General features: G+C 41.8%; 2 protein-coding genes across 3 annotated transcripts in view; one reads left to right on the top strand and one right to left on the bottom strand.

Moving 5' to 3' along the window:
- rabgap1l (RAB GTPase activating protein 1-like) overlaps positions 1–37,874 on the top strand; it is a 422,326-nt gene extending 384,452 nt beyond the window's left edge. Inside the window, 7 exon segments of the mRNA XM_034180104.1 lie at positions 282–374; positions 4,947–5,057; positions 26,993–27,097; positions 28,079–28,162; positions 34,105–34,176; positions 34,560–34,760; positions 35,002–37,874. Of these exon segments, the coding sequence (XP_034035995.1) occupies positions 282–374; positions 4,947–5,057; positions 26,993–27,097; positions 28,079–28,162; positions 34,105–34,176; positions 34,560–34,760; positions 35,002–35,157 (822 nt within the window). The 3' untranslated portion in view covers positions 35,158–37,874.
- A 5,642-nt stretch (positions 37,875–43,516) lies between these two features.
- LOC117518866 (interferon-induced protein 44-like) lies at positions 43,517–107,685 on the bottom strand. 2 transcript variants are annotated; one of them, XM_034180105.1, is made up of 8 exons: positions 107,633–107,685; positions 87,958–88,475; positions 87,701–87,749; positions 75,799–75,994; positions 73,762–73,914; positions 73,485–73,656; positions 46,308–46,408; positions 43,517–44,451 (listed from the first exon to the last, which is right to left on the bottom strand). In XM_034180105.1, the coding sequence occupies exons 2-8, from the start codon at positions 88,436–88,438 to the stop codon at positions 44,260–44,262; spliced, it is 1,344 nt and encodes a 447-aa protein (XP_034035996.1). In that variant the 5' UTR covers positions 88,439–88,475; positions 107,633–107,685; the 3' UTR covers positions 43,517–44,259. The 2 variants fall into 2 exon arrangements, with proteins under 2 accessions (XP_034035996.1, XP_034035997.1); XM_034180106.1 differs by lacking the exon at positions 107,633–107,685 and adding an exon at positions 104,113–104,132.
- Between the last annotated feature and the right edge of the window lie 36,494 nt (positions 107,686–144,179).

Raw genomic sequence — 144,179 nt, 5'->3', positions numbered from 1 at the left:
TGTTTTACCTACTATTTTATATCTGTGTGCAAGACTTTAAAGACCTAATTTCATTTGGGGAAAAGTGGATTGTTGAAATGTTTCCAGTTGAAATCATGCTCAGAATATGTGAGCAGGGGTGGCAACATGTCAGTGAGGGTTAAATGCTAAATTAAATATGGTTTACAAATGCAACCGAAACTTTGCTGTCATTCTTCCCTAATTCAACGGCTACTGTGAAATTTTATGAGGCTTATTCTTTATCCAAATAATCATTTGTACAGCTTTGGTTTTATTTTCAGGTACCAACTAAGAAGTTGAAGAAGTTTGAGAAGGAATATCAGACACTGAGAGAGAGCCAGTTACAACAGGAAGATCCCATCGACCGATACCAGGTATGGTTCTGAAACACACATACACACACATTAAGATGTCTGTTCTGGACACTTTACCCAACATGCAAATTCATTAAAATGCCACCATATTATATGTCATTGTTTTAATCAGTACCATTTAAAGTCCTACAGATTAGAAATGGAAAAAGCAATAACTGCCTCTTTTTTTGCTATGTTTTCAAGATTCTATTCTTCGCAACATGAACTGTTTTCCTAAAATTAGAAACAAAGTTATTTGTTCCTTTCCAGTTGTCATGAATTCTGTTTAGTCCAACTGTACCTGCTAATTTATGCAACGGGCTTAAAAGGTTACTTTGGCAGCTCTGAGTTTGATCATTAGCAGTTTGAATATCTGTAAAGTTTTATTTTTGGTGGAAGCTGCCTGAGAGTTTTCAGGGGGTTACAGCTGCCAACGTCATCTTTGATTCTTCTGAAGATAAAACAGGAGAGGTGACGGCGGATATTCAGAGATTGAATCAAACAAAAGCTGTCAGTAGACAGAATCTCTTCCTGTGGTTAGCCTTACATTCACCTGTTTTCTTTCTGTTGCTTCTGGTTAAAACCTCTGAGTATGTAGATCTGTCAGGATCCCCAGTGAAAGATTGTGAAGCTGTCTGAGAAGCAAAAGCGATATTTGATGATTTATTTGTGTTGAATTTAAAGTTAATGGATGCAACATACGTTACCAATATCATCATTAGTTATTAAATTACTTCACATGAAACCATAAGTTTTTTATTTTACGGCATAGTTTAGTTATAATTTGTTTTGGTCATTGCCTGAACTCATCAAATACTGAATTTGTTCTAACACTTCATAAGTGGTTTGCTGTTTAATTCTTTTCATCCATATTTATGTCAAAACCTGCCGTATACATTCACAGATAGTTTAATGTAAGTTACATCATTAATAAAAAACTAAAATACCTGCATGTTTTAGATTTAAAAAGAAGAGAATGTGTGCTAGTGTGTAGAAAGTATTTTTTGCAGGCATCAGCTTGTTTCCATGCAACGTTTGGCTACAAGCAGTAAAACAGAAACTATCAATATTGTCAGTTACACACAGGAAAAATGTGACAGCTTAGGGCTCTGTATTATGAATCTATGATGCTTACAATCTGACAACAGTGGTGGGATGCAGTGTACACAGGGGCTGTACTTAGTCACCTAATTAGTTATGGGCGTATTTCAGATTCCAGACCTGCCAACCTGTATGCATTTTTCATATGAGACATGCATTCTGACATCACAATACGCTGATGATTTGTCCCTCAAAAGAATGCTTATAATGCTCTAGTGTATTATTGATCAGTTGGCTGCTATAAGTGTACACTAAAATGCAGAACATTTCGACCAATCACATTGCTGTATTCTGTCCCTTTGCCTGCCAGATCCAGAGCCCAGCAAGCAGACACCAAAGCAACGTTTGCTAGCTGTGGTGGATAGACTGTATCTGTCCTTTATGAGCATATTATTACACATATCTGAGGCATGGAGTGAGTGAATTTTTCTTTTTCTGTTAAGGTTTGAGTGTGTGGTTGAGTTTGTAATGTGTTTTGTATTAAAGGACTAGTGTGTATTTTTTTTGCCAACAATGTATGTTTTCACTTCGAATCATGTGAAAACTGAACCTGCTCCCCCCGCCAGCTTCATAGGCAAAACAAAGTTGGTCTTTCAACCCATCTGATGAAGCGTATTTCACCAATTGAGGAGGAAACCCTGTTTAAAGAGATAGTACACACCAGAGTTATGTATATATGTAAAGTTTTGTATTTTTCTCCACTATTTTTGAGTTTGTTCATTTTTGTTTTCATATTTGATGTAATGTGGTGCACTTATGTATATCCATGTTGTTGTCGTCCATTCAGCTGCTTCTGTTTTGTGTTCGGGGTCGCCACAGCAGACACAGTCAGATCCGCAATGGTAGTTGGCACAAGTTTTACGCCAGATGCCCTTCCTGACGCAACTCCAGTTTTACCTGGAAAAACACACACAGCTGCTGGTGTTCCAAAGAGGTCTCTCATCCAAGTGCTAACCAGGTCCCGCACTGATTAGCTTCTGAGATCTGACGGGATCAGGCTCATACAGAGCAGATATGGCAAATTGTAAATCCCACTTTGTGAGGATTTCTGAATATTGCATCCTGTAAATGCAAGAAAATTTCTGCACTAGATTTTAAACAAGGTTTGTTTTTTTTCTCTTTTCTTTGTTTAGGCAATTTCTGCTGCCACACAATAGCAATGCCCGGGCACTACAGCTGACCAGTTTGTTTTTATGTGATTTATAGGGCATGGAGAAACTGCACCGGTTAAACACTCACAATGACCCGTGTGATGCTTTGTGCCTGATGGGAGAAAAAGGCTTCATGTTTTCAAATATTTAACAAGTAAAATCAGGAATGGCCATTTTGAGGGTAAAAGTGAAAATTACAAAAAAAAAACAAAAAAACAAAACCCTGACACATTTGCATCATATGGCAGAATTGCAAATCGTAAAGTGAGCACAACTATACCATAGCAGTTACTCTTTGTGCAACACCGCTACATCGTGTTGCTGAGAACAGCAACACTGCAAGTTGTTAGAGGAAGGAAGGAAGAAAGACTTTTATTTTAGATAAGATGTTGGCCCACAGCTGCTAGTCCATGGAAAGTTTTTTTTTTTTTTTTATCAGAATATTGAGCCAAACGAGATGAGGCATCTCTGTCAGTCTGTAAATTTAGTTTAGTTCAGTTGCCTGTACAGAGTTTTATACTGTGTTTAGGTTGTCTGTTTTCGTTTTGTGTGTTGATTTTTGTGGTGGTTTTTATTTCTAAGGGCAGTGTGTGGATTTTGTGTTGTTATATCATTTGCTTCTGTGAACACAAAATATAGAAGCACTGAAAGGGGAAATAGATAGTGAGGTTGTTGAGATGCAAACAGGAGGGATCCTGTCAGGATCACGTGTTAAAGTTTAGTGTGAGTGGCTGCAGCCTTGATAAGAGATGTTATTCCTCTCGCCAGCTGAACAGTTAGCATGCCTCTTTAATAATCACTTCTTCTGGCTCCTCCCGTTTTTGCTCAGTATGGATCTACATGTTGATTTGGCAAGTTTTATACTGGGTTCGCCTCCTGATGCAGCTCCAGATGTAGTGCTTAGAGAATAAGGTGGGGTGGCCTCAGCAGAGCTTCATGTTTTCTTACAGGTCCTGATGTTTGGGACTTTAGCTATTCTGTCATAATTATTAAACATTGTACTGTAAGTGTGCGATTTACAGCATTTATGTTTTATGAATATCTGAGTTGTGCATTTTACTAGTAAGAAGGTGTAGCATCCAACATATTTCTATATGTACAAAAATGTTGCAACAAATTTATTTTTTACTTGATCAAATTAATATTTTTAAAATGCATAAACTGTTTGGCCTAAACATTTTATTACATTTTAAAAAAGCTAATTTAGTAAACAGATATTGACAAATGGACCAAAATACAAATTATCATTAATTTAAAGTGGAAAATAAAAGAACAAATCAGCATGTTTGCAAATCTGGTCAAGCTGTGATTTTTTTTTTGCCCCCCACCCCCCTTCATAAATGAATCAAAAATATTTTTAATTGAGTATTAAATTATAATGTAATCTGTTCAAAACCCACCCTTACCTTGTCTTCAGCATAGAGTTGCGTCAGGAAGAGCATCTAGTGTAAAACCTGTGCCAGATCAATATGCAGCTCCATCTTGGATCTGCTGTGGTGACCCTGAGTGAAAACAAGGGATCAGCCAATAGGGACTTACTTTTTACTTAATTCAGTTATTCATTGATTTAGCTATTCTTTGAATTTACATTGTAGAATTTACAAACTCTAGAAGATTCACCAGTATTTAAGTTATCACTGGGGAGAAAATGGTTCCTAACAGACATGAGTAAAGGGTCATAAGTTCAGTCCCACAACAAGACAGAGAGACGTGGGTCAGGAAGGGGAAAGAACGCCACTTGAAACTTTTGTATCTGTTTCTTAGTTACAAAATGAAGAGGATGGTGGTCATTTTGTTCAACTCGGGAATGAGCTGTTAGCATGGTGTCTGCATGTGTGGGCCCATGTTGAGTGTGTGTGTGTGTGTGTGTGTGTGTGTGTGTGTGTGTGTGTGTGTGTGTGTGTGTGTGTGTGTGTGTGTGTGTGTGTGTGTGTGTTTGAGGACAGAAATGGTCATTGTTAAAGTGTGAGGATATCCGGGTCATGTGATTTCTGCTCTTTGTGACAGCCATGTTGTCTCATTCAATCGTGGATGTCATGTGAAATTGATTACAGGGAAACTAGTATTCATGGGATTCCACTAACAGATGACAGTGGAGTCTTTATGGTGTGTGTGTGTGTGTTGGTTGTGGTGTGAGGAATGGAGGACGAAATAGGAAGCAGTAGGATTGTCCCCATATTGATCTGGGTATTGGTACCAGGACCAGTGATATTGAAAGGACCGGTATTTTGTGTGCACATCAGAGCATGCGAAGCTTAATTTTTCCACTGCTCTGCACCTTAGAAATGCTTCTTTAGTTTAAACACGGTACCCGTGTTTAAACTTGTTTTTGTTTCCCCAGAGGGAGAACCGTCGACTTCAAGAAGCCAGTATGCGATTGGAACAGGAGAATGATGACTTGGCACATGAACTGGTCACCAGCAAGATTGCCCTTCGAAACGATCTTGACCAGGTAAACATAATTGCTACAAAGAATATTTGCTAGCTGAAAATATAGTCAAATTTGTTGCAGTTTTGCAGTTTTTAGGGGGTCTGTTTTCATTTTTAGTGCCTGTAATCAACTGCAGCCATGAATTCATCAGCACAGAGCTTAATGATGTCAATCCTTAAAATATGCTACCTTGATCACATTTTTAAGTTGGTGTATTTTCCAGAGCATACAGTGCATCCAGAAAGTATTCACAGCGCTTCATTTTTTCCACATATATACAGCCTTATTCCATAATAGATGAAATTCTTTTTTTCCCTCTAAATTCTACACACAATACTCCATAATGATGATGTGAATAAAGTGTTTTTTAAGTTTTAGCAAATTTATTAAAAATAAAAAAAAAAACCTAAGAAATCACATGTACATTCACAGCCTTTGTCATGAAGCTCAAAATTGACCTCAGGTGCATCCTGTTTCCAATGATCATCCTTGAGATGTTTCTACAGCTTAATTGGAGTCCACCTGTAGTACAGTTGATTGGACATGATTTGAAAATACACACACCTGTCTACATACGAGGGCTGTCAATAAAGTAAGGGTCCTTTTTATTTTTTTCAAAAACTATATGGATTTCATTCATATGTTTTTACGTCAGACATGCTTGAACCCTCGTGCGCATGCGTGAGTTTTTCCACGCCTGTCGGTGACGTCATTCGCCTGTGAGCACTCCTTGTGGGAGGAGTCGTCCAGCCCCTCGTCGGAATTCCTTTGTCTGAGAAGTTGCTGAGAGACTGGCGCGTTGTTTGATCAAAATTTTTTCTAAACCTGTGAGACACATCGAAGTGGACATGGTTCGAAAAATTAAGCTGGTTTTCAGTGAAAGTTTTAACGGCTAATGAGAGATTTTGAGGTGATTCTGTCGCTTTAAGGACTTCCCACGGTGCGAGACGTCGCTCAGCGCTCTCAGCCGCCGTCGTCAGCCTGTTCAAGCTGAAAACCTCCACATTTCAGGCTCTTTGATCCAGGACATCGTGAGAGAACAGAGAAGTTTCAGAAGAAGTCGGTTTCAGCATTTTATCCGGATATTCCACTGTTAAAGGAGATTTTTTTAATGAAAGACGTGCGGACGGGTCCGCGCGTCGGGACGCAGCCGGCGCGATGCGGCGGCACAGAAAAAACACGTCCGTGTTGATAACCATTTGTAAAATCCAGGCGGCTTTTGATGGCTTTCAGTGGAGTGAGTATATGAGAAATTGTTTAACAGGCAGGACATGTTCCAACTTGTCCTTAAGGCTTTCAACAGAGGTATTTTTCCTGTGGCGGAGCGTCGCGGCGGCTGCGTCCCGACGCGCGGACCCGTCCGCACGTCTTTCATTAAAAAAATCTCCTTTAACAGTGGAATATCCGGATAAAATGCTGAAACCGACTTCTTCTGAAACTTCTCTGTTCTCTCACGACGTCCTGGATCAATAGAACCTGAAATGTGGAGGTTTTCAGCTTGAACAGGCTGACTACGGCGGCTGAGAGCGCTGAGCGACGTCTCGCACCGTGGGAAGTCCTTAAAGCGACAGAATCACCTCAAAATCTCTCATCAGCCGTTAAAATTTTCACTGAAAACCAGCTTAATTTTTCGAACCGTGTCCACTTCGATGTGTCTCACAGGTTTAGAAAAAATTTTGATCAAACAAAGCGCCAGTCTCTCAGCAACTTCTCAGACAAAGGAATTCCGACGAGGGGCTGGACGACTCCTCCCACAAGGAGTGCTCACAGGCGAATGACGTCACCGACAGGCATGGAAAAACTCACGCATGCGCACGAGGGTTCAAGCATGTCTGACGTAAAAACATATGAATGAAATCCATAAAGTTTTTGAAAAAAATAAAAAGGACCCTTACTTTATTGACAGCCCTCGTATAAGGTCTCACAATTACAGTACGTCAGAGTACAATCTGCAGAAGTTTTCAGATGAATCTGCCATTGTGAGCTGCATTGACAGTGACCAGGAGACTGAGTACAGGAGTGTGGTGGACAGGTTTGTAGAGTGATGTGTACTGAACCATTTGCAGCTCAACATGTCTAAGACGAAGGAGCTGGTGGTGGACTTCAGAAGATGAAAGATCCATCTGAATCCAGTTGCCATTAATGGAACTGAGGTGGACTTTGTGGACTACTACAAGTACTTTGGTGTCCACACTGACAACAAACTGGACTGGACTGTAAACACAGATGCTGCATATAAGAAAAGTCAGACCTGACTGTACTTCCTCAGGAGGCTCAGATCTTTCAGAAATATGTTGCAGCTGTTTTATCACTCAGTGGTCTCCAGCGTCATCTTCTACGCTGTAGTGTGCTGGGGCAGCAGGCTGAAGGCAGCTGATACGAACAAACTCAACAAGCCCATCAGGAGGGCTGGCTCTGTCCTGGGGGTGAAGCTGGAGTCTATGGTGGAGGTATCAGAGAGGTGGATATTGAGAAAACTGCTCACCATGTGGGACACCTCCCATCCCCTGCATGCCACACTGATGTCCTGTCAGAGCACCATCAGCCAAAGACTGAGACCACTGAGGTGCACCACAGAACACCACAAGAGGTCTCCTACCTGTGGCAATCACACTGTATAACTCCTCTCCTTTCTGCAGGATGCATACATCATGATCAGAGTTTTCAGTTACTCAGCGCTATGTGCAGTACTGTCAGCATCTTTGGATAAACATGCTGTACTCATTGGTGTCATTGTTTAAAAAAAAAAAAAGCAATGTTTACTGTTATGGCACTCTGGCAAAATAATTTCCTCTGGCATTAATAAAGTTCTTTCTTATTCTTATTCTTATAAACTAAGTATGAAATCAAAGGAATTGTCTCTAGACCTCCGAGACAGGATTATCTCAAGGCACACATCTGGAGAAGGGTACAGAAACATTTCTACTGCTGTGAAGGTCTCAGTGAGCACAGTGGCCTCCATCATCTGTAAATGGAAGAAGTTCAGATCCACCAGGATTCTTCCTAGAGCTGGCTGCCCGTCTAAACTGAGCGATTATGGGCGAAGAGTCTTAGTCAGGGAGGTGACCAAGATGCTAGTGGTCACTCTGTCAGAGCTCCATCATTCCTCTGTGGAGAGAACCTTCCAGAAGGACAATCATATCTGTAGCAGTCCACCAAGCAGGCCTGTATGGTAGAGTGGTCAGATGGAAGCTACTCCTTAGTAAAAAGCACATGGCAGCCCACCTGGAGTTTGACAGAAGGCACCTGAAGGACCTCAGACCATGAGAAACAAAATTCTCTGGTCTGATGAGATGACGATTGAACTCTTTGGTGTGAATGCCAAGCGTTAAGTTTGGAGGAAACCAGGCACCATCACTACAGTGAAGCACGGTGGTGGCAGCATCATACTGTGGGGATGTTTTTCAGCAACAGGAACTGGGAGGCTAGTCAGGATTGAAGGAGATCAGTGCAGCACTGTACAGAGACATCCTCAAGAAAAACCTGCTGCAGAGCGCTTCTGACCTCAGACTGGGACGATGGATCATCTTTCAGCAGGACAATGACCCTAAGCACACAGCCACGATATCAAAGGAGTGGCTTCAGGACGACTCTGTGAATGTCCTTGAGTGGCCCAGCCAGAGCCCAGACCTGAATCTGATTGAACATCTCTGGAGAGATCTGAAAATGGCTGTGCACTGACACTCCCCATCCAACCTGGTGGAGATTGAGAGGTGCTGCGAAGAGGAATGGGCAAAATTGCCCAAAGATAGGTGCACCAAGCTTGTGGCATCATATTCAAGATGATTTGAGGCTTTAATTGCTGCCAAAGTTGCATCAATAAAGTATTGCGTAAAGAGTGTGAATACTTATGTGTACGTGTGATGTCACTTTTTTAATTAAATTTGCAAAAATTAAAAAAAAACTTTTTTCATGTTGTCATTATGGGGTGTAGAATTTTGAGGGAAAAATGAATTTAATCCATTTTGGAATAAGGCTGTAATATAACAAAATGTGAAAGAAGTGGGGCACTGTGAATACATTCCAGATGCACCATATGTTGCACCAGTGTATATTTCACATTTCAAAAACATATTAAAAAGAAAACTTACAAAAGTATTGCAGTATTAAATAAGGCCAAGCACATTCTTGATGGCAAATCACTACACACTCTGTATTGTGCATTGATTGCACCATACTTGATGTACTGTGCTGACGTCTGGGGCAATAACTATAAAACTACAGTACAACCATTATTCATCCTTCAACAAAGAGCATTAAGAATAGTTCACAGTGCAGGGTATTGGGATCATACCAATCCGTTGCTCATTAAATTGAAGATATTAAAACTTGATATAATTTTATTCAAGACTGTTCAATTGATGTATAAAGTGAAAAATAACCAATTACCATTTAGAATTCAAGAATATTTTACGCAAAGAGAAGGAATGTATAATTTAAGGGGTTTGTATCATTTTTAAATTGCGGGCGCTATAATGACCAGGAAATGCTTCTGTGTCTCCATTTGTGGTCCTAAAAATGGAGTAATCTACCTGAGAAACTCAAGCGATGTCATTATCAACCGGTTCAAATATTTATACAAAGAAATGGTATTCTCCAGATATGTATTAGATGAAAGGGGTTGTGTTGTATGAAGGTGTTATACTTGAACCTTTTCTATTGAAATATGTAGGTAGTAGCCACCTTGTATTGGGAGCTGTTTGGAATTTTTTTTTTTTATTGTAATTATGACCTGCTGCTGTTCAGATTTTGTTTAGAAATGAATGGTTATGGACAGGCACATATGCCTGGTTTGATTTGACTTCATGGAGGGGTGTAGGCCTTGATAAGCTTTGCTTCTGCCTATGCCTTTAGGCACCGTGTACATTGTTTATTTTTTTATTTTATTTATTTATTTTTATTTTTTTTTTTTTTTTTTTTTTTTTTTATTTTTTTTTTTTTTACTGTCTTTTTTCTTGGACTATTTTGTTTGAGTTTTGTTGTTGTATCTGAGTGAAATTTTAGCTTTGATAACCGCTAATCCGCTAACTGAAAAGATAACTTTTAAAACGCTAAATCCATAGACATTATATACGTAGATGCCTTATGGATTGCCACTGCCTATTGGAGCTTACATATCAGCCGGCCGCCATCTTGGCTGGGTCCCTATTGCGCCATCAGTGCATTTATTTGTACTAAGGAAGGTGTATCCCCAAATTTTTACCTGATTATCCCACGGTTTTAGTATATTTAGTATATTTAGTATATGTAGTATATTTCTTATTGTTACATGGGAAATAAGATACCAGTAGATTCAGTAGATTCTCACAAATCCAACAAGACCAAGCATTCATGATATGCACACTCTTAAGGCTATCAAATTGGGCTATTAGTAAAAAAAGTAGAAAAGGGGGTGTTCACAATAATAGTAGCATCTGCTGTTGATGCTACAAACTCAAAACTGTTATGTTCAAACTACTTTTTTATCAATCCTGTGAATCACTAAACTAGTATTTAGTTGTATAACCACAGTTTTTCATGATTTCTTCACATCTACGAGGCATTAATTTTGTTGCTTTGGAACCAGGATTTTGCTCATTTACTAGTGTGCTTGGGGTCATTGTCTTGTTGAAAAACCCATTTCAAGGGCATCTCCTCTTCAGCATAAGGTAACATGACCTCTTCAAGTATTTTGACATATCCAAACTGATCCATGATACCTGGTATGCGATATATAGGCCCAACACCATAGTAGGAGAAACATGCCCATATCATGATGCTTGCACCACCATGCTTCACTGTCTTCACTGTGAACTCTGTCTTGAATTCAGAGTTTGGGGGTCGTCTCACAAACTGTCTGCGGCCCTTGGACCCAAAAAGAACAGTTTTACTCTCATCAGTCCACAAAATATTCCTCCATTTAGGCCAGTTGATGTGTTCTTTGGTAAATTATAACCTCTTCTGCACATGTCTTTTATTTAACAGAGGGACTTTGCGGGGGATTCTTGCAAATAAATTAGCTTCACACAGGCATCTTCTAACTGTCACAGCACTTACAGGTAACTCCAGACTGTCTTTGATCATCCTGGAGCTGATCAATGGGTGAGCCTTTGCCATTCTGGTTATTCTTCTATCCATCTTGATGGTTGTTTTACGTTTTCTTCCACGCGTCTCTGGTTTTTTGTCCATTTTAAAGCTTTGGAGATCATTGTAGATGAACAGCCTACAATTTTTTGCACCTGCGTATAAGTTCTCCCCTCTCCAATCAACTTTTTAATCAAACTATGCTGTTCTTCTGAACAATGTCTTGAATGTCCCATTTTCCTCAGGCTTTCAAAGAGAAAAGCATGTTCAACAGGTGCTGGCTTCATCCTTAAATAGGGGACACCTGATTCACACCTGTTTGTTCCACAAAATTGACGAACTCACTGACTAAATGCCACACTACTATTATTGTGAACACCCCCTTTTCTACTTTTTTTTTACTAATGGCCCAATTTCATAGCCTTAAGAGTGTGCATATCATGAATGCTAGGTCTTGTTGGATTTGTGAGAATCTAGTGAATCTACTGGCACCTTGTTTCCCATGTAACAGTAAGAAATATACTCAAAACCTGGATTAATCTTTTTAGTCACATAGCACTACTATTATCCTGAACACTACTGTAGATAATGTATAAATACATTTTATAATTTATTCAAGAAACAAGTTTGGATTGTTCATTTGAATGTATTTCTCACTCACTCACGCACTCTCTCTCTCTCTCTCTCTCACACACACACACACACACACGGGACACCACTTTAATTTCCTCTGCTTTGCTCACTTGGTTTTGTTACAAAGATGAATCAAAAAGACACGCACATCCAAGATGTGTAAAACGGCGTGCTGGATCAAGGTGAGACAAATGTTAAAGCAAAAATCCACACAGCCTCGGCTCTCCCATGCAAAAAAAATAAATAAATAAACGTATTAGACACCCCTAATAAAATAAAAAATAATAATAGTGGTTTTTTTTTTGGTTTTTTTTTTTTTGCATGGGCGCGCTTAGGCTATAGGGATTTTTGCTTTAATATTTGTTACAAAGATGAACATTGTTTTCAAGGCCAGGAAAAGAAACTTCCAGGTCATTCCAGGGTCTTAAACTACCTTATTAGGCTTTTGACTGGGGCTGGAGAGCTAAAAGCCTTGAAAAAGAACTGTGTTGCACAGCGTCTTGCATGTGCTGGCACTCTGTAACTCCAGTGGAGTTAATTTTGCAATATGGTGCAGCCTTACTTTGTGAAATATAGACACCACTCAATTCCAAAGAATTGTGAAACAAAAGCGCATAACAAATGGATGGAAATGCCCACTCTTACTTTTGCCGCATTAACAAAAATTTGCTTGAGTTGAGATACTAGTTGGATGGAAATACAGCTAATGAGAGAGAGTACCAGTTCCTGTACTGTAATACTGTACTGTAATAACATTACACATAAGTACCGTTTGTTACCATGATGTAATATTACAAATGGTAAAATAACCAAAATTATTGTTCAATCTTATTTATGAAATGTAATCACACGTGATGTGGTTTCTGTACTTGGCACAAAATACCAACAAATTTGCTCACTCTTCATTGACTCCAGTTGACTCTGGTGCGAGCGTATTGTGAAGAGACCCATCCGATATGGCGGCAATGCTGGATTACGTTGCAGCAAGTTATGAGGCATCTATGTATATAATGTCTATGGCTCAACCGACAAACCGCTAAAAATTTTTGTGGAAGTTACAGCTAACTGCTAACCGCTAGCTTTTAGTATTGACTCAGTACGCAGTCAGCTAAGCCAGTTTCGAGTTTAACCACGGCAGGTGCTGCTGGGTAAATTCAAAGGTGGTCAGTCACAAACCAAAAAGAAAAGAAACAAAAAGCCAGAGCTTCTGCCTTTGTGCACTTGGCCAGCGGCTACAAAAAAGGAATCATTTACTTTCAACATGCATCCTCTCAGACAGTGGGCAGGGGACATGAATCTCAAATCAAATCAATTTTATTTATATAGCGCCAAATCACAACAAACAGTTGCCCCAAGGCGCTTTCTATTGTAAGGCAAAATCCATACAATAATTACAGAAAAACCCCAACGGTCAAAACGACCCCCTATGAGCAAGTACTTGGCGACAGTGGGAAGGAAAATGATTAAAAGCAGAGTGGTGCATACAGAGCAAAAAGAGGTGAATAAAAAGAAACACTCAGTGCATCATGGGAACCCCCCAGCAGTCTAAGTCTATAGCAGAATAACTAAGGGATGGTTCAGGGACACCTGATCCAGCCCTAACTATAAGCTTTTTCAAAAAGGAAAGTTTTAAACTTAATGTTAAAAGTAGAGAGGGTGTCTGTCTCCCTAATCCGAATTGGGAGCTGGTTCCACAGGAGAGGAGCCTGAAAGCTGAAGGCTCTGCCTCCCATTCTACTCTTAAAAACCCTAGGAACTATAAGTAAGCCTGCAGTCTGAGAGTGAAGCGCTCTATTGGGGTGATATGGTACTAAGAGGTCCCTAAGATAAGATGGGACCTGATTATTCAAAACTTTATAAGTAAGAAGAAGAATTTTAAATTCTATTCTGGAATTAACAGGGAGCCAATGAAGAGAGGCAAATATGGGTGAAATATGCTCTCTCCTTCTAGTCCCTGTCAGTACTCTAGCTGCAGCATTTTGAATTAACTGAAGGCTTTTCAGGGAACTTTTAGGACAACCTGATAATAATGAATTACAGTAGTCCAGCCTAGAAGAAATAAATGCATGAATTAGCTTTTCAGCATCACTCTGAGACAAGACCTTTCTAATTTTAGAGATATTGCGCAAATGCAAAAAAGCAATCCTACATATTTGCTTAATATGCGCATTGAAGGACATATCCTGATCAAAAATGACTCCAAGATTTCTCACAGTATTACTGGAGGTCAGGGTAATGCCATCCAGAGTAAGGATCTGGTTAGACACCATGTTTCTAAGATTTGTGGGGCCAAGTACAATAACTTCAGTTTTATTTGAATTTAAAATCAGGAAATTAGAGGTCATCCATGTCTTTATGTCTGAAAGACATTCCTGCAGTTTAACTAATTGGTGTGTGTCCTCTGGCTTCATGGATAGATAAAGCTGAGTATCATCTGTGTAACAATGAAAATTTAAGCAATGCTGTCTAATAATACTGCCTAAGGGAAGCATGTATAAAGTGAATAAAATTGGTCCTAGCACAGAACCTTGTGGAACTCCATAATTAACCTTAGTCTATGAAGAAGACTCCCCATTTACATGAACAAATTGTAATCTATTAGATAAATATGATTCAAACCACCGCAGCGCAGTGCCTTTAATACCTATGGCATGCTCTAATCTCTGTAATAAAATTTTATGGTCAACAGTATCAAAAGCTGCACTGAGGTCGAACAGGACAAGCACAGAGATGAGTCCACTGTCTGAGGCCATAAGAAGATCATTTGTAACCTTCAATAATGCACTAATGCAAAGCACCTTTCACTCATGGTTTCTTTTAAAACCAACTAATTCCGGACAGTTTATCTAAATTAATGGCAGTTCATTTTTACAAAGTATCGGTATTACACATATTACACATATTTTTTAAAGTAATACACTAATTTCTGAAGTTTTGAGCATTAAACTGATGTAAGAGTGTTCCATGATGCATAACACAACATAGCTGATGCACATCCAAAATGGAAGACTGTTTTATTGTGTGACACTAAACCACATACAAAAACACACACTATACGATTTTTACATAACAAGCATGAACGCACCATGAACAGACGGCCGTCTATTTTCACTACACTTTGCAGCATTCTGACATAGACACTGATTCAAGCCAGGTTAAGGACTGCCCATATTGGGGTGGCTTCGGCTGAAAGAACAAAAGGTAGTGAAGGAGAAAAATCTGTGTTCTTTGTTCTAGGTGTTTGCATGCGACTTGTTCAAGATCCCAGCACTGAGATAACTCTGTATCAGTGTAACAACTCTTTACAATACAACATCTAAACTTTGAAGTCCGTTTCCTTTCCAATTCTTTTTGGAGATAACTCACTGTGATAAAAGAACCTAACAACAGACATGTGCCAAAAGGCATTATGGGAAAATTTAAATGATTTGCTCTCATCACTTCCCCCCCACCTCCATTCAAAATGCAGAGAACACTGCCATCTACTGGATGTGAGTGTGAATAGACCAACTGTAATTTGTGTGTGGTGTTGAGATTTGGTGTTTGAAATTTCGCAAAATTTCAGAGAGTTCTCTTTGTATCTTCTTCTTTGTCTTTCGGCTGTTCCCGTTAGGGGTCGCCACAGCAGATCAATCGTTTCCATCTCACCCTGTCCTCTGTATCTTCCTTTGTCACACCAACCACCTGCATGTCCTCCCTCAGCACATCCATAAACCTCCTCTTTGGCCTCCCTCTTCTCCTGCCTGGTGGCTCCATCCTCAGCATCCTTCTCCTAATATACCCTGGGTTGCTCCTCTGCACATGTCCATACCATCTCAATCTCACCTCTCTGACTCTGTCTCCAAACCATCCCACCTGAGCTGTCCCTCTGATATGTTCATTCCTAATCTTGTCCATTCTTGTCACTCCCAAAGAGAACCTCAACATCTTCAACTCTGCCACCTCCAGCTCTGCCTCCTGTCTTTTTTTAGTGCCACCGTCTCTAAGCCGTACAACATAACTGGTCTCACTACTGTTTTGTAAACTTTCCCCTTCACTCTTGCTGATATTCTTCGGTCACAAATCACTCCTGCCACCTTTCTCCACCCACTCCACCCTGCCTGCACTCTCTTCTTTACCTCTTTACCACACTCTCCATTACTTTGAACAGTTGACCCCAAATATTTAAACTCATCTGCTTTCACCACTTCTACTCCTTGTAACTGCACTATTCCACTGGGCTCCCTCCCATTCACACACATGTACTCAGTCTTGCTTCTACTGACTTTCATTCCCCTTCTCTCCAAAGCGTATCTCCACCTCTCCAGACTAGACTCAACTTGCGCTCTACTCTCACTACAGATCACAATGTCATCTGCAAACATCAGAGTCCATGGGGACTCCTGTCTGATCTCATCTGTCAACCTGTCCATCACCGCTGCAAACAAGAAAGGACTCAGAGCTGATCCTTGGTGTAATCCCACATCCACCTTGAATGGATCTGTCATTCTGACTGCGCATCTCACCGCTGTCACACTCTTCTTGTACATGTCCTGCACTACCCTAACATACTTCTGTGCCACTCCAGACTTCCTCATACAATGCCACAGCTCTTCTCTTGGCACCCTATCATAAGCTTTTTCTAAGTCCAGAAACACACAATGTAACTCTTTCTGGCCTTCTCTGTACTTCTCCAACAGTATTCTCAGAGCAAACCTTGTATCTGTAGTGTTCTTTCTCGGCATGAAACCATATTGCTGCTCACAGATCTTCACCTGTTTTCTAAGCCTAGCTTCTACTACTCTTTCCCATAACTTCATGCTGTGGCTGATCAACTTTATGCCCCTGTAGTTACTGCAGCTCTGCACATCACCCTTGTTCTTGAAAATAGGAACGAGCACACTTAGTTTCCACTCCTCAGGCATTCTCTTACTTTCCAAGATTTTATTAAAGTAGACCTGCATTGAAATAAATGTGGTCAGATTTCAGAACAAAATAGCTGATATGTATTTATAAGACCCTTGTGAATGCAGTAAAGTAAATCTGTAAGCCCAAATTTGTAATTCGGCGGAGAAATATTCGTTTAAAAATGACAAATTTGCAGCTAAAATTTAGCCCTCTGTGAAAACAGTTTGTACAGCTGTATCATTTCCATGACGTCAGGGACAAGACGACGCGCTCCCGCCTTCAGTCCGATCCCGCATTGAAATTGATTTTATCTGTTAGTAATGTTACTTATAAATGTCCTGGTTTCAACATCCAAAAGTAAGCTGCAATGAATGTGAGATACAGATCTGTGTGCTCAGATCAGCAACGACATCGACAGCGGGAGCCATTCTTCCTCTCCCGCTCTCTGCCTCCGCTACGCTCGCTGTTTTAATGCAAAGCGGCCGGTACACCTGTTGCTGCAAGGACAGACTTCTTGCGGCAAAATCCACAGCACCGCACGTCTTGGCAATCGGAGCCCCAGAGCTCCATGGACGCTGAGAGAGGTTTAGATATTTTTAATGACTGGGATTCTTTGCGGGTCTCGCCTCCATATCCCGCGATGGTACCGGAGGCGAAAGACAGTAGATTTTCATTGCGACACCACTCAATCAAACGGGCGTATGAAAAAGTCCCCCAAAATAATTTTCAAGCACAAATAAAAGAAATGTGTACTCACCAAACGTGCCGCAAGACAATATGAAGTTTTAAAAAAAAGTAGATCCTTCCATATAAGACAAGAAAAAGGTGCAGATGCAAACTGACGTAAATCCACAAATTACAATTGGCGCAATGCATGCTGGGAGAGGGTCTTGTCCGTGACGTCTCTGCAGCGTCTATGGTGAGAGGGACAATTTGTGGAGGGTTAAATGTTAGCTGTAAATTTGTCATTTTCAAATGAAGATTTCTCCATTGAATGACAGATCTGGGCTTGCAGATTTACTTTACTACATTCAGAAGGATCTCATGTGTAAATGTAAGTCATTTTTTGTTCAAAAATCTGACTGCATTTTTTTCAGTGCAGGTCTCCTTTAAACAATCTGGATAGAAACTCTACTGACATCTCTCTTAGACATTTCCATGCCTCCACTGGAATGTCATTTGGACCAACTGCCTTTCCACTCTTCATCCTCTTCATAGCAGCCCTCACTTCTTCCTTACTAATCTCTTGTACTTCCTAATTTACTCTCACCACATCATCCGGCCTTTTCTCGCACTCATTTTCTTTATTCATCACCAAACCGTGACTACCCAGGGTTGGGACCAGGAAGCAGAGTTGTAGTCTTACACACCTCTCTGCAGCTTCTCTCCCCCTGCCATCCCTTCATTACCCCATCCCCGTAGAGATGGTGCCTGCTCCCAGACCACCAATAACCAGCAAAAATCTATGTAAGCATAAAAATTCAAAAAGAAAAAATAATATAGCACCTTCAACTGCACTACAGACTAAAACAGTTAAATGTGGTCTATTAAATATTAGGTCTCTCTCTTCTAAGTCCCTGTTAGTAAATGATATAATAACTGATCAACATATTGATTTATTCTGCCTTACAGAAACCTGGTTACAGCAGGATGAAAATGTTAGTTTAAATGAGTCAACACCCCCGAGTCACACTAACTGCCAGAACGCTCGTAGCACGGCCCAAGGCGGAGGATTAGCAGCAGTCTTCCACTACAGCTTATTAATTAATCAAAAACCCAGACAGAGCTTTAATTCATTTGAAAGCTTGACTCTTAGTCTTGTCCATCCAAATTGGAAGTCCCAAAAACCAGTTTTATTTGTTGTTATCTATCGTCCACCTGGTCGTTACTGTGAGTTTCTCTGTGAATTTTCGGACCTTTTGTCTGACTTAGTGCTTAGCTCAGATAAGATAATTATAGTGGGCGATTTTAACATCCACACAGATGCTGAGAATGACAGCCTCAACACTGCATTTAATCTATTGTTAGACTCGATTGGCTTTGCTCAAAATGTAAATTAGTCCACCCACCACTTTAATCATACGTTAGATCTTGTTCTGACTTATGGTATGGAAATTGAAGACTTAACAGTATTCCCTGAAAACTCCCTTCTGTCTGATCATTTCTTAATAACATTTACATTTACTCTGATGGACTACCCAGCAGTGGGGAATAAGTTTCATTACAGTAGAAGTCTTTCAGAAAGCGCTGTAACTAGGTTTAAGGATATGATTCCTTCTTTATGTTCTCCAATGCCATATACCAACACAGGGCAGAGTAGCTACCTAAACTCTGTGAGTGAGATAGATTATCTCGTCAGTAGTTTTACATCCTCATTGAGGACAACTTTGGATGCTGTAGCTCCTCTGAAGAAGAGAGCTTTAAATCAGAAATGCCTGACTCTGTGGTATAACTCACAAACTCGCAGCTTAAAGCAGATAACCCGTAAGTTGGAGAGGAAATGGTGTCTCACTAATTTAGAAGATCTTCACTTAGCCTGGAAAAAGAGTCTGTTGCTCTATAAAAAGCCCTCCGTAAAGCTAGGACATCTTACTACTCATCACTTATTGAAGAAAATAAGAACAACCCCAGGTTTCTTTTCAGCACTGTAGCCAGGCTGACAGAGTCAGTGCTCTATTGAGCCGAGTATTCCTTTAACTTTAACTAGTAATGACTTCATGACTTTCTTTGCTAATAAAATTTTAACTATTAGAGAAAAAATTACTCATAACCATCCCAAAGACATATCGTTATCTTTGGCTGCTTTCAGTGATGCCGGTATTTGGTTAGACTCTTTCTCTCCGATTGTTCTGTCTGAGTTATTTTCATTAGTTACTTCCTCCAAACCATCAACATGTCTATTAGACCCCATTCCTACCAGGCTGCTCAAGGAAGCCCTACCATTAATTAATGCTTTGATCTTAAATATGATCAATCTATCTTTATTAGTTGGCTATGTACCACAGGCTTTTAAGGTGGCAGTAATTAAACCAATACTTAAAAAGCCATCACTTGACCCAGCTATCTTAGCTAATTATAGGCCAATCTCCAACCTTCCTTTTCTCTCAAAAATTCTTGAAAGGGTAGTTGTAAAACAGCTAACTGATCATCTGCAGAGGAATGGTCTATTTTAAGAGTTTCAGTCAGGTTTTGGAATTCATCATAGTACAGAAACAGCATTAGTGAAGGTTACAAATGATCTTCTTATGGCCTCAGACAGTGGACTCATCTTTGTGCTTGTCCTGTTAGACCTCAGTGCTGCTTTTGATACTGTTGACCATAAAATTTTATTACAGAGATTAGAGCATGCCATAGGTATTAAAGGCATTGCGCTGCGGTGGTTTGAATCATATTTATCTAATAGATTATAATTTGTTCATGTAAATGGGGAATCTTCTTCACAGACTAAGGTTAATTATGGAGTTCCACAAGGTTCTGTGCTAGGACCAATTTTATTCACTTTATACATGCTTCCCTTAGGCAGTATTAGACAGCATTGCTTACATTTTCATTGTTACGCAGATGATACTCAGCTTTATCTATCCATGAAGCCAGAGGACACACAACAATTAGCTAAACTGCAGGATTGTCTTACAGACATAAAGACATGGATGACCTCTAATTTCCTGCTTTTAAACTCAGATAAAACTGAAGTTATTGTACTTGGCCCCACAAATCTTAGAAACATGGTGTCTAACCAGATCCTTACTCTGGATGGCATTACCCTGACCTCTAGTAATACTGTGAGAAATCTTGGAGTCATTTTTGATCAGGATATGTCCTTCAATGCACATATTAAGCAAATATGTAGGACTGCTTTTTTGCAATTGCGCAATATCTCTAAAATTAGAAAGGTCTTGTCTCAGAGTGATGCTGAAAAACTAATTCATGCATTTATTTCCTCTAGGCTGGACTATTGTAATTCATTATTATCAGGTTGTCCTAAAAGTTCCCTGAAAAGTCTTCAGTTAATTCAAAATGCTGCAGCTAGAGTACTGACGGGGACTAGAAGGAGAGAGCATATTTCACCCATATTGGCCTCTCTCATTGGCTTCCTGTTAATTCTAGAATAGAATTTAAAATTATTCTTCTTACTTATAAGGTTTTGAATAATCAGGTCCCATCTTATCTTAGGGACCTCATAGTACCATATCACCCCAATAGAGCGCTTCGCTCTCAGACTGCAGGCTTACTTATAGTTCCTAGGGTTTTTAAGAGTAGAATGGGAGGCAGAGCCTTCAGCTTTCAGGCTCCTCTCCTGTGGAACCAGCTCCCAATTCGGATCAGGGAGACAGACACCCTCTCTACTTTTAAGATTAGGCTTAAAACCTTCCTTTTTGCTAAAGCTTATAGTTAGGGCTGGATCAGGTGACCCTGAACCATCCCTTAGTTATGCTGCTATAGACTTAGACTGCTGGGGGGTTCCCATAATGCACTGAGTGTTTCTTTCTCTTTTTGCTCTGTATGCACCACTCTGCATTTAATCATTAGTGATTGATCTCTGCTCCCCTCCACAGCATGTCTTTTTCCTGGTTCTCTCCCTTCAGCCCCAACCAGTCCCAGCAGAAGACTGCCCCTCCCTGAGCCTGGTTCTGCTGGAGGTTTCTTCCTGTTAAAAGGGAGTTTTTCCTTCCCACTGTCGCCAAGTGCTTGCTCACAGGGGGTCGTTTTGACCGTTGGGGTTTTTCCGTAATTATTGTATGGCTTTGCCTTACAATATAAGGCGCCTTGGGGCAACTGTTTGTTGTGATTTGGCGCTATATAAATAAAATTGATTTGATTTGATTTGATCAGCTCTTCAAAATATTCCCTCCACCTTCTCAGCACACACTCCTCACTTGTCAGCACATTACCATGTGCATCTTTTACCACCCTAACCTGCTGCACATCCTTTCCAGCTCTGTCCCTTTGTCTGGCCAATCGGTACAAGTCCTTTTCTCCTTCCTTACTATTCAACTTCTTGTACAACTTGCAATATGCCTTTTCCTTCGCTTTTGCCACTTCTCTTTTCGCCTTACACCGCATCTCCTTGTACTCCTGTCTACTTTCTTCATCTCTCCGACTATCCCAAAACTTTTTTGCCAACCTCTTTCTCCTTATGATTTCCTGGACCTCTTCATTCCACCACCAAGTCTCCCTTCCACTGTCCAGATTTCATACCCAGTACTGTCCTAGCTTTCTCTCTCACCACATCTACAGTACTATTCCAGTCGTCCAAAATTGTTTCCCCTCCAACCAGTGCTTCTCTCACCTGCTCACTAAATTTCACACAACAGTCTTCCTCCTTCAGCTTCCACTATCTGATCCTTTGTTGAGCTTTCACTTTCTTCTTCTTCTTTACCTCTAAAGTCATCCTACAAACAACCATCCTATGCTGTCTAACGACACTCTCTCCTGCCACCTCCTTACAGTCTCTGATTTCTTTTAACTGGCATCTCCTATAAAGACTGTAGTCCACCTGTGTGCACCCTCCTCCACTCTTATATGTTATCCTGTGCTCCTCCCTTTTCTTAAAGTAGGTATTCACCACAGCCATTTCCATCCTTTTTGCAAAATCAGCTACCATCTGTCCTTCCCCACTCCTATCCTTGATACCATAGCTACCCATTACTTCCTCATCACTTCTGTTCCCTTCACCAACATGCCCATTGAAGTCCGCTCCTGTCACCACTCTGTCATGCTTGGGCACACTCTCCAACACATCATCTAACACATTCTAGAAATCTTCTTTCTCCTTCATCTCACAACCTACCTGTGGGGCATATGCACTGATGATATTCATCATCACCCCTTCAATTTCCAACTTCACACTCATCACCCTGTCAGACACTCGCTTAACCTCCAAAACCCTTTTAACATACTTTTCCTTTAAAATGACCCCAACACCATTTCTCTTCCTTATTCTTCCATGGTACAACAACTTGTACCCACCGCCGATGCTCCTGCTCTTACTTCCCTTCCACTTGGTCTCATGCACACACAATATGTCTACCTTTCTCCTCTCCATCATATCAGCCAGCTCTCTCCCTTTGCCAGTCATACTACCAACATTCAAAGTCCCCACTCTCATTTCCACCATTCTAGTTTTCTTCTTCTCCCGCTGTTTGTGGAAACGTTCTGCTCCTCTTCTTCGTCGTCTTCGCCAAGCAGTAGCCCAATTTCCACCGGCACCCTGTTGGGCAACAGCACCGGTGGCGGACGTTGTTAACCTGGGCCGCAGCCGATCCGGTATGGAAATTCGCTTCTTAGTCTGCATAGTTGGGTTGGCTTGTTTTACGCCGGATGCCCTTCCTGACGCAACCCTCCTCATTTATCCGGGCTTGGGACCGGCACTCAGAATGTACTGGCTGCACACCCCATGTGGCTGAGTTCAAACATAAAACTTTTTGTATATTGTGCTTAAAACTCTTGTGAATATATTTACCCTGTTGAGATATCCCATAATCCCTTGCGTGCCAGAGAGTCACTGCAGTCAGAACAGCATAGAGAATCCACATGATGAGAATTGTAAATGAACATTATACTCCCAAAATGTAATTTTGTATGGTTTTCATCACATTACTAAGAGCCTGCATGCATGAGACCCTGGAAACTTGCTAAGACAAATATCCCAAATAATCCGTGTCTGCTACTTTTAACCTGCATGGAATATAATAAATGCAAAACATATTTCAGATATTATATATATATATATATATATATATATATATATATATATATATATATTTCTCTGGAACAAACAGCACAAACAGTGTTGTAAAGGACAATAAGCAGGGCGTTAAAGAGCAATGAGAATGACATGAACAGGGAGCAATCGCAGGCCACAGTAATTCCCATTGAAAATAACAGAGAAACATACTGAGCTTCTTGCATGTTTACATAAAACAAACACAATAACAATGTCTATAAACCCAGATAATATATTCGCCAGAGATTTAGGCACACTATTCAAAGGGTTCTATGTTGCGATGTTAATACTGTTGTCCGTGTGCAGCGGTTAAAGTGCAGCCTGATCAGTGTGTCTCAATGCATTTCTCAAAGCAACTGACATCTCACAGAAGTTTTGCGGGATTTGAAACCTCAATAGGGCGAATGATCTGGGTTTATAGACATTATTGTTGGTTTTATGTAAACCTACAAGAAGCTCATGTTGTTTCACCATTATTTACAGTGGGTGGGGAATCGCTCTGAGCCGCGATCGCTCCATATTCATGTCATTCTGGAGGAAGTTTGCTCTTTAGCATCCTGCTTATTGTCCTTTACAGCACTGTTCCAGAGTAATATATATATAAAATATCTGATATTCGGTTTGTATTCATGGAGTTCCATGCAGGTTAAACGTAGCAGACACGGAATATTTGGAATATTTGTTTTAGCAAGTTTTCAGGGTCTCATGCAGCAGTCACTGGGGCGAATTGTGGTACTTTAAAATGATATACTGTCATGGAACTGAAATAAACAAAAAAAACATGCCAATTTTGACACCCCCTGTAAAGTTACTGTAACGTGTGTTGGTTTTTACAATGTGTGTGAATGTTGATCCACTTAAATTGAGACGTTCTGAGCGTAAAACTGATTCACAAATATGTTCGTTTATTTACAGTGGTGGGAACAGCTAACCAAAAAGTTAGCTTTGATAATGGCTAATCACTGAACTAAAAAGTTAGCTTTTATAACGCTAAACTGATAAACCACAAAAAAAATTGGCAGAAGCTACAGCTAATCGCTAACCACTAACTTTCAGTATTGTCTCCGGTACACTCTCAGCTACTGTTGAGCTGATTTTGAGTTTAAGCACTGCCAACGCTTCTGATTAGAATTAGAGACGATTACAAACCCAACACAACCAATGAGTCAGAGCTCCTGTCTTTGTGCACCCTGCTCACTGCTGTAAGGAGGAGTTATTTCCATTCACAGCATACAGCGGTCCAGTCGTGAGGCAGATGTCCTAAAAGGAAGGCATGTTTGACTTATGTTTTTGATTTATAAATCAAATTAATCCAAATAGAATACATTAATGTCAACTCTGACATTTTTACAAAATTAAAATATAGCACATATATTTTCATTTTAAAATAATGCGCTAATTCTGGATGTTTTGAACATTAACACACACCAAAATGCATTATGGGTAAAATGAGCCTTCCCTCGTCACTAATTGGTTGATGTAAAGACCAACACACAAGTGACTGTAACACGTGTTGGTTTTTACAAATAAATGTGTATTTGTAAAATATGTATTTTTTTTCATTTGTTTACAAAAAAAGGCGTTTGTAAAACTGAAAATTCTGTTTAAGTTGTGATTCAACTCTACAACCGTGTGATATAACCGGGCACCATTCACACTGCCATCCAGCAGATGGGTCAAAATGCATAGAACACTGCCATCTACTAGATGATTTTAGGGTTAACGAATGTTTTTCACTGTTACTACCTATGAAAACGTTAGCGGACTAAATTAGCGGAAGCTAATTAAAGTTAACTTTGCTAATTAACAGTTAGCGGATTAGCAGAACTGTGCTCACCACTGTCTATTTACACTCCTGTCCAGTAAAGTGTTCTCTGCATTTTGACCGTGGGGGGGAGTGATGATAGCAGATAATTTGAATTTTCCCATAATGCCTTTCGACACGTCTGTTTAATGCACAAACCTTCAGGAATTAGTGCATTACTTTAAAAAATATGTTCAATATCATATTTTCACTTTGTAAAAATGACAGAGTTGCTGTTAATTTTGCTAAACCTTCCAGAATTAGTTGGTTTTAAATGAAACCATGAGTAAACGCTGCTTTGCGCTTTGTGTCTCCTGCCTACTGTCTATCTGCATGTTGAAAGTAAGCTGGTCTGCCCGCCTCTGCTGGTGGAGGACTGAGCTTCTTACAGCTGTCTGTTTATTTCAAAACACATGACAGGAATTAGCATGTAGGATTTTAGGTTTTACAGATATTTCTGACTTTTAAGCTTTACTCACTGTGCCAGCAAAAAAAATGTTAGCGGGCTGAAAGTTAATGGAGCTAAATTTGGTGGAAGCTAATTGGTCCGCTGATGGTTTTCAAAGTTAGCTGACAAGCTAATCCGTTAACAAAAATGTTCACTTTGCTAATTAAAGGTTAGCGGATTAGCGGAACTGTGCCCACCACTGGTTTTCCATATCTTGACAAAAGCTGTATCAAGGTGAAACTTGGTACGCAAGATCACCAGACAAGTTCAGTATTTGGTGTGTTTCGTTTCTAATTGTGGCCCTGGGGGTGGGGGGTGGCACACCACTGAAACGTTGTGCCTTCGATACTTTGACTAAGAAATTGTGTATGAATGTGAAACGTAGTATGTAAGGTTACCTCATGAAGATCTCAGACACGTCCTATCCCTATGATAAATATAATGCCAAAACATAATGAATAAATAGGTAAACATTTTAAAAGATGTAGCATTCTGGGAAGAATTCACATTCAATATCACATGCAGTAGCTAAACATGTATTGTGGTTTCCAGTCCTAGATATGAGTACCTCTTCATCAGCTCATGTTCAGGTGGCTGCTCCACTCAGTGAAGTGTTCTGGGCATTTCTGTGATAAAGGAATAATAATAATAATAATAATAATAATAAAATAATAATAATAAGAGGACAATCTGGCCATGTTTTATCTTGCCATTAAAAATACCTCTGATTGTAATTCTGTTACCATCAGGGGTGAAAGTAAAATTATATTCTTTCAGGAGCTGTGCCGCTCAAAAAAAAAAAAAAAATTCTCTCTGTAAAATAGCAGTTGTGATCGCAGTGAATACTGCTTCTTGTGAACGGAGTTTTTCTAAGTTAAAATGTGTAAAAACATGCCTCAGATCCACCATGAACAACACGAGATTAAGCAGTCTGAGCATCGACTCTAGGGAGGCAAAGGCATCGTGTCTTGACTCATTTGTTGATCGGTTTGCCAGAAGTCACCAAAACCGCAGAATACCGTTGCTGTTATACTAGGGCAGCCAATGTATTAATATAATTTTTGGCTGAAACACTGAACAAAGGCTGCACCTAAGTTCATTCATCTGCTGTCTATTTTCTCAAGTCCGGCTGTAGAGGACTGTATATCTCTTACCGGTACGGCGTACTGTGTTCCGGCTTACTTTCACCCCTGGTTACTGTGGAACTGTCCTTCTTGTCCTGAGCTGTTGCTTATGTAAATCTGTGCAACTTGATTAGTTGTGAAAATTAAAAATATGCCTATAGTCAAGTAAACCTGTGATTGGTTTACTGTCACTCTCTGAGTGTGCAGTTGAATCCAGGCTGTTACCATTACCAGTTATTTGGTTTGATATGTGTGTTTGTGTGTATCCAGGCAGAGGACAAAGCTGATGTTCTGAACAAGGAGCTGTTGAGCACCAAACAGCGTCTGGTGGAGACGGAGGACGAGAAGAGACGACATGAGGAGGAGACTGCTCAGGTAACCTCTGCAGTCTGACCTGAACAAGCTGAGGGAACAACCTACTGGTTTCACTGCTGAGGTGGCTCATGGACCTTGGTTTTTGTTATATTGACAAGTAGAATTATTAAAAAATAAAATAAAATTTGCAGGACTGCTGGAGTATTGTTATATTTGTTGTGCATGTTATCTGTCTCTTGCTTCTTACACATTTTCTGGAAAACACGTTGACCAATCACATAAGGGAACATGAGGTGGTGCTGCACGGTTTAGCTTCCAGTAGCACCTTATGTTACTGCCCTGGGTCTTGATTGGACCAGCCTACTCAGAATTTTTAGGATGTTTGGGTCAGGTTAGCATCTAAGGCATTTTCGGTTAGAAGGTCAAAGTTCAAGATTACTGAAATCACTTTTTTCTTCAGATCAAAAACTGATTGTGAGCTGCTCACTTAATTTAATTACAGGATGAAATAAGACTTAATCACTAATTATATCAGCAGTGCCTTGAAATGTCTCTCAGCCACACTGTTAAAATAAAGAGAGTATGGCAGCTAATTACGGCAGACATCCAGTGGAGGAAGTGTCTCCTAAATGAATTTCTTTGTGCTGAAAGACGCACACCAGCTGCTTCAATTATGTTTTGTAAAATAACCACACAGATGGTAATTTTGTGCTGTGGCTGAGGACAAATCAAGCCGACAACATCTTTAAATTCTTGCTCAGTAAAACGTGACTTTACAGAAGGGCCCTCAGTGCAAAAAAAAAAACAAACACTTCCATAGATTGGGTGTTCTGTACATGCACGTGTTGTATCAGTCCCGAAGAGCGGGTGAAGTTTGTTAATGGCACGTTTCTTACAACTCACAGCCTGAGAATGAACTTGACACTTTATGCAAATGTTTCCCTGATCACACAGTTTTCTTTCCCTTCTGTCAGCTCTGATAACTAATACAGGATTTATTTCTTTGTATCGATTTTTGTCATTTTATTCCATATTTTCCAGCTTAAGGAAGTATTCAGGAGAGAACTGGAGAAAGCAGAGCTGGAGATCAAGAAAACCACAGCAATCATCTCTGAATACAAACAGGTTGGACAACTTTACTAATTTAATCCTGATTCGTTTTTTTTCTTCTTTTTTTACAACCCCAACTCCAGTGAAGTTGGGACATTGTGTAAAATGTAAATAAAAACAGAATACAATGATTTGCAAATCCTCTTCAACCTATATTCAACTGAATACACCACAGAGACAAGATATTTAATGTTCAAACTGATAAACTTTATTGTTTTTGTGCAAATATTTGCTCATTTTGAAATGGATGTCTGCAACATGTTTCAAAATACAGTGAGGAAAATAAGTATTTGAACACCCTGTGGTTTTGCAAGTTCTCCCACTTAGAAATTATGGAGGGGTCTGAAATTTTCATCGTAGGTGCATGTCCACTGTGAGAGACATAAGCTAAAAAAAAAAATCTGGAAATCACAATGTATGATTTTTTTTTTTTAATAATTTATTTGTATGTTACTGCTGCAAATAAGTATTTGAACACCTGTGAAAATATATGTTAATATTTGGTACAGTAGCCTTTGTTTACAATTACAGAGGTCAAACAGATGTAGATGTAGATGTTCACCAGGTTTGCACACACTGCAGCAGGGATTTTGGTCCACTCCTCCATACAGATCTTCTCTAGATCTTTCAATTTTGGAGTTTCAGCTTCCTCCCAAAGATTTTCTATTGTGTTCAGGTCTGGAGGCTGGCCCTTGAAATGCTTCTTACAGAGCCCCCCCTTAGTTGCCCTGGTTGTGTGTTTTGGGGTCATTGTCATGCTGGAAGATCCAGTCATGACCCATCTTCAATGCTCTTACCGAGGAAAGGAAGTTGTTTGCCAAAATCTCGCAATACATGACCCCATCCATCCTCCCTTCAATACGGTGCAGTCGCCCTGTCCCCTTTGCAGAAGAGCACCCCCAGAGTATGATGTTTCCACCCCCATGCTTCACGGTTGGGATGGTTTTCTTGGGGTTGTTCTCATTTTCTAAACATTGTAAGTGGAGTTGATTCCAAAAAGCTCTGTTTTGGTCTCATCTGACCACATGACCTTCTCCCATGCCTCCTCTGGATCATCCAGATGGTCACTGGTGAACTTCAAACAGGCCAGGTCAGCTCTTTGCTATTAGCTATGGTGGACAGGTTGGAGTGTGATTGATTGAGTGTGTGAATAGGTGTCTTTTATACAGGTAACAAGTTCAAACAGGTGCAATTAATACAGGTAAAGAGTGCAGAATAAGAGGGCTTCTTAAAGAAAAATTAACAGTTCTGTGAGAGCCAGAATTCTTGCTGGTTGGTAGGTGTTCAAATACTTATTTGCAGCAGTAACATACAAATCAATTATTTAAAAAAAAAAATCATACATTGTGATTTCCTTTTTTTTTTTTTTTAGTTTATGTCTCTCACAGTGGACATGCATCTAAGATGAAAATTTCAGACCCCTTCATGCTTGCTAAGTGGGAGAACTTGCAAAACCGCAGGGTGTTCAAATACTTATTTTCCTCACTGTAGCTGGGACAGTAGTATGTTTACCACTGTGTTACATCACCTTTCCTTCTAACAACACTCAATAAGCATTTGGGACTGAGGACACTAATTGTTGAAGCTTTGTAGGTGGAATTCTTTCCCATTCTTGCTTGATGTGCGACGTCAGTTGTTCAGCAGTCCGGGGTCTCCGTTGTTGTATTTTGACCTTCGTAAGGCACCACACATTTTCAATGGGCGACAGGTCTGGACTGCAGGCAGGCCAGTCTAGTACCTGCACTCTTCTACTATGAAGCCATGCTGTTGTAACGTGCAGAATGCCTGTTGCCGTTTGCTTTCATGTGTCTGCCATTTGTGTTAGTGTGTCTGTTTGCCTGAGTGTGTCTGTTGCTGTTTGCATTACTGTCTGTTTGCGTTAATGTCTCTGTTGCCATTTGTGTTAGTGTCTCTATTGCCACTTGCTTTTATGTGTCTGATTGTGTTTGTGTCTCTGTTGCCATTTGTGTTAAAGTGTCTGTTTGCGTTAGTGTCTCTGTTGCAATTTGCTTTAATGTGTCTGTTTGTGTTAGTGTCTATTGTTTGCATTAATGTGTCTGTTTGCATTAGTGTCTCTGTTGACGTTTGCACTAATGTCTGTTTGCATTAGTGTCTGTGTTGCTGTTTGCATTAATGTGTCTGTTTGCCTTCGTGTCTCTGTTGCTGTTTGCGTTAATGTGTCTGTCTGTGTTAGTGTCTATTGTTTATGTTAATGTGTCTGTTTGCCTTCATGTCTCTGTTGATGTTTGCGTCAATGTCTCTGTTAAGCCCCTTTCACACCGGGCCTACTTGAAGTTGCGTCGTGCAGCATCATGACGATGTCATGACGATGCCACATACAAGCAACCTAGTGCTGAGACGATGTAGCTCAATGCCACAACAGCGTGAAGGACACAAAGGACAAAGTGAATTGTACACCAAAAATTAAACATGTTTAATTTTTTTTTTTGCGTCCTGCTCACGATGCAGAAATTTAGTGGTTTCAGCGCAAGTCAGGGCAAAGCGACGGTACTCAACGTGAATGGAAGCCATACCCTCACAAAACAATATTACCCGATGCCAATTTATGATTCCTGCTGTGTTCCATTGTTCCCAAAGTATAAATCACAGATAATTGTTTTTATACTGTGTACACAGTGCAGTAAAACTACACGCTCAAAGAGCACAGAAAAAAAAATGCTGCTGATTGCTGCTGCTGCAGCTCATCACTCTTAAATTCTCTCACAAATGTGTTTAAATAAAGTCCATAAAAGTCCTGCTCACAGACTGACTGCCGGAGACAGGACATGTCCACATCCAGTAAAAAGTCCACACATCTCCAGTCCACTCATGGACGATTCATTCATGCACGCACATGTGAATAATTAAAAGAAATTTTAAAAAAAATCTGGCTGGCTGCTGCAGTTAGTTCCTTGTTCTACCCTCAAACTCTCATCATTTTGTGAAATAAAGGACATAAGACCTGCTCACAGACTGATTGCCAGAGACAGGACATGTCCACATCAAGTATAACTCCAGACATCTCCACATTTACTCATGGACGGATCGTTCACACGCACGCATGCGTGCATCTCGCGGTCAAAGGAGGAAAGATAAACTCAGAGCGCAGACCTGCACAAGAACAAATATAAACTCAAAGAGAAAGAGTGCACAGTCTGGCTGCAGCCAAACTGTGCACTCTGATTTCTCTGTGCAGAGAACCTGCAGGCTGCGTCCTCACCTCCTCTCTGCCCCCCCTGCAACACGCACCTGATGCAAACATTCCTGCGTGGTCATGACACCACATGATGCAACTCGAAGCAGCCCCGGTGTGAAAGGAGCGTTAGTGTATCTCTTGCTATTTACGTTAATGTGTCTGTTTGCATTTGTGTCTGTGATGCTGTTTGTTAATGTGTCTGTGTTAGTATCTCTGTTGCTGTTTGACTTAATGTGTCTGTTTGCGTTTGTGTCTCTGTTGCCATTTGCATTAATGTCTGTTTGCGTTTGTCTGAGTTAGTCTCTCTGTTGCTGTTTGCATTAATGTGTCTGTGTTAGTGTCTCTGTTGCAATTTGCATTAATGTGTCTGTTGCTGTTTGACTTAATGTGTCTGTTTGCGTTTGTGTCTCTGTTGCCGTTTGCATTAATATGTCTGTTTGTGTTAAGGGCCTTTCACACTGAACGCGTCATAGGCGTGAAAAATCGGTCTAAAAAGCATTATTTTCAATGAGACGCGTTGCTTTTTAGAAGCTTCGCATCAAAAGCCAAGCTAAAACGACGCTTCTGACGAGAGCGCGCATTGCCGCTTGTCGGCAGGCTGACGCGGTCAAAGTTCAATCCAATCCAACTTTCAACACTCTGAACTGTGACGTATCGGGCCAAAACACGGAAGACTAGTGGCAGAAACCACTGATCTATACAAAACGGATTGGTGCAGAAACCACTGATCTGTACAAAACATTAACATGTGACAGGACTGCTCATTTATGGAGCAGTTTTCTGAAGAAGAATCATTGGAAATGTTTTTTGTTGTTTGTTACCTCAAAATTTCTGATTACTGTTAAAAAAAAAGTTCAGAACACTTGTAATTAAAATAGCTAAATAAATCAATAAATGGTTCTTTAGAAACCTTTCATCTGTAAATTTAAAACCACCTGTTATTTCAGATTAGATAATTTCTTGTTTAACGTAAGGAACCTCTGACATTTATTTTTAGACAAATAAAATAACATGGAAACTTGTACATTTTTTAAGTCTGGTAGATTTATATCTCATTTCAACCAGAAAAACAGACACTAAATAAATACAAATGTTTATTATAAATGCAACAGGAAATAATTTAACAATGACTGCAGTGTGATTGTAAAGTAGGATTTCTGACATAAACCTCATGATGAATTTTTTTTATATAGTCATTTCAACTTGTAATTTCATCAAAATATGTAATTACCTTTAATGTTGTTATCAGGACAGAGTCATTTCTAAAATATGAATTTGAGCACAATAAGTGGAGAGCTTCTACCTGTGCAAATGTCTTTTGACTTTGATTCATGGACATTTTTTATGATCTGTTCATTTATTGTTAAAATATAAAATGAAACAGCTTTTTAAAAAATAATAAAATAGTTGCTGTTGAAAGAGCCTTTTATTTAGAAGCAGGTGATGTTATGCTGAATTCTCCTGACCAGATGAAGGTCTCTTCTGCAGCTTTGAACTCTGGTGGTGTTGCTGAAGACAGTTTTGTCCTATTTTGAAGAGCAGAGATGTTTTCTTTTGACTGGACTTCGTGGTGTTCAGCTCATCAATGGACGTTTGGTTGTCTGCACAGAAAATGTTCCTGATTGGGACAAATATTTATTTAAATATAAAGAAACACTAAACAGTTTATATATAAAAAAGGGGAAAAAAAAAAAAACGATGGAAAAAAAAACGCTCGAAAAAAGTTATTTAAAGTTGAGCTTTTGTGGTCTCTGAAAAAAGCTGTAGCTTTATTTGGTAAAAATAAAAAAGACTGAACCATTTACAAATTAAAGTGTTCACTCAGATAACGTTAACGATCGGCTAACGTTAGCCGATCATTAAACCTTCACAGCAGTGCAAATGTCACGTTTTATTTTAATATTATTCTCACCTCGAAAAAGCTGCAGAACTATACTCCGTTGGGCAAACTGGGACTTCGCATATATCCAAAAAGTGGCAGATTTCGGACTGAGTGGGTTTGCTCCATCCCTCCCGGCTGCCTGCCTCGGTCTGCCCAGGAATGATGCCTGAACCCCGGCTTCTCCATCCAGATCGGCCCGCTGTCGCGGTTCGATCGATATCCTACCAAGTCGTCAGTCCTCCCTCGGTTGGCGTCACTCCGAAAAGTAGCTGAAAAAAAGCTTCTCCCAGCAGGGTGATGGGAGAATTATTCTACTGCTGTTTTTTAAAGCTTTTTTGTGGTTCAGGCGACGCAAATTCAAGATGGCGATCGCTGAACTTTTTTCAGGTTGTGTAACCAGCCAGAGTGTGATGTAGCCGCAATCTCCGCCCCCTTGCCACTTCCGAAGCGACGTGTTGGAAACACATTGGCCTGGCATTACGACGCGTTGGGAAGCGTTAAAACGTCGCGCTGAAGCGTTCAATGTGAAAGGTCCTTTAGTGTCTCTTTCTGTTTGCGTTCGTCTGTCTGAGTTAGTCTCTCTGTTGCCGTTTGCATTAATGTGTCTGCGTTAGTGTCTCTGTTACAATTTGTGTTAATGTGTCTGTTTGCATTCGTGTCTCTGTTGCTGTTTGACTTAATGTGTCTGTTTGCGTTAGTCTGTCTGAGTTAGTGTCTCTGTTGCCGTTTGCATTAATGTGTCTGTTTGCGTTCCTGTCTCTGTTGCTGTTTGCGTTAATATGTCTGATGCTGTTTAATAGTTTTTAAAATGCTGCAACAGAAAAAAATACTTGAATTTGTTGTAGTTTGAATGTAACAGGAATATTTTCTGTGTTTCAGATCTGCTCCCAGCTGAGTACCAGGTTGGAAAACCAGCAGGCAGCCACAAAAGAAGAGCTGGACATAGTTAAGGTGCGACTGCTCTGTTATTCCACAGGTGACACTTGAAGTAGCTGTTAGGGATGTTCAGATCTGATCACAATGATCGGTATCACCCCGATCATGAGCATTATTTCAATGATAGTAAACAGATTTGTTAGCTTGCTCATCAGCAGCGCTCTGCCACACGTTTACAATCCACATAGTGAAGAAACTCTGAAGTAATGGAAATATAATTCTGATATAGTTCCCATTTTCATTTCACAGTCTCATTTGTCTGTTGAAATTAAATTGAAAAGTCAATGGCAGTGTCCAAAACATGATATTTTGGTCATTTAATTTGAAAACATTTTAATTTTATTGATGACTTTATGTCTGCGTGTTTGCTGCTTGGGCGTGTTTTTGTTTCCATGCAGAATAAAATAATGGGGTGTGATCACTGCAAAGCGCTGTTCAGCACCCCAGAATCCCTCCAGGCGTCGTCCCCCAGCAGGGATGGGAAGGCCGCGGAGCCTCTGGATGAGGAGAAGGACAGCCTGAAGGAGCAGCTGAGGCAGCTGGAGTTGGAGTTGGCACAGACTAAACTGCAGCTGGTGGAGGCCAAGTGTCAAATCCAGGTCAGCGACACCACAGATCAATAACAGATTCAACATCCATCTTATGACACGGTCAGAGTCAAACTCACCTTTATTGATCCTTTGTGGTTTGTCACAGTTCCACCTTTCTAAGACTTCCGTTACACTATGTGTGTGGAGTTTGTCAGTAAAACCAGACCAACAGTGCAATGGAAAATGTGCCCAAATGTGACTTGCAGGCTTTGGCTCCTCCCTCTGACACCTCTCTGCTGTCACTCTATAGGAGCTCGAGCACCAGCGAGGAATCCTGATGAACGAGATCCAGGCAGCCAAGAACTCCTGGCTCAGCAAGACTTTGGGCTCCCTGAAGAGCTCCACCTCCTCTTCCTCCAACACCACATCCCAGACTCCCTCCTCCCCCAAAGAAGGCCCGGCCTAGACTGCTTCCCTCCCCCTGAAGCCCCCTGCAGGATGCACAGAGGAGAGTGGAGGAACAGGAATGCAGTGTTCCTTTTCTAGGCGGTGGCAAACTTGAGGATGAGTGAAGCAACAAACGGGACATCTGTGCGCATCCTCAGCATACCACGTGCAGGACCAGACACCTGTCAATCAAACACAGCTAACAACTGTTAAGTGGAACTGTTCAGCACGCAGGTGAGGTACAGGTGAGGGCATCCTCAATTCTGACCTGGTTCATGCATTTAGCACCACCCTGTGGCCAGAGAGTGTTACTGTGGATCTCCATTTAGTCTGTGAGTGTGTGGTTGCATACGCATAATGCATCGATATTAAACAATATTCGCGCAGCGCTGAGAAAAGGAACACTGCAGTCAGTCTTAAACACACTTCTCTGTAGTCGTATAAATATGTATAACTAATTATTGATTTTCCTTTTTTAACTCTTGTATAGTTCTTTAAGAGAAGAAAGGAAAAAGTATGCTTTTCTTTTGTACTGTTTGGAATTTGAATGTTGTTGTAAGCACAGTGTTTGAACACTGACGGCACACCATGTTCATCGTTCCTGCCTTTATTTTTTAGGCTGAATGTTTATTTTAATAATCCATATTTCGTCTGGGTCTTTGGTTTTTAATGTAGTTTGATTCTAAAGTCTACACACCACTTTTTTTTAGATGATTGGATCACTGTGTTTACATCAGGAGTGATGTCTGACCCTTCATAGTTTCAACAAATCGGTTTAACTGTCACTGTTAGCATAACTACTAATGTTGAAAACCTCTCAAAATAATATCAGAAATTTGCAGGTGTTGGATTGTTTTAATCTCACTTGTTTTTATTTTTTTGGGATAAAAAACAGCACAGTTGTTGTTCATTCCTGACTTTGAATTACTTAACAGCAACTTTGCTATTTAAAAAATAAAACATTTGAGATCAGCAAAATAAGTAAAACTTGACATACCATAAAGTTTACTGAAGAATAACTAAAGATTTTAACCACAAAAATGTATTTGTATGGACAGAAGTTGAGTCTGGATTTTTATTTTTTTTTTTCCCTGCAGATTTAAGATTGAACATCTGATTAATGATCGGTTAATTAATGCCAGATGGAGATGCAATTTGGACCACTTTTCCCTGCTGTTTGTTATAGAAACATAAATGTGATCATTGAAATAAACACCACTGGTGGGCACAGCTAACCTAAAAGCTAGCTTTGACAACTGCTAATCCACTCACCAAAAAGTTAACTATTATAATGCTAAATCGATAAACTGCTAACACACTGAACATTTTTGACTGTTAAATTTTATTTTTCAAAATGATATACAACTTAGAGAGCAGAACTAAATTTAATGGTTTACAACGCTAGTTGAAAAGCTAATCAGCTAATGTAGCATTTGCTTTGCTAATTAGCAAATTATCTTAACCGTGCCTGCCACTGGTTAACACATGTAGCTTTATGTCTGTTATTGATAATTGCCACAATTTTTGTATGTTCGCAACCGTCCAAAATTTAGCACAGATGCCAAAGTTTGCACAGTTTAGTTTCTAAAAAGAGGTGATTATACTTTAATAACACGGCACAGACTGTATGGTATCTGTGAAAATAGCACAGTTCAGCTCTAAATAAATAGCACAGTTATCATTGAAAATTAAGATCTGATTTTACTTCATATCTGTATGTTGTTTTTTTTTTTTCTTTTTAGCACATCCTGTTGTTTCTGCCAGGTGTCAGAGCAGTGTGCGCAGGAACATAAAATCCGTTTAAAATCTTCCAACACACTCATTCTTTTCTGTCACACACACATCTTGGTGTGTTAGTGTGTTAGGTCGTGTGGATTATTCTCTGATGTCCATCATGCATGTTCATGTTGAATGAACTGATACACACTCAGGGAGCAGAAAAATAGACACAGCTGCCCGCAATAAATTCAACCTTTTACAGCGATGCACTCTGACACAGTGGACACTGCGTCAGGAGCTGCATCTTATTAAAGTCATACTCGTCAGTTTAGCAGACTGTTCAGTGATGTGCAGATGTGTCTGTTTTTCTGGTCACTGATTGACTGTGCCAACAGCAATGTCCCCTCCCCCACCCACCGAGATGCTACCACACTGGAATCAGCCTTTGGACTTTGACCAAGCCAACGTGCACTCGTGTGTTCTGCACTGTAACTCCAGAGCTGGTTTTTTCACCTGGCTGCCTTTTCTGCTGACTGAAGAGCAGAAATCCATCTGAGCGTTTACCGTGCCATAAGAGCCTCGTGATAGTCCGTCCTCCTCTCTTACTCCGTGTGGTTTGTGACCCGAACCAGTGTTGTTAGCTATCATGTGCTCTCACTGGAATGAGGAAACGTCATCTCAAAGAAACATCCTACTGCACAGTTGTTACAAAAGAAAAAACTCAGGCTGTTTGTATGAACATATTTGACTTCTACTTGCTGGACTTGACTTCCAGGTAATTCCTTCTTCCCACGTTATTCCTTTTGGACAAATTTGTACATCTAGTCTGATGTTTTTTGTTGCCAAGTGGGTTTCTCACTTTTTGAACACTGTTTCAGGATGAGTGTTTAAGGACGTAGTATTTTTAAACTGTTGTGCCACTTCAACTCGTGCTTCATTTCGTAGTTAGAAAAGCAGGCAACAATCAAACTGCTCCTCAGCTGTACAGATAAATCATTAAAATTTTCTCTTCGTGTTTCTCTGAGGTTTTATTTTATGTGTAGTAATAACTAAGTCTTTGAGTAGTTCAGTTAGATGCCTATACAGTAACATTTGGCAGCAGGTTGAATTAGTTAATAGCAATGACAGACTGTTCTTCTTTAATGTATCCACTTTAATATCAGATAAACTTATGAAGCATTAACACATGCAAATATTTAAACCGAGATGGAATCCACACCTGGAAATAATCTTCTGAAACACTGATTTGCTTCAAGTCTTTTCAGTTATTATAGGCCATATCTGGATGAATAAAAATACAAAGAGGAGAAAATCATGATGGGTACGAAAATTGGTCTGAACATGCAAATGAAAACATTGTAATGGCGTGAACACTGATGTGAAAAGCTGCCAAAGCAAATTGGCTCCACTGTATGTTTTAAATATCTGACAGCATACTTAGAACTCAGTGGTTGGACTTGGTCCCATTCCAAAAGGACCATTATGGTTCAGGTAACGACACAAAGTGAAACAACAGACCAAATATCTGAACTGAATGTGAATTACACATTATGAAAAGCCATGGTCACAAATGGTGTGCATCATGATGACAAGTCTGTACAACAAACTACAAGAACATCAACCTAAAAAAGGGCTCACAAACTCTGCTCCTGGACATCTCCTGGCATGCATGTTTCACATGTGTGCCTGCAGCACCCACAGTCTATAGATATTGTGCAGGTGATATCACAGATCACGACATGTTTACGCAACCATACTGGACGACAACTCTTGCATGGCATGGACGTCAAATGACTGAACTTTATCAGTTGTGCTTTTTCGCATTATTTACAACTGTCTAGACAAGTTATGCAACCCTGATGATTTCCATGATTTTCCTTTATAAATCTTTGGTTGTTTGGATCAGCAATTTCAGTTAAATATTTCATATAGCAGACAGTGATATTTCAGAAGTGAAATGAAGTTTATAGGATTTACAGAAAGTGTGCAATAATTTTTTTAACAAAATTGTGCAGGTGCATAAATTTGGGCACCCCAACAGAAAATAATACATCAATATTTAGTAGATCCTCCTTTTGCAGAAATAACAGCCTCTAAACGCTTCCTATAGCTTCCAATGAGAGTCTGGATTCTGGTTGAAGGTATTTTGGACCATTCTTTACAAAACATCTCCAGTTCAGTCAGGTTTGTTGGTTTCCGAGCATGGACAGCCTGCTTAAAATCACACCACAGATTTTCAATAATATTCAGGTCTGGGGACTGAGCTGGCCATTCCAAAATGTTGTACTTGTTCCTCTGCATGAATGCCTTAGTAGATTTTGAGCAATGTTTAGGGTCGTTGTCTTGTTGAACGATCCAGCCCCGATGCAACTTCAACTTTGTCACTGATTCATGAATATTGTTCTCAAGAATCTGCTGATATTGACTGGAATCCATGTGACCCTCAACTTTAACAAGATTCCCACTACCTGCACTGGCCACACAGCCCCACAGCATGATGGAACCACCTCCAAATTTTACTGTAGGTAGCAACTGTTTTTTCTTGGAATGCTGTTCTTTTTCAGCCATGCATACCGTCCCTTGTTATGTTCATATAACTCAATTTTAGTTTCATCAATCCACAGCACCTTATTTCAAAATGAAGCTAACTTGTCCAAATGTGCTTTAGCATACTTCAAGCGACTCTGTTTGTGGCGTGTATACAAAAAAGGCTTCCTCTTCATTGCAGCATCTCCTTGTGCAAAGTGCGCTGTATAGTTGAACAACGCACAGAGACACTATCTTCAGCAAGATCATGTTGTAGGTCTTTGGAGCAGGTCTGTGGGTTAATTATGACTGTTCTCACCATCCTTCACTTCAGCTTATCTGAGATTTTTCTTGGCCTGTCACTTCGAGCCTTAACCAGTACTGTGCCTGCGGTCTTCCATTTTCTCACTATGTTCCTCACAGTGGAATCTGACAGCTGAAATCAATCAATCAATTCAATCAATTTTTTTATATAGCGCCAAATCACAACAAACAGTTGCCCCAAGGCGCTTTATATTGTAAGGCAAGGCCATACAATAATTATGTAAAACCCCAACGGTCAAAACGACCCCCTGTGAGCAAGCACTTGGCTACAGTGGGAAATCTCTGAGATATCTTTTTGTATCCTTCCCCTAAACCATGATGTTGAACAGTCTTTGTTTTCTTGTCATTTGAGAGTTGTTTAGAGGCTCCCATGTTGCCACTCATTAGAAGAGATGCAAAGAGGAGAAACGTGTGCAAATGGCCACCTTAAATACCCTTTCTCATGATTGGATTCACCTGTGTAAAGAGGTCAAGGGTCAGTGAGCATACCAAACCAATTTTGTGTTCCAATAATTAGTGCTAAATGTATTCAAATCAATAAAATGACAAGGGTGCCCAAATGTATGCACCTGCCCAATTTTGTTTAAATAATTATTGCACACTTTCTGTAAATACTAGAAACTTAATTTCACTTCTCAAATATGTTCGTCTGCTATATATTTAACTGAAATTTCTGATCCAGACAACCAAAGGAAAATCATGAAAATTATCTGGGGTGTTTCATTGCTGTGCATATGATTGCCCGAACCGTCAGAAGAAGGGCTCCGGGATACATCTCTATCATTTTCCCGCTGATGAAGAGCGGTGTGAAAAGTGGGTGGCTGCCATGAGAAGAGAGGCTTGGCACCTGACCCAGTACTCCCGATTATCCAGCAAACACTTCATACTGTGTGAGTACAATCTGCACCCACCCAGCTGTGAAGACGCTGTAGGCATCCAAACTTTTGTATGCCTTCAGGGCTTCTCCTGTGTAGGGTAATGGAGTGTTAATAAAGTAGATGAAAATGTCTGGATACCGCACATCTGGTTTCTCAATCAATCAATCAATCAATTTTTTTATATAGCGCCAAATCACAACAAACAGTTGCCCCAAGGCGCTTTATATTGTAAGGCAAGGCCATACAATAATTATGTAAAACCCCAACGGTCAAAACGACCCCCTGTGAGCAAGCACTTGGCTACAGTGGGAAGGAAAAACTCCCTTTTAACAGGAAGAAACCTCCAGCAGAACCAGGCTCAGGGAGGGGCAGTCTTCTGCTGGGACTGGTTGGGGCTGAGGGAGAGAACCAGGAAAAAGACATGCTGTGGAGGGGAGCAGAGATCGATCACTAATGATTAAATGCAGAGTGGTGCATACAGAGCAAAAAGAGAAAGAAACAGTGCATCATGGGAACCCCCCAGCAGTCTACGTCTATAGCAGCATAACTAAGGGATGGTTCAGGGTCACCTGATCCAGCCCTAACTATAAGCTTTAGCAAAAAGGAAAGTTTTAAGCCTAATCTTAAAAGTAGAGAGGGTGTCTGTCTCCCTGATCTGAATTGGGAGCTGGTTCCACAGGAGAGGAGCCTGAAAGCTGAAGGCTCTGCCTCCCATTCTACTCTTACAAACCCTAGGAACTACAAGTAAGCCTGCAGTCTGAGAGCGAAGCGCTCTATTGGGGTGATATGGTACTACGAGGTCCCTAAGATAAGATGGGACCTGATTATTCAAAACCTTATAAGTAAGAAGAAGAATTTTAAATTCTATTCTAGAATTAACAGGAAGCCAATGAAGAGAGGCCAATATGGGTGAGATATGCTCTCTCCTTCCAGTCCCCGTCAGTACTCTAGCTGCAGCATTTTGAATTAACTGAAGGCTTTTTAGGGAACTTTTAGGACAACCTGATAATAATGAATTACAATAGTCCAGCCTAGAGGAAATAAATGCATGAATTAGTTTTTCAGCATCACTCTGAGACAAGACCTTTCTGATTTTAGAGATATTGCGTAAATGCAAAAAAGCAGTCCTACATATTTGTTTAATATGCGCTTTGAATGACATATCCTGATCAAAAATGACTCCAAGATTTCTCACAGTATTACTAGAGGTCAGGGTAATGCCATCCAGAGTAAGGATCTGGTTAGACACCATGTTTCTAAGATTTGTGGGGCCAAGTACAATAACTTCAGTTTTATCTGAGTTTAAAAGCAGGAAATTAGAGGTCATCCATGTCTTTATGTCTGTAAGACAATCCTGCAGTTTAGCTAATTGGTGTGTGTCCTCTGGCTTCATGGATAGATAAAGCTGGGTATCATCTGCGTAACAATGAAAATTTAAGCAATACCGTCTAATAATACTGCCTAAGGGAAGCATGTATAAAGTGAATAAAATTGGTCCTAGCACAGAACCTTGTGGAACTCCATAATTAACTTTAGTCTGTGAAGAAGATTCCCCATTTACATGAACAAATTGTAATCTATTAGACAAATATGATTAAAACCACCGCAGCGCAGTGCCTTTAATACCTATGGCATGCTCTAATCTCTGTAATAAAATTTTATGGTCAACAGTATCAAAAGCAGCACTGAGGTCTAACAGAACAAGCACAGAGATGAGTCCACTGTCCAAGGCCATAAGAAGATCATTTGTAACCTTCACTAATGCTGTTTCTGTACTATGATGAATTCTAAAACCTGACTGAAACTCTTCAAATAGACCATTCCTCTGCAGATGATCAGTTAGCTGTTTTACAACTACCCTTTCAAGAATTTTTGAGAGAAAATGTTGGGAAAGTGTAGGTACACGGACCCACAACAGGGGGCGCAAATGAACGGACAATGGAGGAAGTCAAATACAACACTTTACTGTTGTGAAAGGGCACAACAAACACAACAGATTACAATAATAGACAAAAGGTCAAATCGCAACAGGTGTCGTGTGGGCAGGCTCGAAGATAGGAGACGTCTGTCCAAAGTAGAACCGGAACCACACGATTTCCTCCGCCACCAGACCCCGGGAATACTGGAGCCGCCAAGTCCCGAACTCCCAGGTGGCCACTGCCTCCGCGTGTCAGATCTGGTACTGCTGGCGAGGAACAAAAAAACAATTAAAGGTGGGCGCGTATGCACCCAGCAATTCACACGGCAGGAAAACCAACTCCACCTCTTGTTGGAAAAAGAGTCTGTTACACGATACACAAAAAGTCACAAAAGGTTACTGTCGAATAAATCTCACAGCCAGCTGAGAACGTTACCTTCCTGGTAAAGCGATATCTCGGCAAAGAGGTGGAGATGACGTCTTGCTGATATACTGATGCTGATCAGATGAGTGGTGACAGCTGTCATAGGTGATGAGTGTCAGCTGTCACCCCGGCTACTCCTGTTAGGCGGCAGCGCCCTCTGGTGCCTGGAGCCCGCACTCCAGGCAGGGTGTCCTCTGGTGGTGGTGGGCCAGCAGTACCTCCTCTTCAGCGGCCCACACAACAGAAAAGGAAGGTTGGAGATTGGCCTATAATTAGCTAAGATAGCTGGGTCAAGTGATGGCTTTTTAAGTAATGGTTTAATTACTGCCACCTTAAAAGCCTGTGGTACATAGCCAACTAACAAAGATAGATTGATCATATTTAAGATCGAAGCATTAAATAATGGTAGGGCTTCCTTGAGCAGCCTGGTAGGAATGGGGTCTAATAAACATGTTGATGGTTTGGATGAAGTAACTAATGAAAATAACTCAGACAGAACAATCGGAGAGAAAGAGTCTAACCAAATACCGGCATCACTGAAAGCAGCCAAAGATAACGATACGTCTTTGGGATGGTTATGAGTAATTTTTTCTCTAATAGTTAAAATTTTGTTAGCAAAGAAAGTCATGAAGTCATTACTAGTTAAAGTTAATGGAATACTCAGCTCAATAGAGCTCTGACTCGAAATCACTAAAACTGGCGAACTTCTCAAGGGAAATATTGTAGGGATCAACACTGATTGTCTGTATTTTCTCTAAATATCTTGTCTGATCAGGACTGAGTGCTTTTGGTATATCGGACAAAATAACTGCTGTCCACTGACAATCCGGCATCAGCCATACTGTGGTGTATACAGTGCTTGCCGTCCATTATGGCTGTGTAAACATAACCATGTGTTGCGTGTGACGTCAGTGCACATTGTCTGTTAGTCACGTCTGGTGTTTACTAGGTCTTGATTGGATGAGCACACCTTGGTTCATTAGCAGTGGGTGGTACAAGGAGAGTTGGAAAACCTGCGGAACAGGTGATATATCCAGAAATAGGGTTGATGGCCCTTGAGCAAAAGTGTTCAGTGAAGCAGGGCTACTATTCTGTAGGACAAGGTCACATCAAAAACCAAAACTCGCCAGGAGTCGAGGCTAGCAAATAGCAAAGCCGCTGATGTTAGCACTTCATCAAACTCAACATGAAGAAAAGTGTATTTTTTTGTTTTGTTTATATGGGGCCTTATCATTTAAAGAAATCCCTCATAAAATAAGATGGAAATGAGGTGAAACTGGTAAATACACTCCATAAGCAGACTTGGTCACGCTTTGACATTTGTGGTTGTAATTATTTGGTCTCAAGCTTGTCCAGGCGGTCGCTGATATCATCAAAGTGATTATCAACAAATCGAAGCATCTGAATGATGGCGCTGAGCAGCAGGATGTCACAGCTCAAGTCCAACTCCAACTCCTCGTGGTAGTTCTTCACCGGAACTACACAGGACAGTGGCACACCGAGCCGAGCGCTGATCTCCTTCATCTGAAACACAAACCCAGAGCAGTGACAAATAAAACTCTGGTGTACTTCAGGTTATTTCAGCTGTCGTCAGAGCCACACTGTCCAGAAGACTAAGCGGATGAAGGAATGCATCCAACAATGGGGGGTGAAGATGTGGATCTGTACAAAGCTGCATCTGCACCATGAAACTTGATCAAACTGATAGTCTCTGTGGATGACTGCAGTCTGTGTTATCAGAAGGTATACATGCTTGCACCGAGTTGGAGTAGAAGGTCGCATTTGGTACCAACCATGTAGGTTGTTGTAAAAGCTGCAATCCAAGCACCCTAGAAAACATTTTAAAGGGGCATTTAGTAGACTGGGTGGCACGGTGATTTTAGTGGTTAGCACTGTTGCCTCAGTGAGAAGATGCTGGGAACAGTTCCCAGCTGGGCCTTTCTGTGTAGAGTTTGCATGTTTTCCCTGTGTTCACGTGGGTTCTATCCGTGTGCTTCAGCTTCCTTCAACCTCCAAAGACATGCAAGTTGGGTGAACTGATTACTCTAAACTGTGTGTGAGTGTATGTGTGTGAGAGAGAGAGAGAGAGAATCTGTTTGTCTATATGTGGGATGTGATAGTCTGATGTCCTGTGCAGGGTATACCCTGCCTCAGGCCCTATGACTAGCCTCCAAAAGAACACCAGGGCCTGTATCCATGAAGCAGGTCAAAGCCCTCTCAAACAGCTCCTAACTTAACCTATAAATTCCTGGCAACAAATCTTAGCCAAAGAGACCCAAGAGGTGTCTGAGAGCAAGTCTGAGCAAGGAGTGGACAAAAAAATGAAATCTTTGTGAGAAGGCGGGGTTGACCCCGTTGCTAGGTATGACGCAGTCCTCTAAGAGCTGTGATTGGGTGTCACAGAAAGGGGAGGAATTAAAAAGACAAATGCACTCTGAGCTAGTTATGAATGGACAGTAAAATCAACCAATCGTATAACCTGACATGCATGAAGAAATGTCAAATGTGTGGTGATAGCGTGTTACTGACTCATTGTCATCCTACATACGGAGAATATCTCTGCTTCCACTCTCTTTTCTGCCAATTTCTCTGCTTAACACACTCTTAGGCTTTTTAAAAGTCCACTCCCTCCTCCTGAGGAGTTCTCTTAAGGCCTAAGGTGCTTTGCAGACAACTTTCATCTTACTAAGGGAAAATTCTAAGAAATATCTAAGAATTTGGGAAATGCTAAGATTTTTCTTAGAATAACGTCATTCATTTTTTAGCCTTAGGCTGCTTTGTGGATACGAGCCCAGGTAAGCAGATCACCTGTTCCTGCGCTCCCAACTGCATTTTCCTTTAACCAATATGTCACTGGGCTGTGACTGCTGAGGAGTAATTGGAGACACAAATTTGTGATAAAATCTGCAAATATGCGACAACTGTCACTTGGAATCACGCTGACAAGTCTTTGTAATTTTGCCGTGCTCCCAGGGGTCCTAAGGCAGTTTGCACCTGCCTCATGCCTGGAATGTTAGATTGTCATTTTTGTCTCCAATCAGTTGCAATTTAGGTTGCTGACATGAAACAGTGAGGTGAAGTTTGTTATTTTTCCAACAGTTTTTACTCTCGTTGCATTTAATGGTTGTTTTAAATTCAGTTTCATTGTGTATGTTACAGCATATGTATTATTATAAATCTCTGGTTCAGACTTAATTGTTTTGTTTTGTTTTGTTTTGAACAACGCACACACACTATCTGCAGCAAGATCATGTTGTAGGTCTTTGGAGCAGGTCTCCAAACTTTAGTCTTCTTAGCAAAAATGTGACTCTTTTCTCCCTCCTCCCGCTCCATTTTATTTTAAAATATAAAGGAATGTTCCAACAGTGAGTACATCTCACCAAGTCCTTGATGTAGCCACTCCTATAGATATTTCTGATGTCCTCTGAGACAAGAGGACAGGCTGCATCAACTTTAGTTAGTAGGACCATCTGAGGAATTCCTGGAAAATAGAAACATAAGAAAGTGACTGGAATGAGGATCAACACCTCCAAATCTGAGACTGTGGTCCTCTCTTGGAAAAGGGTGTATTGCACCAAGTGAAGGAGTATAAGTATCTCAGGGTGTTGCTCACAAATGCAGATAAGCTAGAGGCTGACATTGACAGATGGATTAGGGTGGTGTCTGCTATTTTATGGACTTGGCCTGGGAACGACTCGGGATCCCCCGCGAACAGTTTGATGACTTGGCCTAGCACAGGGAAGTGAGGGATTAGCTGCTTTGTCTACTGGCACCATGATCTGGACAAGCCTCAAAAAATGAAGGAATGAAAATACCATTACTGCTCACAAAAGTTAATTATTTGGCTAAACAATAAAATTTTTTTATATAATGGCTGAGTGGATCCTTGTCATTTGATTGGTGGCTTGTATGTCACATGACATGGATTATTCGTACCATTTGCCATTGTGTTTCATTGACCGTGCAGTAGTTATTTTTATCGTGCAATTTTGGTGCTATATGAAATGTGCTATTGCATGCCCTGACCACCGCGCATGCTCACACTACCAGGGGTGGTGTTTAGCTAAACATGGCGAAGTTTGTTTTGCTGACGGACGACGATTTGAAGGAGCTAACTGACGTTGCTAATTCTTATAACACACACACACACACAAATCTACCACACCATCTGGAGGCATGAAGAGCTGTTAGGATGAAAAGCTGGACAAATTTCTGATGTGATTTTTCGCTGGAGTGAGGAAAGCAGACAGCAGTCTGTACACGAAGTCAGTGGACTGTATCACGGACTACTGAGAACAATTTTGGACTTATTGAAAGTTTGTGTTGGGCTGTTGAGCACCAGTGATGAACACCAAAATATAAGTCCCTTTTCTGTTGGTTATAAAGTAATAAAATATCAAATGACAAGGATCTATTTTTCCCTTTATATAAAACAAATAATGAATGTTTTTTCCATTCTTTCAATGGAAGTAATATTTATTTCGGTGAAAGATGGAACATTGAATGGTACGTTCCATCTTTCACCAAAATAAATATTCGTACCATTGAACTCATAAACATTCATTATTTGTATAATATACACTGCATGCTCTTCAATAAGCTACCAATTAATACATTTAAATTAACTACATATGCACAGAAACTGTTGGGAGGGACTGATCAATAACAGATGAATAAACAATTTAACAAAAGCCAAAACTGTTACCAACCAACCAAACAACAAACTTTAAGCACTTCAAACAACCAAAACGGACCAAAGTGCTGTACAGAAAATAAAAATCATCAGAAAAGGCATAGTTAACATGAAATTGTAAACAAATTGCAACTAAAATAATTAAATGCCATAAAACATGAATAAAAATAACAACCACAAGATAAAAACAATAAAATCAAGAATGAAGTCAACGTCTCACATGTCAAAGGCCAAGGAGAGGCCTGTCTAATTTGCTTAGGCAGGTCATTCCATAATGTGGGAGCCGCAGCAGCGAATGTGTGGTCCCCTCTGACCTTCCAGTTAGTTTTTGGCACTCAGGACAGCTGCTCAGCTGATGTGACAGAGTGGGTGGGTTTATAAGGGTGTAGGAGCTCAGAGAGGTAGGGTGGGTCAAGTGCATTCAGGGATTTCAAAACAAAAGAATTTAAAATGAATCCTAAACTGTATGAGCAGTCAGTGGCGTGAGACTGAAATGGGAGAAATGTGCTCATATTTATGCGTACTCATTAAAAGATGTGCAGCAACGTTTTATACCATCTGAAGATGGGCGATGGAGGACGCACTAACCCCCACATACAGTGAATTACAGTAATCCAGCTGAGTACTGACAAAGGTATGGAATACTACTGCAAATTGCTGCCTCAAAATAAATGGCTTTATTTTGGTCAACTGCCTCAAATGGAAAAAGCTTGATTTGACAATGGCCTTGATATGACTGCCAAATTTCAGATCTGCATCCACTTTAACCCCTAGATTTGTTATTCAGTGTTTCACAATTGTGAATCTCGTGCCATCTTGCGTCTCTGTGACTCACGCATGAGGTTAGTTTCAGCAAAGTCCCGGTTCAGGGCGCAATGTAAACATACGTCATGAAGTATGGACAACAAGACATCGGGACACAGCAGAAGTTCATCACAGATGCTACACCTCCTCAAGATAACCCACTCAACTTGGGAGAATGTGTCATCATCATAATTGCCCGTGAACTCCCTGAATCAACGGCATCTACATCCTTGCTAGCCATTCTTTACATGCACTGTGAGACGCCGGAACTCTGCTGGCACAGCGGTGCATTCTGGGAAGCGTAGGGGGCCGCCAAGGGGATTATAGGAAATGTTAAAGCAGTGACAGTAACAGTGCAATATAAGGGTGATTCTTTAACTATGGGCACTATTGGCCTTGTAAATGTAATTTCCACCACACCATTGCCTTACAATATAAAGCGCCTTAGGGCAACTGTTTGTTGTGACTTGGCGCTATATACATGTGCTCTGATGTCACTGTTTATCTCCATAGAAACTACCCAAACAATCTTTCATACAAACTGTTTAAAGGGACATTACAGTGTTGTGGTGGAAATTATGGCAATAGTGTGGGACAACTACATTTTGTTTAAAAAAATCACAACAGTTGTATGACATTGAATACCCCAATTATGTTTTGATTATTTTGCTGATATTTTATTCAGAGATATTTTAAAACAGAAAAAAAAAACGTTTCTTTACCATTCATTTTTATCATTGAAGATCAAAAGTCTGGGTGTGGGACAAGCACAAAACAGCAATATTTGCAAATAATGATGCTGAAAAAAGGTGAAAAAGTCATAGACTACTAGAACAAATTTCTTAACACACTTTCATTGTAAAGATAACTATAAAGTGTGAAATTTCCCCTTTTTTCTGTTTTTCATACAATATGATCAAAGGACATAAGTGCCCGTAGTCTAAGAATCACCCATAAGAATTGTCAAATTAGTCCAGAATAAAGTATAATCCAGAGACACAACTGTCACGCGCGTCATGGAGTTACAATGCAGCAGCTGCATAAATCAGGCTTTAAATTAATTAAATAAATCATCATAAATTGTAAATTTGACAGCTTAACTATCTTTATATTTTTTGATAGCACCTATACCTGGATGTGTTGCTGTATGTGGTTAAATGATTTAAAAAAAAAAGTTGAAAACATTAAAGGTTCATTCAGTAGTTCAATGCAGTTGGAACAAAAATGGCGCCATATTCTGAGTTGACACCACTCCCTCAATTAAGGCAAACTACATATAACTTCTATTATGTTTTATATAGAAATATAATGCATTCATTAGTCAGTATTTTGTGTATACATATATATAGGGTGTCCCAAAAAATATACATTTAAAACACTCGGTTTGACCCTTAAATGCTACAAACTTAATCACTTATGTTTCGTTTTTACTTGCAGAGACCCTGAAGTTTGTTGATGCCAAGCAAGACTCAGGAAAATGCCAAGATTAACCATACTACAGCAAACAAAAATTATTGAGTTTTGGCACCAGACCAAGAGTGTCAAACAGGTGCAGCGACTTTATATTAGACTGACAAAATGCAGGGCCAATATTGACACTGGTATGAAAAACTTCAACCTTTCAGCTTTCTATCCAGCCATAAATTTATTTCCTAGACATATGCTTTGACCATTTTCTTTGCTGATAAAATGTTGCATATTTTTTGGGACACTATATATATATATAGAGAGAGAGAGGGTGCAGGTTTTCCTTGCAGCCACTGACTCTAGTAGGTGATTTCACTGATTAACATCCCTTTGAACAGGTGGAATGAGTTCATCAGTGGGAGTCAATAAGCAGTATTAAGCTTATAGACTCCCAAATGTCATAAAACTGTCATGCTCTGGAAGGATTTTTAAAAAAAGAAAATTAATGTTAAAGAATCCACTTACTTTTGTTGTTGTACAATTTAATTTTTATATCTCTTTCTATTTATAATTATAATACTGTGAATGTTATTGTGGTCTTGTCCTTTGTTCCTTTACTGTTAATGTATTTGTTGAAATTAATGTATTTGTTGAAAGTTTTGAAAAAAAAACATTGTGTGAGAGAAAAAAGTGAGTAAAAACACCTTAATAATATTTAGAACTACAAATAAACTTGATTCTTGGTTTATTTATTTATTTTGCCATTAAAAGTGGCCATCATTCTCAAAATAAAATAACTTAAAGGTTTCTCAAAGTCTGGAGACTAATTAGTCACAGCTCAGCAAACCCCAACGGGAGCCTCCAGGCGACCTACCAGGCCGATCGCAATGGTCTCGGTAGAAATCCCTGATGAGCGACGGGTCAAGGATCAGCCCCCGCTTGACCCAGGAGCGTTCTTCAGGGCCGTAGCCCTCCCAGTCCACCAGGTACTGGAACCCCCGCCCCGACGGTGTAAGTCCAAGATCTTACGAACAGTCCAGGCCAGATGGCCATCCACCATCTGGGCAGGGGGTGGCAAAGGCACCGGTGGGCACAGAGGACTTGAATGCACAGGTTTCAGACGAGCGATGTGAAACACCGGGTGGATCCGCAGAGAGCAGGGCAGACGGAGCCGGATGCCCACCGGATTAACCACCCGGTCTACAACAAAAGGTCCAATGTACTGAGGTGCTAGCTTGGATGAGTCAGTCTGAAGTGGAATGTCCTTGGATGACAGCCACACCTCCTGCCCGGGACGATAGTCAGGAGCAGGAGTCTGATGCCAGTCTGCATGGCCCTGCGTCCGGGCTCTAGTCTGTAGCAGGGCAGAGACGGCGGCCTTCCACACCCGACGGCACTTCCTGAGGTGGAGCTGCACAGATGGTACTGAGATGTCCTCTTCTTGCGACGGGAATAGCAGAGATTGGTAGCCGAGAGAAGCCTAGAAAGGAGAGAGTCCCATGGCGGAAGCAACTTGAGAGTTGTGGGCATACTCCACCCAGGGCAGGTGTAGGCTCCATTCCGTAGGATGGGCGGCTGGTACACATCGTAAAGTGGTCTCAAGATCCTGGTTGGCCCGCTCTGCCTGTCCGTTGGTTTGAGGATGAAACCCGGCCGACAGGCTGACGGAGGCTCCAAGAGCAGCACAGAAACTTTGCCAGACTTTGGAGGTGAACTGGGGTCCCCAGCCAGATACGATGTCCAGAGGGATGCCATGCAGCCGGATGACGTGGAGGACCAGAAGGTCGGCGGTCTCCTGGGCAGATGGTAACTTCGGCAGGGGCACAAAGTGAGCTGCCTTGGAGAAGCGATCCACAATAGTGAGGACGACCGTGTGACCCTGGGATGGAGGGAGGCCGGTGACAAAGTCTATCCCGATGTGGGACCAGGGGCGTCCAGGAACCGGAAGAGGTTGCAGCAGTCCAGCTGGTGGTTGGCGGGATGTCGTCCCACGAGCGCAGACCGAACAAGCCTACACAAACTGTCTTACATTGGCCTGAACCGAGGGCCACCAGAAGCGGCGGCGACATCCCAGGTCAGCGCCCCCACTATCATGGAACAAGGAAGAATGGTGTCTGATGCTTCAGGTAGGTCCTTAACTAGAGAAAACTGGCGGGACAGGGCATCAGTTTTGATGTTTTTGCTGCCTGGATGGTAGGAAATGGTGAAATTGAAACGTCTGAAAAACAGCGACCACCTGGCTTGCCGAGGGTTTAGTCGTTTAGCTGATTGGATGTATTCGAGGTTACATCAGTCCAGACTATAAATGGAACTGCGGTCCCCTCCAGCCAATGTCTCCATTCGGCTAGTGCTTCCTTCATAGCTAGGAGTTCCCGGTTGCCCACGTCGTAATTTCTTTCAGCGGGGGTCAAACAGCGCGAAAAATAGGCACACGGATGAACTCGCTGGTCCTTGTCGGACCGCTGGGATAACACTGCCCCTAGCCTCGAATCAGACACGTCAACCTCAACGATTAACTGACGGTCATTATCAGGTTGGGTGAGAACGGGTGCAGTGGCGAAGCATTCCTTAAGTCTGGTGAAGGCGGCGTGTTAAGGATTTTATATATATATATATATGTTATCACTGTTAAACATTTGTACCTTCGTCTTCTTTCTTATGAAAACGGTGTTGTGCTGTTTGCACCTAACCCCGAGAATGTATGTGTTATTCAACCTTGTTTTAGCACTCTGGGGTCAATCTGAGCTGGGAATGAAGGGCTGGATGTACTTATTATTATAATATAACTTTGTTTTCGCAGCCTCTAACGACTGGGAGTAAGAGAACGTTTTGACTGTTGTGATGTGGTGCTTAGTGTGAAGGAGTGTGAAGGACAGGACACTTCAGGCAGATGCAGAACAGCTGATAACTGCAACAGACGAACGAGATGTGCTGACCTGTGTAAAAGAAAGTGTTCTTCCTTACAGCTGCACTTATTGACGTATGCGTTTATGTTATGGGAAGAAACTTGTCTTGCGTCATCACCCCCACCCTTAGGACAAGTTTTTGTTTATGTGATGAGGGCGTCTCTTAATAAAAAGAGCGGAAAAGCAGGCCAGACTTTAGTGTAGCCTTGGTGTACAGCCTGGCCGCACTCCGCGCGTGATTAATTTGACTTTCTGTCTCACTGGTGTTTCTTGACTCTGTTTGTCATATCAAAGGTTTTAAGAATGTTTGGAGGAGAAAATACCCAACATTGACTGGGGGCTACGTCCGGGATCTCAACAATACCGGAGGTGTCCAGCGGAGGTCGCCAAGTCCAGACGTAAATCCTTGGCCAAGGTCCGATCGATTGATCGTGTCTGCAATTGTCGACCACCGTTGGCATCGTCTGGTTGACGAGATTTTCCCGAAGAAGACAGACAGGAAGTCGAGTCAGTGAGTAAAATTTCTTTGTAAACAGTACCGAGTGAGTGGTGATCAGATCACATAAAACAGTTAAATTCCGCAAGCGATGATACAGAATCGTCTGTTAATGCAAAGCAGTTAAACTCTGTAAGGAGGGTGCGGACTCCTCTGTTTGTATACGCGTACCGGTAGGGGATAAAAGTGATCACATAAAACAGTTAAACTCCGTAAACGATGATACAGAATCGTCTGTTAATGAAACACAGTTAAACTCTGGAAGGAGGATACGGACTCCTCTGTTTTAATACGTAAGGAAATCCCGGGTAGAAATACGTGCACTGTAAAAAAAGCAGTTAAATTTGGCAGGGACGGCGGAGTCCCCTAATGCAGGACATTAGTTAAATTTCACGGGAGGGCGAGCTCCCCTGGCATAAGAATACGCGTACGATTATTAAAAGTGTTTCTATGTGTAAATAGTGTTTTGTGTAAGTGTAAATAACTGTGTGAAAGTGTAATACTTTGGACAACGTTAGTGACAACCGTGTGTGTGGAAGCAGCAGGCAAGTGATTCCGCTTCCTACGGGGAGGTGAAAGGAATCAACCACACGACGGCAAATTAATTGTCACGTCCAAAGAAAGTGTGAAAACTTCAGATTTAGAACACCCTAGGTGTGCCCCCGTCTGAAGTCCAAATTATAACAAGGGATAATAAAAATGGGGGGTAAGACGTCTAAAAATAAGGAAAATTTATCAACTGACGACTGGAAATTTATGGAAGCAAAAAAAAAAATCCAAAAGCAACAAAGAAATTGGAGACCTGGATAAATAAACATGACTTTGACGGACGACTGAACCTGATCAGTATACAGAAGCTAAAGAAGGAGTTAGGACAGCAACATAAAGGTGATGAGAAAAGATGCAGAAAGTAGGGGCAGATTTAGTGGCATTTTGGGAGGAGGAAGCAGAGAACAGACAGAAAGGAGCAGAGAAGCGACGATTAGAGAAAGCAAGGAAAAAGAAAGCTGTAGGTAAGGCAGAAGAAGATGTGATAATTCAGCACAGAGAACCAGAACAGCCTCAACAACCACCGCCGGCTGGATCGTCGGTGACAACAACACCTTTATCTCCTCTACCAGAGGATGACGATGTACCGCCACCACAGTATGATTTGGCAGTAAAACCTAAGGTAAAAAGTGAAAAACCAGAAAAACCAGAAAAACCACAAACACGCAGTCAAGCGAAAGTGCCTACAGCCCCTCCCATGGTGGAACACAGTGACCAGGGAGGTGCCTATCCTATGATAGAAGTACCAAATCCTCGTGCAGGAACAGCAGGACAGCGATCGACCATGCTCGTATATCGAACATGGAATGCTGATGATATCAAAGCAGCAGTCGACATGATACCATCGCCACATGTCGATATTGAGGGATTTATGCAGGATATAGAAAACATTAGAAATTCTTACCACCTTAATGGACCTGAAGTCCAACAGGTGTGGATGAAAGCATGTGGCCCTAAATGGAGTCAGATACGCGGGGACTGGAATCCTGCAGACCAACAAGGCGTACCACTGACACATGATGATCTAGTCTTGAAAACAAGAGTGGAAGCTATGATTACACGTGCAAAAGGTGTGTTAGGACCAAAGATAAATTATACTGAAATTACCAGGACAACACAGAAAGAAGGAGAACCATGGACAGAGTTTAGATGCAGATTTGAGAGTGTATTTAGAGTCCATAGTGGCATATTGCCAGGAACACCAATGTATGAAAACAAATTGAAAAATATTTCACCTGTGAAGCTGACAATGACCGATTTGATTCATGATGGCAACTCAACAGCTGTCATAACAGTAACAGGTGCCACTGAAGATGTTTTAAAATTGAGATTCACAGGTATGCCATTACATGTGTCACTTTGTAAGCCATATTTGACAGAATGGCAAGAATTGGGACTGACAGTCATAACAGCTTTGTCAGCCACTGATTGGAGCAGAGTTGGACCACGAACGGAGTTCAGTCCATCAACTAAATTGTATAAAGTGCCAGTTAATGTCTCATTGGTGCTGACAGCTGGAACACACATTGATGTGTCCACTTCACAATCCTGAGTGTTTCAGTTGAGTCCTGAAGATGATGATCTCTCTCTTCGGTACCATCAGGATTGTGGACAACAGGTCCTTCAGACGTAGGACTGATAAAAAATGCACAACCTGTAGTTATAAGACCAAAAACAGAATACAGACCATGTGTAAGACAGTATCCATTGAAACCTGATGCAATTGAAGGAATCAGGCCAGTAATAGAGAATTTATTAACAGCAGGAGTAATAGTGCCATGTCCAGATTCACCATGTAACACACCCATATTTCCTGTAAAAAAGGCTCCGCCCTCAGTGGGGTGGAGAATGATTCAAGATCTGCAGGCAGTAAATGCTGCTGTGATTAAAAGAGCACCATGTGTTCCAGATCCACACACCTTGTTAAATTCGCTGAGACCAAATTCTAATAGTTTCTCAGTAATTGACATGAGTAATGCATTTTTCTCTGTGCCAGTACACCCAGATAGTCAATTCTGGTTTGCTTTTACCTTTAAAGGACAACGATATACATTACCAGATTACCGCAGGGTTACGCAGAGAGTCCAACTATTTATTCTCAAGTCATGTCAGCATGTTTAGCCAATTTTGTTCCACCGGCAGATAGCCAACTATTAGTGTATGTTGATGACATTCTGATTGCCTCTGACACACGAGAAAACTGCATAACTGACACAGTAGCATTATTATGTTTCTTTTTTGACAATGGCCACAAAGTGAGTAAGAACAAAGTTCAGTTGTGTAGGGATAAAGTAAAATATTTAGGACATGAATTATCAGCCACAGGGCGCACGATCCTGTCTGACAGGAAGGAGGCAATTTTACACGCTCCAAAACCACAAACCAAAAAGCAGATGATGTCATTTCTTGGACTGACTAATTACTGCAGGGCATGGATTCCCTGTTATGCAGAATTGACTAGTCCACTTTCTGATTTGATGTACAAGGATGATATTTCAATGTCAACCGTGTTGGAATGGAACAAAGATGCTGAGGAAGCTTTTGTAAAGTAAAACATTAGTGTCATCCACAGTTTTGGCACTACCAGATTATAGTAAACCATTCATTCAAACAGCTGATTGTAAGAATGAGTTCATGACTAGTGTTTTGGTTCAAGTGTATGGCTCAAAATTAAGGCCAGTTGCCTACTACTCATCTAAATTGGATGCAGTGGCAAGTGCTCTACCCCATCAATCAATCAACTTTTTTTATATAGCGCCAAATCACAACAAACAGTTGCCCCAAGGCGCTTTATATGTAAGGCAAGGCCATACAATAATTATGAAAAACCCCAACGGTCAAACGACCCCCTGTGAGCAAGCACTTGGCAACAGTGGGAAGGAAAAACTCCCTCTTAACAGGAAGAAACCTCCAGCAGAACCAGGCTCAGGGAGGGGCAGTCTTCTGCTGAGACTGGTTGGGGCTGAGGGAAAGAACCAGGAAAAAGACATGCTGTGGAGGGGGGCAGAGATCGATCACTAATGATTAAATGCGGAGTGATGCATACAGAGCAAAAGAGAAAGAAACAGTGCATCATGGGAACCCCCCCACAGTCTACGTCTAAAGCAGCATAACCAAGGGATAGTCCAGGGTCACCCGATCCAGCCCTAACTATAAGCCTTAGCGAAAAGGAAAGTTTTAAGCCTAATCTTAAAGTAGAGAGGTATCTGTCTCCCTGATCTGAATTGGGAGCTGGTTCCACAGGAGAGGAGCCTGAAAGCTGAAGGCTCTGCCTCCCATTCTACTCTTACAAACCCTAGGAACTACAAGTAAGCCTGCAGTCTGAGAGCGAAGCGCTCTATTAGGGTGATATGGTACTACGAGGTCCCTAAGATAAGATGGGACCTGATTATTCAAAACCTTATAAGTAAGAAGAAGAATTTTAAATTCTATTCTAGAATTAACAGGAAGCCAATGAAGAGAGGCCAACACGGGTGAGATATGCTCTCTCCTGCTAGTCCCCGTCAGTACTCTAGCTGCAGCATTTTGAATTAACTGAAGGCTTTTTAGGGAACTTTTAGGACAACCTGATAATAAAGAATTACAATAGTCCAGCCTAGAGGAAATAAATGCATGAATTAGTTTTTCAGCATCACTCTGAGACAAGACCTTTCTGATTTTAGAGATATTGCGTAAATGCAAAAAGGCAGTCCTACATATTTGTTTAATATGCGCTTTGAATGACATATCCTGATCAAAAATGACTCCAAGATTTCTCACAGTATTACTAGAGGTCAGGGAAATGCCATCCAGAGTAAAGATCTGGTTAGACACCATGCTTCTAAGATTTGTGGGGCCAAGTACAATAACTTCAGTTTTATCTGAGTTTAAAAGCAGGAAATTAGAGGTCATCTATGTCTTTATGTCTGTAAGACAATCCTGCAGTTTATCTAATTGGTGTGTGTCCTCTGGCTTCATGGATAGATAAAGCTGGGTATCATCTGCGTAACAATGAAAATTTAAGCAATACCGTCTAATAATACTGCCTAAGGGAAGCATGTATAAAGTGAATAAAATTGGTCCTAGCACAGAACCTTGTGGAACTCCATAATTAACTTTAGTCTTGAAGAAGATTCCCCATTTACATGAACAAACTGTAATCTATTAGACAAATATGATTCAAACCACCGCAGCGCAGTGCCTTTAATACCTATGACATGCTCTAATCTCTGTAATAAATTTTATGGTCAACAGTATCAAAAGCAGCACTGAGGTCCAACAGAACAAGCACAGAGATAAGTCCACTGTCCGAAGCCATAAGAAGATCATTTGTAACCTTCACTAATGCTGTTTCTGTACTATGATGAATTCTAAAACCTGACTGAACCTCTTCAAATAGACCATTCCTCTGCAGGTGATCAGTTAGCTGTTTTACAACTACCCTCTCAAGAATCTTTGAGAGAAAAGGAAGGTTGGAGATTGGCCTATAATTAGCTAAAATAGCTGGGTCAAGTGATGGCTTTTTAAGTAATGGTTTAATTACTGCCACCTTAAAGCCTGTGGTACATAGCCAACTAACAAAGATAAGTTGATCATATTAAGATTGAAGCATTAAATAATGGTAGGACTTCCTTAAGCAGCCTGGCAGGAATGGGGTCTAATAAACATGTTGATGGTTTGGATGAAGTAACTAATGAAAATAACTCAGACAGAACAATCGGAGAGAAAGAGTCTAACCAAATACCGGCATCACTGAAAGCAGCCAAAGATAACGATACATCTTTGGGATGGTTATGAGTAATTTTTTCTCTAATAGTCAAATTTTGTTAGCAAAGAAAGTCATGAAGTCATTACTAGTTAAAGTTAATGGAATACTCAGCTCAATAGAGCTCTGACTCTTTGTCAGCCTGGCTACAGTGCTGAAAAGAAACCTGAGGTTGTTCTTATTTTCTTCAATTAGTGATGAGTAGAAAGATGTCCTAGCTTTACGGAGGGCTTTTTTATAGAGCAACAAACTCTTTTTCCAGGCTAAGTGAAGATCTTCTAAATTAGTGAGACGCCATTTCCTCTCCAACTTACGGGTTATCTGCTTTAAGCTACGAGTTTGTGAGTTATACCACGGAGTCAGACACTTCTGATTTAATGCTCTCTTTTTCAGAGGAGCTACAGCATCCAAAGTTGTCTTCAATGAGGATGTAAAACTATTGACGAGATACTCTAACTCTCTTACAGAGTTTAGGTAGCTACTCTGCTCTGTGTTGGTATATGACAATAGAGAACATAAAGAAGGAATCATATCCTTAAACCTAGTTACAGCGCTTTCTGAAAGACTTCTAGTGTAATGAAACTTATTCCCCACTGCAGGGTAGTCCATCAGGGTAAATGTAAATGTTATTAAAAAATGATCAGACAGAAGGGAGTTTTCAGGGAATACTGTTAAGTCTTCTATTTCCATACCATAAGTCAAAACAAGATCTAAGATATGATTAAAGTGGTGGGTGGACTCATTTACTTTTTGAACAAAGCCAATAGAGTCTAATAATAGATTAAATGCAGTGTTGAGGCTGTCATTCTCAGCATCTGTGTGGATGTTAAAATCGCCCACTATAAGTATCTTATCTGAGCTAAGCACTAAGTCAGACAGAAGGTCTGAAAATTCACAGAGAAACTCACAGTAACGACCAGGTGGACGATAGATAATAACAAATAAAACTGGTTTTTGGGACTTCCAATTTGGATGGAAAAGACTAAGAGACAAGCTTTCAAATGAATTAAAGCTCTGTCTAGGTTTTTGATTAATTAATAAGCTGGAATGGAAGATTGCTGCTAATCCTCCGCCCCGGCCCGTACTACGAGCATTCTGACAGTTAGTGTGACTCGGGGGTGTTGACTCATTTAAACTAACATATTCATCCTGCTGTAACCAGGTTTCTGTTAGGCAGAATAAATCAATACGTTGATCAATTATTATATCATTTACCAACAGGGACTTAGAAGAGAGAGACCTAATGTTTAATAGACCACATTTAACTGTTTTAGTCTGTGGTGCAGTTGAAGGTGCTATATTATTTTTTCTTTTTGAATTTTTTTGCTTAAATAGATTTTTGCTGGTTATTGGTGGTCTGGGAGCAGGCACCGTCTCTACGGGGATGGGGTAATGAGGGGATGGCAGGGGGAGAGAAGCTGCAGAAAGGTGTATAAGACCACAGCTCTGCCTCCTGGTCCCAACGCTAGACAGTCACAGTTTGGAGGATCCAAGAAAATGGCCAGATTTCTAGAAATGAGAGCTGCTCCATCTAAAGTGGGATGGATGCCGTCTCTCCTAACAAGACCAGGTTTTCCCCAGAAGCTTTGCCAATTATCAATGAAGCCCACCTCATTTTTTTGGACACCACTCAGACAGCCAGCAATTCAAGGAGAACATGCGGCTAAACATGTCACTCCCGGTCTGATTGGGGAGGGGCCCAGAGAAAACAACAGAGTCCGACATTGTTTTTGCAAAGTTACACACCGATTTAATGTTAATTTTAGTGACCTCCGATTGGCGTAACCGAGTGTCATTACTGCCGACGTGAATTACAATCTTACCAAATTTACGCTTAGCCTTAGCCAGCAATTTCAAATTTCCTTCAATGTCGCCTGCTCTGGCCCCCGGAAGACAATTGACAATGGTTGCTGGTGTCGCTAACTTCACATTTCTCAAAACAGAGTCGCCAATAACCAGAGTTTGATCCTCGGCGAGTGTGTCGTCGAGTGGGGAAAAACGGTTAGAGATGTGCACGGGTTGACGGTGTACACGGGGCTTCTGTTTAGGGCTACGCTTCCTCCTCACAGTCACCCAGTCGGCCTGCTTTCCCGACTGCACGGGATCCGCCAGGGGGGAACTAACGGTGGCTAAGCCACCTTGGTCCGCACCGACTACAGGGGCCTGGCTAGCTGTAGAATTTTCCACGGTGCGGAGCCGCGTCTCCAATTCGCCCAGCCTGGCCTCCAAAGCTACGAATAAGCTGCACTTATTACAAGTACCGTTACTGCTAAAGGAGGCCGAGGAACAACTAAACATTTCACAACCAGAGCAGAAAGTGCGGGAGAGACAGGAGAAGCCGCCATGCTAAATCGGCTAAAAGCTAGTAGCTACGCAACCTAGTGGATTCCTAAAAACACGCAAAGTGAATAATGTGTAAATAATTTAGAGGTGATTCAGCAGAAGGAGTGCTTTAGTTAAGGCACCAGACAGGCCATGAAGCAGCACAAGTAACGCACGGCAACAGCGAACGCACGACAACGGTGCAAAAATAAAATAAAAATCCACTAGACAGGCTGTGGAGCAGCACAGGTAACGCACGACAACAGTGGTAGAAAATAAAATAAAAATCCACTAGACAGGCTGCGGAGCAGCACAGGTAACGCACGACAACGGTGGTAAAAAAAAATAAAATAAAATAAAAATCCACTAGACAGGCCGTGGAACAGCACAGGTAACGCACGACAACAGTGGTAAAAATAAAATAAAAATCCCACTAGACAGGCTGCGGAGCAGCACAGGCAACGCACGACAACGGTGGCAAAAAACAAAATAAAAATCCACTAGACAGGCTGCGGAGCAGCACAGGCAACGCACGACAACGGTGGCAAAAAACAAAATAAAAATCCACTAGACAGGCTGCGGAGCAGCACAGGCAACGCACGACACGGTGGCAAAAACAAAATAAAAATCCACTAGACAGGCTCGGAGCAGCACAGGCAACGCACGACAACGGTGGCAAAAAACAAAATAAAAATCCACTAGACAGGCTGCGGAGCAGCACAGGCAACGCACGACAACGGTGGCAAAAACAAAATAAAAATCCACTAGACAGGCTGCGGAGCAGCACAGGCAACGCACGACAACGGTGGCAAAAAACAAAATAAAAATCCACTAGACAGGCTGCGGAGCAGCACAGGCAACGCACGACAACGGTGGCAAAAAAACAAAATAAAAATCCACTAGACAGGCTGTGGAGCAGCACAGGCAACGCACGACAACGGTGGCAAAAAATAAAATAAAAATCCACTAGACAGGCTGTGGAGCAGCACAGGCAACGCACGACAACGGTGGCAAAAAATAAAATAAAATAAAAATCCACTAGACAGGCCGTGGAACAGCACAGGTAACGCACGACAACGGCGGCAAAAAATAAAATAAAAATCCACTAGACAGGCTGCGGAGCAGCACAGGCAACGCACGACAACGGTGGCAAAAAACAAAATAAAAATCCACTAGACAGGCTGCGGAGCAGCACAGGCAACGCACGACAACGGTGGCAAAAAACAAAATAAAAATCCACTAGACAGGCTGTGGAGCAGCACAGGCAACGCACGACAACGGTGGCAAAAAACAAAATAAAAATCCACTAGACAGGCTGTGGAGCAGCACAGGCAACGCACGACAACGGTGGCAAAAAACAAAATAAAAATCCACTAGACAGGCTGTGGAGCAGCACAGGTAACGCACGACAACGGTGGTAAAATAAAATAAAAATCCACTGGACAGGCTGTGGAGCAGCACAGGTAACGCACGACAACGGTGCTAAAATAAAATAAAAATCCACTGGACAGGCTGTGGAGCAGCACAGGTAACACACGACAACAGTGGTAAAAAATAAAATAAAAATCCACTGGACAGGCTGTGGAGCAGCACAGGTAACACACGACAACGGTGCTAAAATAAAATAAAAATCCACTGGACAGGCTGTGGAGCAGCACAGGTACGACAACAGTGCTAAAAAATAAAATAAAAATCCACTGGACAGGCTGTGGAGCAGCACAGGTAACACACGACAACAGTGCTAAAATAAAATAAAAATCCACTAGGCAGGCTGTGGAGCAGCACAGGTAACGCACGACAACAGTGCTAAAAAATAAAATAAAAATCCACTGAACAGGCTGTGGAGCAGCACAGGTAACGCACGACAACAGTGCTAAAAAATAAAATAAAAATCCACTGGACAGGCTGTGGAGCAGCACAGGTAACGCACGACAACAGTGCTAAAAATAAAATAAAATCCACTGGACAGGCTGTGGAGCAGCACAGGTAACGCACGACAACAGTGCTAAAAAATAAAATAAAAATCCACTGAACAGGCTGTGGAGCAGCACAGGTAACGCACGACAACAGTGCTAAAACAAAACAAAAATCCACCAGGCAGGCTGTGGAGCAGCACAGGTAACGCACGACAACAGCGCTAAAATAAAATAAAAATCCACTAGACAGGCTGTGGAGCAGCACGACAACAGTGCTAAAAAATAAAATAAAAATAAAAACGAAAGCGTTAGCAAGCTAGTTAGCTTGCCAACGCTGATGAAAGTTAGCTGATAAAAGTGCTCCGTCGCGATGTTTCGACCGTTAGAGGTCTTCTTTAGGCGTTGGAGCACGGTGAAAAGTAAAAAAAAAAAAGTAAAAGTAAAAAAGTCTTGAAAAAGACTGTTAATTCAAAGAACTCAAACAGCTCAGTTCAAACAGCTAACAGATACAGCAGAACACCGCTGTGCTCTGTGTCAGCAGATCACAGCACACTGACAGCTGGATGACAGCTCAGTGCACACATTACAAACCCATGTGTACAGGCTGTTGTTGCAGCCTCTATGGCTGTTCAAAGTAGCAGTAATGTTGTTCTATTCCATCAGTTGACACTGAAAGTTCCACATGCAGTTTCTGCACTTCTGTTGCAGACAAAAATGAGCCTTTTGTCCCCAGCAAGACATCTTTCGTGCATGTCCTTGCTATTATCACAACCACACCTTACGGTAGAGCGCTGTACAACATTGAATCCATCCACATTGATACCTTTACCTGAGGATGGTGAGCCGCACAATTGTCTTGATGTAGCTACGGTCTGTACGAAAGCACGCCCAGACCTCCAGGACACACCCATCCCAAACAGTACAATTGTGTATGTGGATGGTTCTTCCACTAAAAACGCTTATGGACAAACACAATCTGGATATGCTGTTGTCACAAATTCAGAAGTATTGGCTTCTGCTTCATTGCCATCGTCATTTTCAGCACAAGCAGCTGAATTAGTTGCTTTAACTGCGGCTTGCTATCTGTTTAAAGGTACGGCTGTAACAATTTATACAGACAGCCAGTACGCTTTTAGCACAGTGCATGTGTTTGCAAAACTGTGGGAAGAGCGTGGAATGGTGACATCATCTGGAAAGCCAGTGACTCATGCCACACTCCTAACTGCACTACTGAAGGCTGTGAAATTGCCTAAACAAATTGCTATATGCAAATGTGCGGCTCACACCGAGGGCTCTGACAGTATTTCAAAAGGAAATGATTTTGCTGACAGAGCAGCAAAAGAGGCAGCAGCAGCTTCTTCTATTTTTGTTGTACAGGAAACCACTCCAGATTTGCATTTAGGTCATACACTGCTTGCTGACATGCAACAGCAGGCAACTGAAAGAAAAACAGATGTGGATAAATAAAGGAGCTACGTATGCAAATGATTTGTACGTATGCCCACAAAGAAACCCATATTGCCAAAAAATATGTTTAAATGGGCGGCTATTATGAGCCATGGCGTGACGCATGTCTCATCAGGGGGTATGATATCGCAATTGCAATCTATTTTTTGTCTTTATGGGTTCGATGCATATGCAAAACAGCATTGTAGAGCATGCATGACATGTGCAAAACACAACTCACAAGGCAATTTGAGACCCCAAAGAGGTAAATTTCCAACACCACAATATCCCTTTCAAGTGATTCACATGGATTATATACAGCTGAGTAAACATGAAGGGAAGGAATTTTGTTTAGTCATAATTGATGCCTTCTCAAAATGGGTAGAATTGTTCCCTACAAAACATGCAGATGCACTTACAGTGGCTAAGGCATTGTGCAAAGACATCATTCCACGATTTGGAATACCAGAAACAGTCTATTCAGATAATGGAGCGCATTTTGTTAATACAATAGTGCAATACATAGGAGAAGCGCTACAGGTTAATCTCAAAAATCATTGTGCTTATCATCCACAAAGTGCCGGATTAGTGGAAAGGACAAAGGGCACAATAAAAATAAGATTAAGGAAATGTATAGAAGAGACAAAACGAACCTGGATGAATGTTTGGACCTAGTAAAATTGTATATGAGAATAACACCAACACCATCAGGGTTAACACCATTTGAGATACTTTATGGACGACCATATCGTCTACCAATTTTGACATGGATACTAAAACAGCAGATGAGGAACAAACATTAGCAAATTTTATGAAAAAGACATTAACACAGAAAGAGATAACTTAAACACATTTACTGCCGAATAATTTTGATCTTCCACAGGACGGCCTTCCAGTAGTCTAGCCAGGAGACTGGGTGTTCATCAGAGTCCAGTCCTCGTTGGGAAGGTCTATACCAAGTGCTGTTAACAACACCAACTGCAGTAAAGATAGCGGAGAGATCAACGTGGATACATCACTGTAAGATACAGCGTGTGTTGGCGGCCTCCACAGTGTAAGGGGAAGTCTGGCTACAAAGGGAGTCTATTTAATTAGCAATAGATTGTCTCAATGCCAGTGAAGCAGGGAGATCCTTGCACTATTAGGTGAGGTGGCTAACAACACTGTATCCTAGCAATCATGACTGAACTACAACAGACCCCGGAGCGGCGTGCTCAGTGCCGCCGCTGCCGGACTGTTGGTAGGGCAGCCGGTTGCGTTGTGATCTTAGTGTGTTTCGTGCTCCTCGGATTCCTGGCCTGGTGGTTGACCCAAGAATTGCAGCTCACTGTGGACCGAGCCAGAGAACAACGCAAGCAACGTCAGAAGAGGTTTATTCATAATGTGAACGAGACAGATGGACACCCTCATATATACCATACTAATATGTGGTACAGATATGTTCATTTATTGGCTATGGAATTACGTTACTAATTGTTATGTTTGTTCGCAAATACCTATATCCTCAACACACCCAGCTCTGATGGCTAAACCGTACCCTGCTAGGGTGACAGAATGTCTTATCATACGGATGCATAATCAAACTGTATTTCGGGGGCAGTTCTAACACCGCTTGCCTCAGTGCAACCACTTATATGATAGGGATTTCAACAGAGGACGTACAAGCGTGCCCAAGTGCTGCTCCATTGACTAGACTGAAGGGAAACGCAAAAATATCATCACGTTAAATTGTCATCACAACGGCCATTCCCAAATTGCTTTTACGGGACAGGGAATAAAACTGTAGGTGAAATTAAGAAATGTCTGTGTACCCAAACGTATGTTTTATCAAATAATTTAAGCCTAGCCAAAACATAATATGTGGATGGTACTTATCTTCATCACATTGAACGGGGATGTAATTATACAGGCTCCTGTCCAAATAGCACATTCATTGTTCCCCTGGATAGGAGTGGGAAAAAATTCATTAATGATTGAAACTCTGAATTATCGATTGGGTCTGTTCATGAATGTAACTAAAAAAATAGTAGCAGCTCAAAACACTGAAATAGATGCTTTACGTACCATGGTGATGCAAAATCGCATGGTTTTAGACTTGCTTACTGGTTCACAGGGAGGAGTTTGTGTTCTGCTGAACACAACATGCTGTACTTTCATCCCAGACTCCATTCATTCAGTGGATATGCAGGACGCATTGGAAGAGCTGAATAAACTTCGTGATGCAATGCATAAAGACACCCTAGCCGTGAACCGGTGGAATCCCTGGTCCTGGTTGACTTCAGGACCATGTTGGCAGTTACTATTGAAAATGGTGACACCAGTTATTATAGTCCTAATTCTGATTGGACTTTGCATGTGTTGTGTGATCCCTTATATCAAAACAATGGTTGGCAAAATGGTGTCAAATACATTTGTACAGTGTAATCTGGCCTTCCAACAAACTATGCCAAAATATCAAGCATTGAAACAGTCAGACCTTAGTGGAGAAAACTATAATGACTGTACTGAGAATTATGATGATATTGAAAAGCTCACAACTCCAGTTCAAGCTTGAACTGTTGACGTGATGAGTTAACACACTCTTAGCCTATGAAGCTTTAGCTGAAAAAGTAATAAGACAAGTGGTGTAGTCGAATAATACAGAAAAACGGTTCATTTATACCAGTCAGCCGAAGTGATGTATGGTGGTGGTGTGGTGATAACAGAATCTTTGACAGACTGCCACGAAATGTGTCAGGTTATTGTGCATTAATATCATTATTGTTACCCATGACCCCTGAAGACGTTACGACATATGCAGCCTCTCTTATTCCTGAGGATTGGCAGAAAGGCATAGCCAGACATAGAGTAAAAAGAGATTGGAAAGGAGTAGGAAATCCAACATATATTGACGCAATAGGAGTCCCCAGAGGAGTGCCTGACGAGTATAAACTGGTTGATCAAATAGCAGCTGGATTCGAATCTTCCATCTGTTGGTGGTGTTCAATTAATAAAAACGTGGACAGAATAGATTAAGTTAATAAACTAACTAACTAAGCTGGGTGATGCCTACTGTATGTTTAACAGGTGATAAACAGGTGGGAAATGTTAAGGATTTTATATATATATATATATATATATATATATATATATATATATATATATATATATATGTTATCACTGTTAAACATTTGTACCTTCGTCTTCTTTCTTATGAAAACGGTGTTGTGCTGTTTGCACCTAACCCCGAGAATGTATGTGTTATTCAACCTTGTTTTAGCACTCTGGGGTCAATCTGAGCTGGGAATGAAGGGCTGGATGTACTTATTATTATAATATAACTTTGTTTTCGCAGCCTCTAACGACTGGGAGTAAGAGAACGTTTTGACTGTTGTGATGTGGTGCTTAGTGTGAAGGAGTGTGAAGGACAGGACACTTCAGGCAGATGCAGAACAGCTGATAACTGCAACAGACGAACGAGATGTGCTGACCTGTGTAAAAGAAAGTGTTCTTCCTTACAGCTGCACTTATTGACGTATGCGTTTATGTTACGGGAAGAAACTTGTCTTGCGTCATCACCCCCACCCTTAGGACAAGTTTTTGTTTATGTGATGAGGGCGTCTCTTAATAAAAAGAGCGGAAAAGCAGGCCAGACTTTAGTGTAGCCTTGGTGTACCGCCTGGCCGCACTCCGCGCGTGATTAATTTGACTTTCTGTCTCACTGGTGTTTCTTGAGTCTGTTTGTCTTATCAAAGGTTTTAAGAATGTTTGGAGGAGAAAATACCCAACACGGCGTCAGCCTGAGGGGTCCACTGAAACACAGTTTTGGTCGAAGTGAGTGCAGTGAGCGGAGCGGCAATCTGACTAAATCCGCGAATGAATCGCCGATAGAAGTTAGCGAAACCGAGGAACTGCTGTAACTGTTTCACGCAAGTAGGAACTGGCCAGTCAACGACCGCATTGACCTTGGCGGGATCTGGTTTGACCTGATTGTGGGATATAATGTATCCTAGGAAAGATACTGTATCCTGATGAAAACCGCACTTCTCGGCCTTGACAAATAATCGGTTCTCCAACAGCCATTGGAGAACGAGACGGACATACTTGACATGCTCAGAAATGCTTGGCGAAAAGATCAGAATGTCGTCCAGGTAGACGAAAACAAAATGGTTCAGGAAATCCCGCAACATGTCGTTGACCAGTGCCTGGAAGGTAGCCGGGGCATTGGTGAGGCCAAAGGGCATCACCAAATACTCAAAATGACCGAGTGGTGTATTGAAGGCAGTCTTCCACTCGTCCCCATCCTTGACATGCACCAGGTGGTAAGCATTGCGAAGATCTAATTTCGAGAATATCGTCGCCCCGTGCAAGGAACTAAACGCGGGATCCAAAAGGGGAAGAGGGTACCGATTGCGGACTGTAACTGCATTTAGCCCCCTGAAATCAATGCAGGGGCGAAGGCTTCCGTTCTTCTTACCAACAAAGAAGATTCAAGATTCAAAGATTCAAAGAAATTTATTGTCATATGCACAATATAGAACATGAACATGTTCCCTGCACAATGAAATGTGTCTACTGCATTTAACCCAATCCTAATTGCCAGTAGGAGCAGAAGTCGCCATTAGGTGCCCGGGGACCAGCTCCAGATGTACATCCCTGCCTTGGTCAACAGCAGGGCTGAGCAAACCAACACCGACCCATAACAAACAACACACACACAACACACAACACATGGGCCGGCCCGGTACATAAAACATATATATGAAAGCAAAACACGAGGGAAAAGGAGAAGAAAAAACCCCCCTCATAGCTGCTGCATTACACAGCAGCAATGAGGAAAAAAAAAATCCCCATCAGCACAGAAAAACAATAATCACAGAGACAAAAACAAGGACACAGGACGACAACCGAGATTTGAAAGGACCAGTTTATCAGAACACTCCGGAGGCAGCCTGTTTGGCGCCGTCAACGGCCTTGTCTGACAATCCTGGAGGGGGAGGGAGCAGCCCTGCTGAGCAGTCCTGAACAGTTCTAACAGAGCTGGAGAAGCTGAGGGGAGGGGGGAAGACCAGGAAGCCTGCCCCAAGGGGAGAGGAAGAGGGCCGGCTCAACCCAGCAACCAAGGAGTCCCAGATGTAGGTCTCCATTGACTCGCGTTCCAGGTGGGATAGATTGTATAGCCTCCCAGATGGTAAGGGGATGCCGGGAAGCAAGTCAATGGCACAGTCATAAGGACGGTGAGGAGGGAATGAGAGAGCATGATCCTTGCTGAACACTTCACCAAGGTTGTGATACTCAGCAGGGACTAACGGCAAATCAGGCGGTGCAACTACCTTCTCCTTGACCACCACGCTGAGAGGAACCGAGGAACTAAGACACCCCTTCAGACAGGCTTCACTCCACCGAGTGATGACCCCGGACTGCCAATCCATTCCGGGATTGTGTTTGTAGACCCAGGGGTGGCCTAAAACCAGTTGGGATGAAGACGGGATTACAAAAAACTGAATTATTTCGCGGTGGTTCCCTGACACCACTAAAGTGACTGGAGCTGTGCGATGTGTGATGAAAGGTAGTGGACTGCCGTCTAGAGCATGCACAGACTGTGGGGAAGGAAGTGGCTCTAATGGCAACCTAGCCTGGGAAGCTAAGGTTGAGGCAATGATGTTGCCCTCGGCACCCATGTCAGTGAATGCCGAGACCGAGTTTTTCCACAAAAACAAAGTGTGGCTGGGATTTGAGTGTGGTTGGAACCCTCACCCATGAATTTGGCTTGGCTCACTCGCAGCCTGGTTCCTACGGGTGAGCGTTGGCTTTTGGCCGAACGGGGCAGGTGCTAAGGCTATGCCCCTTAGCACTACAATATAAACATTCCCCTGCAGCCAGCCTCCATTGGCATTCATGACGTGGCCAGAAACTCCTGTTACGGTTCGGACGAGTGTGGAGGACGAACCCAAAAGGAGGGAGCAGAAAGTGATGTTAAACAGAGGATTTATTTACAGAGGAATTATATAGAGGATCAGTCAATTCCAGAAGTGGTTCACACAGACAATCAGTGATAACTCTCACAGCTGGTCCAGAGATGCAGATAATTATATGGAGTGATACAGTTCAGATTCTTCAAGTTATGTTTTATCATAAAAGTTCACAGTTCAGTTTGAATCACTGATAACTGATTGCAGCTGGTCCAAATAAGCAGACGGCCAGAAATCAGTTAAGTTGCTTCTTAGTGTTTATCAGGAAAAGTTCACAGTTCAGTTTGTACAATATTCCAAGCAGAGTTCAGTGTGAAGCGACTCGTGTGCGCAAAGGTGAACAAACACTTTGCTTGGTTGAAGTGGAGCGTCAGAGCTCAGTAACAAGCCGCAGATGAGTCTTGGTAGCAACAGGTTGTGTCAGAGATAAGCTGCGGCTCTTTCAGGCTGGTGTGTGGAAACACCGAGAGAGGAAAATATCAGCAAGTGGAAAGATGACCATTCTTACCATGGAAAGTTTGCAGAGTTTCTGGCGAAGCTGGAATGAGGAGCCGGAGTTCATATACTGGTGGTGATGAGATGAGTGTCAGGTGTGTCAATCAGGCTGCGGTGCGCCACTTGTGCAGGAGAGGGAGACAGGAGGGAGGAGAGAGGAGCAGCAGCAGGAACAGAACAGGCAGCCCACAACATGAGGTTTGCCATTCAATGCAGGATCGTGCATGCATGTTTCAATAGCACTTTGAACGCAGAGGATTGTACATATCCCTCCGCTCAGTGCTTTTCAGCGGAGGTGGGGGGACCCGCTGCCGCTCAGAGAGAATAGAGACTTTCACTTTTGAGTCACCAAACACCAGAAAAGTCTCCAGTGATGCCAGGAAAAGTACCTAGATCGCTTTTTAAGTCGCTTTTGAGAAAATTAAGCCAAATTAAGTATGGAAAGTCGGCAGATTTAGCGAGAAAGACACCAAATTGGCAACACTGGAAAGTCTCCCTCCTCCGTCTGCATCGGGGGGGGTATAGCGCTGACTGGTGACATCACCAAAAGGCATAAATGGAGCCACATATTTCTCTGTAGAAACTCAAATATTAAGCAGAGCCTGAAGGTCGTACACCCTGCGAGCAGCAAGACAATTAGAGCCCAGCAGGAAGAATTGCAACAAAACACACACCTGCTGCACACCTGCTGTGTGTATTGTGTGGTGCCTATGGCCAAATACAGGTGCCATCTTTGAGTAGCAAGATGCTGCCTGTATTTGGCCAGGTGCCATCTTGCTACTGCAAGATGCAATCTGTAATGAACTGTATCTTCAAACAGAAATAATGGAATCTAAATTTTGATTTTGAAGGAAATCCGTGACATAACAGAAAACTAGCACCCATGAATTCCTCCCTTCAATACAGTGCAGTCGTCCTGTTCCCTTTGCAGAAAAGTATCCCCAAAGTATGATGCTTCCACCCCCATGCTTCACGGTTGGGATAGCGTTTTTGGGGTTGTTCTCATCCTCCAAACACAGTGAGTGGTGCTGATACCAAAAAGCTCAATGGTTTAAAATCCTGCAGGGCAGCAAGGTCCCCCTGCTCAAACCAGCACATGTCCAGGCCTGTTTGAAGTTCACCATTGACCATCTGGATGATCCACAGGAGGCATGGGAGCAGGTCATGTGGTTAGATGAGACCAAAATAGAGCTTTTTGGCATCAACTCCACTTGCTATGTTAGGAGGATGAGAACAACCCCAAAAACACCATCCCAACCATAAAGCATGGGGATGGAATTTGGCAAACATCCTCCTTCGCTCAGTAAGAGCATTGAAGACGGATCGTGGCTGGGTCTTCCAGCATGACAATGACCCAAAACACGCAGCCAATGGCAACTAAGGAGGGGCTCCGTAAAAAGCATTTAAAGGTCCTGGAGTGGTCTAGCCAGTCTCCTGAACTCAATATAAAATCTTTGGTGGGAGCTGAATGTTATATGGCTGGGGGGGCCTGGCTGCCGGTTTGTTTCTGTCTTTTGGTTTTCCTCCCAGGTGGCGTGCGTTTGGGACTGAGTGGCTGTGTTGCTGAGGCTGTCAGGACCTCACCCTGATCACCTGCGACTCGTCAGGACTCACAGCTGTGGTGCATCTGGATGGATTGGAACATGTTGGCATTTAAGACTGGAGTGCACAGTGTGTATTTGCCAGAGACTCGACCTTGTGACCAGACGGGTGAGATCGTCGTCTCGGGAGCCATCTCATCAGCAGCGGATGCTGAGAACGTCCAGGTTTGATGCACAGTCTGTGAAAGAGGAGGGGGTGAGGTTTCACGCTCGTCAGCACACTTCCTGAGGTACGTTAGATTTTGTGACTAACAGTTATACAGTCAGTAAATGTGGTGTCCCTCACACCTTATTGTATTGAGCTGTTTGTTAGTCATGTATCAGCTTCCACTGCAGTGGAGTTTTGTGAACTGGATGTTCCATGCCTGCAGGTTGGGAAGCTGATCAGTAATCAAGCCAGGAAGTGTTTGCTGTTTGTACACCTTTAAGTGTTCTGTGTGTAGAGTGTGGACTCACATAATGGTTCCTTCTTTCACAGACTCGGTTGTTGCGGCCACCTGGGGGGTGTCGGCGGGGTCCCTGGGTCCGAAACAGCTTCTGGCTCCGGACCGTTAGCGCTGCTGGGAGCGCACCACGCCAGGCCGCACCTTTTTGTTATTATATTATCACTGTTATGTATTAAATTCAGTTAGCCTTTGTACCGTGCTCTGCTTATTTCATACTGGGTCCTTCAAACGCTGGTCGGTTCTCCGAGCTGCGTCCGACACATAACACTGAAACTCCAAACCTGAAATATCTGGAAAAGATCTGTATGGAGGAGTGGACCAAAATCCCTGCTGCAGTGTGCAAACTTGGTCAAGAACGACAGGAAACATCTGACCTCTGTAAGTACAAAGGTTTCTGTACCAAATATTAAGGTCTGTTTTTCTATTGTATCAAATACTTATTCCATGCAATAAAATGCAAATTAATGATTTAAAAATCATACAATGTGATTTTCTGATTTTTGTTTTTTAGATTCTGGCTCTCACAGTTGAAATGTACCTATGATAAAAATTACAGACATCTTCATTCTTTGTAGGTGGGAAAACTTGCAAAATCGACAGTGGATCAAATACTTATTTTCCCCAGTGTTGCTGTTTGTTTGCGAATGCCATATACTTTGCAACCGGTCAAAGAAGTACACAAAGTAATCCCAGTGTGTCATCAGATGGTCACTAACAGGCTAAATCTAAGTTGTTATGATTTCTGTGCGACATGTCCTTTAAGTGGGAACTCATGACTGACCTATTCTGTTGACCTTTCTTCGAACAGCGTTCAGCTTCTCCTCTAACTTAGAGGGCATGATGGAGATCTTGCAGGCATCAATGACATAAACCACACAGTGTATCCGGTCCTTGAGACCTGGAGATTTACAATAACCCAGAGATTCCGGATGCAGAGGAACAGATGGGTTGAACTGAGGACAGACAAGGACAGATGAGGACAGTTTCACAAACCAAACAGCCTCATTTCAAATTGTAGATCCTGTTGAATGCAACAAAAACATTTGAGATAACACTACCTGGTAAAGGTTTGGTGTGTGACCTCTGAGAATGGTGGAAATGTCATCTACATCCAGCCCCGCCTCTGTGCTCTCCTCCAATCCCATGGTGTCACAAAAGATGATTGGCAGAGGCTTTCCTTCTCTCCCAGCTTTCACAGAGTAGGTGCGAAACTGACATGTACAAAGAAATACATTGTGTCACAAGAGGAGTTAACAATGAAAAAAGATTGATTTATACAAAATGGAATTTGTTTGGAATTTGTTAAGGTAACACGGTGGGTTAGTGGTTAGCACTGTGGGTTTGATTCCCACCTGTGACCTTTCTGTGTGGAGTATGTATGTTCTCCCCATGTTTGTGTGAGTTCTCTCTGGGTGCTCCGGCTTCCTCCCACATCCAAAGACATGCAGCTTAGGTGGAATGGAAACCTTAAATTGACTGTAGGTGTATGTGCAAATGTGAATGTGTTTGTCTGTCTATATGTGACCCTGTGATAGCCTGGCGTCCTATCCATGGCGTACCCTACCTCATGCCCTATGGCTGCTGGGACAGGCTCCAGCCCCCTGTGACCCTCACATGGAGTAAGTGGGCATAGAAGATGGATGGATGGAATCTGCATTACATCCATCAAATTGGGTATGTGTTTGCTCCCCTTTGTTATTTTGTAAGCAGAATAACTAGGGTTGGGTATCGAGAACCGGTTCTTTTCAGGTATTGTTAAAAAATGACTCGATCCACCGACATCAATAGCCTTTTTGCTTAACGATTCCCTTATTGGTCCTTCAGAGCAGCTGTTGTTTTTGGGGGTGTTTGCCGGGAAAATGATTATGTCTCTATGTTGATTACAGAACCCCTGCAGGCTCTGTAATCAACCGTTTCTGCAGTGTGGCTCTTCTTTGAAGCAATGAAGCAGTGAAGCAGTGATCCAACCCACTATTTCTTTGTTTTATTTCGCTTTATCTTAATTTTTCCCTGCTAAAACCCTATAGAGCATATGGCTGTGAGTAATATTTACCTTTTTACGTTAAACCAACCTGTTATGATCTTCTGAAACAGTTGAAAAATGTATTTTATAACTTACAAACGAGACAGAGGCTAATGCGTTAGCATGTCTATGGCGTTTTCAATGTTAAAGTTAGCATTAAGCTGTTCGCATCTAAGCATGTTTGTGTGCATTTGTTTTCTGTATAATAATTAATGGATCAGCGTTTGTTGTCGTAAAAGAGTCAAATGTATTACAAATTGTAATATTTGTAATACATTTGATTTAAATTTATTTTTGTTTATATATTAATAACGGCAACAACAATAATAATATCTAATAATGGTACAATACAATTTTAGAGAAAGAGACAAAAAGAAACTGATAAAAAACAACAGAAAATATAAAACCAACTAACAATGAACATCAATAAATAAATAAATATAGAAATAAACTTTCCTGTGAACACCTAGTGACTCTTACACCTCCACTTCATCCCTGTCTTATTTAAGTTTAATGACAATTTGTTTCGGTGAAACCATATTTTCAATTTGTTAATTTCTTCAGTGATTTCCTCCAGAACTATCTGCCAAGCTAGAAAACTGCTGCATCCTAGTAAGAGCAGAATACTACTGGAATGAATTTGAATGAGGAAAGTTGTTTTTTTTTTTTCTCACCAAAATGGATGCTGCGCTCACTGCAGTTTATTGTCTGGAATAGCCCCAGATTGTATTTCAGAGCTTCTGGAATTCAAACATTTTTGTGCGGGGGGTGATGGTGGTGGGTAATTTTGGGGCACAGCTTTTTTTTTTTCTTCACCACTTTCATCCTTGAATATGTCAATCGAGAGTCACTTTTGTGAGGATTAGAGTCACTAAATGGGACTCCTGTCTTGTTGCAACAAAGAAACGAGAATCCTCTGTATGCAATATTACCTTTGATCTGGATGATGCCATTGCTCTAGATTCCTTTGATCCTAATCTTACATTTGTACTTTGATCTTATTACTTTGATTCTGGTGCTGCCTTTTGTTCTGGATTCCTTAGATAATATACTTTGCGCAGCAGGAACCAACCTGTGTGGTGAGGCTGCTGGTTGAGCTGCCAGCAATGGCCTGGCTGGTGATGTGACCTCTGAACACAGAGTTGATGGAATTGAAGAAACTGGATTTGCCAGCCCCAACTGGTCCAATGAGCAGAACCCGAACCTGGGACACACTTGAAACTGCAGGACTGTAGCTCTTAATAGTTTCTAGCATCTCTTGCTTCTTCCTGTTGAAATAAGAGCACATTAAAAATAATCCTTTGATGATCTCTCTGAAGATGTAAAACATGTAAAAGATATGTGGGTATGGCTACAGGTCTGGCCTGTCGTGAATAGAGAGGACATTTTTTGAGGAAAAAATGCAACGATGACAAACCCATACTGTTGCCAGTGGTGGGCACAGTTCCACTCATCCGCTAACTGCTAATTAGTGAATATAACTTTTTTGTTAGCTGATTACCTTTTCAGCTAACTTTGAAAACCATCAATGGAGCGATTAACTTACGCTAAATTTAGTTCCGATAACTTTTAGACTGCAAATATCTTTTTGTGGGCATACTGAATAAATCTTAACAGTTATTAACATTTGTAAAGCCTGAAATCATACATTTTAGTTCCTGCCTTTTACGTGTTTTGTAGCAGACAGACAGCTATGAGAGGTTGAGCTCAATCCTCTGCCAGTAGAGGAAACCTGGCTACCAGAGAGAAAGGAAGAGAAGAAATAAAAGACAATTAATTTTCACAGCCATACAGTCTTGCAGACGTGTCACAGGAGACATGCACAGTTTTGAGCAGTGTTTAGGGTCGTTGTCTTGTTGAAAGATCCAGCCCCAACACAACTTCAACTTTGTCACTGATTTATGAACATTGTTCTCAAGAATCTGCTGATATTGACTGGAATCCATGGGACCCTCAACTTTAACAAGATTCCAAGTACCTGCACTGGCCACACAGCCTCACAGCATGATGGAACCACCTCCAAATTTTACTGTAGGTAGCAAGTGTTTTTCTTGGAATGCTGTGTTCTTTTTCAGCCATGCATACCACCCCTTTTAATGTCTAAATAACTCAATTTTAGTTTCATCAGTCCACAGCACCTTATTCCAAAAATGAAGCCGGCTTGTCCAAATGTGCTTTAGCATACCTCAAGCGACTCAGTTTGTGGTGTGTATGCAGAAAAGGTTTCCTTTGCATTATAGCATCATACGGCATCTCTTTGTGCAAAGTGCACTGTATAGTTGAACGATGCACAGAGACACTATCTGCAGCAAGATCATGTTGTAGGTCTTTGGAGTAGATCTGTGGGTTGACTATGACTGTTCTTGCCATCCTTCACTTCAGCTTATGAGATATTTCTTGGCCTGCAATCTCTGAGATAGCTTTTGGTATTCTTCCCCTAAACCATGATGTTGAACAATCTTTGTTTTCAGGTCATTTGAGAGTTGTTTAGAGGCTCCCATGTTGCCACTCATTAGAAGAGATGCAAAGAGGGGAAACATTTGCAAATGGCCACCTTAACTTCCCTTTGTCATGATTGGATTCACCTGTGTAAGGTGGTCAAGGGTCAGTGAGCTTACCAAACCAAATGTCGTGTTCTAATAATTCATGTTAAATGTATTCAAATCAATACAATGACAAGGGTGCCCAAATTTATGCACCTGCCCAATTTTGTTTAAACAATTATTGCACACTTTCTGTAAATACTAGAAACTTCATTTCACTTCTCAATTATCAGTGTGTTCGTCTGCTATATGATATATTTAACTGAAATTTCTGATCCAGACAACTGATTTATAAAGGAACATCATGAAAATTATCATGAGTGCCCAAATATTTGCATACAACTGTATATTAAAAGTCAAGTGGCCTCTGTGTATGTGTACATGTGTACAACTTCAATCACAGACAAATTGGAGAGAGCTGACATTTATTGTTTGGTATGCTTATGTATTTTGGGTCAAGGATGAACGTCACCAAAACAGAAAGTTGATAGGACTAATATTTTTGCAGAAACTGCAGATATTAGCTAGCAACACTTAACAATGGATGTTGATATTTCTGGACTCACACACACCATTCCAGCAGGGGGCGGTAAATCATTTATATATTAAAAGCAAAGTTGTGTCTGTGTACGTGTATGCATGCGTGTGTGATTTTATTTAGTATGTTCAATGTAAGTACATAATATAATTGTAAATACATGAAAAATACATGGATGACACAATAAAATGAAAACACATTTCTGTTGTGGTCCATTTAAAATTCAAATGACAAAAATGAAGTAATAAGAAGATAAAATAATAATACTGATAATAATAATTGTGTGTGAAACTAGTGCTGTATGTTTTTCTGCAGTCTTTCTCTTAAGATTTATTGAGCCGTGAACTGTGAATATCTTTCTAACTCCAAGGGAGGTTTCTATCCTCCATGAGTTTGACACCTGTGTTACCATTTGACAGGTGTACCGTCCCAGTCAAACTCCCCACTTGCCACTGTCTCTGGAGCGAGTCACTCTCAGCAGGGCTGGGCGCTTGACTCCAGAAGAGAGAGCCTGCTTGGGGCTCACCTCTCCACCTGTAGTGACTCCGCCCCACAAAAAAAAACAACAACACATTTTTACGGTGATTGGGTTTGCGAAGTAACTGATCCATAAACTGAAATCCACAAGCTACTTAAACTGAAGAAAATGTATATATCATGAATGATATTCACGTTTAGTGAGACCTACGTTCATGTTTCGGAGATATTTTTCAGTTTACACGTTTTGCAATTAATTGTTTGCGGATCATTGCAGCTGATTCACGTTTTGGGGGTTAACAGAGCTGACATATGCTGTTTGGTATGCTTATGTATTTTGAGTCAAGGATAAATGCTGCCAAAATGGAACGTTGGTAGCACTAATATTTTTGGAGATGCTACAGATAAAGGCTGACATCACTGAACAATGGATGTTAATAACTACATTATGGACTCACACGCTATTCCAGCAGGGTGCAGGAAATCATCATATTAAAAGCTCACAGGTACAAGCGGTCGAAATGGACTTCCTATGGAGGGTGGCTGGCGTCTCCTTAGAGACAGGGTGAGAGGTTCGGTCATCCGTGGGGAGCTTGGAGTAGAGTCGCTGCTATTCGCGTTGAAAGGAGACAGCTGGGGTGGTTCGGGCATCTGGTAAGGATGTCTCCTGGGCGCCTCCCAAGGGAGGTGTTTCAGGCACGTCCATCTGGGAGGAGACCCCGGGGAAGACCCAGGACTAGGTGGAGAGATTATATCTCCACACTGGCCTGGGAACGCCTCGGGATCCCCCAGTCAGAGGTGGTCAATGTGGCACGGGAAAGGGAAGTCTGGGGTCCCCTGCTGAGCTGTTGCCCCCGCGACCCGAACCCGGAAAAGCAGTTGAAAATGAGTGATGAGTGAAGTTTAATGTAAATACGTTAAAAACACATGGATGACACAAGAAAGTGAAAACACTTATTTCCATTGTGCTCCATTTAAAAATCAAATGACAACATAAAATAATAACAACAATAATAAATGTGTATATGATAACAAGAACCTAAACAATATATAAATATATTAAGAGAGTAAATTAACATAAAAAATTAGATAATTAACAGGAAATACAGTGAGGCAAATAAGTATTTGCTCCACTGTCGATTTTGCAAGTTTTCCCACCTACAAAGAATGTAGGAGTCTGTACCTTTTATCGTAGGTGCTTCAACTGTGAGACAGAATCTTAAAAAAAAAATAAATAAAATCTGAAAATCACAATGTATAATTTTTTAATAATTAATTTGCATTTTATTGCATAAAATAAGTATTTGATCACCTACCAGCCAAAAAGAATTCTGGCTCTCACAGACCTGTTAGTTTTTTCTTTAAGAAGCCCTCCTATTCTGCACTCTGCACCTGTTTTAACTCGTTACCTGTAAAAAAAGACACCTGTCCATACACTCAATCACACTCCAACCTGTCCACTATAGCCAAGACCAAAGAGCTTTCTAAGGATACCAGGAACAAAACTGTAGATCTGCACAAGGCTGTGATGGGCTACAGGACAATAGGCAAGCAGCTTGGTGAGATGAAAACTGTTGGTGTAATTATTTGAAAATGGAAGAAACACAAGATGACTGTCAATCCTTTCGGTCTGGGGCTCCATGCAAGATCTCATCTAGTGGAGTAAGGATGATTCTGAGAAAGCCCAGAACTACACAGGAGGACCTGAAGAGAGCTGGGACCACAGTCACAAAGATTACATGAGTAACACATGATGCTGTCATGGTTTAAAATCCTGAAGGGCAGCAATCAATCAATCAATCAACTTTTTTCTTGTATAGCGCCAAATCACAACAAACAGTTGCCCCAAGGCGCTCAAGGTCCCCCTGCTCAAACCAGCACATGTCCAGGCCTGTTTGAAGTTCACCAGTAATCATCTGGATGATCCACAGGAGGCATGGGAGAAGGTCATGTGGTCAGATGAGACCAAAATAGAGCTTTTTGGTATCAGCTCCACTCGCCCTGTTTGGAGGATAAGAACAACCCCAAGAACACCGTCCCAACCGTAAAGCATGGGGGTGGAAACAACATAATTTTTGTGGGTATTTTTCTGCAAAGGGGACAAGACGACTGCACCGTACTGAAGGGAGGATGGATGGGGTCATGTATCGTGAGATTTGGCAAACAACCTCCTTCCCTCAGTAAGAGCATTGAAGATGGGTTGTGGCTGGGTCTTCCAGCATGACAATGACCTGAAATATACAGCCAGGATAACTAAGATGGGGCTCCGTAAGAAGCATTTCAAGGTCCTGGAGTGGCCTGGCCAGTCTCCAGACATGAACTCAATAGAACATCTTTGGAGGGAGCTGAAACTCCAAACCTGAAAGATCTGGAGAAGATCTATATGGAGGAGTGGACCAAAATCCCTGCTGCAGTGTGCAATCTTGGTCAAGAATTACAGGAAACGTCTGACCTCTATAATTACAAACAAAGGTTTCTGTACCAAATATTAAGGTCTGTTTTTCTATTGTATCAAATACTTATTTCATGCAATAAAATGCAAATTATTTAAAAAACATACAGTGTGATTTTCTGAATTTTTTTTAAGATTCCGTCTCTCACAGTTGAGGTGTACCTACGATAAAAATTAGACTTTTCCATTCTTTGTAGGTGGAAAACTTGCAAAATCGACAGTGGATCAAATACTTATTTTCCCCACTGTAACCGTTTGTTGCGAATGCTGTATAGTTTGAGACCAGTCACAGAGTGCACAAAGTAATCCCAGTGTATCATTGGATGGTCACTAACAGCCTAAATCTAAATTATGATGATTTCTGTGCGATTACAGACCACTCCATTCCAAACTTGCAAAATTGACAATGGATCAAATACTTATATGTAACTGACTGGTGTCGGAGATCAGCCAAGTACTGCTAAATATGAATGAAATTGGTCAACTGGTTCTTGAAATACCACGCTAACAAGGGTGGCAATGACAATATTTTCAATATCTCACTGTGACCTTGAAATTGAACCCAAGGTCACTAATTGCCTGGTGTTGGGGATCATCAAAGTACACATTTATGAATCACTTTGGTCAACTGGTTCTTGAGATATCGGGCTAACAAAGGTGGCAATGACAATATCTTGAACACCTCGCTATGACCTTGAGATTGAACCCAAGGTCACTGAAATCAACTGGTGTTGGAGGGTCACCCAAATACACCCTTATGCTAAATGTGAATGAAATTGGTCAACTTTTTCTTGAGATATCAGGTTACCAAGGGTGGCAATAACAATATCTTGAATATCTTGCTATGACTTTGAGATTGAACCCAAGGTCACTGAAATCAATTAGCGTCGGGGGGGGGGGGGGTGTCACCCAAGTACACGCTTATGCTAAATATGAATGAAATTGGTCAGCTTGTTCTTGACATGTCATGCTAACAAAGGTGGCAATGGCAATACCTTCAATATCTCACTGTGGCCTTAAAAGTAATCCCAAGATCACTGTAATTGACTGGTGTGGGGAGATTTCCCAAGTACACACTTGTGCTAAATATGAATGAAATTGGCCAGCTGGTTCATAAGATATTGTGCTAACAAGGGTGGCAATGACAATATCTTGAATATCTTGCTGTGACCTTGAAATTGACCCCCTAAGGTCACCGTAATCAACTGATGTTGGGGGGTCACCCAAGTACACCCTTATGCTAAATATGAATGAAATTGGCCAGCTGGTTCTTAAGATATTGTGCCAACAAGGGTGGCAATGACAATATATTGAATATCTTGCTGTTGACTTTGAGATTGAACTCAAGGTCAGTGTAATTGACTGGTGTCAGGGGATCACCCAAGTACTGCTAAATATGAATGACATTGGTCAGCTGGTTCTTGAAATATCAGGCTAACAAGGGTAGCATTGACAATGTCTTGAATATCTCGCTGTGACCTAGACACTGAACCCAGAGGCGTGGCTAGGATGCCAAGGTTGGGTGAGCATTTGTCCTCTCTGGGGGTGGGGGCAAAAAGAACCTCTAAATTGGTGCAAAATACAACAAAAAAAATGGTAGTTGTGCGCACATCCAATCCTATATTAGACCAGGTGCAGGATAATCATGAAATGCAGATAGAAAAAAGAGGAAAAATTCACACACTGGTTTAAAGCTCCCAAAATCTTTTTATTGACTGAAAAAGCAACGTTTCGACTGCGTTTTGACAACGTTTCGACTCTTCTTCAGGCAACTGTACAAAGGACATGGCAGGAACAGTGTATTCATAGACTAAATAATCAAATGTAGCAACACCCACACCAGCTGTGTCTAATTGGCATCAGCTGTCTATAAACACAGGAACACTATACATGGGCATATGCCAGTCAATGTGCCAAACACAGCACCATTCACATAAATATGCAGTGGAAAGACACCAGTACAATGAACAATAGAAAACATCCTTCACAAAAATGTACATTTCTTACAAAAGTACATTCCCTATTATGTATAAAGACACATTTTTGTTTTGCATAAAAATCTATTTATATTTTTACAAAAACATATTTCATAATATTTGTATAAAATATATCTTTCTATGAAAGTATAACATTTTCCATGAAAGACAAACACACACAAAAAAACAAAAAAAAAAAATAGACAGCTCCATTCTGTGGAATTCATAAGAAGGGCTTAAGATCAAAGTCCTCATTTAAGCCATTATGTGACATTCTATTGAGAGAATAAATCCAGTATGTCTCCCTTTGAAGGAGTCTTCTTTCTATGTCACCTCCTCTGTGCTGTCGCTGCACTCTCTCCACTCCCAGGTAACGCAGCGCACTGACGCTATAGCCTGCTTTTTTGAAATGGCCTGCAACAGGACTGCGCTCATCCCCTGATCTGATCTTGATCCTGTGTTCACCAATCCTGGTTCTGAGTTCCCTCTGCATTTTCCCAATATGCACGAGGCCGCAAGGGCATCAGGTCATATAGATCACATGCGTAGTGCTGCATGTGATTGCTCTTCGAATAGAAATATTGCGGCCTGTGTGCGGATGGGTAAAGGTCTTGCATTTCTGTGTGTAGACACACTGGGAACAGCCCCGCATTTATAATTAGCATCCGACAGGTTAAAGAGTTTTGATGGACGTTGAAGGCTAATGTCAGATTTGACCAGGCAGTCTCTGATGTTACTGGGATGTTTGAAGGCCAGTTTGGGTGGTTCACTGAATACATTTTTGAGTTTGGGGTCTGACTTTACAATGTGCCAATATTTCTGAATTGTCTCCCTGAATTTGGCACCGAGAGGAGAGTATCTGATACAGCACACTGTCGTCAGGCTCCCGGTGGATGCCTGTTTTCTAGGCTGAAGGCACTCTCCCTGGGTCACATGGTCATAGCGCCCCCTAGCTGTTTATACCCTCTGCTTAGAAACCTGTTGGAGAGGTCTGAGGGCTGTGCTGTATATACACTGTCATCAGTCACTGCATACTCTACGAATCCTATGGAATTGACTGATAGCTAAACTTTTTAGGAGTGGTCGAGGGTGGAAACTGTCACCTCTTAAAATGGCATTACGATCTGTTGGTTTGTGAAAAAGATCAGATATTGGTGAAAAAAGACAACTCTTCTACTGTACAGTCAGCAATAATAAAAATGTCATCAATGAACCTTTCATACAATATAATCTTCAACCAGAAGGGGTTTGCTGTGTTTAGCACAAACGTATTTTCAAATGGCCCATATATAGGCAAACATAATTTGGTGCCATTTTTGTGCCCATGGCCATGCCCCATGGAGCTGTATATGAGAACTAGAGAGCGCAGTCCCATTGCTGCACACGAAACAAAAACGTCCCTTCATGGACAGCGACATGACGCCTCCTAACCGGGCAAAATATTGATGAAGTACCTGGATGTTAATGCATTTTCAATGGAGATTCGCAACTGAACACACTCAGAAAAATGCTCACAAAATACGTGTTAAAATGCCATTTTGACCTGGATATCGAGCCAGTAAAATTAAATTACATTAAATTATGTCAGGAAAGTATTAAACTTACTCTGACACTCACACATTCCCAAATATTAGTGTAGAAAGTTACACGGACCTGCGCTGTTAAGTTACGCTGCTAGGCTGAGCTGCTGCTGTGTTCAACGCAATGCGCTCCTAAAACCATTACAATACATTTATATATATTATATTTTTACACAATTATCCTTTATTGACTAAGTTTCATTTATGAAGTCAGTGGTGTGGGTACACATCTCTATGTGTGGGTGTGACTGTGAGCGGCACAGCGCGGGTCATTAAAATCTCATTATTTTAAGGTGCAAATAAAAAAAAAAAAATCCCCAGTCTTGTTGAACAATTTTAATGACTAATGACAAGTATTTTAACTAGACATTGTTCTAGCGGTGGAAAATATCAACTAGACATAAGTGAAGAGTTACTGGTCCGTGTCATCAGGCGACAGGTACGGCAGGAAACGTACAGCTGTTTATCATCCAAATATCACGGACAAAGTGACAAGAAGAACCAAAACCACTTACTTATGGAAGGAAATATTGTCTCCCTTGTTCCTCCATTTGTGGCATTGCCAACATGTGCAGCTTTCCGGCATATTCCACCTGTTTCTTGACGAGACTAAGTGAACTTCTATGCACACAAATCACTAACTTGCCCGGAATTAAAATGGCGATCACACGTCCTTGTCGGCACACGGCTCAGCGCTACTGCGTTCTCTAGTTCTTATATACAGCTCCATGCCCGCCCGTAGACTGCAAGTAGTAATCATTTTCAAAACTAAAATAATTACTGCTCAGGAACAGAGCTGTTGGTTCTAGGGGTGCAGTCTGTGGTGTTTGTATGAAAAAAACTCTCTGAGTCTTAAATTGCGAAAGAATTTCTGAAAATCAAATGTCTCAAAATCATTGGTCTTTGTGGTGGGTGCAAAATTCAACTCTTTACTTAGTGCAGAAGTCCAGGGTTCTGATAAAACTTTATCAGACAGATTTATTACCGTGTCTTGTTGTTGGTAAATCTTGGGGACCTTTGTCTTCTTCTGCTGCCCTCTCCTGCATCGCTTATATCTTGCAGGGACCATCTCCATTGGGCCTGTCTGCTGTCGGTGCGGCCGATAAAAGGCGCTGCACATCCGGATTGGCTGCTCATGTCAGACCCAGATTCAAAGGGAGAGTGAGGAAGCCCTGGTTCTGTAATACTGGTTCCGGTTGGGCTGGCAGCATCCTCTGAATCCACACTGGACGTTCTCTCGAGGTCGTCTCTCTCATGGTTCAGGCTTGCCGTCCCTCCAGAAGTAGACCTTGTTCTGTTTGTAGTCACCGATGTCCCGCACAAACTTGGCTTTTTTACGAGTGCAGATCTCGTTGGAGCACTTAGCCACACAGTGTTCAATGTCTCTTCTGAGCTCAGATAATTTCTTTTTGTCTATAAGCTCTTTACCAAGCTGCACATCCAGTTGTTTAATCTCCCCACGTCTTCTCCCATTGTGTTCAGTTCCTTTATGGCTAAAGCCATTAGATCAAAACTGCATGCATTTAAAATTTCAATCCAGCGTTGGCAAAAGTCAGGATTCTCCAGGCCTAATGCAGGTGCTTTTTGTAGCCTGAGGCCCCGTGGGATAATTTTCTTTCTCAGGTAATCACTTAGCATTAAAGCATGCAGATACTGTTTAGTCTTGCGTTTATACAGTTTGTAGAGCTGATCTGTGATCTCATCAATGTCTCTGAAATCAGGGGTTTCCACTTCATCAAACAAAGAATCCTTCAACATGATGCAGGCACGCTCAGCCTCGCTATATTCAAAGGTCCCACTTTGACTTGGAGTGGGCCATATTCATCTGCCATTGTTGCCAAAAATAGTCAAAAACATAGAACATATGATAAGAATAGGAGATGTGCAGTCATTAGGGAAGAAACAGGATATTTACAGTAATCCAGACACAATTTCCAGGGCTAGTCCGTGGCTAGCCTTGACAATTTCTAACACAAACTGATTAATGTCAAGATTTTTTTTTTTATGTCTTCTTCATGGGCCAAAATGACTAAACCTCTCTTCCTTGGACGGGGCATTGATGTGCAGAAATTGCAATTGAAATTGACATCAAAAGACCGCAGCCTACAATAATAACTCTTGTACAAAACATCCATGAATTGCAAATTTGAATAAACACGTCCTTACATGCTACATGTCTGTCATTAGACGCTTTATTAATCTATCTTTTGGGGGTGAGCAATTAGCAATTTTATTTAGGTGCATATTTTTCTCAACATTTAGCTTGATGTTTAGCAGGGGTGGTGGCCAAGTGGTTAGTGCGCTTGGTTTCAGTGTGGAAGGTTCCTGGTTCAAATCCCACCCCTGCCACATTTCTCCATGTAATGTCGAGTTGAGTCAGGAAGTGCATCCAGCGTAAAACCTGTGCCAATTCAATATGCAGATCCGCCTTGGATTTGCTGTGGCGACCCCGAGTGGAAACAAAGGAGCAGCCGAAGGGACTTACTTATTTAGCTTGATGTTTGTAAATATTAGGCTAAATGTGTAAATACTTAGCATTAACTAATCTGCAAAGTTTTAGGTATGACAGAAATTTGTGTTTTCCTTTTGTTCTCCCTAATTTTTGGTCTTCATCTATGGGTCAAATGAAAATCTAAACTGAAATGTTACTAGCATTTCTATGCCAATGAAATCAAATGTGATTCTTTCTTCATCAAATAAATCAGTTAATTATGAAGATAAGCATCATTTTAAATTTCATTATTATTATTATTATTTTCTCAGTGTATACATGACAATGAAAAGAGAGTTTCCAGCTGCTGGAAAATTACTGGATAACACACACTCTTGCAGGCAGACAAAAAAAGTCAGATTCAAGTCACTAAGCTTGAAATGTGAACAAGCCCCTGTTCTTTCCGGTGATATTCAAACCCTTTGTTCCACTCTGTCTGTCTGCTTCCAAACGACTTATATTTCATCAACTAGCTGTCTGGCTCATTTGCTAGATGATCCGCAGAAAAATGTGGCTCAGAGTTCGGTTTCTGCTGCATCCTAAGTGGAGTTTGCTGTGCCAGTGAGGAGATGCCGTGGAGGTGGAGCAGCGAGGAGCAGGATGCTCCATCCGGAGCAATGGAGCAGAGCACACGGCCTCCCCGGTTACACAGGAGACAACTGCCGAACCTCTGTCACTGCTTCTGTTCTGTGCATGTCAGCACGCAGTAGCGCCAGCCTGCAGCTGCGGGGTGTTAATTTGCTAATTCCTCACACAGTGATATGATCACCACTTCGTGATGCAGAATGATTTTTTTAAAAGTGCAAATTGTCATGCCAATGCGTCCCGCTTTGTCCCGCTGGATGCCACGCTATATTAAAAATAATCATTTTGTTAATGCTTAAATATTTTGCCAACTCGTGGTTAATTCAACTTACTCATTTTTCCAGACTACAACCCTCCATGGTTTCTCAAAGTCTGTGCTTTCTGTGGAAGAACAAAAGGACAAAACTGTTTTTTTCAAAATTATCCTTTTTAGTTTGTCAAAAATCTAAATTATTTTTGATCTAATCAACAAATAAAAACAAAACATGTCATCAGCTGCAGAACTGTGATGGAAGCAATACCAGTGATGTATTTAACAGAAGCCATAATGTTAGTTTCTAATGCTAATAGCTGATTATTGTAGACTTACTTTCAACTTGGTAGACTTCGCATTCAGTCAGCTTGAAGTCGTTGCCATGCATTTCTGCAGTAGGGAAACTGTAATATGTTCCTGGCTTGCTGTAGACTTGAGGTTGGCCTTCATTAATCAGCACGAACGCTGCACCAAAATTTGGACCACAGTTATTTGTCATGTACATTGCATAATTAGGACTCAGGGTCTTATATGTCAGGATGTCTTTTCCACTCAAGGTGAAAAGAAAGGCCTGATCATCGTAAACGTACTGTCCCGTCTGATTAAAGGCTTGAGTGGTGTAGCCTCCAAACACATAACCAGAGGCGTTATAGCCTACTGACAGTGTGGGACAGTGGTAGTCACACCGCTGGTGGAATGCTGCAGCTGTGAAGCCGTGAACACTGGCCTTGTACAGCAACGTGAGCTTCACATGTCCGAGGTGAGACAAGATTGTTTCCTGCTGGCTTCTGCTGAGCCTGGACTGCAAGGTGGACATTCTGTCTTCTCGGAGATCTTTCAGTTCACTGTGGTGTCTGAACACAAAACAGAGAGGGTTAAAAAAAAGTGTACTGCTTCATCTACACACAGCATAATTCACCTGTAGGGATATTCTGCAGATATTAGCCAGTTCTCTGGTCTAGTCAGCACCAAGCTTCAACATGATAGCAGCACAGCATAATGAGCAAAAAACAAACTAAGACCAAGCTTCTGTGCTCCAAGGATCTAATGAAGAACAATACTGTGTACAGTTTCCTTTGAACATATTGAGAAGATGACACTCCATTTGTTTTGACAAACAGACAACAGTTCAAAATGTCAGTGTTTATTTGCTGGTAACCCCAACCGTAGATGTGTTAAACATAGAGAATAATTTGGATGAGCAAAAATACTGCAACATATTACTCATAGTTCAAACATTATGTAGCTCTGAATATCTACACAAGACGACAAATAATGGTCTTGGATTACACTTGTGAAGGCAGCAGGTGATGTTAAAAAGGATTAGGGCTGCCACAATTAGTCGACTAGCCACTATTATGTTGTTAGGGGAGGTGATGGTCTAGTGGTTAAGGTGTTGGGCTTGAGTCCAGAAGATGATGGGTTCAAATCCCTGCCTGACTGGAAAATTACTAAGGGCCCTTGGGCAAGGCCTTTAATCCCCTATTGCTCCCGGTGTGTAGTGAGCGTCTTGTATGCATCGGGGTGAATGTGAGGCATAATTGTAAAGCGCTTTGAGCGTCTGATGCAGATGGAAAAGCGCTATATAAATGCAGTCCATTTACCATTTACTATCAAAACAGTCTGCAACTAATTTAATAATCAAAGTCATTGTTTATTTTTTAAGCTTTGTTTTTCTTTCAAAGCTCTTGCTGTACCTTCCACTGCCTTTCTGTCCTTGACGCACATGCGCAATAGTAGTAATCCGGGTCAGCCGTTATGTCACCGGAAAAGTTATGCCCAAACAATATCCTGGCTAGCCGGCAACGAAGCTCAAATGTTTGGGAGCATTTTAACCAAATTAAAGAGAAAAAAAAAAAAACGTGAAATGCAACATGTGCAAGGCAGAACTTGTCTTCCACGGCAATGATTTCACTTTGAAGAGATGGAATCAGTAAATCAATGAAATCATCTGGTGGAGGGTGGTTGCAAAGAAAACCTGCACCCTCTCGGCCAATTCTGGAATGAGTTGAAGGCCTCTGCAATAGAGGATAAACTCCAAGGAGTAGGAAAAGAACTGTGGGGTTCACGAATTCCTAGTAAGACTTTTGGAATTGGAAATGTGTCACAGGTTGGATGACGTCTGAGGAATCCATTCTAGTACTGGGATATATGAGGTTTATGTATGTGGTATTTGGTGTTGATGATACAAATCAATGAAGCTTCAGGTGTTATTTTGTTTCATTTTTCCTGCAAACGGGCTGTTTCACAATCAGGGTACATAAGTTAGTTTATCATCCCTGCCCACATACTGAAATCAGCCTGCATGAATTTTTTTATTTTTGCAAATTTCATTGACAGTGGTATAGCTGGTGTAAAAACCGGCATGTCCGTTAGGTGGCGAGTATGCTTTGGCCAAAGATGCTCATTGACAACCACGCAGTCAGTTGCACTGTCACTCACATACAATATGCATGTTTATCAAGCTACTATACTAGTGTGCAGTACACCGATTGTCTACAAGGAAACAAGATTTATTTGAAAAATATCTGATATTTTTGGTTTTTCACTTGGTATGGTGGTGCTGTATGTGCCGTTTTTCAGGTTTGAAATGACATTGTCTGTACCTGTTTACAGTGGTGGGCACAGTTCCTCTAACCACTAATTAGCAAAGCTAACTTTTAATTTAATTTAATTCATTTTCATTTTATATAGCACCAAATCAAAACAAAGTTGCCTCAAGGCACGTCACACAAGTAAGTTCTAACCTTACCGACTCTCAGAGCAAGCACACAGGCGACAATGGTAAGGAAAAACTCCCTCAGATGATTTGAGGAAGAAACCTCAAGCAGACCAGACTCAAAGGGGTGACCCTCTGCTTGGGCCATGCTACCGACACATTTTACAAAACAGTTCACAAAACGAATATACAGGAAATGCTGCCAGTACACAGGACAGGAGGGTTGCAGAGGAAGACACCACTCCCATCTCTGGATGGAGCCGCACCTCAAACAGAGAGAAAACACAGAATTGGGCATCAGAAAGACAACAAATACAGTATAATTTGTCAGCATTAATCAACAAGAAAAACAAAAGAAATAATAAAGTGATCATCGGCCACTAGCCCTAGGCTTCACTAAAAGACCCAGAATTTAGATAAAGCTGAGGCCACAGCCCACTGTTTCCTAATAAATTGAATTAAAAGAGTAAAAAGAATAGTAACATACTATGCCAATATGCTAGCCATACGAAAGGATAAATAAGTGCGTCTTAAGTCTGGACTTGAAAGTCTCTACAAAATCTTACTGTTTTATTGACGCAGTGAGATCATTCCACAGAACAGGGACACGATATGAGAAAGCTCTGTGACCTGCAGACTTTTTATTCACCCTCAGGACACAAAGTAGTCCTGCACCCTGAGAACGCAGAGCCTGGACAGTACATAGGGTTTAATTAGGTCAGCTAGGTAGGGAGGTGCCAGTCCGTGAACAATTTTATAGGCTAGTAGCACAACCTTAGCCCTCTGGGGTCTGAGGGCATTTTTTTGGACAGTTCACTTGCCTGGCATAAATGTTTTATTATTGCTGTTAACAGCTCTCCCTGCATCCCACAATGAAGTTTTATATCTCTTTTTTTCAGGACAACCTGTACATACATGTCAACCTATACGGATTGTCCATAAATTATTTCAGAGTCATATGGACGTACAAATAAAGTCTTACGGATATTCAGGGTTTGGTGTGCAGTGGCTCTGTAATCAGCCGTTTCTGCAGCGTGGCTCCACTTTGATGCGTGAGCCAATGAAGCAATGCTTCAATCCACTAGTTCGTGGGTTCTTTGATTCGCTGCTCTTCAGAAACGGCAAGTCCGCTTCTTAACTCCTCTCAAAGCCATTAAAATATCGTGAGTCACTTTTGTGTGGATTAAAGTCACTAACTGGGACTTGTGTCTTGTTGCAGTCAAGAAACGAGAATCGTCCTCCGTTCCATTGGTCCAACTCCAAACGCTGCGCGGATCTCTGCTGAGACAGAGTCCGGTCAGAATTAATAACTTCAAAATGAATTTCCGCTTTAAACAGAATGACACATCTTTAAAACGTTGTATTACAGACAAGAAACTACAATAGACTATAACATTTTTTCCTCCCAAAATGAGATGTGCTGTATTCTTTATAAATTACATCCTGACATGCAGCACAGCCAGCTGCAAGAGCTCAGCTCAAATGTATGGAAAGACATTCATGTCAATAATGTCTGAAAGGAAATTCTTTTGACAAAAACGACAGATTTTGTTTATTCCTATTTACGTCCAGAGATCAAGGATCCACCATTTAGAGTTTATTATGTACAAAGTTTAAGCATCCAGTGACCAATTTCATATTTATTTACTTTAAGACTCAAAATGTTGTTCAATTTCAATTCAATTTCAATTTAATCGGCTTATAAAGCACCAAATCACAACAAATGCCATCTCAAGGCACCTCACATAGAACAGTTCAACATAAAAAATTTAAATAAATAAATAAAAATTAAAAAAATTCAAATACATAATTAAAAACAGAAGTAAAAGAATAAAACAGATAAAAAAAAACTATTCATAAGAAAGAGAATAAAAATAGGCTTTAAATCTTGACTTAAAAATGTCCACAGGCTTCAACTGCCTCACAGTCACAGGAAGACCATTCCACAGAGCGGGTGCACGATAAGAAAAAGCTCTTTGACCCGCTGACATAGAAAACCTGTAAAGCCTACTTTTAGTACACACAAAATTCACAAGCAGTATCAATAAGGGAATCGATAAGGAATCGGATCGATAAGCGGAATCGATAATGGTATCGATAGATAAAATCTTATCAATACCCATCCCTAATAAACACAGGGGCGAAGTCTTCTTCTTCTTTATTTTATTTGAATTAGGACAGTGCATATTAATCAATGTTTTCGAACAGCTTAAACATAAATATGCCAGAATTAGCACAATAGCTAAATTTCATCTGTTGTCCTAAGGCAGGTTAAAACAGAAACAGTTACAACACAACACAACACGTGACAAATGCATAGACTGAACAGACTACAGTTTGAGACAGACAATACACTATAAGAACACAACAGGGACAGACTATTTACCGTTAAAGACACTGAAGTTTAGTGACCCAAGAGGATGATGAGTTTAAGTGTGAGTACATGACAGGTTTGCTTTCAGCCATTTCTTTAGATCTGTTTTGAATGATAGGTAGTTTCCACAGTTTCTAATACGGTCTGGTAGAGTATTCCACAATTTTGTTCCTCTGACGGACACCACCATCTGACTGAATTTAGTTCTACGCCTCTGTACTTCACAGGCTCCTCTTGTTAATGCTCTGGTATGAATTCCAACATTACTTTTTTTTTTGTATAAAATACATTAAGGGTGGAGGGGCAAGCCCATTTAAAACCTTGAAAATAAGATATGCATCCAGTAGCATCTGGTAACTTTCAAAGTCTAATATGTTGTACTTATTTAGAACGTTACAATACTGATAATGCAGAGGCTTTTTATCCATAATTTTCAACGTTTTTTTAAACAATGACTTCAGTGGTTTCAGGGTAGTTGCATCTGTTTGGGACCATGTTGTGAGACAATAAGTTAAATGACTAAAAACCATCAAGTGCATGTATCCTTCGCTGCCTCCGTGGTCAAATAAGGTCTTATATGTTTAAAGTTTGATAGGTTGAACTTAATGATATTGGACACTCTCTTTACATGATCTTTGAAGTTTAATTTTGAATCAAAAGTAACACCAAGATACTTAAATTGTTCTACCACTTGCAATTGTTCTCCATTGACTAAAACAGATGGCTGGTTACTAGTTGATGTCTGACGTGAGAAAAACATGCAAACGTTTTTTTTTTGGTGTTAAGGTGAAGGCATGAGTTTTGGAGCCAGTGGAAGACTGGCACCATAACCCCAGAAAGCATTGTCGAGGATCATCGATATGCCAGTCTGCAACATCGGCACTGGCAAGGTGATTTTCAGTACACTTGATAAAGTTCTGAGGTATGTTTTATTTTGTTAATTATATTCGATTTATTTTTCATGGTTTTATTAATGTAGTTTTTGTTTCTGTAAAAAACAACTAAATTTGACATTCAGTTCTATAAAATTCAGCTTGACGCATGAATGCTAGATCTCTATAGTTTGAAATTCAATGGAGGAAATACTAATGATCCTGACTTTAATGTCACTGTGGCAACTCATAATATGTGGACAAAAACCCAGTTATGTGATACCGCTATGCAGTTGTATGTACTGTAATAAAACTGATTTTGGTGCGATTTGGAGGTTTTATGGATTTTCTCACTTGGTTATACAGGTGGACCCTCAAAGGGGTTGACATGTATGCCTGTACTTTCAAAATATATATGCTATAGTTGTGTTTTAAGAGTGTAATACAGGTTTACAGTCAGAAATAAGAAAGGAAAAAGGAAAACGGATAATAATTTTCTACACACATTTATTCAAAACACTCAGCAAACTATAATAAACAACTGTTTTAACACTTTATAAAGGTAATTTTGGCTCTTGTGTGAGACTGTACAACAAAAAGGTTCAAACAATAAACACAAATGCACATTTTGAACAATATATACAAAATGGTCTATGTGTTTTGTTTGTCTTCACCTCAAAGCAATTTCTGTCTGCTGCTACACAAAGGTCACATCACAAACTTCTACCATGAACTTGACTGTGTGTTTGTTTTCTCCTGCTCTGAAAGCAACATTCACACTTCGAGGCTCATTCAGTTTGAGGAGCGGCCCCTCCCCCCTCGCTCCACTGATAGGGTAAAGAACGCTTTACGCCAGAGTGAGAGAGCTTGCCACAGGCTTATTCAGTAACATTCACAGGAAAACTTGTCGAGCAATCCTGATACTCACACACTGTTTGAGCACATGAGATTGTATGAGAGGCTCTCCGTCTGCTCCCTTTTACTTTCGCTGTGCGTAATGGCGCAGGGCGCATTGGAGCAGCCAGGGAGCTATTCAAACGGTCCCATTAGTAACACATCGCTCCTAAAAGCAATCTTTGGTGTGTCACGTGAGGTGAATCTGCCCTACGATTGGATTTTGGAAAACCATGTGACGATGAACCAATTCCAATTGGACACTGACATTGCTCATGTCATCACACAGCTTCTATGAGGAGTACAACGATAGTGGATGGTGGCTCGAAAGTCCGCGAAGTTAACTTTTCAGCAAAAAAAGCAAGTTTCTATCTCATATCATTAAAACGTTATTTAGAATTTAGTAAAGCTTGGTCTCAGCCATCGTATATGACGGCGTCGGACCCAGATGGTTAAAATCTGATCTCACAGGGACAGAAAGCCAGTGAAGAGATGCCAAAATGAGTGTAATGTGGTCAAACCTTCTGCTTCCTGTCAAAAGTCCGGCAGCAGTATTTTGGACCAATTGAAGACCCCTAATAAGCTAAGCTTATTAGCTTGGGAATAAGCTTGGGACTCCGACAAGGGAGGTTGCATTCCTCCCCTCTCCTCTCCTCCTTTTCTGTTCTCTATCTCTGCTATGACCTTCAAAGACCCAGCTTCACCAGACTGTGAATTAGTCAACTTAAGATTTGGATTAACCATGGAATTGATCAGCTGGTCTCTCAACACTTTTGACACCATTGTTTTGACAAGGAAATCAGGGTTGGGGGACCCTGCATGCCCTGATGGAACTTACACAGCGGGCTATGTTCTGGACGCCTGTGAGAAACGGCGCTTGGCGTGCTTGGCTCCACTCTCTGTGGATGATGTTGAGGATTTCTTTCTTTTCGCTTTTATGGTGGGAGGTTTGGCACCAACTGGTTTGTGCGCTGCCCTGACCCACAGGAATATTAGCAAGATGGATGCTACCAAAATCTCATCCCCGCATCTGTCCCTCATGATTAATGAGTTGGGCAAGGCAATTCAATCTCAGACTGCATTAACTCTTGAACTCAAATGCAAAATGGATACCATCTTGGAACATATCGCTGCATTGCAAAGGAATATGCTGCTGAGGGCCGGAGAATATTCTTCATAAATTTGGACTCTAGATGGTCAGAGGTGCAGTAAATGGAATTCTGTATCTCTCTGCCTAACACCAACATGGCAGCCTTATCGGCTCCTGAAGGTCAAATGCCCTGCTCTTCCCCCTGAAGGATCTACGGCCTTCGTGAAGGAATTCGGCTCCCCCTTCTTATCTATTTACCCCCCCCCCCCCCAGCCTGCTGTTGCCTAGCAATGTCAGACTTTATGTACACAAGGACAGAAACTGACACAAACTTAACTCATCTGCACACGATGCATGTCTCCCTCCCTCCATCCCTACTCCCCCCCCCCGTGTCTCTCCACTCCCCTTTCCCTGGCCTCCTCCTTGCCACCCAGGAGGCAGCTCGGTTTTTACTGCTGCAGCCTTCAACTCCCCAAGCTGGGCGGCACAGGCCATCCTGCTGTGGCCTTCACCCACTTTTCCTCAATTCAGATGACGGCCTGCTTCAAGTTTAGTGCACATAAACAATGTAAAATGTATATGTGTTGTCTTTAATTCTGATGTGTGCCATTATTACGTTCAACTTGTTGGGGAAAGTGTAAGACACGGACCCACACAGGGGGCGTAAATGAACGGACAATAGAGATGCCAATAAATACAATTTAATATTGCAAATGTGCACTACAGGTCAAAATACTGCTTTAGTCTGTCAATCAAAGTTCCACAAAAAAAGGTGACGTGTAGGCAGGCCCGAGGATAGGAGACGCCTATCCATAGAAGAGCCGGGACCCACAAGGTTACACTGCCAACGGAGACCTGCAATACACCGGAGCCGCCAAATCCCGAGTCCCCCAGGTGGCCACTGCTCCCAGCTGTCAGATCCGGTACTGCTGGCAGGGAAAACAAACAGGTTACGGTGGGTGTGTGTACACCCAGCAAACAGTCAGCAAAAAGTTCAGTTCCTCTCCTGAGGGAAAAATCCACCACTCCCAGAAAACAGGAACACTGAAAACGTGCAGTACCAACAGTATACTTAGAGATAAGGAAAGTGAGGAGTGGAAACGCCAAGTCCCTCCAACTTCCACAAACCCAGCTCCAAGCTGCGAGTATACCAGAGGTTACGACTGCAAAGGTCAGTAGCAATAAATGTGCGAACGGCACAAAGCGGCTGAGTAGGTTTACCTGTCGGGTAAGATGATAACTCGGCAGAGTTGTGGTGTCTCTTCCAGGCTTTTATGGTATGTGGTGATGATGAGTGATGTCTGACAGCTGTCAGCTCCGGGCTCCTGGGGCTCCTGTGAGGCGACTACGCCCTCTGGTGCCTGAAACCCGACGACAGGCAGGGCGTCCTCTGGTGGTGAGCCAGCATTACCTCCTCTTCGGGCGGCCCACACAACAGGACCCCCCCCCTCCCCCACCCCAACCAGGCTTGTCGGGGTGTTGTTAGTAGAAGTCGGCCAGGAGGGCTGGATCCAGGATGAAGCTCCTCTTCACCCAGGAGCGCTCTTCGGGTCCGTACCCCTCCCAATCCAACAAATACTGGAACCCCCGACCCCTCCGGCGAACATCAAGGAGCCTTCTCACAGTCCATGCAGGCTCCCCGTCGATGATGCGGGCAGGAGGCGGCACTGGTCCGGGGGTGCAGAGGTCGGATGTGTGGCAGGGCTTGACTTTGGAGACGTGAAATACTGGGTGGATCCGCAGTGAAGCTGGGAGTTTAAGCTTCACTGCGGCAGGACTGATGACTCTGACGATGGGAAAGGGTCCGATGAATCTGTCCGTTAATTTCGGTGAGTCCGTGTGCAGAGGAATGTTCTTAGTGGATAGCCAAACCTCCTGCCCGGGCTGGTAAGCGGGGGCCGGGGTGCGTCGGCGATCTGCATGGCCCTTTGCCCTCGTCCGGGCTTTCAGAAGGGCAGAGCGGGCTGTTCGCCACACCCGACGGCACCTTCTGAGGTGGGCCTGGATCGAGGGGACCTCGATCTCTCCCTCCACAGCCGGAAACAATGGGGGCTGGTACCCCAAGCACACCTCGAAGGGAGAGAGGCCGGTCGCCGATGAGACTTGGCTGTTGTGGGCGTACTTGATCCAGGCCGGATGTTGACTCCAGGCCGTCGGGTGCATGGAGGTCACACATCTTAGGGCCTGCTCCAGATCTTGATTAGCCCGCTCTGCTTGTCCATTAGTCTGTGGGTGGTACCCGGACAAGAGGCTCACGGTGGCCCCCAGTTCCCTACAGAAACTCCTCCAGACTTGTGAGGAGAACTGGGGACCACAGTCTGAGACTATGTTCGTGGGGATACCATGCAGACGCATGACGTGGTGGACCAGGAGGTCTGCAGTCTCCTGGGCCGTCGGGAGCTTCAGGAGGGCCACGAAGTGGGCTGCCTTGGAGAATCGGTCCACTATCGTCATGATGGTAGTCATTCCCTGGGACGCAGGGAGACCCGTGACGAAGTCCAGGTCTATATGGGACCAGGGGCGTCGAGGCACCGGCAACGGCTGGAGGAGTCCTCTCTCTGCTTGATGAACTGCCTTGCCCCTGCCACAGGTGGTGCAGGCCCGGACATACTCCCGGACATCGGCTTCCATTGACGCCCACCAGAATTGCTGCCGGACCACTGCCATGGTTCTTCGCACCCCTGGATGGCAGGAGAGCTTGGAACCGTGACAGAAGTCCAGGACCACAGCTCTTGCGTCTGGTGGGAAGTACAATCTGTTCGGTGGTCCACCGCCGGGGTCCGGGTGACGCGTCAGGGCCTCCCTGACGATGTTCTCCACATCCCATGTGAGGGTGGCGACAATAGCGGACTCCGGGATGATGGTGTCAGGTGGATCCGACAGCTCTGTTCTGACCTCCTCTTCATGCACCCGGGACAATGCGTCAGACCATTGGTTTTTGGTCCCGGGGCGGTATGTTATCCGGAGGTCAAAGCGTCCAAAGAACAGTGACCAACGGGCTTGCCTGGGGTTTAGACGCTTAGCGGTCCGGATGTACTCCAGGTTCCAATGGTCAGTGAAAACCGTGAATGGAACCACAGCTCCCTCCAACAAGTGTCTCCACTCCTCCAGGGCCTCTTTCATCGCCAGGAGCTCCCGACTGCCGACGTCATAGTTCCGTTCTGCTGGGGTCAACCTGCGGGAAAAATAGGCACAAGGGTGGAGAACCTTATCGGACTCCCCGCTCTGCGACAGCACGGCTCCTATCCCTGAGTCAGAGGCATCCACTTCAACAACAAACTGGCAGTTAGGATCGGGCTGCACCAGAACTGGCGCAGTCGAGAACCGGCGTTTCAACTCCCTAAACGCGGCTTCGCACCGATCCGACCAGGTGAAGGGGACTTTTGGGAAGGTCAGGGCTGTCAGGGGACCCACCACCTGACTGTACCCCTTGATGAACCTCCTGTAGAAATTTGTGAAGCCAAGGAACTGTTGCAGCTTCCTACGGCTTGCCGGTTGGGGCCAATCTCTCACCGCCACTACCTTGGCCAGATCGGGTGCGACGGAGTTGGAGGAGATGATGAACCCCATGAAGGACAAAGAAGTACGGTGGAACTCGCACTTCTCACCCTTCATAAACAGCCGGTTCTCCAACAACCGCTGCAGGACCTGACGTACATGCTTCACATGGGTCTCAGGATCCGGGGAGAAGATGAGGATATCGTCCAGGTATACGAAGACGAACCGATGCAGGAAGTCCCGCAAGACGTCATTTACCAAAGCTTGGAACGTCGCGGGGGCGTTAGTGAGGCCGAACGGCATGACCAGGTACTCAAAGTGACCTAACGGGGTGTTAAATGCCGTCTTCCATTCGTCTCCCTTCCGGATCCGAACCAGGTGATAAACATTCCTAAGATCCAGTTTCGTGAACATTTTGGCTCCATGCAGGGGCGTGAACACTGAATCCAATAGAGGAAACGGGTATCGGTTGCGAACCGTAATCTCCTTCAGCCCTCTATAATCAATGCATGGACGGAGTCCGCCGTCCTTCTTGCCCACAAAAAAGAAACCAGCACCTAACGGGGAGGAAGAGTTCTGGATTAACCCGGCAGCTAAAGAGTCCTGGATGTAGGTCTCCATTGATTCGCGCTCAGGATGTGAGAGGTTGTACAGTCTACTGGACGGATACTCAGCACCCGGAATCAAATCAATGGCACAATCGTACGGTCGGTGTGGGGGAAGGGTGAGTGCCAGATCTTTGCTGAAAACGTCAGCAAGATCATGGTACTCAGCCGGCACCGCCGTAAGATTGGGGGGAACACAGACCTCCTCTTTAGCAGTCGCACCGGGTGGGGCCGAGGATCTTAGACACTCCCGGTGGCAGGTTTCGCTCCATTGAGCCACAACCCCAGTCGGCCAATCGATCCGGGGATTGTGCTTACTCATCCATGGATAACCCAAAATAATTCTGGAGGTAGAGGGTGTTACAAAAAACATAATCTCCTCCCTCTGGTTTCCAGACACAACCAGTGTTAAGGGCTGTGTCTGGTGCGTTATTAAAGGTAGAAGGGTGCCATCTAGTGCCCGTACCTTCAATGGTGAAGGAAGGGCCACTAGAGGGAGCCCTACTTCCTTAGCCCATCTGCTATCAAGCAGATTCCCCTCTGACCCTGTGTCGATGAGTGCTGGGGCATGAAGGGTTAAATCCCCACAGAGGATCTTGACTGGGACTTGTGTGGATTTTCGTGCGTTTCCCGCGTGCGTGTTATGGCCCACCCTTAGCCCAGTCTCTAAGGGCGAGCGTTGGTGTTTAACCGCTTGGGGCAATTCTTCTGCAAATGCTCACTCGAGCCGCAGATGAAACACCGCGGGCCAGCCTCCTTTGTCTGTTGGCTGATCTCATTTTCGCCCTGCTCGTGTCCATAGCTTCGTCAGCAGGGGGAGCTGTCATCACGCGGAGTGCTTTGGCTTTGGAGCGTGGGGAAGGTGGCGCTGTTTCGGACCTGGAAGTCTAAGGCACACCTGTGCACTAATCATGGTGTCTAATCAGCATCTTGATATGGCACACCTGTGAGGTGGGATGGATTATCTCAGCAAAGGAGAAGTGCTCACTATCACAGATTTAGACTGGTTTGTGAACAATATTTGAGGGAAATGGTGAAATTGTGTATGTGGAAAAAGTTTTAGATCTTTGAGTTCATCTCATACAAAATGGGAGCAAAACCAAAAGTGTTGCGTTTATATTTTTGTTGAGTGTAAGTTCCTCTGGTCAAAATCGGCTGCAGATTAACAGATTTCATGTTTTATGATGAAATCCAAAAACCAGCCTTCCCAAGTCCATGGAGTAAGAGTAACCCCTTGTGGACAAATTGGGGAAGGGCATGTAACTAACTTGTAAAGTATTATAAAGTGTAACCACATTTATTAAAAAGTTGTACTTTGTGTTGTAACCAGAAAACAAAGAAAGAGGAAAAGAAAAGAAAAGAACTAACCGTGATCATTTAATCTCACACATGGAATTTATATATCCTGCATTTTTGCTCTGATCATAGATTGTAGAAAGTTTATCCAATGTGCTTTTTCATATATAATCGTGTTGTGTGATAGTTCTAAGGAAATTGTGTTTACTATAGTTTTGCAATACAGTACTTGCTTGGTTTCTCAGGGGGAATTTAGGAAAGCAGATGCTGATTTATTATAAAACTAGACAAAGGAACGCACAGAAAAACAACAGTACCAAGAATTCTTGGGGGTGGAGCTTTTAACCCTTTAAAAGCATGCGCTCCCGAGGAACACGCTTTTCTTCTTACGCGCCGCTCTCTTCTCTTCCCTTTTTGTTCTCTTACGCTCTTCATCTTTTCTTGGGTCTAGACAGAAGCGGTTTCTGATATGGGTGATATGGGCAGCCGCCCAGGGCGGCTTCTTATCTGGGGCGGCATGACCGACCCCCGGTCCCCCCAAACGCATTGCAACTGCTGCAGCAGTGCCTACCGCAATACTCCACTTGTGGGTAATGAGCGCCCTCTGCCTGCTGTGTGGTGCATGTAGATTTCTGCCGTGGTCTGACAGACAGGTAACAGGTTATGGAGGTTTGGAGGAGGTTTTGTTGTGTTGGTGCTGGCAAATGTCAATCTGGCAACCCTGGGGATGGGCGGGGGTGATAACCTATTCCGCTTCAGTGTGTATTATGGAAGATGGAAAAGACAAGGGCAAAGCCATCAGGTGCGCAGTTTAGGAAAAAGAGAAAAGAAGAAGAGGAGAAACGAGCAAAAGATAAAGGTAAGCAGAAGCTGTGTCATTTCTTGTTGTGTGAAATGTGTTACGTAGGCTGTAACCTGCTGCACATTAAACTATATCTTGTTGTTCAAAGTACAGTACCAGCAAATAGGTTTTCTACAATGTTCATTTGTACATTTTAATTTGTATTTCTTGTTTGAAAAGTAATAGAGTAGTTAGTAGTCTATTACTGAATCATTGTCTCTTATTGAATTATTATTAATGAAGGATAGGACTTTACACAACAGTTGTGCAATTCATTTTGTTCCCCAAAATGTGAAATACTGTAAATTGTCCTATAAAAAAGTGCAGACCTTCCTCCAGTTGTGCAGTGAGATTTATGTCTTTATCATGTGCCATTGTACACATAATTTCTCAAATGGTTTTATATTGGTGCAATTTAGAAATGCTTTATTTTTATTTTATTATTTTATTTTTGATTTTATTTCTACAGTATTTATTTTTTTATTTGTATTTTATACTTTGAACTTACACAGTATTACAGTTTATTTTTGTCTTGATATGTTTGTTTACAGTAATATTTTTATTTTATTTATTTTTTGTATTTATTTCTACATTATTTATTTACTTATTTGTGTGTTATACTTTTAACTTACCCAGTATTACAGTTTGTTTTTTTTGTTTGTTATGTTTATAGTAATATTTAAGTTTCTTCCACGTTTTTTCAAATAAAAATTGAAAAGAAATTCTGATTGTGCCTGTGATGTTGGGGGGATCCTCTGGTTAAAACCTGTCTGTCAGACAATGGCAGAAAGATACATGCACCACACAGAAGGCAGAGGGCGCTTATTACCCCCCCAAGTGGAGTAGCGCAGTATGCCCTGCTGCCACGATTGCATTTGGGGGGGTGCCGGTGGGGTTGCTCGCGGAGGGCGCCAAACAGGCTAGGACCGTCACTGGGTCTAGACGCCACCTCAGCTACAGCCACAGGCTGTAAAATGCAATCTTTGGTGGATTTGGTGAAGAAGCTGGAGACCATTGTTACAGCACAGTGCACAGAAGTTCGTAGGGCCATTGCTTCAAGAGGGGCATACAGACATTCTGGACCATCTGCAAGCTATGCTATGGACCCAACAGAATGGCCGCCTCTGACAGAGTCCCAAAAAATAATCTGTATGCCAAAGTCTTGAGAAAGCCTATCACCATAAGATCCCATGTGTACTCAACAGATGGTGCCTTCAGTGTACCACTGACCCCTACATTGTGCAAGAAGCCAAGTCAGAGGAAGCGCTGTGTAAATACAAGGACCGCCACCATGCTCAGAGCCAAGAAAGTCAAGTTTACCTAGTATCAAGGAGGGCCACCAGGGTGTGGTTTGTTTCTGTGGTCACACACCCTGTTGGGAGTGGGTAGAAAATTCATTGTTGTTTCTTATCGCAATAAAGATGTGAGCATTTATTTTCAGAGAGATATAATTAGGATGGTATCATTTGGTTAATGTAATGTCTTCAGCAATACGAGTAGTAGTTTGTCTTCATTTCAAGATATACTATTGTATATCTTCTTATATTTTAAAAGCAAAGCGGAGTAATGCCACCCAAAAAACCTACCTGAAAGGATCTAAAATTGACTGAAAATAAAGCTGACTCAATCTAAATCAAAAATAATTAATCTAACACAATGTAATAGCCAAGTGTAAGCAATTAGAATCGAAAAATTTATCACTATGAAAACAGATAAGTGTATATAAAGCTAACCAAATCTGAAACAAACTGAAAAAAGCTAACTGAACATAAATGAATGCAAAGCTATGCAATTAGCTAAATGAATACAAAGCTAACAACCTAAAATTTACTTAAAATAACACTATCTGAATCTTGTTACTAACGTATATCTTCTTATATTATATAGTGGCTGACCTTAAAACCTTTTTGACATGAGGCTACTTTTGGTGAATTGTTGGCAAAAAATGGCCTGGGTATGTTTATTATTTATGTTAATTTAATTTTTGTTTGGCAGTGCTGTTAGTTCGTGGTATGTTTTTGTTTGTTACAAAGTTAAATAAATAAAGATTTGGTCACAAAAAAACCTAAGTGGACTCTGTTTGTCTGTCCGGAATGTCACACAAAAATTGTTGGGAGCTGATTTTTGACCTTTGACACAGTTGTATTTATTTGCTCTTGTACGTTAGACAAATATATAATTCACATATGTAATATTAATTAATGAGCACATTTGCATGGCCATAATAATCAGATAACTGTTAGTAATCAGATAACTGTAAGAATCACTTCAGTAATCTGATAATCAGAAAAATGTGGCTTACATGATTTCAGTTCATAAAATGGATTTCTTTCAAAATCCATTAAAAGAGAAATGCCAGGTCTTGAAAAAAATAGACAGCCTTCTGTCTCCTTCCCTCTGTCTTGCTGTGTCTCTTCAGAATGCTGAAACAATAAACAAGGGATGTTAATGGCCCGGCCACACGGCATACGACGATTCCTGAATGAAGTGAAAAAAGTAAAAAAGTCACAAATCATTGAGAAAAGGGGACAAATGAGCTTAATCACTGAATACTCTGCGAATCATGGGCACAAAAGGAACAAAAGATGAACAAAACAAAACCAAAACTAATGCTCATCTCCACGCTTTAAACAAAACACACCTGGAGCCACTGCTGGAGCAGTGTGTGTCTACATCCTGCTGTGCGTTCCAGGACTCAGCGCTGGGATGGAGCTCTGTAGTGTCTGAGTCCTGGAGAAGCTGCAAATAGAAACGCACGATCCGACCCACTGTGGAGATCTGTGCGCACGTCGGTGTTTCCACCTGCTCTGATTGCTCATCCAGAACAAAAGAGGAATAATCTCCTTCATCATCAGAATCCTCACTGTCTGGTTCAGACTCTGACTACACGCTGTGCGCTCTGTCTTGCTCCAATTAAAAAATTTGACTTGATGCTCAAAGTCAAACTCCTGTAAACTGCTGCATGGTTTGTACAAACCGAGGTGCAGTTCGCACTGAAAGATCACCGCAGACGACACAAAATATTACAAGCCCCACCACTGCGAACAAATACGCAGCGATCAAGGCTCACCTCCTCAAAACATTTGAACTGTTGGAATGAAAGGGCCAGCAATCTCTTCTTTCTACACGGGCTGGAGGGCAGCAAACCCTTCAGAGTTCAGTGACAGAATGGTGCTTTTCCTGACAGGACACCGGCCAGACTTTTTGTGCAGCAATCCTCTCCTCAGGTGCGTGCAGCGCTGGAACAACACCACGATCACGGACTGCTGTGTGCTGGCAGAGGAAGCCGACAAATTCTTCCTGGCCGGCCAGCACCACTGCATGACAGCAGCCGCACATCACATGCAGCGGCAGAAGCCCCACACCACACACCAGCTCCGCCATGGAGGAGCTGCATCTCTCCACCACAGCAGCACTCACAAACCGGCTTCTGCACTGTATGAAAAAAAATTCAGCTGGTTGAACGAAGTCAAACTAAACGCTAATGTTAAAAAAATCATCAAGAACGTCAGCAAAAAGAAATATGGACAAATTGAGGTTTTCAGCGGCATTCGTTCAAATTTTTCGACAGTTTAAAAATCCTGACGAAGCGCCAGTTGCAGGAACAAAGCTGCGAAAAGGTTTAACGATGCCAACGAAAGTCCAGATTTCTTGTTTTGTTTGGGCTTCGTTGCCCTTCGTTATATCTGATAATTGATGTTACGAGCCCTGACGAGGCAGGCAGCGGTGTGTCCCACTGTACGTCTGCAAAGGTGAGTGCCATTTGCTTTTAATGTAGCGTTTTGAGAATGGTGCACATTTCTGAAAATCAATAAAAGTACTTCATTTAGTCATATTTGGGTCCGTCCATGGAGTCAATTTGGGTCAGTCTGTGTCAGTTTGGGTCCGTTGTTAGAGCCAGTTTGGGTCAGTTGATCTGGGTCAGTTTAGGTAAATTGTCCATTTTACCATCTCAGTGGTATTTTTACAACCCTCAGATAAATCTGATTTCGAGACACAGTAAATGGACTTGTAAAATACAGAGGTTTTAGTTAAAATACAGTTAGCACTAGGGTTTTAGCATTTTTGACAAGCACGAGCATGATCCGAATAAAACTCATCAATGTCTGTGCTCGTGCTGAAGGAAAATTTTCATTGGCTAACTGACTGTCTTCACACTCTGTGATTGGCCAGTCACACACAGCGCCTGCCCCTCCCTACACAGACATGTCTCTTTGCAGCTTTTCTCACACACACACACACACACACACACAGACAGGATCTCTCTCTGTGCTTGGCTGGATTCTGCCTCACGGTGCTCTGTCACTACTATTGCCCAGCTTAAGTTTTCTTCAGCTCACCTCTTTTTCGGTTTGTCTGATATTTAAAGTTATTTGGTCAACTTGTTTCGTGTCATACACAGCGCTTTTAACAAGACAGAGCTGAAAACGGCTCCTGCTGCGGTGGTCACTGTCTCCAGTCGGGTTTTTTATTTATTTATTTATTTTTTTAACTATTTGCTTGCTCTTCATTTGGTAGGGTGATATAAAGTCAGTTGGAAAACTTTGCTCCTACAGGACGTGGTGCTTTTGAGAAAAATACAGTGAACAAGGCTAACATATTATTTCCCTGTTTGCCATCACTGGATGTTTGCATGAATCACCAAGTTCACACAGATCATTAAAAAATAAACAGTCTTACAGACCACTTGCACACATATAGCTGAACACACAAAGTAGCCTATATGAATATTTTTATTCGACATGGCTGCATGCAGTATGTGACACTTTCTCACTGCAGTTCATAAAAATAAATTGGTCAGTCGAACAACTTCTCTCTCTCCCTCAGTCACACACACATGCACACACAGACAGTCATGCATGCACATACACACACACACACACACACACACACACACCTTAATAATATTGTTTAACTTTGTGTAGAAAAAAATAGGTAGGTAGTAAAAATAAATGAATAATTGAAAAAAAAACACAGTTTGATCATAAAATTAAAAAAAAAAGAAAGTTGTGTTGAGTATGACAACTCTTGTTCATGCATACTTAGTAGTTCATAATTTCCTACTACATTGAATGTCAATTCTGAGGCTGTTCTGTTATTCATTCATACACTTACGAATATTCATGTTCTGAGTTTATAAAAAAACTTGTTCTATAAATAGTTCCTTTACTATTGTGATCAAAAACACTGAATCTCAATTCTGAGATTGTTCTGTAAATATTGATTCATACACTTAAGAATATTCATGTTCAAAAACACTGATTTCAATCTCAATTTTGAGGCTGTTCTGTAAATAGTTTTCAAACAATAAATATAGCAACTTCTGATCAATCCATATCAATTTCAGACTTAAAATAATGTACTGATTGAAGCCCCAGCCATTTCGGGTTAAACCACGCCCGCTTCCGGTTTAGACCCCGCCCACTACGAGTACAGATACAAATAATTTAGTTGGTTGAACAGATACAGATAGTGGTGTACTCGCTCATCCCTAGTTAGCGCTTCATTTAGTCATATTTGGGTCAGTTTGGGTAAATCATCGCACCCGCACAAAATCTGCTCCAAAGAAGCACTAACCACTCAGTGTGTTTGCTTGGATTTTTTTACGTGGGTGGAGTCAGCTTCACTGAGCTGGTGGGTGCGGGTGTTTAATAATAATAATAAGAAGAATTTAAAAACCTGTCTCCCTCAACACTTCATAAACGAACCCACAATATTTACATTACTGCTGTTTCCGTTCAAATAAAATCACATACTGTGCAAAATAAACATTTTACTATCAAAGGTGTTTATGTGTGCAATTCTAAAATAAAGCCTTATACACGAATTACAACTATTCCAGCTAATAATATGTTACATTAAGGTAGAAAAAAAAGTCGTTTGCCGCTTACCTTTTATTCTCACCTGCCCTTTTATTTCTAACGTGGTGTCGAACTTCAGTATAAAGCACAACGCCACAAAAAGATAAAATAAAATGTGGGACCTTCAAAATAAAAGTAGCGTGATTTATTCACTTCCTATTCATATTCCTATCCGAATTTTTGGACAAAACAAAGCCGTCGTACAAAGCCGTTGTGCGAATGTGTTAGTTTTTATTTTAACATTGCGTTATATTTTTCTTTCATTTCCACTGTTACTGGTCCAAAGTTGTATGAACTGGCATTATATCTTGAAAGTAATTCACGGATACATATATCACATTGATGCATCTTTACTTTAAAGTTAACTTTCGTTTTTCACAGAAAGAAAACTGATTGATGACCACATCTGTAGGCTTTGCTGTTTTCTTTTTACTAAGGAAGAGCTACACTGTTATGGAAGAATCTCGTGATAATGCTTTTTAACATTCTAATTTGCTTTTTCATTTGAATTATGATCACCAGATACATCACATTCAGTCGGTCACCAAACAAATAGAATTAATTATTACCGGAACTGAGTAGGAGAAATAGGATTCATAAACTAGGATTCAGAATTCATAAGTTTACAGCCATGGGCATCACCAGACGCTTACCGAGGCAAGTGCCCCAGTAAAATCTTATGTTTAAGTTTCAACAATTTGTCAGTGGATTAATTTAGGTTGATAACACTGGTGTGAGGGGCTTAGCATTCCCCTTCTGATCACTCCTACTGCCTTCACTGCATCTTCACTGTGCATGCGTTATTTCGGAGCGCCAGCAGCAATTCACCGATCATCGCCTTGTTTCTGCTCCAGCCATCATCTATCTCAGCGACACATCTCCGAAGCTTTAGTCCAACAATCATTTCCACATATATTCAGCATTATTTCATAATAAAAGAGAGGGAACTGATCAGAACGCAGCAGCAGCACGTCTGAGTCTCTACACCCAAACCGATCAAAGGGAATAATGATTATTAACCATCAGATGACAAAGTAAAACCTCTTAAATCATTCAAAAGTCCGTTTTAAGCAGAAACAAGGTGATAATCTGTTAATCGCTGCTAACGCTCCGACATGACGCATGCACAGTGAAGATGGGGGGGGGGGCGCTAGGAGAGTGCTGAGTCCCTGACGCCAGGAAAAGGGTTTTCTAATCAGCAGTGCAGTTTAACCCAAAATACAAGCTAAAGCACTGTGCACATCTGTGTGCATGTGTACAGTGTTTCCAGGTATGTTTTCCCCATGAAATTGGGGTACTTTGAAATGTGACGGCAGCTTGAGCAGACCCACTTTGTATGCGAATGATGCTGCGTTCACCTGCTGGCTGTATATGGCAGACAGTAAAATGTGTTCCATTGTTTTCTTTTTTATATATATAATTTTTATTTTTCAAATGCAAGTCACAGACTTCAGGTACAAATCAGCCTCCCCCCCACCCCCAACCTTGAAACAAAACAGAACCCCGTAATTACCCTTGACTAGTGTGAGAGAACTCAGAACATGGTGCCATTTTGCTTCCAACTGTGCTGAACTACTGAATGAACCTTTAATGTTTTCAACATTTTTGTAAATCATTTAACCACATACAGCAACACATCCAGGTACAGGTGCTGTAAAAATAAATATAAAAATAGTTAAGCTATCAAATTTACATCAGTTTACAATTTATGATGATTTATTTAATTCATTTAAAGCCTGATTTAAGCTTCTGCTGCTCTGTAACTCCGTGTCATGCAATGACGTGCATGACAGTTTTAAAGTTCTCCATTTCTGGATTATGCTTTATTCTGGACTAATTTGACCCTCAACAAGCTTCTCCTTCTACAATTATCACCTCCAATTCAAAGGTAAGCTGTACATTTTCCTCTTTTACTGACTTTGTGCTGTAAATGTGCAGACTTTCCTGATCTATTTTTAATCAGCATGTGCACTGCAAAAACTATTATAATATGATGGCAGATGAAGGAGTAAAAGCAGAAAAGTGTCAAATCACAGCCTTTTGTGTCTGATTTAACAGGTGTATGTCAGGCTGCGGGTCCCAGTCTGACCAGTGAAAAAAAGTAAACGGTTGGGCTTTTAATCAGGGAAATGACTCCGGTCCGACTTTCTTCAAATCGTCAAGTGTCAGAACTGAACTTTAATTTGTACCTTTTGTACACATGTTATTTTAAAAATACATAAAACTTGTATAGTTTGTATAGGGACATTTTACACCATATAGGACCAACATATCAGTTAAAACATATGAAATTTATATACTTTCTTGATAAAACTTTTCCATATGGGGTGTCTTTCCTCAGTGTTTCACCTCTGCATCCTCAGTTGTCAGTGTTGTTGTGTCTTCCTGGTGCACTTGAACAATTCCCGAGTCCTATGTTGCTTTTGTAGTCTGAGTGTGTTGCACACCCCTTCTCCTGTCTGTTGTGTCTGTGGATGTCTGTGTGAGAATATGGGTGAAGGTGTGTGGTTTAGTCTGTTGTGGGTGTGCAGGAGCAGGTCTATGACTGTGCGTGTGTGGTAGAGTGCAGGTGCACTTGTGTTTTGTCCGGGTTGTTTCCCATAGCTTCTTTGATCATCACCCTGTGTGGGCGTTTAGTGTGTGTCCTTCTGTGGCTGTCTTTCCCGTAGGAATTCCGAGTGGTCTGTCCTCATTTTCATCTGTACTCTGCTTGTGTCTCTGTGTTTTGACATTTGTCTAATGTAGCTTTCCTCTCATTCACACTTTTTTTCCCCATTTTTTTCCTCATTAGTTTTCTGCTTTTATTTCTTGAGTTAGCTTCAGGATTTGTTTCGTGTTTGTTATAGTTTGTTTACTCGGTGCTTCTTTATTTATGCTTTATTTAATCTGTTCATCAGTCTTTTCCACTGTTGCTTTTTGCGTCCTTTAAGTTCTACAGTTATTTTTATAATATGTCGCAGACATGACCAAGCAAAGTGCTTCAGCATCTCACCATGTCATTTAGGTCTTTCAGAGGTTTTTTTTTTTTTTTTTTTTGAGCAAATGCTTCAAGGAAGCATTAGCATGGATAAAAACTTTCAGCTTTCAGACCCACACCTCTTTAAGCATTTTTCTTTATTTGCCTCTCACATGCCATCTAACCATGTCATTTAGGTCCTTCAGACTTTATTTCAGTAAAATGGTTCTGGGGAGCAAGAGCATGGCTAAAACCTTTCAGTTTCTGGGGGGCTCCACCCCCCAGACCCCCCTAATTACAGCCCCCTTAACCCCCTGCCACTTTAAGCATTTTTTAATGCAGATGTAAATATCAATATGATATACGAGGGCTGTCAATAAAGTATAGGTCCTTTTTATTTTTTTCAAAAACTATATGGATTTCATTCATATGTTTTTACGTCAGACATGCTTGAACCCTCGTGCACATGCGTGAGTTTTTCCACGCCTGTTGGTGACGTCATTCGCCTGTGAGCACTCCTTGTGGGAGGAGTCGTCCAGCCCCTCGTCGGAATTCCTTTGTCTGAGAAGTTGCTGAGAGACTGGCGCTTTGTTTGATCAAAATTTTTTCTAAACCTGTGAGGCACATCGAAGTGGACATGGTTCGAAAAATTAAGCTGGTTTTCGGTGAAAATTTTAACGGCTGATGAGAGATTTTGAGGTGATACTGTCGCTTTAAGGACTTCCCATGGAGCGGGATGTCGCGCAGCGCTCCCAGGCGCCGTCATCAGCCTGTTTCAAGCTGAAAACCTCCACATTTCAGGCTCTATTGATCCAGGACGTTGTGAGAGAACAGAGAAGTTTCAGAAGAAGTCGGTTTCAGCATTTTATCCAGATATTCCACTGTTAAAGGAGATTTTTTTAATGAAAGATGTGCGGACGGTTCCACGCGTCGGGATGCAGCCGGCGCGGTGCAGCGGCACAGGAAAAACCAGGCGGCTTTTGATGGCTTTCAGTGGAGTGAGTATATGAGAAATTGTTTAACAGCTGGGCATGTTCCAACTTGTCCTTAAGGCTTCCAACAGAGGTGTTTTTCCTGCGGCGGAGCGTCGCGGCGGCTGCGAGCCGACGCTGCAATCTGTCCGCACGTCTTTCATTAAAAAAATCTCCTTTAACAGTGGAATATCCGGATAAAATGCTGAAACCGACTTCTTCTGAAACTTCTCTGTTCTCTCACGACGTCCTGGATCAATAGAGCCTGAAATGTGGAGGTTTTCAGCTTGAAACAGGCTGACGACGGCGCCTGGGAGCGCTGCGCGACGTCCCGCTCCATGGGAAGTCCTTAAAGCGACAGTATCACCTCAAAATCTCTCATCAGCCGTAAAAATTTTCACCGAAAGCCAGCTTAATTTTTCGAACCGTGTCCACTTCGATGTGCCTCACAGGTTTAGAAAATTTTTTTGATCAAACAAAGTGCCAGTCTCTCAGCAACTTCTCAGACAAAGGAATTCCGACGAGGGGCTGGACGACTCCTCCCACAAGGAGTACTCACAGGCGAATGACGTCACCGACAGGCGTGGAAAAACTCACGCATGCGCACGAGGGTTCAAGCATGTCTGACGTAAAAACATATGAATGAAATCCATATAGTTTTTGAAAAAAATTAAAAGGACCTATACTTTATTGACAGACCTCGTATGACATGACTATGATTTCACAGAAAGTGCAGCAACAGTGAAAATTAAACATTCTTAAACAAAACAGTAATAACACCACACTCATTTTACACTTATCATAAGGTTACGATACAGTGCCTTCCAAAAGTAGAACCCCAATGCCAATGAAGTTGGGACATTGAGTGAAATGTAAATAAAAACAGAATACAATGATTACAGAATACAGTGACACTACAGAAAACCATTGTCAGTTAACACAGTTCATCACTACATCTACAAGTGCAAGTTAAAACTCTACCATGCAAAGTGAAAGCCATACATCAACAACATCCAGAAACGCAGCCGCCTTCTCTGGGCCTGAGCTTATTTGAAATGGACAGACACAAAGTGGAAAAGTGTGCTGTGGTCTGATGAGTCCACATTTCAAATTGTCTTTGGAAATCATGGACGTCGTGTCCTCCAGACAAAAGAGAGAAAAAAAAAACATCCAGATTGTTACCAGCCGCAAAGTTCAAAATCCAGCATCTGTGATGGTATGGGGGTGTGTTAGTGCCCATGGCATGGGCATCTTACACATCTGTGATGGCACCATCAATGCTGAAAGGTACATCCAGGTTTTGGAGCAACACATGCTGCCATCCAAGCAACGTCTTTTTCAGGGACGTCCCTGCTTATTTCAGCAAGACAATGTCAAGCCACATTCTGCACGTGTTACAACAGCGTAGCTTTGTAGTAAAAGAGTGCGCGGGTACTAGACTGGTCTGCCTGCAGTCCAAACCTGTCGCCCACTGAAAATGTGTGGCACATTATGAAGCGCAAAATACGTCAACGGAGGCCCCGAACTGTTGAACAACTGAAGTCGTACATCAAGCAAGAATGGGAAAGAATTCCACCTACAAAGCAACAATTAGTGTCCTCAGTTCCCAAATGCTTATTGAGTGTTGTTAGAAGGAAAGGTGATGTAACACAGTGGTAAACATACCACTGTCCCAGCTTTTTGGAAATGTGTTGCAGGTAGCCATTTCAAAATGAACAAATATTTACACAAAAACAATAAAGTCTATCAGTTTCAACATTAAATATCTTGTCTTTGTGGTGTATTCAATTGAATATAGGTTGAAGAGCATTTTCAGATCATTGTATTCTGTTTTTATTTACATTTTACACAGTGTCCCAACTTCATTGGAAATGGGATTGTATCGGAACACTTGGTATTTCACACATTTAATTTGTTCATGCCATTTCAAATACAAGAAATACAAAAATATAAAGAATAGAAATTTCTAAAATTATCTTACTTGATAATACCTGTAAATAATAGTATTATTGCCAGTTTTCTTCAGACAGGTCAGGGGATGGAAACATGAACATTTCCAAGTCACTGAAAATGTCTTGGACTTTATTTACATCAATTATGAAGAAATACAAAAGTTTATTTCACCAAAACTGTCATGACAGGCGGATGCCAGGCACCAAAAGCAGCTGGACCCGCAAAGCAGACTCTCAGACTAGGCTTAGGTGTGAGAGAAATCATGGTCTTTATTCCAGGCTCTGGTACGGTACACAGGTGGTCAGTCAGCGGAGCAGGGGTAAAATTGGGGTCAGGCAAAAATGCAGACATGGACGAGCAGGGTTCAGAGGCATGAGTAATCACACATAAAGAGATGAGGCAAGAGGTGTGGTCGAGGAGAACACACCAAGATACGATACACTGCTAGGCAAAAACAGGACTGAAGACAAGAGGCTGGAATGTGTACAAATGATGACAAACTGGCAGGGGAGTGATAGCTGGGAGGTGTTTAAATAAGAGAGGAGTTAACAAGGTGCACGTGAGGAACAATCAAGAAAGGGGGTGTGGCTGGAGGACAAAGATTATACATGGGGCAAGATAGTGAGGAAGGGAGTGCACAAAGTGGAGTGATGTAAGACACAAAGGTGCCTGAACAGGTGCCAAGAGCGTGAGTGAATGAAAACACAAAGCAGACAGAAACAAAGTGAGAGACAAAGACACAATTTCACGTGCAGTGATGTGGAGTGGGAACACATGATTCAAAATCCGAAGACTGTATGCAATACAACTATGAACATGAATGAACCAGGCGTGAATATGAGAACAGAAAGGTGAACCAAAAGATAATAAACATAGAAGATAAACTATGTGGTCACTGATCAGAGAATAATAGGAAAATAAACACTAAGACAAAACTAAACTGGAACAGAATAAGAAATAAACTATAAGTAAAACCGAGACTAAGTGATAAACAAAACCCGACATTAAAGCACTACCGAGAATAACAGAAATGACAACAGCAAAAATTAGCAGATGATAAATGAGAGGACCTCAATAAACAAGTGATAAACTAATGATTAATAATGAAAACACAAACCGGCTGAACAAAACCAGAACAGAACCGAACAATGTATAAAAGTAACAAAGAAACAAAGTGACAAAGCAAAACAGAACAGAGAATAAACAAGTGACAAAAGCAACTAATAACTCAAAGCTGAGGCAGACAATGGATAAAAGAAAGGAGACAAAAAATAAAACCAAAACCCCGATCAGGGCCGAACATGACAAAAACATCAAATCTAGACTTGCATCTCAGATGTACTTTCTGGCAAATTGTATAGCTGAATTATCGGGTCTTCTTTCTAAGAACATCCTCCTCTACACCACTTCATCAGGAAGCTGGATTTTATATTTTGAATTAATTTATATCAAGTTGTAGAGATTTGCTTTCAGTTTGAGTTAAGGAAAATAACTTCAGATTTATATATCTAAAGTTGTGTCACTGGTGTGTCACTCAGACAGCAAAATTAAGAGGTTACACAGGCTTTATAGAGAACAGAGGAGGAGTAAATTACCTGTATTTCATTCAGCCTGAGTATCTTCATGTTATATCTCATGAATCAACAGTTGTCTGCTCGTTTAAAATCACTGGAGAAATATGTATATATAAGGCAACCCGAATTAAAGAAGTAGTGCCACTTTTAACAACCTGGACCTCATTTCTGGCATGAAATATGGTTGTTTACTCACCAATATAACTTTGGTGTCATTTGGAGTCCATGGTTTAGATGAACCATGAACCAGTCACATTTTTCTTCTTCTCCTAAGGTGGATTAGAACTTCTTGTAGTACACAGCAGCAACTACTGTACAGGAGGGACCCAGCAGTCAATATGTGTCACTGATTTCTAAATGCAGCTCTTTTCAACCAAACGTGCAGCGCCGTGACATGTCACTCACACTCACACACTCATCTTCAACCTCTTATTCCAATCAAGGGTCGTAGGGAGCTGGAGCCTATCCCAGCAGACATAGAGCGTGAGGCAGGTACACCCAGGACAAGACGCCAGTCTGTCGCAGGGCCACAAACAGACAAACAAACACATTCACTTCCACTCGCACACCTACGGACAATTTAAAGATTCCAATCCACCTAACCCGCATGTCTTTGGATGTGGGAGGAAACCGGAGCACACGGAGGAAACCCACGCAAATACGGGGAGAACATGAAAACTCCACATAGAAAGGGCACAGGTGGGAATTGAACCCATGACCTTCTTGCTGTGAGGCACCAGTGCTTACCACTAAGCCACTGCAGTGCCTGAGATGCCAATCATTTAATTTAATTTATTTCATTTATATAGCGCCAAATCACAACAATGTTGCTTCAAGGCGCTTCACACAAGTAAGGTCTAACCTTACCAACCCCTAGAGCAAGCACACAGGTGACAGTGGTAAGGAAAAACTCCCTCTGATGATTTGAAGGATGAAACCTCAAACAGACCAGACTCAAAGGGGTGGCCCTCTGCTTGGGCCATGCTACAGACACAATTCACAAAACAAATATACAGGAAATTTTGGGAGTGGTTAATAAATTACTTAGAAATTCATATGTCATATAATATTATTCATTTCAGACTCTCTAAAACCCATGTTAATACATTGTTGCATTTCTGCTGGGGTTATGTGAGGTTAAAAGCGATGACTGTCAGCAAGTTTGCACTGAGTCAATATGTTCTTGATATCTGCACAGTAAGTTTCTGTACTTTTGTCTACACCAAAAGTATATCTTGTAAAAGCTAAGCGCCTTTCATTATCTTATCATGTGAAAAGCCGTGAACAGCAGACCTCGGTTCCACTAACACAAGGCCCTGCTTTTCACGTCTTTAAAGTTTGACCTAGTTAGTCACATGGCCTAAACATGACATGGCATTTTTTGATCACGTAAGCACACACATGGGAGGATCACTTCTTTATCAATGATGCCAATTAAAGTATCATTTCAAATAGACCTGATTTGGAAACCATGCCGAGGAGGCCCAAAGCAAGCTGATAAGGATGTGAAGGAGATTTTGCTTATCAAAGGAGAACAAAGCCGAGGACAGCGCAGTGAGTGGACCATGAGAGAAGACCACTGCTGGACCGTGAAGATGGATGGGACTCTGACCAATCAACAGACAGCAGATTCTCCCCTGCTGGTATTTGCTAAGAATACCATTAGGAGGAGCTAGCTGAATGGATCCACAGAATTCTGTGTCTGGTAAACTTATCTTTACTCACTCTGTTTGAATAATAATTTGTTAATACATTCCCACGTAATAGGTCTGTCTTCCAGGACAATGTACATTATAAATTGAGACTGACTTCCTTATTTCGCATCCATGGACACGCGGGGTGTGTGACCTAAGGTAAATAGTTTTGCTCTTCACATGTTGATGTTTGGGTTCACAGGTATTTATTAGAAGTAAACAATTCTGCTCCAACCAGGAAATTGATGTCTTGGGTTTTCAGTTAAATACTGTGGCAAAAGGTCCGCTCCAACATGTGAAAAGGTAAAAACTCCACAATGTATTAGGTTTCACACTCCAACAGAGTCCATGCCGGTTTACACAATAGGAAGCTTGCAGAAGAAGACACCACTCCCATGTATGGATGGAGACGCACCTCATACAGAGAGAAAAAACAGAATCAGGCGGGAGAAAGACAACAAATGCAGTATTATTTGTCAGCATTAAGCAACAAGAAAAACAGAAGAAATACTAAGGTGATCGCCGGCCACTAGTCCTAAGCTTCACTAAAAGACCCAGACTTTAGGAAAAAACTGAGGCCGCGGTCTGCTCTCTTTACTAATTAATGAGTTTAAAATGGTAAAAAACATAGTAACATACTATGCCAGTATGCTAGCTATACGAAAGGGAAAATAAGTGCGTCTTAAGTCTAGACTTGAAAGTCTCACAGAATCTGACTGATTTATTGATGCAGGGAGATCATTCCACAGAACAGGTACACGATAAGAGAAAGCTCTGTGACTCACAGACTTTTTATTCACCAAGCGAGGTTAATAATTTGTTTATTATATGGCTGCTATCTATATATAAACACACAAACTTACAGTATCACCTGAATATGCTGCTGATGGTGTTGGGCATATTCGCTTTCTTCCCCTCCATGAAGAACTAACTTACTAACGGATGGTCCGACCGTTAGATGGTAAGCTTTCAATCTGCGTGTTTTTTTCTGATGCTGTTGAGATATTTATGGAGTACATTCATGTCCGACTTTGGTTTTTCTAATCGCCTTTTTAGATTCCTGGTTTGTAACGAAAATAGCATTGCAGGCCGATTGTCATGGTAACCAGTTGGATATGGGAAAATATCAGGCCGGTACTCAGCCAATCAGAGCACATGTAGCATTGCAGCCATATAATAAACCTGTATCTCGATCTTAAATCTGTCATTCTGGACAAAATCAACTGTTTTTGCAACATAACATTCCTGACAGATACAGAAATTTTTTGCTGCTATGAATTCTATGCAAAGTACATGTTATAATACTGTGTATGCCAAAACAAACACAGGGAGGCTTTCTGGTAACATGATGGTTGTGATGACCACACTTGGTCTGATGGTCATGTATAAGATCTCACTGTGCACAGCAAGCTTGATGACCACTTCCTCAGCTGGTGTGTCTTATCTCAGGCAGACAGCTGCTGATTCACCTTGAAACACTAAAAAACAGTTTTGCTTTTGCTTTATACCTCCTCTGACCACGAGTCACATTCATTGGTGGAGAGATCATGTCTGTAATTTTGACATGCAAAACCTGTCTTGGGTTGCATAGTGATTTAGTTTTTAGCACTGTTGCTTCACATGCAAGAAGGTCCTACAATTGCTTCCCTCGCACTCTTTCTGTGTGGAGTTTGCACGTTCTCCTCATGTTCACTTGGGTTCCCCTTTGGGTTCCCATGGATCATGTGATGGATCTTGATGTTTTTCTCACATCCTCCACAGTGTGTGCTCTCTGATATAAGGTAGCAGCAGAGTTTCTCCCACAGAGGGCAGTGTGGTTCTAGTGCTGATCAAGATCCAGTCTTTGAACAACTTCAAACCCTGTGATTCTGAGAGATGCTTAAATAGAATACATTTTATTGTCATTTTACATTACGTAGTCCTCGGTCTTTAACCCATCTAACCACTAGGATCACTAGGCAGCCACAGTCTGCTGCCGGTGGAACAGCTCCAGGTCTTCCATTTGACTTAATGAGTCTGTCTGATGTTGAGAAGAAACCAGAGTATTTAAAGGAAATCCACACAGACATGAAGAGAACATGCAGACACCACACAGAAAGGAATCAAGTAATAGTCCCAGGCCTGACAGCAGACAGATGTCTCAGTGCAGAGGACACCAGTGACTGCACCAGACAATGAGGATGTCTGCTAAGGGCGTTGATGGATATTTGTAGCTGATCAGGATAGACTACATAGCTGTGGCAGAATCAGTATGGACACCAGTTAGCATGAAAACAGTTCCACAAGGTGATGAATTCAGCAACACAGTGCACCTGCACACCCTATAAACCTGACCAGACCCGTGCATTAAACTTCAGGACACATGCTGTGAATGCTTTTGTACCACTGGTGAGGCGTTTCAAAGTGAAGAATTATTAAATGTTGGCTGAATTATGTAGCATTTTTAAACTGTTATTCATACATCAAGGGTATTTCTGCAGCCAGGGAAGGACAAAAGGTTTGCATGAAAAGATGACAAAAAGAAATTTAATTTTAAGTATGAATTGCATGAATAGGAAAATGTAACGATTTGCGGCGTGATGGCGTCAGTGACATTATTAGATGCTCTGATATCTTGTCAACATATGCACCTTCACACTGACTGTAGACAAGCCTTAATTAGGAAGTCAAGCTATCGCATGTCTCCCTGTCACCAGATCTGCTTGTTTGTGTGTGGGACATTGGGACTGGAGCTGAGAAATAATGAAAATCAAAAAAATAGCTTTCGGACTGAGCCGAAAATAATTTTACAAGTCAGGATTTCACCCTCTGCTTAAACATCTTTCGAGAACAAAACATGACACACAGAAAGCATGTTTGTCAGCGAGATGTCTGTAAAAGAAGCTCATTCTTCTTTTAACTAGTGCTGATTGCTGCATTGAACTTTCCACATATCAGACAGTGACAATGGAAGCGGTGGCCAAGTGGTTAGTGCACTTGGTTTCAGTGTGTAAGGTTTGCAGTTCAAAACCCACCCCTGCCACATTTCGCCATGTAGAGAAAGTGGAGTTGTGTCAGGAAGTGCATCCAGCATAAAACTTGTGCCAACTCAACTTGCAGATCCTTGCTGCTTGACCTCAAGTGCAAATAAGGAAGCAGCCGAAGAGACATTTACTACATCAAGTGCTGCAAATGACTAATCCAAGTAAAAGTCATCATCCATTTCGTACTTGGCCTATAGTTGTGTGCTAAAGCTACAGTAAAAATTTAGGTGAAAATCTACATCTATACCTGGTTCCAAAATACTTTCCAAATCTCTTTAAATAGTACGCAAAAACGTTTAGTGCTAATAATGTCAGCTGCTCAATAATTTAAAAACCTCACACTCACTCACCTTCAACCGCTTACTCCAATTAAGGGTCGCGGGAGGCTGGAGCCTATCTCAGCAGTCATAGGGCGTGGGGCGGAGTACACCCTGGACAGGACGCCAGTCTGTCACAGGGCCACGTATAGACAAACAAACACATTCACACCCGTACACAAACCTACAGACAATCTAAACTTGCCGATCCACCTAACCTGCATGTCTTTGGATGTGGGAGGAAGCCGGAGCACCAAGAGGGAACCTACACAAACACGGGGAAAACATGCAAACTCCACACAGAAAGGCCACGGGTGGTAATCAACCCCATGACCTTCTTGCTGTGAGGCAACAGTGCTAACCACTAAGTCACCGTGCTGCTTTAATTTAAAAACCTATATCTTGAAATTTCATATTTGAAACATATCAATATTTTCTGTTCTTTTAAATTTTGAGAATATTGCCCATGTGCATGAAGACAGTAATGGCTACAGCAAACTGACATTTGACTCCAGTGATCTATGTCCAAATGATTGATATCAGTTGAGCTTACCAGGAAAATTCTGGACTCCATCCGTACCATCCAACCTGTGGCACATATGAACCAAATCGGTTGAAAATCAAATTCTTTGACCTTTACCAAAATGAATTCTTTAAGGGCAATTTCAGGACCAACCTTTAATGATATACCAGTTTTGGTAGAAATCTGTGAAAGGACCTGGCAGGAGCGGTCCAACCAACAAACAAACAAACAGGCAGACATGACCCCAATGACTGACTGTTTACAAATGAACTTTGGTGGGCAATTCCCGGAGCTCACCTCCGTATGTACGCAAAGTTTGGTGAACATTGGAGGGGGGAATCTAAATTTTAACTTTTCACCCCAGTTCTGCAATTAGCCATCATCTACATACCAAGTTTGGAAGAGAACAGCCAGACAGATAAACATTGTTCAGGTGATCTTTTTTCACTCATGAAGGAGAAGATGTGTGATTGGAGGCAACTATAGAACTATGAAGTGCTAAAGTACAATAAAAGGGGGCAGGGGGAGGAGGAACTAGAGCACCATGCTTGTAGAGCGCAAACCTCTGCCAACACTATTTTCTAATCCCACAAATTTTTACCTTGGAAAAAATTTTTAAGGTCAAAGTCCTGTTAGAAGTGGATTTTCATAAGATAAAATATAATACAAAATATACAGTAGTGTTCAGAATAATAGTAGTGCTATGTGACTAAAAAGATTAATCCAGGTTTTGAGTATATTTCTTATTGTTACATGGGAAACAAGGTACCAGTATATTCAGTAGATTCTCACAAATCCAACAAGACCAAGCATTCATGATATGCACACTCTTAAGGCTATGAAATTGAGCTATTAGTAAAAAAAAAAAGTAGAAAAGGGGGTGTTCACAATAATAGCAGCATCTGCTGTTGACGCTACAAACTCAAAACTATTATGTTCAAACTGCTTTTTTAGCAATCCTGTGAATCACTAAACTAGTATTTAGTTGTATAACCACAGTTTTTCATGATTTCTTCACATCTGCGAGGCATTAATTTTGTTGGTTTGGAACCAAGATTATGCTCGTTTACTAGTGTCCTTGGGGTCATTGTCTTGTTGAAACACCCATTTCAAGGGCATATCCTCTTCAGCATAAGGCAACATGACCTCTTGAAGTATTTTGACATATCCAAACTGATCCATGATACCTGGTATGTGATATATAGCCCCAACACCATAGTAGGAGAAACATGCCCATATCATGATGCTTGCACCACCATGCTTCACTGTCTTCACTGTGAACTGTGGCTTGAATTCAGAGTTTGGGGGTCGTCTCACAAACTGTCTGCGACCCTTGGACTGAAAAAGAACAATTTTACTCTCATCAGTCCACAAAATATTCCTCCATTTCTCCTTAGGCCAGTTGATGTGTTCTTTGGCAAATTGTAACCTCTTCTGCACGTCTTTTATTTAACAAAGGGACTTTGCGGGGGATTCTTGCAAATAAATTAGCTTCACACAGGCGTCTTCTAACTGTCACAGCACTTACAGGTAACTCCAGACTGTCTTTGATCATCCTGGAGCTGATCAATGGGTGAGCCTTTGCCATTCTGGTTATTCTTCTATCCATTTTGATGGTTGTTTTCCATTTTCTTCCACGCGTCTCTGGTTTTTTTTGGCCATTTTAAAGCACTGGAGATCATTGTAGATGAACAGCCTATAATTTTTTGCACCTGTGTATAAGTTTTCCCCTCTCCAATCAATTTTTTAATCAAACTTCGCTGTTCTTCTGAACAATGTCTTGAACGTTCCATATTCATCAGGCTTTCAAAGAGAAAAGCATGTTCAACAGGTGCTGGCTTCATCCTTACATAGGGGACACCTGATTCACACCTGTTTGTTCCACAAAATCGACGAACTCACTGACTGAATGCCACAACACTATTATTGTGAACACCCCCTTTTCTACTTTTTTTTACTAATAGCCCAATTTCATAGCCTTAAGAGTGTGCATATCATGAATGCTTGGTCTTGTTGGATTTGTGAGAATCTACTGAATCTACTGGTACCTTGTTTCCCATGTAACAATAAGAAATATACTCAAAACCTGGATTAATCTTTTTAGTCACATAGCACTACTATTATTCTGAACACTACTGTATGAAAAATTGTGGGCTCCAGGCTGTTCATAGTTAAACAAACAAACAGGCAAAAACGTATCCTCCTCCAACTTTGCTGGCGGAGGTAATGAAGAAAAAATAAGGAAGGAAAGCATCAAGAAAGAAGAGACAAAAAGAGGAACTCAGTTAAAGATAATATGCAAGTATAAAGGGAATAATGCAAGAAACGAGAAGAGGGAAGGAACTGGTTTAAACCAGTGTTGGCTGACTCTGAACTTTTTTACCCCACCTCCTCATCATTGTCAACATCATCATCACTTCCGTCTGGCTGACGCTGGCTGAACAGTTCCTGACACAAAGCTGTGTAACCATGAACATTTGTTTGTGTCCACATTCCCCAGAAAGGTAAGAGGATCCACAGCAGCGGGGACGCTCACAGGAAGTGGCTCTCCTCACATGTTACATAAGACATCAGGCAGCGTCCATGCTGATTATCACACAGACATGTACCGTAAGAAAACATCCCCAAAGTGTAACAGGAAAAATGACTAACGCTGTAAGGCAGCGGTTCCCAAAGGTTTTAACTTTAGTTCCCACTTATCTAAAAGTTAATTTCATGCAGACAAAAATGAATACATTCACATTTGTAGTTCACTATTTCAATTTTTAACTACAACTTCAAATCAAAACTAGATTTACAAGCAAATATTAAGGGTCCAAGCACTCCACGCACCACGGATCCAAGCCTGCCCCAAGCAGGGACCACGGAGAAGCCTTGTTAGACTCTCAGGGTCAGGGTCTGACGGTGGGGTTGGTTTTCTGCTTTGTTTCTGCTTAGCTTTGCCTTTTTCCTCTTTGTTCATGTTTGCTTTTCTTTTTGTTCCTTTTCTTGTTGGGGTGTGTCTGCTGCTTTCTTGCACTCGGTCTCTGGCCACACCCTGTTTATGGTCCTTTTCCATGCACACCTGTCCTGGATTTACTGATTAGCTCCCGGGAGTATATATGCTCACTGCTTGCTTCCTCGCCAGATTGATGCGCCCTGTGCCTTCTTTCCAGCTCTTGAGTTTGTGTTGTCTAGTCCTGCCTGCTTTTGTGTGTTCTCGACCTCCTGCTTGCCTGTTACGATTACGACTAAGCCTGATGATCATTGTACTGCTGCTGTGTATTTTGGACTGCCTTCACGTGTACTGACCACTGCTTCCCACATTAAAACCCTTCTGCAACCAGAGCTGTCTGTGTGATCCCTGCATTTCTGTCCACCCATTCCAGCCTGTCATCAGGCAAGATCTACATGAACTTTGGAGCTGGTTAGAGCTCAGAAATTTATTTTAAAAAATCTGCTTTGCAGTGCCATCTAGTGATGCAGTGACACAGTTCCACCAAATGTAGCACTGTGGTTCTAACCAGAGGTGGGAGTAAGTCACCATCAAGTCACTCTCAAGTCCCAGTTAGCAAGTCCCAAGTCAAGTCTCAAGTCATAATGACCACCAATTGCAAGCTGACTTGAAACTTGATTTGGAATTTGCAGATTGATGACTTGAGAATAACTTGACAGTGACTTACTCCCACCTCTGGTTGTAACGCAGATCATATATAAACATGTCAAATTTCATGCCATTCAGCTATCCCAGTAATGAGAAAACCCATCTTAAATTAAATTTCGTGTGCACATAGTTGAAGTCAAAGCCAGAAAACCCGAAAACAGAGGAAAACATTTTCAAGTTTCTGGTCCAATTTTTCAAATTCATGAAGCAAAGAACATTCTGACACCTGTGTCAATATCCAGAGACTAGTTCACATCAGCCTATGTTACATATTTCCAAATTTTGCGAAAAAAGTATCAAAGCACAAATGGGAATAGCCTATACCTGTGGAAAAAGCTCCATCAACTGATTGCAACAATATAAAGTTTTGCTATGTGTGACTGAAATTTCACAAGTTATTAGATGTTTTTGTCAAAGCGTATTTATCATTTATAGCACCACCTAACGGTATTTACTGGACATTTTCTGTATATGGCTAGTTTGTTCTGTGCTCTACCAAAATCCCCAATTCATGCCATTTGGTAATCCCATTAGTGAGAAAACCCATCATTAATTAAAAGGTATTACATATGGTCAAACTGAAAATCAAGAAACTTGCAAACAAAGCAAAAAAAAAAAGAAAAAAAAAAAAAAAAAAAAAAAAGCAAGGTTTCCGGTCCAATTTTTCAGAGTCACACTCCAGAGAATGTTTTGACACCAATCTGGCCTTTCTTCATCAAAAATCCAGACATGTGTTTGTGCTGGCCTATTTTTTGCATATTTCGCAAATTGGGAAAACCTGTCTTGGCACAAAGAAACATGACCTATACCACTGGAAAGAGTTCATCCACCGATCACAAGAGTGTAAAGGTTTCTGATGTGCGACTGACAGATCATTATTCAGAGTGCCACCTAGCATTTTTACTGGCCATTTTGTTATATACAGACAGTTTATACTGTGCTCTACACACCATAAATTGTGTTTGAATTCTGGTATTCTTGTTGAAGCTGGCAAAGTTGGCAGTATTTAGTCCATCCATTAATGAGAGCGCATTTGGAATTGTTTTGGCTGTTCTAAAATGAATTTAAAAATATGAAATAATTTTTTAAAGAGGTAATTTATCATCATCTTTGGTCTAACAGTAAAGCAGCACCTTGTAGGACTCACAGGGAAAATCTACATGAAATTTTGAGCAATTTGTACCTTTGAAATTCAAAGAAAACATACTTTACGGTGCCACCTAGTGGTACAGTTCCACCAAATTTGGCACTGCAACAAGAGGCCATGCATATCCTTCACAATTTCATGCTGTTCGGTGATCCCATTAATGAGAAAATGCATCATGAAACAAGAGCAATCAGAGATCTCTGACGTCCACCAATCCTGATCTGGATCCCCTCCAAAATTCAGTGTAGGCTTCCATGCCCTAATTTCTATCTGTGGACCAAATTTGTTGAGAATCCGTGAAGTGTTTTGAAGTAATCCTTCAAAGCCTATGTAAAGGCAAATCTTGATCCAGAATCCAGATCACCTTCAATATCTAATCGAGTCCTCCATGGCCTAATATTTATCTGTTTTGAAAATTTTGTCAAAATCCGTATAGTTTTTACATAATCTTGCTAACAGACAGACAACCGGTTCATACCCACCTTTTAAAAGTAAATATTTATCTGCCACAGCCAGGTGAAATATGCGCGTCTGCTTGGTCTTTTCCACCCGCTGGGGTTCTCAACATTGAGGTACCGACATGCTGGTTCATTCCCAGAGAAACACAACATATGGTCAGAATAAGGTACCTGATCCTTTTCTCACTATGTAAGTGGCACTTCTCATCTGAAGCCCCGGTCACACGGCACACGAAATACGGACAAATTGAAGTTGTCGTTGGGATTCGTTCATATTTTTTAACAGTTTAAAAATTCCGACGAGGGGCCAGCTACAGGAATGAAGTCGGACGACAGTTAAACTATGTCAACATAAGTCCAGCTTTCTTGTTTCGTTTTGGCTTCAGTGTCCTTCATTAGCGCAGTGTCGAATCAAATCAAATCAATTTCATTTATATAGCGCCAAATCACAACAAACAGTGGCCCCAAGGCACTTTATATTGTAAGGCAAGGCCATACAATAATTACGGAAAAACCCCAACGGTCAAAACGACCCCCTGTGAGCAAGCACTTGGCGACAGTGGGAAGGAAAAACTCCCTTTTAACAGGAAGAAACCTCCAGCAGAACCAGGCTCATGGAGGGGCAGTCTTCTGCTGGGACTGGTTGGGGCTGAGGGAGAGAACCAGGAAAAAGACATGCTGTGGAGGGGAGCAGAGATCAATCACTAATGATTAAATGCAGAGTGGTGCATACAGAGCAAAAAGAGAAAGAAGCACTCAGTGCATCATGGGAACCCCCCAGCAGTCTAAGTCTATAGCAGCATAACTAAGGGATGGTTCAGGGTCACCCGATCCAGCCCTAACTACAAGCTTTAGCAAAAAGGAAAGTTTTAAGCCTAATCTTAAAAGTAGAGAGGGTGTCTGTCTCCCTGATCTGAATTGGGAGCTGGTTCCACAGGAGAGGAGCCTGAAAGCTGAAGGCTCTGCCTCCCATTCTACTCTTACAAACCCTAGGAACTACAAGTAAGCCTGCAGTCTGAGAGCGAAGCGCTCTATTGGGGTGATATGGTACTATGAGGTCCCTAAGATAAGATGGGACCTGATTATTCAAAACCTTATAAGAAGAAGAATTTTAAATTCTATTCTAGAATTAACAGGAAGCCAATGAAGAGAGGCCAATATGGGTGAGATATGCTCTCTCCTTCTAGTCCCCGTCAGTACTCTAGCTGCAGCATTTTGAATTAACTGAAGGCTTTTCAGGGAACTTTTAGGACAACCTGATAATAATGAATTACAATAGTCCAGCCTAGAGGAAATAAATGCATGAATTAGTTTTTCAGCATCACTCTGAGACAAGACCTTTCTAATTTTAGAGATATTGCACAAATGCAAAAAAAGCAGTCCTACATATTTGTTTAATATGCGCATTGAATGACATATCCTGATCAAAAATGACTCCAAGATTTCTCACAGTATTACTAGAGGTCAGGGTAATGCCATCCAGAGTAAGGATCTGGTTAGACACCATGTTTCTAAGATTTGTGTGGCCAAGTACAATAACTTCAGTTTTATCTGAGTTTAAAAGCAGGAAATTAGAGGTCATCCATGTCTTTATGTCTGTGTGACATAAAGTGTGACCAGGGCTTTAGTCTCCGTCAGTGACCGTTCATTTGACACAGTCATTCCAGCAGTACGAAAGGATCCTCCAGGGAGACCATGTCCCAAAGACGTCCAGTCATCACCTTCAGTCACTGGGTAGCATCCAACTCTCACGACTGCACAGTAAGGCAGGAGGCACCAAGACCCTGAAAACTTGGACCTCCGTTCTCGTGTAAAGGTATAAGCATCACCAAACACCTCTGCACAGTGACCTCATAACTCCCTAAGCTCTACGCAGGCAGCGCTTCATCTCAGACTCCAAGAACCCAGAGACATGAACATCACTGGATGTAACAATATTCAGTATTTATTGAAATTTGACTTTGTGACCTTGACTTCAAACTCTTCTTCTTCAAATCCTGTTACTGCAGTATCTCACCTGAGGCCCCGTAGCTTTATATTTTTAGAAAACTTGCATAAGAGAGAGACAGTGAGAGGTCAGGGGTGTCACCTGTCTGGGGTGGTTTCAGACTGACATAAAATGGCTTTCCATCAGAGCTAAAAAGAAGCAACACTATTCCTGGACTCATCTAGCTGCCAAGTACTAAACCTAATATTTCCTGGACCGGGTAACGCTACTACTGTGTGCTGAAGATCAGACATATTCTATAAATATACGTGAGTTTCCCAGTAATCTTCACTGACCAGAGCATGCATGACATTTTCTATTTTAAGTTTTGATGTGACTCTAATACTGCAAACACGTCTACTACTATGTCAAGTAGATAGTTATTAACTTCCATGACCTCATTACCCCTGTGACAGAAGTCTTGCACATTTTATGCATTACTATTCCATGTTGTTTGTGACCTTTTGCCGATGAAAGTTCAAATTATTAATGAATAAATTAAAGAAATAGAAAAAGTCCTGACATAGCCAAAGTCAGCAAGTATAGACAAATGGAAAATCTGTCTTGAGGCACTTCTGGACAAAGGTCTGATGGATAGAGAAAAACTTGTAAAGGTCAAGCTCTGCATCTTGTTTGTGAGCCTGCCAGTGCAGTGGGGCGTCTGGAGCACACCAGGAGGCCGTGTTAAAGGTCAGACTCCTGCCCTTTCAACTCTTTTCCACTACTCCTTCAGGAGCCTTCCTTCATGCACACAAGTCATCAGTCCTTTGCACTGCACAAAAACCTCTTTGTGCTGACTCAAACATTTTATGATGTGTATCTACCAGTGTGAAAAATCCTTTAATTTCATGAATTGAGCTCTAATTGCATGCTATATTCAGCAAACTGAGTCCAGTTCCTTCGTAGCACAAAGGAGGGTGTGTTGCAGTATATGTCAAAAGACTGGAAAGAGATTTGCTGAAGACCAAGTTTTTAATTTGAAAATAATGCTAATAAAAGCACATTTGCCCCTTATTTGTTTGTTTCAGTTACATACTGACTGCCCTTTAGGACAATGCTAAGTTTTTATGACTTAGTATTTTTAAGACAGAACACGGTGAGCTCAAAAAGACTCACTGTGTTTTAACATTATACCGTGACACCGTATTTCTTGGCTGCTTGAGAGTTCTTTTATGACTGCTGCATTTATCAGCATCAGCTTAAACTTTGAATCACAACTTCTCAGTCTTATCCAACTTTTGAGAGACCCTCTTTTCAGGAGCAGGTAGCTCAGTGGTATAGGATTGGGATACCAATATATGGAACTGGTTTCTATTCCTGGTCACGCTACCTGTTTGTGACCTTGATCAAGATGCCTCATCTGCATTATCCCAGTCTACTCAGTTGTAAATGGGTATGGGCTTTGACTAGGAAAGTACACTGTGATGGATTGCGTCTCATCTTGGGAGGAGTCATAGACTCTCACCAGCTTGACACTACAAAATCCAGGGATAAGCACCAGCTCCAATCAGCCTCGGGGCCTGTATAGAATTTTTTTCTTGTTTTTTTTCTCCATCATGCAGCACTGGAACCTGGAGAGGCAATTTACTTCAATCCTAAGAGACACATTCGTTCTATGGGTATTTGATACCGCCTACTCTTTTGGACATATATGACATGTAAAAGTCTAAATTCTGAATATAAGACAACGTCATTCTTTTCAGGTGTATTACCAAGAAAAAAAACAAACTCTGTTTTACATTTGTAACAATATATTAATGGTGTCCAGTTGTACTCTGTCTAGTGTTTTAATTACTGTCATAAAATAAGTGTTAAAAAGCATGAGTGTGCTTCAAAAGAGATAAGACACAAGATGGAAAACACACAGGTGGATATGTCCTTAAATACCACATGCTAAGAATGCAATTTTAACACCTAAAATCATGCTGTTTTGAATATGATCATGACTTTGTACATTTGGAACAGAACTTAATAACTTTCATTAAAATTATTTATAATAACAATGCAGAAGGGTTTTGAAATTTCAAACTGAAAGTTGCTTTAAAAATGAACCCAAAGGAAAGCCTGTCTGAGAATTCTTCCCCAGTCACACTCAACGAGAGGCTCAGAAGTGCAGAAGAGTAATCTTGGCTCCCAAGAAGAACTTGAGTTCATGCTGAATCATGAACTGAATTTTATGAGCTTCTCAAATTCCACCTGCTCTGATTTGTTTTACAGCTCCCAGGTGTGAGTGGGGCCATCTGTACAGATATGAAACTGAATGGTGCTACAGATACTTGAGCGCATAAATGATTGTTAAAAATAACTCAAAGTGCAACTCCTGAGAATATTTCTTCAAATCCAGACCTCTTCACTGATTGGAAAAACATATGCTGGAATCCAAGTCAGACATGGGCAAAATATCTTCATTTGCCACAACCAGAAATCAGTTCCACTTGGTCAAAGGAACTGCACTTTACCACTTAGTTTTTCGATTGCACAACACTCAAGCAGGATTTTTTTTTATTAATTTTTCCTGTTTATTGAATGGATTTGCAGATGTGTCCAGTGAATGTGGAGCATTTTCACCATGTTGTAGTTTGGCTCCCTCTTCAGGAGAAAACATTTAACATAAAAATATGGATTTCTGCTCTCAGGCTTTTGGATTGCTTTGTCATTAAGTTGTTTAACCAGGGACAAGTAGCAATTTAGATTTGAGTAGATTCTAAGTACTGTACTACCCGGTTGTCATTCTCTTTCTCTCAAAGACACATGTTATGTCATTGAGCGTTTGTAGGAACTAGTTATGCTGTTAGATTTGGTAGAGTTGGCTCTATTCTTTCAGAGATTAAGGCCCAATCTCAATTCTCTTTTGTACCCCTTCCCCTTGGCCCTACCCCTACCCCTATGCCTATCCCTTTAAAACAAGGGGTAAGGTGAAGGGTTATGCCTCTAGCCCTATGAATTGAGACACCCCTCTGCCTTAGGGGGGAAAAAACATCATCATGTTGCATCATCATGTTGCATACATTATACAAGTTTCCCTTTTTGAATGGAATTACTGAAATAAATCAACTTTTTCATGATATTCTAATTATATAACCAGCACCTGTATGTATGTTATGGGGTGCATCTAGTTCTGTTAACCTTATATTTCGCTTTTCAAATTCTCACATTTTTTGCATCCAGCCCTATTTCCTTTAGAAATTTCCTTGACAAAAATAATAACAACAGTCTATTAGGACATCAGGTTATGTTATACACATATAGAAGGTTTTCATGTGACATATCGGTCACGTGATTTTGCGCCTCGCGGCCATTGTGGATTACGACGCGGTGGCCGCTGTGATACGCTACATGCATTTGGCGAACAATTGCAGAAGCTTCAACAATGGCCAGCTTTTGTGCTGTTGTCAGTTGTTCAAACAGAGGTGATAAAAATTAGGCAGGTTGCTCATTTTACAGGCTGCCAGCAGTTATTGTGCATCAAGCAGTGGAGCGTTATAAGCTTTCTAAAGCAACGGAGAGACCTTGGTCAGCAGAAGAGGCACAGCAGATCTGAAGGAAGCTTTAATATGGCCAGAACCAAGCAGACCGCCAGTAAATCCAAATCCAAAGCTGCCCGGAAGAGCGCTCCGGCTACCGTTGGTGTGACGAACCCTCACTGTTACAGGCCCAGTACTGTGGCGCTGAGAGAGATCCGCCGCTACCAGAAATCCACTGAGCTGCTGATGCGCAAGCTGCCCTTCCAGTGCCTGGTGAGAGAAATTGCTCAGGACTTCAAGACCGACCTCCGCTTTCAGAGCCCCACTGTGATGCTCTGCAGGAGGCCAGCGAGGCTCACCTGCTCGGCAGCTTGTGGATCAGCAGCTCGGTGGATTTCTGGTAGCGGTGGGTCTCTCTCAGTGCCACGGTGCCGGGCCTGTTACGGTGAGGCTTCTTCGCATCGCCGGTAGCTGGCGCACTCTAAATGGTGGTTGATGAGAAGACTTGCCCAGTAGAAACATGGAGCCGCAGCCCGGTGGAGCCAGAGCCCGAAATGATGAAAGTCGAGGACCAGGATGGGTCAAGGAGTCGACACTGGAACCAGGGTACGAGGATGATGATGGGAACCGGAGCCAGGCGGGCACCCACGAAGCTGACAGGATGTGGAGGCGACCTACCAGGACAGTCTGGATGTTCCTGGTAGAAGTCCTGGAGGAGGGAAGGATCCAAGATGAGGCTCTGCTTCACCCAGGAGCACTCCTCAGGACCATAGCCCTCCCAGTCCACCCAGTAAATTTTGCTGAGTAAAATATACTCTACCTGGATAACATTTGGTCCCAGTCTAATTAGAGTAAAATACACTCTATAATCGAGTGAAATCCGCTCTACCATCTTCAAATCAAGTGTTTCTACTCCAATAAGTATTGATTTTACACTGTGTTAGAGTTGATTTAGCACTGTAATAGATTATATTTAACTCTATTTGGACTGGGACCAAATGTTATCCCAGCAGAGTAAATGTTATTCTGCAAAATTTACTGTGCACCAAATACTGGAAGCCCCGCTGTCGCAGACCGAACGGTCTGCCCCCTAAAAAGACGGCTTGTGTGTACAGGCTTGAGGTTGGACACGTGGAAGAATGGATGGATCTGGAGTGCCTGGGGCAGGCGCAGATGCACTGCAGATGGATTCACTACCCGGTCCACCACAAAGGGTCCAATGTAGCGGGGAGCCAACTTGGAAGACACCGTCTGGAGTGTAATGTCCCTGGATGACAACCACACCTCCTGCCTGGGCTGATTGTTTGGGGCTGGGGTTTGATGCCGGTTGGGATGGCGCCGCATCCACTCTGTCGTCTGGAGGATGGCGGAATGAACTGTCCTCCACACCTGAGGGCACTGTCTGAGGTGGAGTTGCATGGAGGGAATGAAGATGTCTGATTCCTGGGAGGGGAACAGTGGTGGCTGATACCCCAAGGATGCTTCAAATGGAAACGTCAGGTTGTAGAGGAGGTCTGGGAGTTGTGGGCATACGCCACTCAGAGTATACGTAAGCTCCAGTCCATCGGGTGGGAAGCTGTGTCGTACCTAAGCATGGATTCCACATCTCTGTTGGCCTGTTCCCCCTGTCCATTGGTGTGAGGGCGGAATCCAGACTACAGACTGACTGAGGCCCCAAGTGCAGAGCAGAAGCTAACCCTAACCCTCCACACTTGTGAAATGAATTGGGGACCCTGGGCTGACATGATGTTCAGTGGAATCTCATGCAAGCAGACCACATCGTGTACCAGGAGGTCAGCGATTTGCTGGGCGGATGGTATCTTCGGCAGGGCCACAAAGTGTGCTGCCTTGGAAAACCGGTTCATGACCATGAGGATAGCAGTGTTACCCTGGGATAGAGGTAATCCCATCACAAACTCCAGACAGATGTGGGACCAAGGATGACTAGGAGTTGAAGGAGGCTGGAGCAGTCCAGAAGGTGGTTGATGAGAAGACTTGCCCATGGCACAGATGTACACGCTTGGATGTAGGCATGCACGTCTGCCTGGACGATGGGCCACCAGAAGTGGCGGTGAACTAGGTCCAGGGTCCGATGGACAGCAGGATGGCAGGCTAGCTTAGATGAATGACAGAAATGAGGAACCTCTGCCTTGGTTTCTGGTGGGATGAAAATCCACCTGGGAGGTCCTCCTCCAGGTTCAGGATGATGATCCAAGACTCTCTCGACATCCCAGGTGGGTGCCACCATGATCAAGGACCGGGGAAGAATAAGATCTGGAGTGGCTGGTGGATCCGGATGGCCAAACTGCTGAAACAGGGCATCATTCTTCCTATTCTTGGTTCCACGTCTGTATGTGAGGTAGGAGTTGAAATGCCTGAAGAATAGGGCCCACCTGGCTTGCTGGGGATTCAAACATTTAGCAGACTGGATGTATTCTAAATTCTTGTGGTCCGTCCACACCACAAATGGAACAGTGGCCCACTCCAGCCAGTGCCTCCACTCTGCCAGGGCCTCCTTGATCTACTCACAACACCCCATAATCACAACATGAAAAAAGTTTTGTTGAAAAAAATTTTTTTTGTTTTTTTTTTGCAAATTTATTTAAAAAAACAAACTAAGAAATCACATGGACATAACTATTTACACCCTTCGCTCAATTATTTGCTGATGCACATATGGCAGCAATTACAGCCTCAATTCTACTTGAATATGATGCCACAAGGTTGGTGCACCTACCTTTGGGCAATTTTGCACACACTTCTGTGCAGCAGCTCTCAAGCTCCATCAGGTTGGATGGGGAGCGTTGGTACACAGCCATTTTCAGATTTCTCCAGAGATGTTCAATTGGATTCAGGTCTGGGCTGTGGCTGGACCACTCAAGAACATTCGGAGTTATCCTGAAGCCACTCCTTTGATACCTTACTCTGTGCTTAGGGTCATTGTCTTGCTGAAAGATGAACCGTCGCCCCAGTCTTAGCTCAAACGTGCTCTGGAGCAGGTTTTCATCTAGGATGTCTCTGTACATTGTGGCATTAATCTTTTCCTCAATCCTAACTAGTCTCCCAGTTCCTGCCGCTGAAAAACATCCCCACAGCATGATGCTGCCATCACCATGCTTTACTGTAGGGATGGTGCCTGCTTTCTTCCAAACATGGCATCTGACATTCACACCAAAGAATTAAATCTGTCTCATCAAACCAGAGAAATTTGTTTCTCATGGTCTGAGAGTCCTTCAGGTGCCTTTTGGCAAACTCCAGGTGGGCTGCCATGTACCTTTTACTAAGGAGTGGCTTCCATCTGGCCACACTACCCTACAGGCCTGATTGGTGGATTGCTGCAGAGATGGTTGGCCTTCCGGAAGGTTTTCCTCTCTCCACAGAGGAATGCTGGAGCTCTGATAGAGTGACTATCAGGTTTTTCGTCACATCCCTGAGTAAGATCCTTCTCCCCCCCGATCGCTCACTTTAGACGTGTGTCCAGCTCTCGGAAGAGTCCTGGTGGATGTAAACTTCTTTCATTTACAGATGATGCTGGCCACTGTGCTCATTGGGACTTTCAAAGCAGCAGAAATGTTTCTGTACCCTTCCCCAAATTTGTGCCTGAAGACAATCCTGTCTCGGAGGTCTACAGACAATTCCTTAGACTTCATGCTTGGTTTGTACTTTGACATGCATGATCAACTGTGGGATATGTAGACAGGTGTGTGCCTTTCCAAATAATGTCCAATCAAATGAATTTACCCCAGGTGGACTCCAGTTAAGGTGTAGAAACATCTCAAGGATGATCAGTGGAAACAGGATGCACCTGAGCTCAATTTTGAGCTTCATGTAAAGGCTGTGAAAACTTATGTACGTCTGATTTGGTAGGGTTTTTTTAATGTTTGCATAAACCTCAAAAAATGCATTCATGGTAAAGTCTCTGAATACTTATGCACATGTGTGCTATTTTTAATAAATTTGCAAAAAAAAAAACTTTTTCACATTGTCATTATGGGGTATTGTGTGTGGAATTTTGAGGGGAAAAAATAAATTTCATACATTTTGGAATAAGGCTATAACATAACAAGATGTGGAAAAAGTGAAATGCTGTGAATATTTTCTGGATGCACTGTAGATTCTCAGTGCTGACCCGGCCTAAAGGGATGTCTCCAAAAGGACATTTTCTGGACATCTTTCGTGACTCTCAAAGGTACCAAAGACCCCTGCAGATATCGTGGTTAGGGTTAGGTTTGGGTTTCCCATTCCTGGTCATCAGTGTTTCCAAGGAAACTCTTCAACAATGTTTTTCCTGCTGCCATAGAATCCAGCTGTGCTTGTTTTCTTTAAAAGAGACAAACTCAGAGAGAGGTGACACTGCTGTTGCTGCTGCTGCTGTTTAGTTAAACAGCTGTGCAGCTGACCCTGACCTTTTCAGTCAGTTTACTTTTCTGCAGTGGGTACATCTGTACAAAAAGTCTTACATGTATACTGCAGTTTTTATTTGCCTCTATTCTAGGGTGACCATATTTTGATGACCAAAAACCAAGACACTCGGCCCAGCAATGAGATACTCAAATGATACTCAAAGTTTACTCAAAAACGCTACAAATATGAAAAACAATGACAACCAGGACATTTTCACTTTCTAAAAAAAAAACCCCAAGACAGCCGGGACTGTACGTGGGAAAACAGGACGCTTGGTCACCCTACTCTATTCAGTCCTAGTCTACCACTACGACTGTTTACTGCATCTGACACTGATAACTCACTCATCCTCAGTTTTTACTGTTATAATTTGTTGATTAAAGCCACTTTCACACTTAGGATAAAAGCCGTATGTCCTCTGTTCAGGTTTCATAGTGGTATTATTTGTTTAATAAATGACGGCGCAAGTGACATTTAGAAGTTAATCCTGTCATGCTTGGTAGTGCATTTGAAGACGGTCTGCATGGGTTTCTCTCTGAACATTTACTGCCACCATGCTACTGTTCATAGCACCACATCTCCCCGCCTTTCTTTTCAAACAAACATAACGTTTTTTGTTTTGTTTTGTTTTTAACAACACCCACTGAGCAGCTGTCTGACTATTCTAGGCACTCAAACATTTCACCTCGGTCTGCTAGGTGTCTTCACTGGTGTTTGTGTTGAACTGTTACTGACTGGCACAGCAGGATTTGGTGGCTGGCTTTGTAGTGGTTCCTCAGCCAGGTCATTTGTGGTGTCCACGTTTTCAAGCGTACTGTCAGGTTGTTGCACAGAACACTGGCTTGACACTTGTGGTTTGATATCAGCACGGTTTCTTCCTAGCAACATTCAATGGTCTGTCTGGATCTGATATGAATGTGGTATTTCTCTTTCCACTCATCCATGGATGTTCCAGATGCCAGTCATGTGATCTCAAGTTCTGACAGGCTATCCTGGCTTTACGTTGCGCAGTTGTTTAGCTCTCATGTTATGTTGCTGTTTTTGTTTCTGTTTTTCTCTGATTTGATCAGTTTTGACTTTGTGTGCTCCTTTTGGTGTCAACAGGTGCTCTCGTTTGTGCGTATGCGTCATCCCATCAGCATCTGGGGTAGTGATAGGCCATTCTACGGTGGTGCACCTTAATGATCATTATTACTCCAAATTGTTGATGTTCTAATAAGGCGTCTATGTGTGGTCCACAGAATGTGTGAGTGGTAAGATGGCCGTGCTTTTGCTTCAGCGGTTTGGACGGAGTGTGTGGGCCAATGAACTATCCAGATTTGTATACAAATCAGTGGTTTCTCTCTGAACATTTAGTGCTGCCATGCTACTGCTTCGGTACTCCCCCAAGCATTGTGGGTAATGTAGGTTAGAACAACTTGTAACACCAAAAATCCAGTCTTTCTCTTCACTCCTGTCATAGTACTAGTAACTATTACAAAATGCTTTTACATGAATTATGTGTAGTGGAAAACATGCGTGATTTTTTTGTGTTTGACGTTGTAAATGAGCATTTTAGTATTTTAGAACAAGTATCTTGTCAAGTAGCCTATTTAAGAAATTTGTTGTGTGGGCCGCCAGAAGAGGAGGTACTGCTGGCCCACCACCAGAGGGCGCCCTGCCTGAAGTGCGGGCTTCAGGCACGAGAGGGCGCTGCCGCCACGGACACAGCCGGGAGTGACAGCTGTCACTCATTATTTCCTGACAGCTGTCACTCATTCATGCTTCATCATCTCACTCCATAAAACCCAGATGTCATCTCCACCTCATCGCCGAGATATCGTACTTCTATGGAGGTAACCTTCTCAGCCTGCAGATTCAGATAACTGGTTACACAGACGCTGCACGAGTGTGTGTTAGAGGTGGAGGTGGCATTCCCACCGTTGTTGTTACTGGGTGTACACACACCCACACTTGACTGTCTTTGCTCTTCGCCAGCAGTACCAGATCCGACAGTCGGGGACGGTGATCACCTGGGAATTCGGGACTTGGCGGCTCCAGTATTCACCAGGTTCGGTGGCGGCGGAAATCGTGTAGTTCCGGCTCTTCTCAGGATAGACGTCTTCTATCCTCGAGCCTGCCCACACGTCACCTTTGTGGATTGACTGTTATGATATTCTGTGATTGTCTGTATATTCGTTGTGCACTTTCACAACATTAAATTGTTACTTTTTGGCTCATCTATTGACCGTTCATTTGCGCCCCCTGTTGTGGGTCCATGTCACTACACTCTCACGACAAAATTCATAGTTTTGACATGAACTGAGGTTCATGTCACTGCTCTCTCTCTCTCTCCCCACTCTCCTCCTTCCTACTGTTTTTAAACAAAAGTACACAGTGTGTATCCTTGCTGACTTCTTAATCTGTCAGCATCACAAATGAACCCTGTTTGACAATAACTATGACTTTATTTTGATTAATTTCTTGTTGTGCACGCTCTGCACGTACGATAGCTTATCTTATTAATATCTTATTTAATATATTAGTTTATTAATCAATCTATGCCATGCTGCAGAAGACACGGAGAGGACAAGGGTAGGCATAAACAAAAAACACGTATCAGAGGCTGTGTCTGTGTGAACAGAGTGACACACCATCTAACTAGAGTGCTGTGCTCGTAGAGCGCAAACCTCCGCCAACACGAGTTTCCAATTCCACAAATTTTTACCTTGGTCCTGTTATATTTTAGCTTATGAAAAATATAATACAAAATGTAGATCAAAAAGGGCTTTTCAGTGTAAAAATCAAATATCTGTCAATCCGCAATATGGATCAAATCAAACATATTCATTGAGAGTGCCAGTTTGCATCTCATTGTCACAAATGAGAGTGATTAAGGCACTTTTGATTGAGATATAATGCAAAATGTACACCAAATGGGCTATTCAAGATTAAATTCAAATGTCCACAAAATCCATAATCTGGATCAGATCTGGATCAAACTTTGTCATAGTGAGTGCCAGTCTGCACCTCACGTTCAAATATGAGAGTGATTGGGGCAAGTTTGATTAAGATATAATGTAAAATATACATTAAATGGGAATTTCAATGGCCACAAAATCAATCAATCAATCAACTTTTTTCTTGTATAGCGCCAAATCACAACAAACAGTTGCCCCAAGGCGCTCCACATTGCAAGGCAAGGCCATACAATAATTATGAAACACAGTCTACGTCTAAAGCAACATAACCAAGGGATGGTCCAGGGTCACCCGATCCAGCCCTAACTATAAGCCTTAGCGAAAAGGAAAGTTTTAAGCCTAATCTTAAAAGTAGAGAGGGTATCTGTCTCCCTGATCTGAATTGGGAGCTGGTTCCACAGGAGAGGAGCCTGAAAGCTGAAGGCTCTGCCTCCCATTCTACTCTTACAAACCCTAGGAACTACAAGTAAGCCCGCAGTCTGAGAGCGAAGCGCTCTAATGGGGTAATATGGTATTACGAGGTCCCTAAGATAAGATGGGACCTGATTATTCAAAACCTTTTAAGTAAGAAGAAGAATTTTAAATTCTATTCTAGCATTAACAGGAAGCCAATGAAGGGAGGCCAACACAGGTGAGATATGCTCTCTCCTGCTAGTCCCCGTCAGTACTCTAGCTGCAGCATTCTGAACCAACTGAAGGCTTTTTAGGGAACTTTTAGGACAACCTGATAATAATGAATTACAATAGTCCAGCCTAGAGGAAATAAATGCATGAATTAGTTTTTCAGCATCACTCTGAGACAAGACCTTTCTGATTTTAGAGATATTGCGTAAATGCAAAAAGGCAGTCCTACATATTTGTTTAATATGCGCTTTGAATGACATATCCTGATCAAAAATAACTCCAAGATTTCTCACAGTATTACTAGAGATCTGTACTCTGATCAGATCCGGATCAAACTTTGTCAGTTGATACAGGATTCCATTCTACATAATGCTCTCAAATTTGAAAGAAAGTTGATCTTTTTTGACAGAGTTATGAATTTTTGAAAATTCCTTCAATTCTAAAGGGTAGGGATTTTTCCAATATTATTCCTGACTTTAATCTTTGACCTTGAAAATTGAATCAGTTCTCGCCTATCAACATATTCAATTTCATAACGATATATGAAAAATTGTGGGTTCCAGGCTGTTCACAAACAAACAAACAAACAGCGCCGAAAACATAACCTCCACTAACAAAGCTGGGCTGAGGTAACAAAATGTCAAATCTCTGGTATTGCCATGTCGATGGCCTACCATAAATGCTTCCAGTTCTATGTGTGACAAGGGCTTCTGATTTGTTGTGGGTTTTGTGGAACACTACTTGATTGATCAGAAACCATTTATGCAAGTTTCAATTTTGGTTCTTCATCAATGTGTAAAACTGACACATGCCTCAGCTAAAACAACAACAAAAAATCCTTTATATGTCAGCACATAGTGGACCATAAATATGCAGCACACATGTGTTTGTGCACGTGTAACCCTATAAATATAATATAGATGCATAGAGACTGACATCCACATGACGTGCTTGCTTCTCTCTCTTGGTTTGACGTGTGATGATGCTGCTGCATGCGACTCTCTCAGATATCTGCTCGGCATCTTGGCAGCAGACTCTGCCAAGGCCCTCAGAGCTGCAAAGGGCAACTGAACAGCCAAATGCATTGAAGCCCCGCCTGAAAAAAAACCCGTCTGCCACTCTGCTAACCTTGCAGCCTCACTACGGGGCAGGGCTGGAGAGAAGCAGCACAAACCGGCATGAGCCAGTGCTGGGGGCGACGTCAGCCCCCGCCTCACTCTTTCTCTAACTCCTTCCTCCCATATGAGCAAAACATACACTTCCTCCTCTGTCCCCAAGACACCCTGTGAGCTCTGCTCTATCCTGCACAAAGTCAGATGTACAGTACGACTGTGTGTAATCTGGCTTTTAGACAACAGGATGAAAAATGTGACAAGTTTTCTCAGAACTGATCAACAGAAACCTGTTTTCTCTGCTCTTTATGAGCCTTTTAAACTGTAGTTACAACTACAACTCCACACCAACATAAGGGTGCTTGGAAAAAAAGTAAAACAAACATTTTTCCTGTCTTACACATTGAGATACATTTGTTAGTGTGGGTCCAAACACCTAATTTGGCTTCAGCTGTCCAAGTTTACAAGATAGTTTCCTGTTGTTTGAGAGCCATAAGCGGGTTTGGTTAAGCCAACTTCCCATTAAATTCCACCTCACTCTTGTCCAGGAAAGCTAATTTAGCCTATTTTGGTGGTGGTGGTGGTTGGAGGGGGGAGGGGGTAGATTTTCCTAAAAATGGACTCCGTTTCTTTTAACATACTTCTAAGAGCTAAAGTGAGCACCAATTTCCAATAAGGGTACACTGATTGACATTACTGAATACAGTCATAAGTTATTTAAGAGTTAACTGTGTTTAATAAGCACTGATTAAGTGTTCATGTAAGCATTTATTAATGGTAAATTAAGAGTTAAGAGTGTTTTGTTATCATTTATTAATGGTGTTCATGTTAGTTAAGCAGCAATAAGAATTAATGAATGTGACTTAAGAGTTAATTGTGTTTTCTAATCACTTATTACTTTGTTCATGTTAGTTAAGCAGCAATAAGCATTTATTAATGATGAATTAAGAGCTAACTGTGCTTTCTAATCATTGATTAATAGTATTCAAAAACAAAAACCCTCCAGAACAAAGTAGCAGGCCCAGACCGCTCTGTGGTTTCCTGGACTCCCCCTCTGTGGTCTGGAGCAGTTGTTGGAGCTGTGGGTGCAAAATCTGGAAGTCTGAGGGGGCTTGGGGTTTGGGGTGGGGGAGGATCTTTGGACTCCTCTTATATGATGACAGTGCACTGTACTTAAACACCTTGTGTGAATTTTCCCCTCAGGATTTCACAGCTGAATAACATATTAGTATTAGTAATAAGCATTAATGTGTTCATATTAGTTATTCATTCATTCATTCATTCATTTTCAGCCACTTATCTGGGTCTGGGTCATGGTGTCTACAGAGCAAGCAGCCCATGCCACACTTCCCCATCCTCGGCCAAGTCCTTTAACTCTTCCAGGGGCATCCCCAAGCCAGCTGAGAAATATATCACATTAGTTAATTTAGTAATAATCATTAATTAACAATGACTGGATAGTTAGCTGTTTTCTATTCATTTGTTAATGTGTGAATGTTACTGCAGAAGCAAGGATGAATTAACAGTGAATGAATAGTTACCTGTTTTCTAATCATTTAATAATCATGCTCAGTATCTTAATAAATTATCGATGTGGAAGGTTCTTGGTTCAAATCCTACCCCTGCCACCCCTTGTATCAGGAAGGGCATCCGGTGTAAAACTTGTGCCAATTCAACATGCAGATCCACTTCTGATTTGCTGTAGCGACCCTGAGTGCAAACAAGGGAGCAGCAGAAGGGACTTACTATTTAAAGGTGGAGGTCCCGGCAAACATGACAAAGACATACAACCATCACACTGATGGAAACAGATATCAAACCATGACCATGATGAAAGGATCATTAGCAGGCTGTGTGTCACACCAGCTGTATTTTTAGTGTTCGTGGTTTTCGGGGTCATGGCTACACTTGCCAAAATCCCAGTGGAAGGAGAATTCAGAGGAGGATTTAGATGGGCTGTTTATGGGCGTGTGGAGGACAACTCTGTGACATCCCGACTCTGGGTGAGAGGTCAAAAATAATCCAGTGACTGACCAGTAGGCCCTTGGTTGAAAGTGTATCTGCTTGAGAAGTCTTTGGAAAAGTGCAGACGTACTGTTGTGCTTATCAAATCAGAGTAACACTTTTAAAATGGTGCAAACTCATTTTAGAAGAGTCACAACCAAGTATGTGACTCTAGGATGCTTGAAGATTGCATCTTCAAGCATCTGATTTTTTGTTTTGTTGCAGATATGTCATGCTGCACTGAACAGGTGAGTGAATGCATGCCGTGCACACGTCCAGGAGATGAGGCACTGACACTTTCTTCATTACTGTGAATGTGCACAAACTGTGACATGCACAAACAAAAAGGAACATTGTCAAGCCTGACAGTCGGAAGTGAGGGGAGGAACCGAGTGTTTTCTGTGTCACTCAGCTCTGACTGATTACCCAGAGTGGGTGAGTGCACAGGTACCAGCTGTGAGTCAGTAATACACAGTGAGGAGGAGGAGGTGGTTTTATGTTTTTACCTCAACTTGTGATTAGGGTTACTTAGCAAGTTTTACATGGAGTTTATCTTTTTTATTTTTTTGTTTATTTCTTGTAGGGTACATTTTTGGAGTGGAAACAAATGACTGGATTTTGGGAATAATACAGTTTTGGACATATACCCCCCCCCCCCCCCACCACCACCAAACATAAAAGTAACTGTGCAACTCCCCCACAGTACCAACAGGAGCTGCTTGGATATTGTAGGTACACTGGAGACTCAAATGCAGGAATTTTTTTGTAACTCTGTGGACTGATGAACAATGTTAATCTGATAGTCGAACCCTCAAAATCTGATGTATTATTTCTGTTCACCTATCAGAATGACTGTCAAAGGATTTGAGGTACAGCAGTAGGTGGCATAGTGTTTCCATCCCCATCCATTACAAAAGGCTTTGTGTCGAGTTTGCATGTTCTATACGTTATTGCATCATTTGCAGTCCACAGTCATGTTGTAATTAAGTCCACAATCAAGTTGTAATTAATCTGATTTTAAGTTTATTATTGAGTAGTCATCAATAGCTGTGTATTGTTATAGTAAGAACGAAACAGTGAGGTGTATAACTTGGTAATTGGTTGTTTCTTGAGTCAACTGAAAAAATATCTCCTGTTGGATTTTGTTGGAGTATGAATATTTAGATATGGTTCTATCTAAAAGAACTAAGTCCTGTCATGACGGGCGGCTGTCCAACATCAGTAGCAGCTGGACCCATGATACAAACTCCCAAACCAGGCCTTGAGGTATAAGAAGTCGTAGAGTTTATTTCAGGCAGAGGTTCGGTACACAGGTTGTCAGAGCATGGAGCAGAGGTACAAACAGGGTGAGGCAAAAACGCAGTTGTCTCCAGGCAGGGGTCTGAGGCACGAGCAAATACTGGCATATGGGCTGAGGCGAATAGGCGCGGTCAAAAAACACAGAGCAAAGTACTGTTACACGGCAAGACTGGAATCAAGAAGGCTGGAGAGTGTGCTGAAAGCGACAACAATCTGGCGAAGGACTGTGAGACTGTGAGGGTTTATATGCATGTGGACTAATTAGGAACAGGTGGTGTTAACAAGATGCAGTGAGAGGAAGAATCCAGAAAGGGGGCGTGGCTAATGAACAAAGATACTATGTTGTGCAAGACAGTGAGGGGAGAGAACACAAGGTGGAGTGAAGAAAAGACAAA

The sequence above is a fragment of the Thalassophryne amazonica genome, chromosome 10, assembly GCF_902500255.1.
Source record: "Thalassophryne amazonica chromosome 10, fThaAma1.1, whole genome shotgun sequence".
NCBI lineage: Eukaryota > Metazoa > Chordata > Actinopteri > Batrachoidiformes > Batrachoididae > Thalassophryne > Thalassophryne amazonica.
Note: the sequence above shows the minus strand (reverse complement) of the source record. Positions and strands in the feature narration are given on the sequence as shown.

Excerpts from the sequence above, each read along its gene's own strand:
- LOC117518866 (XM_034180105.1), bottom strand. The coding sequence starts at position 88,438 with ATGTCCACCTTGCAGTCCAGGCTCAGCAGAAGCCAGCAGGAAACAATC. Across the intron at positions 87,750-87,957 it reads CGAAGTCTACCAAGTTGAAA|AAAGCACAGACTTTGAGAAA; the intron begins GTAAGTCTACAA and ends GTTCTTCCACAG. Across the intron at positions 73,915-75,798 it reads CCAGCAGCCTCACCACACAG|TTTCGCACCTACTCTGTGAA; the intron begins GTTGGTTCCTGC and ends TGTACATGTCAG.